This window comes from Homalodisca vitripennis, chromosome 5 (genome assembly GCF_021130785.1).
Source record: "Homalodisca vitripennis isolate AUS2020 chromosome 5, UT_GWSS_2.1, whole genome shotgun sequence".
Taxonomy (NCBI): domain Eukaryota; kingdom Metazoa; phylum Arthropoda; class Insecta; order Hemiptera; family Cicadellidae; genus Homalodisca; species Homalodisca vitripennis.
The window spans coordinates 38,005,523-38,149,701 of NC_060211.1; the positions used below are offsets into that span (position 1 = coordinate 38,005,523).

The following is a 144,179-nucleotide window of genomic DNA, read 5'->3' on the forward strand; positions in this document are numbered from 1 at the left end:
CATGACCATATTTTCAGTAATTATTGATATGAAACTTTAAAGAGATCTAATACTGCAATGAGTTAAAATCATATTATACTACGCACACCATAAAGTGCCCATTATGGACTTTATTGTATCCTCTACAGCTATGATAAGAATTCATTGGTTTTTTGCGATCATTCCTACAAATATTTAGTCTCGTCATTACATTACTTTTACACCTTCACCACTGCGTCTCTATATTGAGAGCATCTGCTACAGTCAACGTGTTGCAATTTGTATCAACAATTTTAATGTTTTACAGTTTGTTTTAAGATTTTACAAAAAATATATCTAGATTTTTGTCCATATTATTTACTTTTAAATATCATTCCTCAAAATTCGCTGTCCTTAAAATTTACCATGCTCAGCTTGAGTCCATGACTTAATTCCTGATCCTGGCTAAGCGAACTCCTGAAGTCTGGGAATAAATACAGGGAAATGTATGAAGCATGTCAGTGAGATATGTAATGTTGCTTTTTAATACATAATATAGCAGTAATGCCCTTATAACAATTACAACTGACTACATTTCACAGCATGTAAACATAATACTTTCAATGCAGTGTCAGGTAATTTGCATCATTAAAGAACTCAATAAAATACTTAACTAAAACCGGTATTCTTACCGAACACCATCACTAAAAACTAACAGCTTAGCAATTAGATACCTTATCACACCGATACCAGTTATATTACTAACCAACAAAAATAATGTAACATCCTAATTTTATCACAGTCTGTACTTACGTAACTTTATACAATCATAAGAGCACTAAAACTAGCCAACATTCTTCCACTGATTCAAAGAGTAATACAACTAAAACTCACTGTCCAAATAAAATAAAGAGAGAAACAGATTTAAGTCTGGTAACCGAAAACAATAAAGAAAACTAATATTATAAAACTAAAAACCGTTTTTTTAACTTATAGTCTGATTATAGCTTTGCATTGAGAGTTTAAACTAAAATTTGAACGCTTTCAACTTTGAAGTTAAAAGTTGACAGTATAAAAATGTAATATTTGAGACAATTATCTAAAATAGCATCTTACTTTACCAAATTAATTTAATAGAGTATAAAATGTATTATGTGAATAGTGATAAATTTTAACTGAACAAGCTCGAGACATTTTGCAACTTTAAAAATATTTATAAGGTCTTGGCACTTTTACATACAAGAGTATATTACACTAAAAACATATGTACAATGTAGATAGCAATTATCAGAGAAAATGTAAAAAATAATTCAACTAACTACTTGTGTTAATTTAAAATGTACTACTAATCTTTCTATATAAAGAAAGTGTGCACAGATTGTATATATGCTACAACTAGGAAAGAGTCATGCATTCTATAGTATTAAACTCAATGAAGAAGCCTAATAGTTCTGATCTATTAAATTTCCAAGGAACAGGAAGGACCAGACAAGTTGATTTGACTACCAGCTCTTCACTATAACTAAGCTTAAACTCTCTAGAATTTCAGACAATTTTGGAACTTAATACAAGTCCTCCACTTCTCCCACACTCCAAGATTAAATCAGTTGTTTAAGACTTTTCAGTCATAATTTAAACCACTGTTTACAAACACAAAATCTATGAGCCCATACATTTATTCCATAAACTTGCCCACATTACAACCTACTGCCTATATTGTCATCTTTTGATTGAATGGTGCACACATGCACTTGTGTGTTTCTGGATATTGAATGCTCTAAGAATCCTGGATGCATATTTACAGTACGGGGCTAGCAACACTCAAAACATGGACCAGCAAGAGATTTAAATTTTTGATCATAGAGGATACCAACCTTATTTTAATCCAACCGCACCCTACCATTCAAGAGGACACCAACCTCATTTAAATCCAACTGCACCCGCCTACTATCCCAGAGGATACCAACCTGTTCGGGCAGCTGAAACAAAGGACATGGGTGAGACTGCTTTCAGTGGACCCTCCCCAGACAGAAATGCCATAGCAACAAAATCGAAAAATGAACCAAGAAAACATACTCCAACTCAGAACCTGGACCAGAGTATAATCGAAACTCCAGGAAACACTGAACCAATAAAACAAACTCCTAAGAACCTGGACCAGAGTATAATCGAAACTCCAGGAAACACTGAACCAAGAAAACAAACTCCAACTCAGAACCTGGACCAGAGTATAATCAAAACTCCAGGAAACACTGAACCAATAAAACAAACTCCTAAGAACCTGGACCAGAGTATAACCGAAACTCCAGAAAACACTGAACCAAGAAAACAAACTCCTACTCAGAACCTGGACCAGAGTATAATCAAAACTCCAGGAAACACTGAACCAAGAAAGCAAACTCCTAAGAACCTGGACCAGAGTATAACCAAAACTCCAGAAAACACTGAACCAAGAAAACAAACTCCTACTCAGAACCTGGACCAGAGTATAATCGAAACTCCAGGAAACACTGAACCAATAAAACAAACTCCTAAGAACCTGGACCAGAGTGTAACCAAAACTCCAGAAAACACTGAACCAAGAAAACAAACTCCTACTAAGAACCTGGACCAGAGTGTAACCGAAACTCCAGAAAACACTGAACCAAGAAAACAAACTCCTACTCAGAACCTGGACCAGAGTATAATCAAACCTCCAGGAAACACTGAACCAAGAAAACAAACTCCTACTCAGAACCTGGATCAGAGTATAACCGAAACTCCAGAAAACACTGAACCAAGAAAACAAACTCCTAAGAACCTGGACCAGAGTGTAACCGAAACTCCAGAAAACACTGAACCAAGAAAACAAACTCCTACTCAGAACCTGGACCAGAGTATAATCAAACCTCCAGGAAACACTGAACCAAGAAAACAAACTCCTACTCAGAACCTGGATCAGAGTATAACCGAAACTCCAGAAAACACTGAACCAAGAAAACAAACTCTTACTCAGAACCTGGACCAGAGTATAACCGAAACTCCAGATAACACTGAACCAAGAAAACAAACTCTTACTCAGAACCTGGACCATAGTATAAACATTCCAAATTATACATATACTGAAAATCCAATATTTTTGGGGATGCAATGGATGTTATTTATATATATATATATATATATATATATATATATATATATATATTATATATATATATATATATATATATATATATATATATATAAATATATATATATATGTAACTTAGTAGCAAGTTTATAAATACTGAACATTGAATGTTTATACAATATTTTGAAGCAAAAAACTACAAATATAGAGATGTTTGGAAAAGACGAAAACCCTTATACCCAACAACAAAGCTGCCTTGTTAATATCCAAAATGTACAGAATTGAATTTTAATAAGCATTAATGGTTGATTTATATTGGTGAATAACACTTTGCAGTTGTACATATCTTCCATTTTTCTCTCTACTACACTGCAAATTTTGTTATAGTAATGAAAAGTATTACTGGTATAATGTGATTTTCAAATGTGCTAATGTTTTGAGATTGATTTAGTTCGTCTTCTTTCCTAGAACAAGGATTTTTTCCATATACTTTGTTAAATTGGATATTATAGATTCCTCAGACTTCCATCTCTTATCAAACTTTATTAATGTCTAAGAAAACATGTTAGTCAAATATTAAAGTGAAAAACAAGAAACAATATATTTATCTTCAAAACAAAAGCTTCTTTAAGAAAGATATTGTTGTCAAAAACATAAATGTATATAAAAAGAGGTCAGTTAATGATACATTTTTTTAATTTTTTTGTGTTTTATATTAGCATAACACATATATCACTCAAAATCTATGTAACACTTAAATAATCCAATAATAATTTTAGTTTATGAAACAAATGAGCTTTTAGATTTTTTTAGCTGAACAATTAGCTTTTAGTTTTTTATAACCACATAATGTAAAATGTACGAACTACACCAATATTCATAGTTTGATTAACATTTTTTACTCACAGGATATTTACCACACTTTCATTCTATACCCAGTCAAATATAAGGATTACTACAAAAAGTATGAATAATCGAATATTAAATTTAAAATTGTTATTCTTTCTCAATATTAACACTACGGAGAGATAACAAATTATTTACTGTTCTAATTCCTAAATAGGGTCATATTAACATGCTAGGAAACTACAGAGCGATATCCATCCTTACTGCTTTATCTAAGCTGTTTAATTACTTACTTACTTACTGCCGGGGCGTAACAAATCTCAGTCGATTCTTCGCCTCGTCTATGAGCCTCTTCCACGCCCCCCTGTCTTCCGCCAGATCCACAGACCCTCCACACCGGGTCACATCTTCGACCACTTGATCGCACCATCTTATCTTTGGCCTACCCAAAGGGCGCCTTCCTGCCGGTACCGCCTGGTAGACCTCTTTTAACCTTGTGCCCTCCTGTCTCCAATGTACATGTCCTAGCCAGCTAATTCTCTTTGCCTTCACCAAAGCCACAATATCAGGATCTTGGTATACATTGCGTAATTCTCTATTTTTTCTTATTCGCCACACCCCTTCATCACATATTGGTCCAAATATTTTTCTGAGAACTTTATTCTCAAAAACAATCAACCGCCCCTCATTTTTCTTCGTTAATGTCCATGTTTCACTTCCATACATTAGGACTGGTTGAATGATTGTTTTATAAATTCTTATTTTGGAGCATTGTGACAACAATCTTGACGTAAAGAGTTTTGTACACGCCCCAAGACACCTATTTGCATTAGCTAATTTGCTTTGTATCTCTATATCCTCCACGTTTTTGCTGTTTATTGTTACACCCAAATATTTAAAACTTTCTACCCAGCCAATCGAGTAGTTGTCAATGCTTAAGTTTGTTCTCACATTTCCAGCATGTCTTCCAAAATGAATAATTTTAGTTTTATCTTCATTTAGCTCTAAGCCTACTGTTTGACATTCTTTAATAAAACTTTTTGTTATTGTGGAGAGGTCATCCAAACTTTCTGACAAGATCACTACATCATCCGCAAATGCCATTACGTTCAGGTCCACTCCTAATTTAACCCCTCTTTGTAGTCTTTTAACTTTTTGTAATGCCTCTTCCACAGCCAGGTTGAAGAGAGTGGGAGAAATCCCATCTCCCTGTCTTACTCCAGTGTTGATAAGGAAGTTTTCCGACATTTCTCCATCTATTCTAAACAGTTAAAGCTGTTTAATTACAAAATAAAATCTAATCTGGTTCAAATTTTTAACGACTTAAGTAATTTTTCAATGCCAATCATGTTTTAGACATGGATTTTCAATGACCTTAGCTGCAGCTTGTCTTTCCTCAGACATTCTGCTTTCAAGGATATGAAATAACATGACAATGTACAATTTATCAAAGGACTTTGATGTTGTCTCTCATGGCATATTACTGAGGAAAAGATTATCTATGATTGATTAGAACTTCCTTGGCAACTCTGTATTCCTACTTGAACAATAGTTCCCAAGTTGTGTCAGTGGAATGAGCTTGCTCCCCTTAGAAATTAACCAAGGTGTGCAGCAGGGATGAGTTCTGGGACCAATTCTTTTTTATGCTCCAGGCTATAAAAACATTTTGCTTTTACACCAAAAGTCTTATGCATTATCACAAACAAGGGACCACAGGCACCACTATTAATTCTCCGATATACTGACTGTATTAAATCAGTACGCCTTGACAGTGTCACATATATCAAAACTCATTTTCGGGAATATAACACGAGAGAAGAGTTGTATGGTCGCATCCTGAGAAGTGGGAAGAAAGTGAACCAAGAACGTTGCAGGCTAAAAGTTAAACAGGATAGAATCATTTTCCAAGCCATTAAGCTTTCCAACGGTTTTCCAGAGAGTGTGAGGTCTTCAAGGACGGGAGAGGTTTCAAGAGCCAAGTGTTACAGACTAGTCTATTGTACACCTTAGGTGTTTATGCTTTGGGGACAGAGGGACTTTCGGATCCACCGCCTATAAAATTTTATCTAGTTAATCTTTTATTTTTTATTTAATTGGACTTTGTCTATCCACAAGTGTGTTCAAAGACAAGGAGAAATGTAATACAGAAATTTCTTTCAAATATTTTGAGAATCTAAATGACCCTAGTTAAAGTTTGGTTGTTCAAGACTGTTAGTTTAAAATTAATATTAATAACTTATAACTAAAATATAATAGATTCTTGACAGCAATTTATTCATAACACTTCAAACAAAATGCTAAAAGCTTAGCACAAATTTACAAGCATACTAAGATCAAGAGACCAAAACTATTTATTATTAACAACAAAGATACATTGTATGAAGTACAATGTTTTATTATGTTTACAAGAAGTTTCTAGTACAAGTTTCCTTGTATATTTAGCACTTACGTTTTCTAATGGTGGGTGATTTTAGTATAGAAATATAATTTATTGTTATCTTCGTTTTGTGGATGCAATGACTTTTGATGATTTTGGTTTCCAGTGTTAACCAGTTCTCAGAAAGTATTTGAAAATGCATACTTAAATTAAAACAAGTGCTCAAAATTCGTATTATCAATTCTTACAAACTAACAAATCTATTTAATATTTAAATCTACAGTATTCATATTTGTTTGTTATCTTTTATAATACAAAATACAACATTGAACTCAAGCAAACAAACCTATATGACCTTTGGTACTGATAAATTAACACTAAAGAGTATTTCAACTAAGCACTTAAAAACAAAACATGAAGTCAGATCTATTGAAAAATAAAACATACTTAACAACTAGAGATAGTCCAATTCAAAACTTTTTTGTTCTGACTAAAAGGTTCTTTAAATTTCTAATTCTGAATTTGATTTTAATTATATTTTTTATTGCAACCAAGAATAGACTTGCTAAAAAATTTATTCTGGTTTAAAATGTGGTTTTCTTTAAAGTGGTATAGTTTTAAGTTCTTACATGGCTAAAAAATATGTAAAATGGATCATTCCTGGTTCTTAGGTTCCAGACTTCAGTTACAACACTAGCTACAAAATGTATAATATCTAGAGATGGGATCTATTTCTTAAGCTTTAGGGGCCAGAATCATGACTATCACCTGTTTTCAATGCTACACAGTGCCGAAACATTGCTTACACTATTCAATTCTTTAAATATTTCTACAAAACGAAAAAGAGCCATATTAACATCTTCAGTTGACTAGTTTTAAACCAAAACTGCCAATAATACAGATCAAATTATACAGGATAATTGAAGGAGATGAAGTTGTATCATCATTGGCTGAAGCTTAATCAACTAACGACTAATGTGACCAAACATTTGTCAATAAGGCTCTTTATCACAGACTGCCAACTTTTTAATAATATGATGCCATCCTCTTTGTTCGATTTAATTTTTTTCTTGATTAATTCTAAGATATGGATGAATCTTTATCAGTATCAAGCTATTGTCAAATCTTGATGTTTTTATCAATTTATACTCAATTTCATGACTGTATAATTTATTTCTGTCCATTTCAGGTTCATGCTGTACACAAGAAAATTCTAATGCGATTCAAACATTCACACTCCATTTCAATTTCAATTACAATTTGATATTAAAAGGATCAGCGGCAGAAATTACTGAACAGAACTATATCTACATAAGTGTGCTCTTCATCAGCATTGTGAGGCATTGTATATTAATTAATTTATTATATATTTATATTAATTAGGCTATGTTGCATTTGAATAATCAGTGTAAGCACTGACCCCCCGATGACATGTGATCTTGTTGGGATGTCCAAGTCATCCATTGATGGTTAAGATGGAATTTGTCTTTGGGAAATGGATTTAGTATGCCGATCAATGTAGTTTAGACCAGAATTACAGTAGTTCAGACTCCATGTTAAAATGTAGCACTTTCTTGGTAACCATTGGCTAAGAATTAATGATTATTACTTATTCATTATTGGTCTGTTAACATGCCCATGCTGGGTCGCCGGGATACTACAATGTATCCTGGTGCGCCCTTCAGCCTGGAAATTTTTGGCGCCCTCCTGTTTTTCTATGATTTTTCCAGTTCCCGTGTGGCGCATCCTTGGCAAGTGGTGGGAGACGGGATAGAATGAGATGTCTGTCAAGGCCATCTCAATTTCGTCTGCCTGTTTATATTTGTCTGTCACTCACTAGTCAGTAAACACGCTGTTAATCTGTTTGTGACTTGTGTAGTACTTTATTTTAAGTTATTCTTTGCTGTTGCTGTTCTTCTCATGCAAGTTTCAAATCCTTCATGATACAGGTTGTTATTGCTCATAATAATCTTAGACAAATAACAATGTAAGTGCACCTATATTCGACTTGGCACCTAATTTTTTTTATACATTCAGAGATTCAGTTTTGAAGCAAATTGAATACTGAAAAATTGGGAGGAATTATTTTGGAAAGGAGATCTTAGGATTGGTATGTTCTACTTTAATGTTTATTTCGTTATTGTTACAAATTAACCAACACAGGCAAAAAATGAACCCAGCTATGAAAATATTAGAAAAAGGTAAATTTTTCAGAAGAAGTAAGAGACCTGGATTTTGAGAAAATTATTCCCAGAGAGAGATTTTGTATTGGAGTGTTCTTATCCATTATTGACAATCACGTAATTCAGTTTGACAAAAAACAGGGATTGCTACAAAGCTCACAATTCAAGATTTCAAATTTTCAGAAATCTCCAAGAAAAAATGACAGAAGAGGTGAAAAACTTTGCTCAAACCTAATCAAAAAACATTGATGAAGAACATTTTGTGCAAGAATGTCACAATTTCAAATGTATATAGAAGTGGAAAAAATAACAACAAGAGAGGAATCTATACTTACATCAAGAAAAACAAGTCGGAAAGTACCTTCCCAAATTTAGAAGTTGCACTAAGAACATACCTCACTCTTTCTGTGACAAATTGAACAGCAGAAAGGAGCTTTTTCTGCCCTTAAGAGAGTAAAGATTGATACGAGATCTACAACAGAAAATGAAAAACTCAGCAGTTTAATGTTGCTTTGCACTCAAAATGATATTACATTGGCACTTGATTATTACGATTTCATTAATGATTTTGCAATCATCAAAGCCCGAAGAAAACCTTTGTTCCCAAGTGCATTGACAATGAATCAAAAGAGAAAGAGGATGTCTAAAAAGGGAAGATGACAGATGGTAAAATCAACAAAAAGGTGAAACATGAACAAGATGAAAACAGTGAGAATCGTAATACAATGACTTAAGTAAAAACAATATTCTGATTAATCAACAAAAGGATGGGTGGGTGGTTCCTGATGCCATAAGGTAACTGATAATATATGAATGTTTAGACATGAAACTCCTTACAGCTGCCGGTTGCCAGTCTGGGATAAGGCAGGTCATAGATGGTGGATAATGGAAGACTATCCAACCAAAACAAAAGAAGAGTAAACACAAACCAAACGGAAAGAAGAAGACTTAAGGTAAATTACCTCTTAAACCAAAACTGGCTAAACAAGAACTCAAAAAGAAATGCTCTGCTGGGTGTTTTGGACTACCTACTATTTGCGTTTACCCCACACTCTCCGGTATGAGGGCGTAATGGTTTGAAGTGCCAAGGACACTAGTGAGATTTAAAATGGTCCTACCGACAATTGTATTAAGTGTGCATAAAAATTATATTAGAATACAACATATACTGTTTGCAACACACAGAAATTTTCAAAGCATATACATTTTGTCTAACCATCCCAATGAATGAAGTTTCTTGCAAACAAAGCATTTCCTAAATTGAAACTTTTCAAAATTAGATTGATCGTCTTTGACAAACAAAAATTTAGAACATTTACTGTTAATGTACTCAGAAGCTGGTATTTTTAACTCTGTGGATAAAGTCTTGTTACTGATTATCTTTGCCACTATAGCTCCAAATTTCAAAGACTTCTTCAGGTTTAGTTTGTAAATCTATTCAGAGAACGTCTACATTTGTGACCATATTTGTTTTTGTTACTTTCCTTAAGAAATTAAGTAGTATATACTGGAAACTTTTGAAATGTATGTAATGCAAAACTGTCTCGTCTTAATTTTCTACTTATTAGTTTACCATAACTACATTAATTATATTTCAACTACTACCTCGTATTTTATTTTGCCCTAAGACATTGCAAATATTTTGAAATGGATCAAATAAATAAATTCTAATAATTTAACAAACAAACATTAGCTCCCAATAACTCCTACCTAATCCCACCAAATGCTGAGCATCACCTTCTATCCATGAATCTTTTTGTTTGCTGTAGAAGTTAATGTGGTCTAGTCTTACATATGATTTTTTCGTTTTGGATTATCGTAATGAATCCACGTTTCTGGATAATACCCATGGTTTTTAAACGTACCGAAATGGTTTGTTGAATTACTCCCAATGTTACCACAAGTTCTTCTTGTGTATCAAGAATCTTCTTCCGATATGTTCTCCAATTCTTCATCTTTAAAATCTTTGTGGTCTTCCTTTAGGCTCTTTATGCCTTGTGTCAAAATCTGCATCCCTGAACCGCCCTCACTACTCTTATCCACCGCCCCTTTCAAAGTACCCAGCACAGGCCTGTCTGTTACGTATTGAATTTTGCTCAAAACAGTCAATCTTAGTAAAAAAAAAATGATAAAACACAGAGGTCCCACTGTACCAACTACTGTTGATAGTGGAAATCCAGTCTTAGTACTACGGTTAACAGTTACTAACTCTAGCAACAACTCTAGAACAACTATAGCAAAGGTGAAAATGATTTACTTTGCTTATTAAATACTGCACCAGTCACCGGTTACTCATGACACGCTGAAGGTGATAAAGTGCCCTCATGACAGATGACAACTGTATTCTGTATAATATCTACATTGAAGATATTTGCCACAAGGTTTCAGTTTTTACCATTTGAGGAGAGATATTGATCCATCACTTTTAATACTTTATTGTGTTATCTATTTATTTGTATTTTATTAATTTGGCTTTTAATTTTATCCACATATTGGTTATACAATTAATTAATTTCTTGTGACTAATGAACTAAAAAACATTCTAGTTATATATTGATGATTTCTGTACAAGTGTACAAAATAAAAAAACTGTAGTATGATTCATCTTAAAATATGTACCTATAAGGGAATCGTTAAGGGATAAGTGCTCTAAGAGTCTGGCCAAGAAAACTGTTCCAATTAATTTTGGGAAGGTAAGTATTAGTGATATTGGTCTATAATTGGAAGCTTGCATTGTGCAACCCTATTTAAATTTGGAATACACACATGTTAGCATCACAAATTAATGATGAAATTAATAATGCCGGGCTTTTAGAGTCACTATTTGAACTTTCACAAAGACTGGGTTTATGCAAGCAATTTTTCATAATGAACTATAAAGAAATATTCAAAGAACAACTAGCCTACTAAACTATTAATAATTGGTAACAGAGTTATACAGAGATACTTAAGAATATGAAAGGTTTGTTTAGTCGATCATTGATGCTATCAGTTACATTTTACACAATTGTTTATGTTTTAGGTAGATGAAAAGATTCCAAAGGGATTCTGTTGACGGTTTCTCAATCAAATCCTGTTCACCAAGGAATTCTGTTACAACAGACAATGTATGCTAACATTCAATATAGTTTTAATCAAACATTATTTTAATTTTACTGGTCACTGTTATCGGACAAGATGCAATTTTCCAGAGTATCTGAACTATCGAACAATACATAGCACTAGAATCAGCCAAAATAAGAACCAGAGAAGATCTATTCCTTAAAAAAAAAAAAACAGAATTCAAATTGGAAACTCAGGACTATAATTTAATAAAGAGAATCAATATGTTGAGGACTATTGACATCTTGTTACTAATAAAAACTGAGTAATTCTGTTATCAAAAATCTGAATTGGCCTAACTCTATAACACGTTCAACCCCAGCCCTATTTCAGGGACTGAGTTCCGGAAATAAAGGTTTTTTGGTATTCTTAGATATCAAAATAAACATTTAATATAATAATAATTAAAATTTATTATTGAATTCGGTGGCTTAAAAATAACCCTGTACTAGTAGTGTGACATGTGCACAAAGCCACCATGGCGTCACCGAGATTGAACGTGTTAAACCATACCAAACAAATTATTTTTTTATTAAGCTATAAACTATTTTTAGAACGCAATTCCTCTTTGTAGATGCAGAAAATAGTTCTACATAGCGTATTAAAACATTTTTTTAAACTTGACGTAAACACAGTCAAAACTTTAAAATTTAAAGTACGTCTATGATAGTAAATAAAATGATAGTAGTATGATAAATAAATAAATTATTATGTTAAAATCAAACAGGGGACAGACAAGGAGAGGTGACTAGAGTGAGGTGGTGCTGCTGTAACAGCTGATGACGAACAAGCCGGAGTGTGCGGGACGCTGCAGGGTGGCCAGGGGTAGGCCGAGCAGTGAGGGTTAGTTGTGCGAGACGAAGCCATACCACGTGTCTGAGTGGTCGAGGAAGGGTTGGGAGCCACCCACATGTGCTATCACTCGACCCAACACCAGGTGGCTGCAGTATTCTGCCGCCTGGCTTCGGTCCGCCACCACCGAGTGGGCCACCAGCCAGCTGACAAGAGACGAGCCACTGAACACCTGCCTGTACCGCCGAAGTCGCCACCTGTCAAGAGGTAACAAACAGTCACATTTTCTGTTTATGATACACTGGAACAAACCACATTTATATCGAAAAAAGGAAAACTTCAACCAATAAAAAAGAATGTTTCTATGTTTTATTACTATTAAAAGAAAAGTACTATTATTAAGAAGAGGATTTCTTAAACTTGTTATTTGGGTTTAAAGGCAGCTGTAAAGGCAACTACATCATTGACAGTGAAGAAAGTTGATTTTCAAATTGGCTAATCCTCCTACATGTCAAAAATAAAGTAACTTGTTAGGGTAGAGTATTATTTTCTTACTTTTTGAGATAATTTTATAAGAATTGGTATACATGTTGAAAATAAAGTATTTTTGTTTTTGTGATCAATCACTAGCAGACACTTAAAGATTACTATTAAAACGGCCTGCCTTCTAGAAGTAAAAATATGTAAAATTTATTTTCTTGTAAAAACCCAATTTTTTAAGTTTTGAAATTAATTTTGTAAAAATTGGGTGAAGTATTGAAAGTAATGGATTTTATTTGTTTTTCATGTATGAGACATATTGCTTAGTGACTTTTTTAAGTATTGTTCCTCAAAATGGCTGTTAGTGTAGTACTCACTTTTTAAGCTCTTTTTAGCTATATACAATGCTAGTACTGTACAAACATGTTTCAACAAAAAAGGAATTATTAATATTAACCAACAAATAACAAACTTAACTTTTTCTAATAATATTACTCGAATTGTGGGAAAATTGCAGACCACTTTTGGGTAATAGTTCAAAAAAATTGTGTGCCATTAAGGGTTAAAAATAATTATTTTTTGGCAAAGTTATATTGAAACATAGATATTATTCATAAAAATAATATATAAATACATACATTTTAATTTACTTGAGAGACCTGGTAGACAAGATCAATCTTCTGTTTCCAAAATAATCTACGTAATATAAACACTCTGTGTATCTGATTGCTCTAAAATTCTCTAACACATTGTCATCTCTAACAACAGCACTGAATTTACCAAGCCACACTGTAGACCTTTACACTCTGCACAAAACTCAGCTATCCATGCCAGCCATATGTCACTTCACACAACCACCTATTGTTGCAATACTACTCCGGTCACATTACGCCATCATCTCAAATACATCTCACAACAATTTAGTGTTGTGAACAGAGATTTCCTTGTGGTAGGCTATACTTTGATTTTATGGTTAAAGTAATTATAGTTGTGACATGACTGGTATTGTTATATCCATTGTCAGAAGAAAAACAAATTCACACATCCGTAAATAGTACAGATGTTTTGGTAATGTATCATCAACCGGTAGGTAATCTTAAAGCTAATGACGAAAAGGTCAGGACATATATAATATACATAGTAAATGGTAACTCAGAAATAAATGTAATCAAATTAAATAACGCCCTTATTAAAATTTAAATATATCTTTACGCATATATTTAAATAAATACGCATATCATCATGTTAAACTTAAGAAGTCTACTATTCTTTGCTTCTTTCATTACAAAAGTTAATTTCATGACCAGACAATTTTAGGGTCACATTGATTTGTTCAAAGAACTCTGATAACCCCTTCACTGCCACACCCATGTTAACACAGGTGATCCCACTTAGCGTTCAACTGCCAAGCTTCACTTTACGATGCCTAAGAGCTGTAATATGATACACATTGCCCTTTAGTGTTATTTGAACTATTTACTACAAACCCACAGTAGTGCTGTTTAATTGCTACTACACTCTGACGATTAACTAAGGAACTATCATGAAACCACATGGTGAAGTTTTACCTAGATGTTATTGTTTTCTAGTTTTTTCAATTGCATTTGTGAAGTTGCTAGTGCAAGTTTGTTTAATTTTCTGTTTTGATTATTGTTCAATTAGTATAACAGGAGTTAGTTGTAATAATGATAAACTTTATTTTGGTGTCTGCAAAAGAATTTTCTAGCCACCCATTAAAATTTTCCTATAGGAACAAGTTCTTGAATCTCACGTGCTAAATTCTGGCACACCTGGTATCGGTGATGATATCCTGACGGCACTGGTCCAGATGATGGCTGATAAACTGCTCACAGACGTGGCGTGTCTCGAACGACAAATCCTCCCAAGCCGGCAACTGCAGCGTCTCACCTCCGTACCACAGCCTCGTTACTCTGCAACATCATCCACAATGCTGAATATGGCTACACAAACTGGTAAATACATAATAATAAATAAGAGGATAGATCAAATATATTACCTTTATTTGAATTGAAGATTATCTTAATTTATTTACTTCAGTATACATCTATTAAATGACAGCAATAAATTAGTTTGAATTCCTCATAAGAATGCTCAAAAAAAAGAAAACACTTCAGTCATACTTAAGCAACAACCTGAATCACAAATATTGTTTTTTTTTTATTTCAAGCTGAAGTTTCTATTTAAAAAGTCAATTCAATTCTGGATGAAACTTACAACAGATGAAAATCAAAACTCAAAAGCAAAGCGCATAAAAAGATAAGACACCATGTTACATTTAGAATTTTAAGCTTTATTAAAATTTACTTTTGGTAAAACAAAAACATTTTTAAATAAATATACTAGCAGATTATTTACATGTAAATCTACCTTATATACATATTACGGTTTTCTACTGTATATAAAACTTTACAACTTTTAAAAACTTACACACCAAATGCATTCCAGTAAATATACCTCTTGTATCATACCTCTTTATGATACAACAACCAGGTGCTGTAATGTAAAGGTTAATTTTAGATCAAAATAACACTACTTCTTGTGCGAGCCTGTTAACCAACTCAGTAACACATTTTCTGTGTCAAGATTTCCGTTTTAATTAAACTGAAATGTTCATTTATGCCTTTTTCAATATCTACTACAAATTGCCAAAAATTCAATAAAAGCAGTATAGTAACTTCCCAATTGCCTTTTCCAACTTTTTTATCCCATTGCCAGCCAATTGTTGAGCTGAATAAAACTTTTCACGTCTCCTTAGACGTGCTTTTTTTAAGCAAATTTGCTTGGTTTTCAGTAACTACAGACTGGGCTAAGACAAGTATAGACTAGGAATTGCTCAGATTTTCTGGACTTGCTTACAATGAAAACAAGTAAATAAAAAAATTGTCTAACTTCTCAAGTTATTAATTATTTGGTTTTTTTTGTCTGCTGTAACTATAAGCTTTGGGTTAGAAGGTTTTGCTTCAGCCATGGCGGAGTTCATACACATGCAAAATATTATGATGCCCGGAAAGAAATATATAAATATAAGTAGCTCATAAGATTTGAAAACAAAACTGTCTTCAGCCAAAGAGTTCTTGAATGCAACCAATACCCGGCAGAGGGTTTTCTCCCAGGAAATAATTGTAGATGTTACGGTTTACAATCTGACATTACAGATCTACAGCCTATAAAGTATGAGCTATCTCATGATTAAAATTAATGACACAGCTAATATTTTGTTCCAATGCCTATCAGCAGCTGAAGTAATGAAAGAAGCAAATATTCTATGGCAGAGAATTTTCCACTTGCAAACTGTAATTGATGCAAGACAACAGGAGCCAAAACTTTAACAGCATCAGATTTCAGACACGGAAGGTGAAATAGATCTGAACTCAACATTCACACCTTTCAAACCTTTCCTGTTAAATAATGAAGCAGGAAGATAATTCAATTTGTGCCACTTACAAATAGATGTTTTAGACAGCTATATAAATATTTTCAATGTTGAGAAAATATATTTATGTGGCTTCAGATAAAATGGTTAAAAAAAAAACTGATGAAAAATGGGGAAGTAAGGTCATAAAGTTAGTTTTTCATGGTTTTTTATGAATATAACGATGTTTGTATGCATATTTTAAGCGTGTAGAGGAGGCAAGCGAGGTACAAGGAAAGGTGAAATGGTCTTACGGTTTTCGCCACCGTACTGTGTGGTGATTAGGTGGTGAGGAGTGATGGAAACAGGTGTATTCTAAAGCCCACAAACGGACATTTTTAATAGAAATGGAACAGTGGTCGGCTGAGCAACTCACGTTCTTGCCAAAGTGTTTTTTTTTTTTTTTAAGTGGCAATTCCTGCGTTGCTGTTCAGTACCAGTTCCGTAGATGTTTTTCAGCTCTAAGAGGCCTGGGTCTCTAACCGTAACAGCATTATGCTCTAGATGAGTAACTTTAGATTTACTGGTTCTACATTCCAACCAGTCCAAGGTCAATCCAGACACCAGAGAATATTGAATGAGTAAAAAGAGCTATGGAAGCCTTCGTTAAAAAAATTGATGCTTTGTGCATGTCTAATTGCTCAGTAAGACTAATATTGCGTTTTGAACTACATTTGCACCAATATAAAATGGCTATTGCCCAGCAGCTAAAGCCTAATGATTATGCAATGCGGAAAGCATTTGGTGATTGATCTTATAATGTCTGATGAAAACATTTTACTGATGAATGACAAAGCACATTTTCATCTAGATGGTTATGTTAATAAACAGAACTTCCGTCATTGGTCTGCTACAAATCCTGAACAACTGCATGAACATCCTCTGCATAGGCGCAAGGTTACTGTGTGGAGTGGTGTAACAAAAATTTGTATCATCGGGCCATATTTCTTAGAAGAGAGTGGTTGAACAGAGTTACGGTCAATTCGCAACATTACCTGTTGATGTTACATAACTTCCTGAACTTCCGAAGAATTGTTTAGTGTGCAGAAGGATGTAGTTCAAGCATAATAGGGCAACTGCCCTAATAATACAATGCTAATAATACTATGAACTTTTTGAAGGGCAAGTTTAATGTCTGAATCATCTCGTGTTTTGGTAGCATCCCATGGACAGCTCATTCCCCCAGACCTTAGCGTTTGTGATTTTTTTTATTGTGCGGCTCCCTCAAAGCAAGGGTTTGCACAAACAAACCCCGCACACTGGACGAATTTAAAGCCAAGAAGTTACAAACATTTCTCCTGCAATGTTAGAGAAGGTGTTTGACAGCTTCAGTGCAAGATTGAAAGAGTATGAATGATCAAAGAAGAACATCATTTAGAGGACGTCATCTTCAGATCTTAAAGTGATCAATTTGGTTGGTTGGATGTTATTTTCATTAATTTCTATGAATAATCTTCTGTAACAAGCAATACAACATCTTTTATCACTTTTGATTGTTGTGCTATATTTTTTTTTTTTTTTTTTTGGTGCACTCTGTATAACCGTTTATCAATAAGTTTTTATATTTTCTTATGGAATTCAGGTTTTCTTTTAGGTATAAAAGGTCTTAGCTAGTATAAAACCTGTAATGCTTCTTCCTTGTAGAGGAGAGGGTGCCAAGTAGCACATTTTGGGTCGAAAGTAACCCACGCCTTACGATATGAATATTGCTTCAAATATAGAATTATTGATTTTTTCATAAACTTGTGTTTTTATTAAGTGTAAGAGATTTTAGTCATGAAAATCATACAGGTTTACTTTGAGAGTGCTTTACCTGTTTAGTACTGAAGACACACTGTGGTGATAATATGTACTAATGAAAAAAGTGCTGAAGACGCTGACATCAACGTTAAAATCACATTAATTTTTATTTTTATTTTACAGTATTCTTAATAAGTTTGAATCCAAGTGTTTCAGTTAGTGTTTTTCATTCTTTCCATGAATGGCACACTAGGCTTTCTAGATGGCACAGCTGGGGTTTTCCAGTTGGATTTTTGTGATGTTTGTTTTGTTTGAACCTGCAGCCGGGGCATTCTGCTGATTGTTTTGGTTATTACAGTTGAATTACAAGGTAATTATTTTATTATTTTTCAAGTAAGATAAGTTTTCCTTTTTGCTAAAATGTACACAATAATTGGGGACAAATTTAAGGAAATAACAAGTCTAATTTTTTTACTTGAAGTAAAGTTAGTCCTTGAATATTGTTTTTCAATAATGGTTTTTGAAACGTGAATTTCAATGTTTACTATTATATTGTAATAAATTATTTATAAACATTTTCTACTTTTAAACCATGTTGTTAAATATTTCAATCAGCATTCATAGTTGAAAGCTTTTGTACTTGATTATCACTTGTTTATTAATGTTGCTAAGCAACATAAAGTTAACATTTTTATTTTAACCTCTAAAATTGAACGTTTTTTGGTCCAAAAGTTAAATTAGGATAGTTGTTTAAATGTTTCTACTCTTCAAAAAATGAAATACTTTGTAAAATCATCAAACATTTATAGGTACATTATATGTATTTAAATTTGATTTTTCAATCAAAAACATAAACAATGTACCTAAATTTTGTATTTCTTATAAAGCCCACTTTACAACATGATAAAAATGGACTTTTTAAAATTTACGATACTGTAAAATATTTCGTAAAACTCTTTTGCAACATAATGGAAAGGTACAGGAATTGGTACAATGTCATGAAAATAAAAGGGTTAAATTAGTAATTTTAGTAGGAAATTAATCCAACATATGATAATTTTAACCACTTATGGATGGAAAGTACTATAGTTTAAGTCAAGACAAGATTACAGATATACTACCACCAGACCAGCCCAGGCTTTGCATAACAGCTCTCCCATTATAACTACAACTTTCCCATAACCATTCATGGTGATATACAAATGAATGAGTCCCAGTCCACACAAACCAAGTAAAATGAAACTGGCAGATTCAACCCTTACCCCTGTTACTAGTGCCAATGTTTAATAAGGTGCCAAATTTAAAAAGTGGCATGCATGCGGTTTAGCGGAAGTCACTCAATGTGAAGAAGCAAACTATCGTCCTCAGAGAGTTCCTGGTAGTCCTCAGTCTCTTGTCTTCTCCTGCGAACCACAAAATCTCTACATCCTGTGCTTAAGTTTACTTGTGAGCACACAAAAAGTATAATTGAATAAAAAATAATTACATGATGTTTTACCACTGCAAACATACACACTGATTAAGTAGATAAGCTTTATTAACTTTGGAGTGTTATTTGTATTTTGAATTAAAAATACTTTATAAGCAATGAAACAGGGTGGTATGATTTCAAAACTGACCAGATTACTCATACTTTTCTTAGACTATTTTAATGGTTGTGGTTAGAACAGCACTGTATGGCAAGTGTTAAGTTGGGTTACTCTGATTGTCATTTTCACACTGGCTATCTTTTGCTTCTTGAGTAAAACGCTGAAAATAGGTATATCAAATACACTTTAGGTTACTCTATTCTGTAGATTATGTAATGAGCAAGAATAAACTATCATCGCTATTTAACTGTCCTGTGTTCAATGCTTCACTCATTCATCCTGCATGTGGGTCCTACTTCAGTAGAATCCAGATACCAAAGATAAGTAAAATGTAGTCTATTACACTAGTTTTTTGGGGGAAATATAACTCAAACCGTCATTATGCTTGAATAAATGGATCAATTTTTGGTACAGTTGACAAATATTTGAATATTTTTGTACAAACTTGTGATTTAGCATTGACTATAATAAAAATATAGAGATTTATTTATTGTAAAATTAATGTTTTACACTTTTATGTAGGGTTTAAATAGTGTTGTCCCACACACATTATCCATTTAAGATTCCGAGATAAAGAATTAAATGCTAATTATTCAGTCAATTATAAAATTAGGCCTAAATTGAATTAAACTAAATTAGCTTAAAATTAAATTTAAACCACATTAAATCAAGCTCATGGCAAAATCCCCACTACATATTTTCTCTGACAATCAAGCAATAAATTGTAAAAAATAAATTTGTAATCATATTTTTTTACTTTTCACTACACTCTACAATAAGTAAACGGCTAAAACACAGGAGATGGGTCACCTTGAGAGGAGAGGCTCCAGAATGGTGTTGCTGTCCAGCCCATATACAGCCAGCACAAGCAGGCTTTGGCCTCTGTTGAGACTTGCGTCCAGAAATAGCAGTTCCACATACACACCTGTGATACCCTCCATCACAACCCTCCATATACAGACTGACAGGCTCTGGAAACCATAGTGATTTTGTTAGAAGGTATTAAGGCCCTACAAAGTTTTTTATTGTCTCTTTTAAAGGCCTAAAATAGTAAAAAACATCATTTGCATTTACAGTAGAGCTCCTCATATCCAACACCCGCATAACCAACTAATGAGTTTAGCTCCAGTTTACGTTCCTCTTAGTGCAGTTTCTGGAATCTGATGCTGTTACAGACTTGACTCCTGGACTCATGAGTCATGTTGGTCTGAAGAAATCCCAAAAATTTAACGATGATGCTCAAAATTAACTCCTTACATCGTTTCAACGTCAGAGACTACAAAATATGGTGTAATCTAGGTGAAGAGGTATTCTCATTGTTGTTTCTCAATTGTGCACCTGGCGAGACAAAAAGAATACCTCTTCATCTTTATTAAACCATTTTCTGTAGTTTAGATTTCTCTGATGTCAAAACGATACGAGGAGTTCATTTTGAGCTTCTTTGTCACTAAATGTTTTGGGATCTTTTCAGGCGAATATGAGTCCAAATACCAGGAGTCAACTCTGTGACAGCGTCACATTCCAGAAACTGCAGAAAAAGGAAGGGTAACCAGAGCTAAATTCAACATTAAAATTGAATCAACTCTTCCCACCATAGCTACGTTAATCTATGAATAACTATTTATTCATCATGCCGTCAATATTCCATTCCAGTCCAACTCAGTACAGATAGGCGAAGGGATCTGAGAGTGTGGCCAAGGCTCTACTAGCCATCCACGAAACATTCACCTCACCTACGTGCTGTCATTCTGCGATAGATTTAAAAGAACTGAATTATCAGAACCCATTTCATTTGAATATAACCACGAGATAGTTGAGTAAATATTCTAGTTCTTGCCTCTTGTGTCAAGAGAATTCCAAAAGATGGGCTCTAAGGGAAAGCCCAATGCTCTTTGAAAAAAACGCCCCTTTCCCCCCGCCCCACTGGCCCACACATGCGTTTCCCTCGGCCCATCTGTACTTAAGGATACTATCCATTATTGTCTCCTTTTTCTTCTTCTAAAGCACTAAAGTCGAAATTGAGCACCTCCAGGAAAGGGTTTGATCTAATTTGTGTGGGTTTTGTTGACCAGAGTGTCCACCTATTGTCATGACCAGTGACATGAAGGCAAATTGAACTGGTTCCAACCCCAGCTTGAGCCATTAAAGGTACAGAAAAAGTAATGAGCACATTTGAAACTATATTTATCCATGACAAAATGACTTACGATAAAGACAGAACAGGTGAGAAACACCAACAGAACGATGAGTCTCAAGATGTTATCCTCCTGACTGGCCATCTGTCGCTCCTCACTGGTCTGTCTCTCTGGGTGGCCTCGGTCATTTATACTTGGTTTTGCCGAGCACAGGCCTTCCCTGTCCTCTGGTCTGAACAGTACAACAATATATGTAATTAGGATTTTGTGATACCGAAATTTTAACAACTAACCATAAACCATGGTACTTCTCTTGCAAAACTATTACCTTCAAAGCTTATTAAAATCAGATGCACATTACACATGCAACATAAAAACTGAACTTGATTTTTTAGGTAAAATCTTGCTTTTGAAAAATCACTATTATTTTCATCGTAAATATCGCTTTTATTTTTTGAAAGAAATTTGATCTATTTATGTTTTATAACACAGTTTTTGTCACATTTATTGGACAACATACATTTTAAGATACAAGTACAATCACCGATCTATGTACTGATATATATATATATAAGTGGCAATATTGGGAGCAGAGTAATGATAAACTGCTTTGCTATGCTAAAAACAATGATTCAAACTGTCAGAATTTTGTTCAGGAATCATAAGCATACCTACTCCTGCAAATGTGCTAGGTGCATTTACGGCATAAGAGGAGGTTCTACTTTCTGGCCTAGACTGTAACAAAATGCTTAAGCTATTGGCATAAAGTTTACATGAAACCTTAAAAAGAAAATTATATTTTTCTTTTTTTGGTTGCAGTCAAAAAAGAAGTGTAGTAGTGAGTAGTTTGCAGTTTTACAGATTTGATATAAATATAATGCACCAAACAGGTTTAGCACTACTGAAGAGATGACAAACGCTTTTGAAGTAGCAGGTTGATTTCTCCTTCCTCTGAGAGGAGGAAGGCCACAGGAGTAGAACTTGATGCAGTAGAAGGCTAGAATCCAGTGATACTTCTAAAGGATTTAAGAGACCAAAGCTAAAAAGGAAGCTGTAGCTGCCAATCTTTTCTCCAGAAGGGTAAATAGCATATAGATCCTAAACTGGTCCTTACTACATTTGACAGGACTTAAGATCTGGACAATGTCAAGCCAGAGTACTCTGAGGTTTGAACAATCAGGGAAGCAAAATAGGATGTTGTTCTAATGAAGCTTCAGAATGAGGTTAAAAACAATTAAACTCTTACAAAGCATTTGATAAAAAGGGTCAAAGGCAGTGTTTTAAGAGCCATAGGAACAGGACACAGGCAAAGTGGATGCCACATGGAAACTTTATAGAACAATTTTTTCTCCAGAATTTCACTGGAAGTTTTTTTTAAATGTACAGTCCAAAGTATATTTGTACTAAAACTTCCAATTTCTCTACCTTGTTTAACTCTGTGCTCAACAGTTTTAGCAGAAAAGGTTGAAATAAGAAGTATGGTTACTTTGAAGGCTATAGGTGTAAACAAATTTTAAATGGTAGTTACATTAATTCAAAATATGCTTGTACCAATGCATTTGTTCTGAGAAATTTTGTCAACTTTAGGGTCCTATGGGTTAGAGACATGAGGTCGGAGAAAAAATAATTTCTTGGTGCAACTCTAAGTTACAAGATCTATGTAACAAATTTCACGCCTCTTTCATGGTTTTTACCAGGCAGTGGTGAATCAGTCAGTCAGGATATCTTCTTTTATACATTATATAGATATAGATTTACCGTACATCATACATATGAACAAGAACTAACTAATATGTGCTAAAAATATATTCTTATTATCTCTACAGTTAAAAATTACAAAAATATATCATTTTAATCAACTCTTCTTCACGAATGCATTAATGAAAGAAAGAACTAAAAGTTTACTTGTTGGATCCTCTTCGGGGAGACACCATCCCACCGTTATGGACAGGACTGTGGTCCACCGCTGCTGGATGACTGGAGGATTCATTAGTCTCCCGAACCAGCAGCAGATACTGCTTCTGTCTCCTCAGGTACCATTGGTGCAGGATCAGACAGCCCACAGTCACTGTACAAGTATCATGAACTTAACACCATTGTGTGGTTTGGGGAAGGAAATAAGAAATGTGTAATTACTCAGAAACTTTAGTTATAAACAACAATAAAAACTGTTTCAGGGTTTTATCTCTGATCTGGAATAATTCTCTTAATTATAACATTGGTCAATTAGACTTTTAAGGCACTCTTATTTTCGAAAATCCTCAAAGAAATAAAAGAGTGTTAATGTAATCTAGTTTTTGACTTGGCTATTAAGTAAAAGTAATAGAAGGTCAGTAAAGAGATTTCTAATAATGTTTAAACAAAATGAAAATGAAAAATACAAAAAAGTATATTGATTTTTGAACCAGGAATATTTAGTTGTTCAGGACCTCTTTTCAAACATTGTATGAAAGTTTACATTGAAAATAAAAATACTTGCATGTATTGATTATGTTCTTGTAGAGCAATGCTCCACAAGTAAATGCGCTATTGGACACTTTTCCCTTATGGTTAGAAAAGAACAAATAAATAACTTAGTTGCACTTTCAGATACCTAGAAAAGTGCTTATAATTGAATACCATACAACTGCCTTAAAGGATTGCAAGTTCTTGAGAGTGATACTGGTTCACTACAATAAGTTACTAAATTACAATTTAAAAAAAACTGTTTTATTCATATTTTAAACAAAACTTTTTTGGCTCTGAGCAAAGAGACAGATTTTTGTTCCAGCAGACTTAATGCAAGCCAACATTGCCTAAGACCATCTGGTGGGGGTTGTTAATTGCATTTGAATATAGTGATGGATATTTCTTTGTTTATTGATTGGAGGCCAATTAAGATGCAGATGTGTGAGTAACAATGATTAATATTGCGGATATCAATATCATTCATATATTTCTTTTCCTCTCCTAATATTTTCTCACTATCCTTTTTGTTTCAATTTAATGTCAAAAGAGAAACTGCAATGTTATGTTGTAATGTTACTACTTTTCAAATACGAAGAATTGTACAAGGCAATTGTACAACTCATCATCTCTACATCTGCAATAGACACTAAGGTTATAGTATTGTTCCACTTTACCATAAAAAAATATTAATGACCAAATATAATGAAAATATAATAGATTTTATTTCTGTATGTGTGCTCTGTCTGAAAAACATTATGCTTAATGTGCTCATTAACCCTCTCCCAGGTATTTGCCACCAACCGCCTTCATGACAAGCCAAGAGCTAAAGTCTAATCACCTCGAACTGCTTTTATCATTGCTCTTTGCTTTGTGTTGCTATCATGTGGATACTTTTGGGCCTGTTAACCTGTTGACGAGTGCAGCAAAACATACCCAAATGAGTCCGCACAGCATTTGCCGTTTGGTCCCGTATGAGGAGTCACGGCATTTTCCGTTGCAGACTAATGAATGTCAATTCGTTCTCACTGACTTACTGTGACGTCTAGCGGAGATTTTTGGAACTTTTCAGTTGTTCCTAATAGTGTCTGTAGAGTGTTGCTAGTCCTGTATCATGGTGGCACCTGGTGATAAACTTAAAAAACTGTTTTATGGAGGCGGGACACAAGACCCGCTACGCCTCCAAGGTCACCATTTTATAAGGCCACTCCCCCGGAATAACCCAAAGAAGCGAAAACTACTCAGGCAGTGCTATGTGTGCATGCAAACACACTACTCGAACTGGACAAAGAAGAAAAGAAACCAGCTATGAATGTTCAACATGTGAGGTCGCCCTTTGTATATATCCTTGTTTTGAGCAGTATCACATATTAGCAAAGTTTTAAAACGAGGATATTGCTTTTAACAATCTACAATGTATTTTTATATACCTTTAAACTATAATAAACAAGTTTATTAACATTTAAAAGTTTTTTTGTTTTACTCCCTAACAGTCTGTCACTGGTCAATGAGTCACTCAGTATGGACCGTCATAGGGGCACAGCAAATGCCGTGCGCACTCGTCAACAGGTTAATGGAAATATTTATTGACAGTACTGTTGTCCTTGTTCATTGCATGTTTTTATTCCTAGTGATGCTATCTAGGAGTAACATGTAAAACGTTTAATCCATCTCTTCACTGACAGTAATTTAGCCGTTTTTTATTTTTTTATTTTTTATTTTATTTTTATTTTGTAACACATAATTTTACATAATCATGGCCCCACCAAGTCAACATGACTTATCGGTGAGGTCCATAATGAAACCTAAAAAAAAGCAAGATACAAAATTACAGTTTCATTAAATATTTGTTTTGATCAGTTTATAGTTCATGCTTTTTCAAGAAAATGTTATATTGCTCTTTGTGTGGCTGTGGTGCTTCTATAACTCCAGATTTGTAAATATTGGCATTTTATATAGCATTAAGGGGATAATACATACATTATTCAGAGTATAAATAGATAATAAATTATATAACTGGATATATAAACAAAATATATAAAATATTGCCCATCAACAAATAACATTCTATAAATAGTTAAATATAAGCAACAAATCTCTAAACATTCAACAACAATAACAAAAATATCAATAAATAACATGAACCATCAAACAACAACAATAACAATAAATATTTAACATTATATACATCCTAGTTTTTAACAAAATCTGGTTGATCACAGAAGTAACGAAAATTTACCCACTCATTCACTTCATTTGTCTGTGCATGTGTGTGTGTTTAGATGTTAGTGTAGCTAGATGTAGTTCATGCTAAGTAGTCAGCTCAATGTGTGTCGTAGTAATCCATCTCTGCACTGCCTCTCTAAAAACCCAGAAGTTTCTCAAGCTTTCAATTTCATCTGGAAGTAAGTTAAAATAATATGGAATATAAAACTCGGGTAACCTCTCACCAAACTTTGTGGCCATTCTTGGTATAGAATATTTTGTGGAGAGTCGTGTGTTGAAAATCCTTGTTCTTTTTATTTTGTGTTCATTTTTATTAAAATTATCCATAATATTTCTGTATATATATAACTGTTTGGGATTCATTAAAGTTTTAACCATTTCATTGTTTCCAAATAGTCTTATCAAACACCTATTTTGCAAATTCTTTATAATGTTTAAATGGGATGTAGCAGCTGCACCCCAAATACCAATACCATATCTAATGTTGGATTCCACCAGCGATTGATATGCAACCATCTTTACCTTATTATTGGTAACTTTATCACTCAACGTACATATAGCAGCAACACAAGGATTCAACCTTTTATGAAGATCATAAATGTGTTCATTAAATATCATTTTCCTGTCTAGAGTCAGTCCCAAGTATTTGAATTTATCCACTAGCCTTATATTATCACAGTCACAATTAATGTTAATATTAGATTTATGTAGACAGTCACAACCATGTAACTTAACAATAATTTCTTCATTGGCTGACATGTTCTGGGGGCAAAAATGCATCATGGCTGTCTTCTGTCCGTTTATAATAAGTTTTTTATCATGTGCCCATTTAGTTAAAATTTTAAAATCTCTATTTAGTTTCTCAGTTGCACTGCCTAATTGTCTATGTCCACTTATAATTACTATATCATCAGCATAGGCTAAAATTGTGCAATCTGTTATCAGCTCAAATAAACCATTTAAATAAATCAAAAACATTATTGGTCCAAGTAAACTACCTTGAGGCACTCCTAATGTTATGGTTTTTAAATCACTATATTCATTTTCAACTTTCACAGTAAATTGCTGTTAAATTACCCGCTCTCACTTCTTCTCGAGTGTTACAGAATATGCCTCTCTGTAGTCCCAAGGTCGACAAAACAGTCTCATACTGCAGTGTGCCATACATATTATCATTTATGTCTATGTTGGTATCACCTATAAATATTAAATTGCTATATGATTTTAATCTAGTTAATACTGTTTCAAGTTCATTCAGTGTTGTATTGATGGGTATACTTGTATTGAAAATCCTTCCAACTTCTTCTGCTATTGTATTGAATTAAGAAACCTACTTGAAGCTTCCTGCAACTACTATATTACTGACATATTGTTAAGTTGCTTTTATACTTCTATGTACAAGATATGTAGTCTTATTTTAATAAAAAAAGACAAACATTATTTCATGCACAAATGAGTTTTTTTTTATTTAGTTTACCTTCTAGCATTAATACTTTTTAAAATACTACCATATTATAGAGAATTAAATAATATTTACAATATGTATAATGTGTAACATTTTTATTCAAATATAGTTGTCAAAGTAATAAAAATATGAATGTTCTTTTGCAGTGGAAGCGGGCCAAACAATTCAGCCCAGTAGCACCAGAATCGTGTTGTGGTAATTCGACTGGGAGAGGGTCTAGTAAGATCCCTTCACTGATTGTAATACAGGGTGAATTTAAGTTAGTGTCGAAAAATTTTTTGGGTGATACTACTCAGTATTATAGACCAAAATATGAAAATAAAAAATCCCTATCTCATCTATCTTTTAACTACGACCAATTTCGCTATTTTGTTAAAAAATCATGTTTTGTTGCAATAAAACTCAATTTCCTCCATTATTTTTAATGTTTTTTTAATTCTGAATCCATTTTTGAAATCTACACAAAATTTTACATGGGAATAATGGAGAAAAACTGTCTTGAAAATAAGTTTGATACAAACAAATTGCTATTAAATCAAATTCTTAAGTTTTCGGCAAAAACATTAAAAAGATATTAGACCCGAGGAATTAAATGAAGTTAATTCTGAAGAGAGGCCAATACCACAAAAAACTTGCCCATTTTGTGGGCTTTAAAATGACATAATGCAACGTTACTTTTATTTTCATCTTATACTGGTTATTAAAGAATCAGTATTGGAAAACAAGGTCTACTTAAAATATCACGGTGCCAAATAACCAGTCAAAACTGTGTTTGATTCAATAATAAATCAAACATAGGATAAACACATAAAGAACAGTTACAAAAAAGAATAATCATAAAAGTAAGTAATCTACAAATTGCTTTCAAATTGCCTGCCTCCGTTTCTAATGCAGGCTCTCGCACGCTTCCTCATTGCCCTAACCGTCACGTTCAAAGATAACTTGTTACGCACTATTTGGGCAGCTAACTCAATCCGGTTTCTTAAGTCTTCCTCAGAGTTTACAGTGGTCGAGTAAACTTCCTGTTTCATAGTCCCCAAACAAAGAAGTCCATAGGAGATAGGTCAGGAGATCTGGCCGGCCAAGCTACAGTTCCAGCGCGACCTATCCATGTCGGGTAATTGTCCGTTAACCACTGACGCACTTCATTGCTGAAATGAGGAGGAGCACCGTCCTGTTGGAAAACTATGTTGTCCCTCTGATTGTGGTCCATATCAAGTCCATCCAGAAGTGTGGGCAAGGTATGCTGTAAAAAGTCCAAGTAAACTTCACTATTTAAGGTTCCTTGAAAAATGTGGGGACCCACAAGTTGGTTTCCGATGACTCCTGCCCATACGTTGAGATGAAAACGTCTTTGAAAGGAACTTTCTCTTGAAGCCCTGGGATTTTGTTCGGCCCAATAATGCATGTTATGCGTGTTAAAAACACCAGCCCTAGTGAAGGTAGACTCATCGGTGTACAAAATGTTTCTCAAAAAATGATATTGTTCAATATCACTATTGAGCAGCCAGCGACAGAACTCTACTCTTGGACCAAAGTCATTTGGTTCTAACGCTTGAACCTTTGTAAAGTGATAGGGGTGGAAGTTATTTTCGTGTAAGATTCCTAACACTTTACTCTGAGAAACACCAACTTCTCTGGCAAGTTGTCGGCTGCTGACCTCAGGATTTTCTTGAACTAAATCTAGAACTCGTTCATCTAAGCCAACATCTCGAAGAACAGGACCTACCTCATTACGCTGCCTGTGAACTGTTCCTCTCTCCAACAAACGCTGATGTAGCCTCGTAAAAACTTTATCACTAGGAACTCTACGATCTGGGTACCGAGCGTGGTATTCTCTCTGAGCAGCCAGAGCATTCCCGCCACAAAAACCATATACAAAATGCATCTCTGCATACTCTCTCGATGTGAAATCCATGATAGCTACGACTCAAATAACTATTTTTAAGTGAATAGAGGTAAAGTCAGCTGAAAGACAAAATAAAACCTGAAACATGGGGTATTCCTTCATACTTGTGATTGTAGAGATAAGATAGTCAGGAGTAAAAACTGATAAGATATGACAATCGGAGGCAGGCAATTTGAAAGCAATTTGTAGATTACTTACTTTTTATGATTATTCTTTTTTGTAACTGTTCTTTATGTGTTTATCCTATATTTGATTTATTATTGAATTAAACACGATTTTGACTGGTTATTTGGCACCGTGATATTTTAAGTAGACCTTGTTTTCCAATACTGATTTTTTAATAACCAGTATAAGATGAAAATAAAAGTAACGCTGCATTATGTCATTTTAAAGCCCACAAAATGGGCAAGTTTTTTGTGGTATTGGCCTCTCTTCAGAATTAACTTCATTTAATTCCTCGGGTCTAATATCTTTTTAATGTTTTTGCCGAAAACTTAAGAATTTGATTTATTAGCAATTTGTTTGTATCAAACTTATTTTCAAGACAGTTTTTCTCCATTATTCCCATGTAAAATTTTGTGTAGATTTCAAAAATGGATTCAGAATTAAAAAAACATTAAAAATAATGGAGGAAATTGAGTTTTATTGCAACAAAACATGATTTTTTAACAAAATAGCGAAATTGGTCGTAGTTAAAAGATAGATGGGATAGGGATTTTTTATTTTCATATTTTGGTCTATAATACTGAGTAGTATCACCCAAAAAATTTTTCGACACTAACTTAAATTCACCCTGTATAACACTAGATTTAACAAGGATATTTACTACTCACAATCTTTTTTAGAGAAAATGTTTGGTTTACAGCCCTAAGTAGATTAGATTAAGATTCTACAGTACTCACCAACCAACGAAGTAATAAGCACAAACAGTATAACAGCAGCTTGTGTTCTACCGTACTCATAGTTCTCTCCTGTTCCTACCGGCTGTGGTGTGGTTGTCATCATCAACATGGCCACAGCCAGGGTGGGCAACCTGATTGTTTGAGAAACAAAAATTTTGCATCACTATACTTTTATATCAGATGCTAGTTTATGTATTTAAAGTGCAAAACTATTAAGTATTGTATTTAATATTTATAATCCTTATGTATATATATTGACATACTGTTGATTCCTAGTTGCTGCTTAGATATTTTGGAAAAATAAGTCATCATCTTCTAGTTATTGAAAAATAAATATACTATATCATCACTTGTTTATATTATTCCTTCCAATACCCCCTCTCCCCTCTCTTGATTCTGACCATTAGCTGTTGTACTTTCAGTAGCAAGATGTATTTCAAGACCATAAGCAATTACTATCTTATTTGCATGATGTATTCAAAGATTATAATATGTATGCAAAACCATAAGATAATATCACATTATTGCCATGGTTTTAGTTATTAACTGTCAGAGGTCAGACCACACTCTGCCATCCAAACCCAAAATCTCATCATATCATTTGGTTAGCAACAGATTGACCACCCGCCGTACAACCCGGACTTGGCGTAGAACAACTTTCACTTGTTTCACTATCTAAAGAAGTTTCTTGGTGATAAGCACTTAAAAATGATGACAAGGTGGAAGAAGCAGTTAAGGATTGGTTATCCTCACTGGCGGCAGACTTCTACAACATTGGTTTTCAAAACCTCATAGAACTTTATGACAAATGTTAAAAAAAAATGGAAACTATTTTTCAATAAAGAAAGATGTCAGGAATGAAATAAAACCAGTTCTTCGTTTTATCTGTTGTTATTTACTATTTATAAATATTTCAACCTTATTTTCCGGATGACCCTCGTATACAGATCTTCTGAAAACAATTACGAATAATTGATCAATTTAACAGTAACGTTTATGTTCTAAGTAAAATTAGCGGATAGAATATTGATAAACACTTACTCAAAACTATAAATTAATTCCATGCTTGACTTGGTCTTGGTTCCCACATCTCCCTTAGTTTTTCTATGACCTTAGACTTTAAAAATCACCTACTTATAACTCACCCCCAGGCAGCAAAGAGGAAAAGAGGCTGCAGTCGCATGAGGCTGCAGAGGTTGTGGCACTCCACAAGTAGCAAGGCTGTGGCCAGAAGGCAGGTCCACAGACGTGCACTCAGATCCCCCACTGTCTCCAGGATGAAGTGAGCATAATGTACAGGAGTCAGAGGAATGTGGCCCAGCAGGAATCCAACACATCCTACCAGCTGTAATGTAATTTCATATTCAGGTAACTGGTAGTGCATGGAAATGACTGTTACATGGATTTAATAAACAAATATAATTTACTTTTTTCTGTTGACTATAAAAAACATTAACAGTTCACTGAAAGAATGATTGTGATCTCTATTGAGGTTTCCAGAGGTTCCAGTTTTATTTAAACACATTTTGTGCATGATTGCTACTACTGTTGTTAACCAATTTTGATAAATAGTGGATCACAGAAATACTTAGTTGTACTTATTTACTCCCAGAACATTCCAAATCTGAGCTGATATTAGCAGATAATTGTCCTCTTCCTTTACTGGTAAAGGAGGAGGTATGGTATAGGAGCATCAAAGACCAACATACGAAGAAAGTGCATGGAGAAGAAAGCACAACAGAGAGATCAGGGATCTTGACCAAGGTAGTTGAGATAAAGTGCAGAGGAATGAGATGGGCTGAACACATACTCAGAATAGGAGAGGAATGTCGACTAAAACAACTTACAAAAAGAAATTTTGAAGGAAGGCCTTGACAGAGATGGTGGAGTTAGTGTTTTCCTCCAAATGTTTCACACTTATCGTTATTATTCTGGATACAGAGTGATTTTAATACTAGTGCAAATGGGCGAATGGTCGAAGACATCAGACTTGGGATCTGAATTGGAGATCTGGCAGGGTTGTGACTGTAGCGATTTTTATCGGTACCATCGATCTTGTACTGTACAGACTCCCCCCATACTATGTTTGATAAGATCCACACACAAGCCCATGATAAGGAGCAGAATAAGACTTAAAAAGGGATCAACCTCTTCTTTTGAACAAATCAGTTTTCCATACAGTGCTAAACTCTAGTAATTTTACAAACTTTGGATTTAGCTTTGGACTTAACTTAGTGTGCTCAATCTGTTTAAAAGACACAATCTGTTTTCACAAAGAATGTTAGTGTACACCTTTTTGTGATGGATGAGCTGAACCTTTAGCCAAAATCTTTTTAGCCTAGATCCACATAATTATATCTTTGAGTGTGAAAAATGCTGCGGCCAAACCAGAATTTAAATAAGGTTTCTAGGTTAATAAGATGAGATAATACCAATATCTAATGAATCATTTCTGGTTTTTGTTTTACTACTATTATTATTAACAAAAAGACGAATAATATAATTAAGGTAGTCCTTTAGTGGTAAATATTAAAACTGTTGATTATAAACCAGTATGTTTTTTGTTTTTGGTTGAGTGTTAGCGGAGCCTTTCACTCAAGCTGGTAACACTTTATTTCTCTTTGTCTATCTTTACATTATCTTGAAAACAAACTGATTTATAGCTTGAAATTTTGCACGAAGCTTAACTTCTATATAGCGGAACACTGAGTTTGATGAAAGTGCATGTCGCTCCATGGGATTTTGTTGAACGTTAGCAAATAGGTTTACTGTGATAAACCTATTCTTATGTTTTACCATAAGTAAATATTACCATAAGGTATACTTATGGGAATTTTTACACAGTTTTTTACATGATTGCAATGAGAAAATATCAGAATAAATAAATTTATACACACACTGAGTACATCATATGAGATTTTAACATGTGACATTTTAATTTGTTGTAAAAAGGAAAAAAATCATTGAATGGAAAGTTAGTGATAAGATTTGATTTTAGTGGACTATTGCATTGTAATAACCTTACTAGTTCACTGGAAGTTTCATTATATTAACATTGCTATGAAACCTAAAATAACGAAAAAATTGTGAATGAATCTTGTGGCAAAATATCTCAAGAAATATGATATCTAAAAACTACAAAATGTGCATGGTTCCATTATTTACTTCCTTTTCTATTACTCTAATGCGCTGGAGCCTCACTTGAAAATCATCTACACCTCCACAAGGAGCCGCACCCTCTAGGTTGAGAATCGCTGAATTTAATCACTTATATGACACCAAATTTATGAGCAAAAATGAGGATGCAACATGTGGCAAGATATCTCGACAAAGATTGTTCTGTAAATGATACATTTTACATGCAATTTAATTTCTATATAGACAAGAATAGGTTCCATGATGTGCATGACCAACCATGGAATTTGGCTAACTATCATTGAAGCCTATCAATTAATAGACTGACACAATTTCTCTTTTACATGCCAAGAGGTATAAAATTCACATGGTGTAACACACTACTACTAACTTGTTGTTACATGAATTAACAGATTATTTATATAAAACTCTCTGTATCCAATAATGTACTCAAAGTTGTCAGAAACAAGTTGATTTCGGGATTCATCATGCCCCTTATGTTTTGTAATACACCTTTTAAAGTTAATTGAATTTCATAGACTAATTTTGTAAGTTTAAATTTAGCTTTTAAAATCTGTTGATAAGAGCACAAAACATTGCAATTTATAGATGCTATAGATTTTTAGTGAGAACTATAGTTTTATTATACTTATTTTTACACCTAGCAGAGTTTTTGAAACATTTCAGCTATTCTGCTATCGTCATTGTACACATTCTGTACGAAAATGGTATTTACGATAGTATAAAATCTAAGATCCATGTAACAATGCAGCACCCCCAATAATAGCCAAACAACCACTCATATGCGGCCGTCTTAATCAGTTGTATAAGATATTTTTACACTATTACCATAATATATGAGATTCTATTTAAACTAATATAGAATACAAAAATTAACGTCTAATAAACAGTAAGTAGTCAAGGACGACTTAGACAAGAACAAGTAAGAAATTTTCATTGTATTCATACTTTTTACACATGAATTCATTTATTCAAAGTATTACACAATAATTCTTTAAGTATCCACATAACCCTCCATATTATATTTTTTATGACCAAATTGTTTCAAAACTGCCATCGTCATAAAAAAACATGACAATCTGCAACCACCGGAAAAATAAATTTACAGGTTTTTTACAATGTATTATTTGTTTAGGAATGAAAAGAAATTCTAACATAACCCCACAGACAAAAGAGAAATTGTGTCACCATACTGAGTGATAGGCTTCAATGACACTCAGCCAAATTCCATGGTTTGACAGGCACCATTATAGAACTCATTCTTGTCTATGTTGAAATGAAATTTCATGTAGAACTTAAGTCTAGAGATCAAATTTGTCTTGAGATGCCACATGATGCATTTTCATTTGTGTTCATTGAGTCACAAACCAGTGTTAAAATAATACATTTTGAGATAAGGAGGGTACTACAAGGCAAGAGTGCACAGAAATCGTCTGAAATCTTGTCACCGAATTTTAACATTTACTTTCCACTCTATTATTTTTTATCTTTATTGTATGAACAAGCTGCATTAATAATGTCACATCTCATATGATTGTACTCAGTTTGTTTACAAATGTATTTATTCTACTATTTTCGTTGCCATTGTGGCTATCCATAAGACCGATGTAAGTATATTTGTTACCGCTAAGCTAAGTCCCATGGAATAACATGCACCATCATCAAACTCAGTGTTGCCAATATTAAAATAAAGCTTCATGAAAAATGTCAAATCTATAGGTCAATTCACTTTAGAGATATTGTGCAAACAGACAGACACACATGAAATTTTCCAGCCCTTTCAATGATTGGCTTTGCTAATGCTCAGTCGTTTCTCATCATTTCCTTTTGAAGATTAAGGGTAGTTTTGAAAACCATGCCAAACAACTTAGCAATATTATTATAACTAGCAACTCCTTGCACCAATTGCTGTTTTTATTGATATAAAATGAACTTAAATACAAACAAAATTTTTATTACATTAATCTTGTTAATTCAATATTAATACATATTATGTTAGAACCATAATAGTACTTCTTGGTGAAGAATATTTTTGTAACTATTACTGTCACTGTTTACTTGTGTGCTTATGTTTTTCTTTTGCATCTTTGTCTTGACGTTCTTTTCATCTACTAAAAGCTACTATAATATTATCCAACACTAAATACTGGATTTCTCAAATAGATAAACCTTTTATCACAAATTTGACCTTAAGCTTTATTTATCATCATTGCAATGGAAATAAGTTCTGACAAAGGAAAATGAACCTCTTTGTCTATTGTTATCAATTTTATTCTTGGAAGAAATATTAATTGGCCTTTGTTTTCATCTGTAATTAATTCCAAGTACGAGTATAATGAATTTTCAAACAAAGCTTTTACAATAATTTAGTCTTCCTCCTTTTATCAGTTCAGAAGACAAATTCATACTTCAGATTAACATTATTTTATTTGAACCTCTATATTTTCTAGTAGTCTCACTTCTTGTTTAAATAAAAGATTAACTTCAATGAAATATTACTATTTAATTATTTAATCTGACTCCACATAAATCACATTTTTACAAAAACACTAAAATTTTTGTTCTTTTTTACTTTTGTTTTTTACTTTACTTTTTTCTTTCTTTTCTCATATAAAAACAGCTGATTAGTTTTAACAGTATATCTTGATTATAACATTTCTTGAAAACACTGAACTATAAGAAATTAATATAGTTCATTTTTAACAAACATAACTACATGTTTTCTTTTCATATTGTGTGGTGGCATTCCAGATGGTGATACAGTAGAACCCCTCATATCCGACCACCACGGGACCGAGCCCCTGGCCGGATAACGATTCGGCCGGATAAACCAACCTACAGTACACAGCACTTGACGAAACAAAACAATTGTACTGTACTGTACTAACCGGACTGGAAATAATCAACGAACTGTTTACAGGTTAAACCTATTAGCTCAACTGAGGACAACACAGGAAAATGTAAACAAATAGATACACCAAAATAACGCAAGAGTCGTGGGAAACTAGTGCGTGCAACTGTGCGTCTGCAAGCCGTGGTAAATAAATTTCGATATTGGCTTCCGGGAAGTGGCCGGAAAAACCGAGGTGCGGTAAAAACCGAGGCCGGATATGAGGGGTTCTACTGTATTGGGTTTAAATATTCTATTTGTATGTTTAACTTTTTAATTTTATCACCAGATATCATAGTCTATATTTAAGTAAGACTTTTCTAGTCCAGGAATCTGGTTATGAACTTAGGTGTTGTGTTTTTTTGGGTTTTATGAACTGTCGTCATTGAACAGGCAGATAACTGTGAAACTGAACATTAACCCTTTGGGTGCCAAAAGTTTGTGAGAGTAAGATAGGTAATTCTTGCATGTAATGGTAGTGTCGATCTAATCGGCTCTTGGCACTCAGAGCTAAAAACAATAAACAATAATAATATAGGCAATGTATATGTCAGTTTTTTGATTACGTCAGCTTTTGTTTTTACCAGCTGGTATATTTAAAACAAATTATTAATAACACTACTGTAGTGATATAACGTTTACTTTGTTGAACATGTGACAAAAATTCAGATTGTATGTTCACCAATGCATATGTAATGGAGATTTCTTCAACTTAGAGGTTAGTGGGGTAGAACCCAGGTAATTTTTGTCATTGTCCTTAGTGCTCATGCTTTGTAATGAATCTCATAAAGCTATCTATTTTTTCCATAACTCTACAACATTTTTTGGGGACCAATTCACATGCAGAATTAAATATATAAGAATGAATGGTATTTAAAAAGTCACATTTTAAAGTTAAAGTGGAGGAAAATTATAAATTTGTTATTACCATATGAAGATGAAATACTAACCTACGAAAAATATACCTTCAATACTATATTCTTGTTCGGAAAATTTTGAATTTGGACACGATTTTTGAAAACCTTGTATTCAAGAATAATGACTGGTAAATACAAAAAAGATTCATGCATTACCATTTTTTTGCCTAGAAACCTTAGTAAATTAATACCATCATTTGTGATAAAGCTGAAGAAAAATGGAACACAATGGCATAACAAGTTTAATATTATTAAGAAACTTTATTGGATAAACATGTTGGTATTTGTATACTTAATACTACACATTGTGGTTCTTTCTTTCATTCTTATCTCTTTTAGTTTATTATTTTTGTGTCTTTTCTACTCATTTTATAACTAAACCAGCACTCTGTACTAATATAAATCATCCTGTAATTACCCACCTGTGAAATGACTAAGTACAACACCATTCTCTGGTGGAAGTTCTGATAGCTCTTGTTCGCTACGAAAAGCACCAACATCCAAATCTGCAACAAAACTGGCTTTGCTAACTTAACAATTTAAACCATTGTTTATCTCTAAAAGGATATAAATTATACTAAATTCTTCATAATTTTACCAGTAATATGGTTTTTTAAACTAACCAAGAAAATGAAGACGAAATACTTGTACATTAAGTAGTCCAGAAGCCATGAGCCAGCTTGCATTGTATAAGCACAGAAACTAGTTTATTGTGAAATGAAAGAGAAGTTTACAGATTATTATTAAATTAGAGATGTTCAGAGGATACACACTGACCTCCAACAGTGTCTATTTGAACTAAATCAACCTACAGCTGTGCTGTTTGACTGCTACTACACTCTGACAGCCAAGTATAGACCTATTACCAAAGCACATGGTAAAGTTTTCCCAAGTACGTTTGAAACAGAACGTTATTGTTTTATACTTTTTCAAGCTGCTATTGCAAATTTTCTATGTCATAGTTTTATTTGGTTTCAGTCAGTACACGAAGAACTAGTTTTAATAACAATTAGGATATGTCGATCATTTTTATTTTTGCCTGAATAAATTATTTTGGAGTTATGCATTTAGTAGTGTGACTTTTCTGAGGATGATGACAGGCATGATGAAGATGCAATTCATCAACCAAGACCTGACGAGTCAGAGGATTTTGGTAAATAAAGCTATTATTCAAATAGATCATGCTTGCCTGCTTCACTTACTAAAAAAAACTACTAAAATGAGTGAACGTCATTGTAAATAGTGTATATAATGTACTTTTAATGTATAATGTAGTACTTTTTTGTTTGTAATATTCAATACTATTTATCCCCTCCCCACCCCCCTTCGTTCCCTTCCACCAAATTTGACTTTTTCATACATACAATTTTTATACGCTCCGTATCACATATTTCTACTATGCTTCATGTGTTTATTGTGCTGTAAACATGACTCCAATTATCAGTAAATGTCAGAAAATATTTTGCTCAGCTAATTAAAGAGATCCGACAGTAGGCTATTAAATCACAGTTGGAAACTCGGCACTTAAGAGTTTTATTAATTATGAAAACAAACTTCAAAGCAAAGTTCCATTTTTTTTAGAATAAATATTTTAATATAACAGTTTACTTTTACAGAAACTAGATTTATTATTTTTTTGAAGTTTAGTTTTGCATTTTTTAGTGTTTACATCGCAAAAATTCTGCTCTCTGGTAAGATAGATATTGTCATCTTATATTATACTAGCAGTTGCCTGCTGCTTCGCACGCAATTTCCTGTTGGAAAACAGTACACTTTGTTCACGTATTCTTTTTCTATTGCATTCTCAACATTCCTGAGATAATTGATAGTAGTTTTTCATGAGCCTCTTGGGCGCATTATGAAGGTATGTACCATATTTCCTGCATCTATAATTCGTGGTTTTTGAAAGGTGTTGATAAGTTATTCAGTACGATTAATTTATATGGAAGAATCTCTATAAACTAATTAGGTTATGAAGAATCAAATTCAGTCTGTTAAAATTAATTTTCTGTCTAAGATATCTCCAGTATTATTGTGGAGTTTTCCTTGTGCTCCGATCAAGAAAATGTATCAACGAAAACCAATTTCGATCATAAAACGTCTTCTTTCAGCTCTTTTAATATACCTTTGATCTAACCAAATTCAATTACCTTATGTGCAAACATTCACGGCTTTTTGCAATTAGGTGGTTTTTATAACAGCGTTCAATAGTATTTTCATTGCATTAGATAGTTTATTGGTCACTGGTGCAATCTAAATTAAAAATTAGGTAATAACTTTGTCTATGCAATTTGCATTACACTACTAATCAAGCACTTTACAATAATAATTTTCTAAATTTTTAATGTAAACAAATGTTTCTGCCTCTTTGATGAACTTCAGCTGAAAGTATTAACAGCTGTTAAGTATCAGTTCATTTTGTACTACGCGTCGCAGCTCAGTCTGCCGGATCCAAGGTAAAACGTTATAAAATCGACAACTACTTAGAAATTAAAAAGTAATGAATAAAATATTTTCCAGTAGACCAAATTGTGAATCTAAACCATTCTCGAATTCCATTGAAAACACACAAGAAATTTCATCAAAATCGGTCCACCCGTTTAGGAGGAGTTCAGTCACATACACACGAACACAAGAAATATATATATATATATATAAAGATTATATTAAATAATCTTTAATTGTATAACCTAAGTAGTTAGGGCATTTAAGTTTTGCAATGTTGAGGTCAACTAGATGCACATCACAACATTCCTGGAGAACTGTGTAGTCTGCACTGTCAAATTAATAGGCATAACTTAGTTAATCCGACTTTTAAAATTTACCATTGTTCAATTTGTCTTCAACCCATTAACTGCTGTAGATGTGTTAACACATTTTGTAACACCATATCACAGTTGATCAATGCGTCATCTCCAGTACAGGCAGGTTAATATATAGTTTTCTTCTTTTTTAAAATTTTTTTAACACAATTTAAAGTGAAACATTTATTTATTTACAGTATAAATCATTTTCCAACAACCAGACATTTTCCATGCTTGGCTAAGAACCGAGTTCTTCTAGATGTGTTCTTATTTCACTTTCATCAATACCTTCCATAAAATACTTAAACACTAAAAACCACAAAGCAGATGAATTACCCAACACTAATAATACAAGCAATTGGTTCTAAAAAACCCAACAGCACTTAGATACCAATACCTAACTGTATGTATGCTTTTAACATTTTAACTAAATTGTCTACCATGCTGCGCTACCCATCAGACCCCATAACAATTTCTGTAATACAGAAAATCACCACTACAAAGCATAAATTATTTTTGGAATGGCAAAAGCAAACAATAATAAGCTGTATATCGAAAATAGGTTAATAGAAAAGTAGCATTAATGTTTGAGTAAACAAATTCTTTCTTTGTTATTTTTTGTGAAGTTTTTTATTTATTTAAAGGGAGTCCAAACGCCATTTATCGACCATGTTAACTTTATGTCACATATCTTCACATAACGTATATGCATAATTTTTTAAGATCAGTTTTTCAAGTAGTTTTGCAAATAAAATCATTAACTTTCATAACAAAACAAAAGGTTAGTTATTTTTGTTTAATTTTTATGTTAGTACAAAAAAATAAAATGAACATTTTTATTTTTTTGTTTTGTTATTTATTAATTAAATGTTTTTAAAATTTACCTGAAACTAGCAATGCGTAGGATACAACTCTAGTGAAAATTTGGCAATAATCCTAGTTTGTAGAAAATTAGACAAAAGTAGATGGTTTTGTACATGAATGGTGTACAAAGCCAAAGATGTTGACCGACACCCACAAAAATCACCAAATGGCTTCAACTTTGACATTTCTCAAATTAATCCTTGAATTTGACATTTGGCCATTTTTAAACTTTTAACGCTGTTAAGTATTATTGCGTTAAATAACTTGTTTTTTATTGCCTAATATGAAAAGGCTACTTTTATTGAACAATAATTATGTATATATTTTTTGTGCAATTTATACTCTATATTCGCCTTTATTTTACTAAACTGTATATACTGCATTAATTCTATATCTCTTTCTGCGGCCTAGTGCCTACAATACCATTCCTTACTGGATTAAAATATTCACGTACAGTGACAGACCAATGAACCATTGTTTCACGAATCAGCTGTTTACTGTACACTCACCAACCAATCACAACGGTTGACTTATCAATTACCCACCTTGCAAGCGACTGCACGCTTGCTCAGTGTACGCTCAGTCCCACCTGGGGCACTTATATAGTACTCTAGCCACTGCTGACCATACTTACTCAACACGTGACTTTATGCCCCATGTGTTACTCTCTCACTTAAATATTAGTTTATCTCTATTTGTTGTACATTTACATTAACATTAAAGTCAGTGCTCTGGATTGGCAATCTCTACCAGAACGTCTCTGTTCCCGGACACCCGCGTCTACCGTGCTCAACAGGACTGGCCACAGTGTTATGAACTATTCGTTTGCGGTCGTATTGTGCGTGAGTGAATCTGTGAAGGACATCTTCCGTCTTCACGCCTGCCTACAAGACAGCAGCCTATTTCCACACTTCCTGATCACAACCTGGCCCTCAACAACAACAGCAGACTACGGTTACCCCTATGAAAACAAAGGTAACTGTTTATTTTCTGCACTTTATTTGAATATGCACTGTTCATAAACTCATTATGTGTAACCTGGTGAACTCTTGTTAAAATCAGTGTGCTCGGCGTCTTTACTGCCTAGTGTGAAGTGGTCCTTCTTAATCGAGCCTCTAAAATCTTATTTCACGGTTCTCATAACCAAAATTCATTCTTTTCAAACGCGATTCACACCCAATACCATCACTCATAATGTATTCTCCGTAAACACAGTACATTCTCCAACAGATTTCAGCATCAAACTTCTGCTTGCAGGAAATGAATAACACTCCTCAATTTAAATTTGGCAGGTGAATCAAAAGAGTGATGAATGTGGTAGCGGGGAAAATGTACAATCGGCTACTGTGCACACCACAGCCCTGCCATGAGTCTGGCAGAGATCGGGGATTGAAAAAAATGACCCTCGTACATAAGCTTTGAAGTAGCTATTTTTCATGAACGTACTTTTCTTGATTTTGTTATATGGTATAACAGAAGCAGATCACTACCACCAAATTGACTGAGAATAAATACTGTACACAATTTCATAAAAATCTCCATATAACTATATAACAGATACATTTGGATTCAATTGTAAAAATAAATGTAAAAAATTTACTTAAGCACTTAAGAGAATGTTTCAAAATATATTAGTGATGATAGTGTAAAAACATTTAAATTTTATTATTTTGGTACACAGTGTAAAACTACTTTATTATATACCAATAACATTTATTCTTTTGTAGAAATGGAAATTTTCAACACGCCAAAACATTTGATTATTATTATTTCATAATTGCTACTAATCCATTTTGATCTATATTCTCCGGAAGAACACAATCCAAATATAAATAAGAGCAGAATTGAATTAATATCAGTTGGTGTCACAGTCGACTTTAAGACAAAGGGTCACTGTGAACAATAAACACACCTCTTACATCAAACATAACTTAAGCAATGATTCATTTAATAAAGTTGTTATGACTTGAAGCATTCAATTGTGAAATTCCCTCGTCATATTACAAAATTTTCATTGCCATAAATATTTTTCTAATTTTAAATATCTTATAAATAATTAATGACATTCCAAAATTAAATAACCAAACTGAGAGTCTTCTATTTCTCCTGAAACTGGCGGACTGAAATGATCCATTTCTACAAGAATAAATAAGTAGAGGTATGGTTCTCTATATCTTGGTATTCGAAGATCAAGGTTTAATTTTACATATTAAAGAAATGAGGTAGTATAAAATATTTTCTCGAGTATTATTTAAAATTATAAACTATGGACCAACAAATTAGACATGCACAGTACTTAAGATGTGATTAATAAAAAGATATAAGAAAGGGGTCCAAAACTCTGATTTTGTACTTAATTTTATGGGCTACTAAAAAGTTTAAAGTACTCGTAATATAGTAGTTCAGATTTCTCTAACTACATATTAACAGCTGTGAGACAAATAAATACATATTAAAAACTGTATTACAGTTTTCATCAAGAAGCTCAAGTTGGACTGCTGAACTGTATTACTGTAAAACAGATTGATTAAAACCTAATTAATAAACGGCATGGCCTCTATATTTCCTGCATATATTTACAGTAAATTCTACTACATTACTACAATTCGGTCATTTAGAAATTCTTTTCAAAACTTTATTGCTTTAAAAAAAACACAATAAACACAAAATATTTAATGCACAATTCTCAGTATTAAAAATGCAAAATTTTCAAAATTATTAGACTTAAGATAGCAAAACTGGACTAAAGGAACAGTATTAAAAGTGAAAAACATGCATAATTATATAAAGCTTCCTTAATCTGAAATATGGGCAAAATACATGTACTCAGTGAACATTTCATACAGTCATTTTTAATTGTCTTACAAGGGGATACCCAAAGGTTCCCAGAATAGTTTTTATGTGGGCGGGACTTTTGTAGAACAAACTTTTGCTGCTAGGTGTCGGCAGCGCATCCCATCGCCATTTCAGTGCCTCCTGGATCGCTGACCTGGCTCTTTCTGTTCTAATTTAATAACAGATTTTGAAGTTGTTGTTTTGTGCTAGAGCTATTCCAGGAACTTTTTGGTGTTCCCTTGTATATAAAGCAGTAAATTTTTTCCTCGTCTTTTTTGGTTGTTAAAATACTTAAATAAAATAATGAAACTAATGAATAAGTTTGATTAGGTAATGATTAACCATGAATTCACTATAATTTTATTAGGTGCTGGCATTAGAATAGAATGTAGCTTAAAAAGCTCATGCTCTGATTAATAAAGCATTCAAAACCATAAATACTACATGCTAGACTGCATAACATGCCTTTATTTCTCTAAAATTAGAATTAGTAAATGAGTAAGGGTTATGTAAAAAATGGAATCATGCAAAAGCGTAATAATTGTATTATTTGATCAACAACTTAACTTACGGCTACATAAGGCACAACTCTTCACTATCACTATAAAAAACAAAGGAACAAAACCGTAACAATACACAGAATCAAATGAAAGAATGTATCACAAGTTCAATCAGGTACTCAACAAGTTTCTTATCACAAATCAAGGCTTTCTACACAAACTGTAGACAAAGAGGAAGGACAAAAAACAATAAACGAATATGACAGTTGGGAGCAATATCACAGTGAGACAATAAGTCAATATAATGGCTAGCCACAAGTACAGTAGGGCCTGACACAAGCAGACAACCCTAGCGAGGGAGAGGTAGATGACAGAGAAGATGGGCAAGGACATGCTAGACACAGGTGGACTTACAGCAGCCAGTACTGCAGCGATACTGATGTCGAACTCAAACAGGTTCAGAGTCTTCATGAACTGTTTGGGGTCCAGGTTGGAGGCTATCACCATCTTGGCTGAGGCGAACATGAGAGGGGCTGACAGGAATGTACAAGCCACCATCGCACATGCTATCTGTCAACATATCAAATACATATAAACATGAACTGTTTGGGGTCCAGTTTGGAGGCTATCACCATCTTGGCTTAAGCAAATATGACAATGGCTGACAGGAATGTACTTTAAATTAAATTTCTTTAAAAGCCTAATTTAATTTTTCTAAAGTTTTTCAAAAAGTACTTGATCTCTGAAACCCAAACCTGGATTTTCCACGGGTCAGAAAATCATTAAATCAAAACACAAACAAAAGTCTTGATATCTGATTTAGCTTCATATATAAGTTTTAATTGTATTTGATAATATACTTAACAAGTGTTTTACATATAGAAACTAACTTTGTATCAGAAGCTCTAAAATACTCAACAAATGACTTTTAATATTAATTTTAATTATAGAAAATGTAATTGCTTTGCCGGGACTCAAAAATCCAGGGCAGTTTTTGTCCATAAAATGTTTTTCTTTAAGTTTTTCCATTGGTGTTCATACACATATAATGGATATAAAAATCTGTTTAAGAGGTATGCTATTTTACCAACCACATGTTAGTTTGTTCACTACAATGAGAAGGAAAAATACGAATCCAAAATTATTGAATCAAAAAATATGAGAACAGTTAGGTTAGCATGTTTGCCTACCGAATTCGAATTTCAATAGATCTCATAATTTTAGTGAATCAATCTTTGCTGGCATTTTATATCATAATATCACTACATAGCTAGGATATGTTTTTATTTGGATTTAAAAAGTTCCATATACTAGCACTGTTGGAAGACAAACAGAATTTCCTTTACAAAACCATATCCATTGGCTTAAACCAATTACTATATCTTTAGTTCTAGATTAAAATTATCTAAATGTAGTTTTCTGTGGTTCCTACACGAAATGTGTTTACAGTACATTTAATTACAATCTCATTGTTTAACATTGTAAATAATCTCATGAGGTTATTTGGATACCCAGTCCACAATTGCAAGAATGATCCCTGAGCCTATCCCTGTTTCTATACAGGTCTACAAATGGAATTATTATCGCTAGTACAGTTTATTAAATCTCCTACACTCAAGAACTGCCAGTGTGCTGTGTAACACATATTGTTACTATGAAACTTTTAAATTAGAATTCATATTTTATCTGTTTGGTTGTTTAACATTTATATGGAAAATGACAACAATTGAACTTATTTATCACTCTAATTCTTTATGTTATTGTGTTTGGTATAGCTCATTTCGCTTAGTTATGGTATTGCCATAGCTGAGATATATTAAACAAATAATGGTATAGCAACCTGGAATTTTCGTTATATTTGAATCAAAGAAGGAGAATGTAGGAATGCTTTAGGACTGCTTCTAGACATAAACATTTGTTACATTGTTGCAATACATGTATAACAGTGGACGTTTCAAGGAAAAGATTTATGGTTACTTGAAATGACTATCTTAACTGATTAGCTATAGGCAGTTGATTACTTGATATTTATATTCGATGAACCACTACAGAATGTAATATTTAAGATATACATAATTTTCTATTGATACACTTTTAAATACATCAACTTCAGCAGAAATACTTGTGGTAAAGTAAACAGCTCTTACACACATTTTTCTTCTTTTTTTGTGAACTTTGTCAATCTTGTATTCTCATTCTAACTATTTTTCAAAAAATAAATATTAATACATATGAATTATTATTGGGTTTTTACTTGTTTTTATCATCACCAACATTGTATTTATTAACATGTTTTTACAATTGGTTATTTTTCTATTTACTGTTTTATAGCTGTACTGTTAAAATTGACAATCATTTATGAAAAATATACCTAAATATATTACGTCACTTAAATTTCTGTGGCAAAAACCAAACCAAATTCCAGAAATGAAAACTAATATTAACATGCTCCTTAAGTGCTGAAAGAACTAATTGTCATGTCTAACATGTATACTTACAAATACAAATAAGCTGTCTGTTTAAATACAATTAAATAGCAATCACTTTAATATAGGCCTACTTCAATATTTGTCAGGAGGATTGTACAGTTGTACAAGACATTAATTTTTGCCACATTTATTTATAACTAGCTGTTTCTCACGGATTCGCACGCTTTTCGTAAGCGTTACCCGTGTATGTGCACTTCTGGCTCAAGTAAATTATATTTCCAACGCCGATGTAGAGTTTGCTTTGTTGCCACGATCAAGAAAATCTGTATATGTTTATAGCCATTGTACACGTACATGTGTTTTATTATAAAGTGGTCTAACACTCAAGCTTTAAGTTCAACCAGAAATTTATCTTCAAGACAAATATACATCATAACTTAGCGCCTTCAAATAGTGTTTGGCTATTAAATATTCGTAACTGTCTCGTAATTGCAGTTTATAATGTGCAGGCGCTTTGAAAACTATTATCTTTGGCAACGCCACCTGGAGGCGAGTTACATCAATAGACATAGCATAGAAACCTTCTTCGTGGAAAAATACATATACATACAAATTTTCGTAATGATCGGTCAAAAGTTTACGATTCCATAAAGGACAAACACACAAACATTCATTTTTATATATATAGATAGCTGTATTATTTATAAATTCTTCATTTGAACTCACCAAATCTACATCCATAGAATAGCTTGTAGCGTAAACGAATACGCTAGGGGCCGAGGGAAACGTTCCATAAAGAAAACCATAAGTACTCAGATCTTGGACTTCTGTACTATTGTGCTGGCTAAACTGAAGGATCAGGCTTACCACTTCCCTGGTAACCAATGGAAGTGCCAACCTGATAAAGCAAATGTAGAACACATATCAAATTTTATGTAAAAATGTACATTATATACAATTCATTACAGACATTAATTTATAAAATAAATTCTAGCACTACTGAATCAAATGCACATAAAAATTTGTTTTAACTGTATAAACACACATGTTTTAGTCAATTTGTGACCACTAGTTCTTTTGATGATTTTTCACTTTACTGATATATAATTTCAATAAACATTAAATCACAAAAAGTACTTGCTCCGCCACGACTCGAACCCAGATCTCTCACTTGCCAGGTGAGTGTGCTAAAACTACACCGCAGAGCTCTTACTTTTTACAATTCAATTACTTTTTATTTGGTTGTTTCTTTCACATATGTGTTAAAATAACCAAACTAACTTATGATCGGAAGACTAAATACCTGTAAAATGACTTTACGTTTATTACATTTTTATAAGTGGCAATAGCCTAATTCAATTTCAATAAACATTAAGTCACAAAAAGTACTTGCTCCGCCGGGACCCGAACCCGGATCTCTCACTTGGTGGTGTTTTATATATATATATATATATATATATATATATATTACTGTCTTCATTGCTCTTTACAGTGTAGACAGTCATGAATCATGATCAATTTATAATCAAACAATCACTATTTAAACACTGTAAGCTGACTACCTATACCATATTAGTCCTGTCCAGTCAGGTAATAATAAATATTTAGCACACTAAGGGTTAAGATCATAAAACATTAAATCAAATATTCACATTGAGAAGAATATATCTACATGGACTTACAATTTGACAGCAATGAGTATTCCAGGCACCAAAAGCGCAAAGCCATGAAGCTTCTGCACCTTGCCGACCATTCTTAGTCCTAGTAAGAACAGAGCAGTGCCTGTGAAGGCAGACCCGAACACCTGTGCACGTCACATCATATTTTAAACAATATTCATTATGATTTATTATTATTATTTATTACAAAGCCTGATATTTAGGTATCATTTTGAAATTTCTCCACCACAGTGCTGCGGTTGGGATTGGTGCATGCATACAGTGCAATTAACAAGGTAACAAAGCACATGAAATCAAAGAAACATGGAATGGCAACATTTCACATCACCCAAGAATTGAAATTCAAACAAACAATTCCAGAACAAAAAATCATATTTAATGTATTTCGAGAAAGAAAAGTATGTAGATTTTTTGGTTTGTGGTGACAGGGTAACGTGCTTTTTTGCTTTGGGGCTTAAATTATTGAACATTAAGATGAAAATGCATCTACAACTATTTTTATTGATTTAAGTGTTAAATTAGCCTTAAAAATATTTATTATCTGTAATAAATATACCTGAGCACTGGCTGTACGGCTGAACCCCAGTATAAGCTTTTTTGTTTATTTTTATGTAAACAAAAAAGCTTATACTGGAGTTCAGCCATACAGCCAGTGCTCAGGTATATTATATATATATATATATATATATATATATATATATATATATATATATATATATATATATATATATATAATATATATAGAGAGCTTTTCCAAAAGCAACTGCTGTTTGGTTATTTATAAAAACACAATCAAATAAACATATTTTATTTGAAAAATACATATTTCATTTTTTATATAAGAAATGTAATGACATGATATCTTTTGCCTAATTTAGATATGCTTCTTTAAAAAAAACTACCGCCTAAGCCTTTAACCAGTCAGTGTCAGCGTCCTTGAGTTCATTGTCGTCATTGAAACGCTTAGAGCCAAGCCACTTTGGCAAGTTTATAGAGATTAGTGGAAATTATTTGTAAACTCAGAGATTGTGAAACATCGATTCGGTTGTTTAACTGTTTCATTCATATTTTTAACAAGTTTATCACTCATCACTAAAGGCCTACCTTTCTTTGTCGAGGATTCTTAGTTGTTTCTGTACTTTTAAACAAACAAACCCAATCAAGTATACTTCCTTAAGAGCTCCTCATGCAGCGGCTAAATGGGGTGATTGCAACCGGCGGAGAGAAAGAGTGGGGATGGAGGGGCCGCTCCTGCCAACTACAGATATTGGAATAGTGGAATGAGCAGTCCGCGCGTTCTCGCTCCGTACTCTTCTGAATTTAATTTACTTCAGTACCTGGCAAACCTATTAAAATATATCACTGTATTTTCAAACCCCTTTCCGTAGTTTAGTACAGCATACGTATATTTAAATTACATTTTCAAAGCTGGATGTTGCAGGAAGCAGCACAATTAAATTGCAGGCAATTTAAATCTGACAAACCTCTTAAAATTTACCACTGTGTTTTTAGCTTCTACTCTGAGTTAAACACCTTTCAGTAATTTGGTACAACATACATATATATTACATTTTCAAAGCTGGATGCTGCAGAATGCAGCGCAATTACATTTATTTCATTAAACCTTGATTTTACAACGTAATTAATGACAGGCAATTAATCTTGTCTACATACAAATAAACTAATACAACGGAGTATCGAAAGACCCAAAAAGACGTAAGGAAGTCTAATGTAACAAAATAACCTCGTTACATTCAGTGGCGTTGCTAGAAAACATTCGAGGGTGGATTAAACATCCAGGAGGATTAAAAAGAGCCCTACTCTCAAAATTTAGAAATTTGATTGTTTACAAGTGAATTCTCAATTTAATTGTACTTTTTTTAATTTTCTTAGTCACTCAAATGTGATTGTAAGCATTCATGCTTGCAATCATTTAAACTTTTCAAAAGATTCGAGACTTGTGTTCTTAGCATAGTAGTTAAATAATGATCTTCAGGGTCTCCAAAATACAAAATCAACAATTAAGTTGAGTTTTTTAATTGCATCTTTTGTATTAAAATGTATACCAATAAAATTGTTTTGTAACATTATATTTGGTTCATTGCATTTTCCAACTGCCTTAATCAAATAAATATAATTTTTAGGTTACATTACTATTAGTTAGAAATTATTTGATAATTGCCATGTACTATAGATCAGGTCAGCATTATAATTGCGTACGCCAGACGACACATGACACATATCAGGCTTGGTCGAAGTTGCATGCACAATTTCAAGTCTATAGCTTATTTTTCATTCTCGATATATCCAACAAACAGACATAAAGAAAGTTCAATATTAATATAATTAATTCGATATAATTTCTATGTTTTGCAGATATGTTTGGATATAAAACGACTCATTAATTCGTAATAGATAATAGAAATCAGAACCGTTCCGAACTGAGGTCGCTATCAGCCGCATGTTCAGGGTTTGTCGGCACTGCTTGGCTCTGACCAGTCGACGAATTTTCAGGATTTATCGGTTCTGCTTGGCTCTGCCCCCACTCTTTCTCTCCGCCGGTTGCGATTACCCCATTTATCCGCTGCATGAGGAGCTCGTTACTTCCTTGACCCATAACGTTTGGCCCATAAACGGCACAAAGTCCCTACGAATAGCTGCCACTAATTTTGTTACAGCATGCACTTCGCATTTGGCAGAAAACTCAACTGCGGCACACATTTTGCAAGGCTACATAAAATAAAAAAAACGCTTGTACAGCCTTTTAATTTTCACAGCCAGATGGTGATTGACCTGTCGTGTGCGCCAGTGTGTAAGAGTGAGCACTAATACCAGCGCTGTAGGCAATCAACGGTTACTTTTGGAATAGCCCTCATAGCATCTTCACACCAAGGTGATTCAAAATTAAGAAATTTCAACATGGTCAACTCTATAGTAGAGGTCAGTAAACTGGCTTTTCGTTACACTGCAGTAATCTGTGGTGTTTATGTACATACAGAGTGCTTGGTTATCGTTTTAGCCTAATTTAGCCTCTTTAATCTTGACTTCCATATTCTACATCAATATATATTTTTATTTTAACCCTTTTAAGACGGCAAAAGTGTTTGAAATTTTTAACTTTCAAAGTGACTACTTTGTTTTTTCTGAAGGGTGTACTGAAGAAGTGGAAGGTAAAAATATTTAAGGGGAGGGAAAATTATTATAAGTAATAAATACATTATAAGTATAGTATTAAAAAGGTGTAAGTATAATTTTTTAAATCCTATTATTCACTATAAAATGTCTATAACATAATAGTAATTCAATTAACTATACAATATTTTTTAATTTAATTTTCATATTTTGTTTACCGTTAGTTTACTATAAGAACAAAAATAATTTTACTGCACGAACAGATTTTTAAGTTTCTTACTTTATTTTCTATAAGAGTACAAAATTTGACAATTAACTTTGTGGGCTATAAATAGCCCAATTGCCCTAAGAGAGTTAAGCAGAATGTAAAAAAAAAGGGAAAAGATAAGTAAAACTGTTAATTTAATCATCTGTTTCTTGTGCACACCTGTTGTTTGTTCTTCAAATACACACACTTGTCTCTTACATGAACATACATATGTGGAGACAGAATGTTTGTGCATAGGAGATCATATACTCATGAAAACAGCTGCACATACAGGATGTGTTAGGAATAACACGGTTGTGTCATTCTGTTTCCTATGCGCATGTTGCAGATGATTTTTAATTCTTTTACTGTGAATGATCAAAACTAAACAAATTAAGAAGATTGTAGAAAATGCTCATTATAATGTGTACAAAGCAAGCAACAACTAATAAAAATGCATTGTTTCACGGATGCAGTATTATTGCCACAAAAATTTTAAATCATCTTTCATCATTATTGATCTTGTTGAGCTGTATGGGCCAAATGTAAATATTTGGTATAAAATGGATTACTTCTTTTCTAGTTGTTGGAACTGATTTCTTATTGTAACTTATCTCAAATCTATTTAATTTTAGGTATGACCTGTCTACGAATTCTAAGCACTACACAAAATTCATTACACTTCATTCAATATATTAATCAAAAGCTATTAAGAAACAAATTAACACACTAATTACAAGAAGAGCAAAAGTTATGAGGCAATGGCTCGACTTCATTAAGAGGTTATCACTTCTAATCTGCAGGAAATGTTAACTTTCCATTATCACCAACTCGTTATAAAGTAAAATTGCTTTGCCCTGCATCTAAGCTTCCAATGTGTCAGTCATTCAACCGTGAATTTTTAAAAGACATTTGTTCAATGAATTTTAAGTGAAACTTTATTAGTTGCTTTTTGTCACTTGTACGTATGTGTACAGATGTTATTAGCAAATGTTTACAAGAAAATTTGTAGAAAGTGCTTTAAAAGAATCAGAATTTTATTATCACATAACGATTACATAATGCAGCAGATAAACGTTTTAATGAACAGTTTCCGTACATTTCTAGAAGTAATTGAACTTACGTTTAGAACATCCTCCATGGCAGGAGGTAGAGTGTGGTTGAAGAGCACGTTGGCCAACATGCCAAGGGTGGTCATGAAGACTATCGGGTTGGTAGCAATGTTACGTGCAACATTGGCGACTGTAGTCCATTTGCTTTGTTCATTCTCGCCTGCACGATTTCGGCTCACCTGACACCACAAACAATAGTGATTTTTAGTGTTGTAATTTATGTTACCTTATTATTAATCATACCACTGACTGGCAATAAACCTAAAGATATCTGATGTTATATTTTTAATTGTTTTAAAAACCAAAACACTTTTAGAACAAAAGAAGTTGAAAAACTGTTGATATTGCTATCTCCTACCATCTGTGATCTAATAATCACATCACTGCCTAAAATAGAATCATTGCCTTTGTGTCATCAACTAATTAAGAATCCCAAATTTCTATGGCCTCATACAGAAGTAAGACAAAGTCACTGATGTATATGACAGGCTAGAAAATAAAATAAAGAGTACATTCAGTCTTGGAAGATGGTTATCAATTTGAGATTAAAGAATACGGTTCTGAGGGCCATGAATACTATTTAAACTAATTAATTATAGGAGTATTATTAAACAAAGTGGTAGGGAAGGGCATGAATGTTAGAGAGAAAAGGGGTTGAATAGAGGAATGATGCCACTCACAGAAGTAGTCTTCTGGTATACTCCAAAAAGGCTCCCACAGGTCCAGATAGACTAGGAGGTGAAATCATAGGCAAGAGTACAAATACAGCTCACACCAAGAGTCCCTGACATCAGGGGGATGGGGAGAGGGAGGACAAGTATCTATATGGGAACCCACATCTGTCCAAGCCAAAAGACAAACTCTACAAAATCTAAGACGTTTCAAGGGAATGTCCAAACCTTGTGTGAGTAAAAATCACATAGTATTTAAAGGGAAAGAACAATTAGGGAGTTGTAAGAGACACCTGGAACATGGCACAAAAGAACAAGAGATGCATCCTACTCAGATTCAAATTTTGGAAAGAAACGCGAGAGAGAGAGAGAGAGAGAGAGAGAGAGAGAGACAACCACTCCACACAGTCACATTTTCGAATAAATGCTAGCTAGGGTAGCGATGCAACGCTGTGCAGATCACTCAGGCCATGTCACATGATATCAGGTATTACAGGAGTATATTAAATTGTCTCGGCCAATGGGGAGCAATCATCTGATTGTACATCATCGTCTATACAGCCAGCTCATTGAATATTAAATAGAGATATGAATATAAACCAAATTATTGTAAACAATTATATTACAATGTTTACTAAAGAATCGGAGTTGTAAATGTTACACACTCACCTCCATCAAAACAAAGCCAAATAGGTTGAGTATCGCCAGACACTGGGGCTAGGAGATAGAGGTAGTTGACGTAGTCTGGGTGTGGTGTCTTGTACGGAGTTGTAAATATTATACACTCACCTCCATCAGCACAAAACCAAATGTGTTGAGTATCGCTAAAGACACTGGGGCTAGGAGATAGAGGTAGTTGACGTAGTCTGGGTGTGGTCGTTTTGTACGGAGTTGTAAATATTATACACTCACCTCCATCAGCACAAAACCAAATGTGTTGAGTATCGTTAAAGACACTGGGGCTAGGAGATAGAGGTAATTGACGTAGTCTGGGTGTGTCGCCTTGTACAGAGTTGTAAATATTATACACTCACCTCCATCAGCACAAAACCAAATGTGTTGAGTATCGCTAAAGACACTGGGGCTAGGAGATAGAGGTACTTGACGTAGTCTGGGTGTGTCGCCTTGTACAGAGTTATAAATATTATACACTTCACCTCCATCAGCACAAAACCAAATGGGTTGAGTATCGCTAAAGACACTGGGGCTAGGAGATAGAGGTACTTGACGTAGTCTGGGTGTGTCGCCTTGTACAGAGTTATAAATATTATACACTCACCTCCATCAGCACAAAACCAAATGTGTTGAGTATCGCTAAAGACACTGGGGCTAGGAGATAGAGGTACTTGACGTAGTTTGGGTGTGTCGCCTTGTACAGAGTTATAAATATTATACACTCACCTCCATCAGCACAAAACCAAATGTGTTGAATATCGCTAAAGACACTGGGGCTAGGAGGTAGAGGTAGTTGACATAGTCTGGGTGTGGTGTCTTGTACGGAGTTGTAAATATTATACACTTACCTCCATCAACACAAAACCAAATGGGTTGAGTATCGCCAAAGACACTGGGGCTAGGAGGTAGAGGTAGTTTACGTAGTCTGGGTGTGTCGTCTTGTACAGAGCCAAGACTATGGACAGACAGGATAACTCGATTATTTGTTCAATTCCATTAAATTAAAAAATTTTTAGTCATTTTGTAACACAGTTAAATAGAATAGCATCATACATCTATAGTTAACATTTAACTTTAGGAAACTTCTCATAAGGTCTTGTACCTTATTGACTAAATCTTTGAATGTCCCATGAAAAGTATTTATGCCATGGTCTGGTTTAATATTTTGTGGAAGAGATAAAAAATTTAGATCCAGAATGATTGTTTGCGATAAATTTTCAGGGGCAGGCAAAGCCAGTTCACTGTGGCATCTGGTATTATAATTATATAAATCTCCTAATAATTTTAAGCTTTTGACTTTTTTTTTAATTCACTATAATTTTATATATATATATATATATATATATATATATATATATATTTATACATGCCATAAATAGTGATTACATGTAATGATATAAAGCGCTTCTTAACCGAGTTGTGTGGTTCAAGTTAATGCTGATGGCTCTTTCTGAGCCCTTAAAATGGAATTTAAATTATTAAAAGAAGTGGCACAAAATAAGGAGATACCAAATGCCATAATAGAGTGAATATATTCAAACTAAATACATTTTAAAGCGTAAAAATCATTGCATTTTTCTTCAAACCTATAGTATTGAAGATACTTTTAACACAATTTTTTAACATGACTATTCCAATTCATGTTCTGATCAATTATTAGCCCTAAGAATTTAGTTGCATTGCTTTCTGTAATCATGTGTTTGTTGAAAGAAATTAGTGGGTAAACAATTTCTTTAGAATGGTGTGTTTTAAAGACTATGATATTAGTTTTTTTCTTCATTTATTAGCAAATGGATTTTCATAAAATAATTGTATGGGTATATTAAATTCCCACTGACCGTTTCCCTGTTGTGTCATCTGCACAAAGGGAGAACTTATTAACTCATTAAATACTGGGATGTCTGTTAGATAACAGGCAAATGACAGTGGCCTTAGGATTGATCCCTTGGGAATTCCATGCATGGTATTAGTTAATGATGAGTGATGATGTTGTTTGAACGTTTTATTATTGTAACTTGTCACTTCAATACTATTTGAAAGTAATTTTTTTAATAGCTCAATACATCTATTCAAAAAATAGATAGGATTTGATCAATTTTTAGGATACATCTTCTATTTCCAATTTATACAGTTTTGACAAAATTAAGTATTACATACAGAATAAAATACTTCTGTAAAATATAAGAAAATGCCAATAATTTTTTCATGTTTGTTTAACAAGTCTATTACAGATTCAATTAAACCAATTGCGGCAGTCAAGACGGACCTTCCTCGGCAGAAACCATGCTGGCTATCATTATATATTCACGTCAATATTCTATATTTTCTAAATATTGAATGAGTTGAATATGCATGGCTTTCTCATAAATTTTAGATACTGTATGTAAAAAAGCTATTGGTCTGTAGTTCTAGAATTTTAAATTTCTTTTTTAGTTTTCAAAACATTCTAATAATTTCTTTCTTGAGGCAGTTCAATTCTATTCAACTAAACAATATTTTATTCATATACAGCCTTATATTATAAATGTGAGTGAGTACCTGAATAATTGTGTAAAACACACAAAATATTACACATTGACATTATTATTAATATATACATGAAAATTATAATTATTGTATATTAAAATTGTATACAGGAAAATACATATTATATAACACACATTTTTTTTAATATTCTAAATTAATACATACATAATTATCATTGACTGAATTTATTTGATTGTATCAGAATGATGTTCTCCCTAATAACTAAAATTATTCCTATCATTTAAAGTTTAAACAATCAGAATATATTTTACAAAACATTCCATATAATATACTTACTGTTATTTACTTTATATGAATTTTCTGAGTAGTGTTTAAATTGCAAAATTATGCTTACAACAAGGTTAGTAATTAAATCAAATGTGATAATGAGTGTATTATAAATCAATATCAATATCCTCTCAAGTCTTGTTTCATTCTCAAGTCAACTTTCTGTGAATAGGTAATTAACCATTAATGAAATGACCAGGAAAATGAAACATTGATTAGCTAATACCATGAAATAGATTCTCCAAAATTGTGTGATAATAATAAATTACCATCTCTTATTGCCAACCTATTGCCATTAACTTAAGCCTGAATGGCTTTTTGCACACTCCGGAAATATACCAAGAAGCCAAAACCATTTCTAAATATACAAGAATGAGTTCTATGATTTTGCATGACCAACCATGGAACTTGGCTGAAGTCTCTCATTCAGTAAGCTGATACAACTTCTTTTTGTCGACCAGAGAAGTATAAAAGTCCTTCTCTGAATCATTGTCAATCTGTATACTTATCCGCAGGAGATCTCTAGAATGTAATGAACTATAGATCTGAAATTTTGCATGCAGCCTCAGTGAAGCTTGCAACATGTGATGTGGTGTGCTTCTACCTTGTATTCAATACATTGAGAATGTAATTTAACATTAAATTCATATATATATATATATATATATATATATATATATATATATATATATATATATATATATAGTCTCTTAAAGCAGTTCAAAAGAAAACTACAATTATTTTGTACAATATTTCGTTGTAATTAACAACTTTTTCAAGTACACTTAATAGACACAGAATAAAATAAACAAACAAAAGAAGAAACACCTGATAATAAACATTCTAAATGTAAATACAATTTTGACATGTAAACAAGTTTTGATTAGTTGTTAATTTAACAATAATAACATAATATAATATAATATATTATATAATATAATTTTGAATTTAGGTAAATTTGTATCACAATCTAATTATTCAAGTGGAAAACAATAATTTAGCGAAGGTTTAGTCCATATGGTTGTTTTGATTTTAATATAAGTTGGTGTGCCAATTCATTATTCCTTAAATTTAAATAATTTCTAGAGCTGTTTTCACAAGGAGTAATTTTGCTTACAGCTTTGAGTTTGTAACAATCCTCAAAGCTTTTGTTATGGTGAATAGCGTGTAAGGCTACTGGTTTTTTGTCGTCTTTATGATTGATAGAAAAACGGTGACCGGTCATTCTTACCCGCAAAGAATTTGAGGTTTGCCCAATATAGCCCTTGGGACAAAACCTACAGGTTAGCTGGTAAATTGAATTGTTGGAGGTACAGTTCAATTTACCAGCTATGGGATAAGTTTTTTTTAGTGACACTACTTTGGAATTGATCGGTCTTATCCATAATATACGAGGGCAAAAAATACAGAGATAAAATTGAATATTAAACAAAAGCAAAATAGACATGACTTGGTAACAAACTTGCAGGCACCTACAAATAGAATAAGTAAAACAAAAATGTATAGAAAATGTTAATTTCTTTGGATTAAGTACTGCAATAAAATACCAAATTTATCAAGAGACTGATAAGTAAGTCAGGGTTAACTGCTAACTTGATAACCTTGCAAAGTTTGAGATCTAATTTAGGCAGATATTGCTGTCTTAACTAATTGTTTCATATCTATTGGAATCAATAAGTAAAATCTATACAACATTTTAAACATTGAAAGCAATACACATTATATGGCTCTGAAGAATAGATTGTCGAGGTTATCAATTACTGATTCATGACTGAAAAGAATATACCATGATAATTCTAATGTTACACATTTGTTGAATTAAAAACTACAATATAAAGCTGTGGTAACTATTGTAACAAGCTATATACTTGAACGATTTTAAAACAATTACTTTAAACATTATTTACACAATAGATAAACCTGAAATTTACCAAATATTACGAGTATTTACCAAGGTAATAATTCCTAAAATTATAAACTATATCAAATAAAATATTCATGCAGAAAAACTCCCATTTATTGAACTTAAAGACTATTCAAGGCACATCAGTGTTCTATAAACATCATATTTATGAAGCTGTTGCTCTATTAATTCTGATTTGCGGAATAAGGTCATTTCTGAAATGGCAATGTTAATAATTTTTGTTCATTAATAAACTAGTGTAAGTATTCTTTTCTGAGTTTTTTAGTATTTGTAAGTAAAAATCAACCTATTGCAATTGTCCACTAACATTAATCGAAAATCTCTGCATAAGTTCACCGAACATAACCTACAAGCCGAAACCACTCCCCATTCAAAAGCTTATATATATATATATATATATATATATATATATATATATATATATATATATATATATATAGTCTGGGTATTTTTAAACTTGGGAAGTTATTGTGTTCACAAGCTCACATTATATTGCATAATCCTGTATATAAATACACACAAACAAGTATATATATATAAATTTTTGGATTATGTTAGTTTTGAATTCTCAAGGTCAAAAAATCTCACGAAAATTCCATCATAAGACAAATTACAAGTTATTATCACCTGCAACATTGATAGATTTAAGTAAGACATTTGACTGCATAATCATTATTGTCAAGAAAGCTGTACAGGTTATGGTTTAAGAAATAAAGAACCTATTATATAGAAATTGATGTCATATTATTTCCACAGGATTCCGTCCTGAAGCCTTTTTGGTTTTGCAGTAGATAACTTTATTTTCAATGTCACTCATAGTAGTATTGTATACAGATGATACAACTCTTAAATTCAAATAAAAACATAATAAATTTAAAATTATAAGAATAATAGTTTATGAGTCTAGCTGTAGAATGGTTTAATGGAAACGGTTTGGTTGTCAATCGCAGTACAAATGAATCCATTACTTTTCTCTAAAAAAATATCTGTATACACCAGTAATGAGTTTGTTGAGTTATTACAAATAAATGTAGGCAATAAATTAAGCTGGGACTGTCATGTTAGTTACCTATGCACAATATTATCCAGAGTTATTTATGTATTAAGTAAACTAAAAAAACTGTGTCAGTCAAGAAATATGTTAAAGATGGAGCTGTGTCTGACGAAGATAGCCTTGCTATTGAAAGGCCTCACAAAAATAAAAGTTTTAAATACTGGTTTATGTGTTTGAATGTAAATCAGTCAAGAAATGTTGACAACAGCATATTATGCGCTTTTCTATTCTCATTTACAGTAAGGTATTGGGGAAATTATGCAAGTTCAAAAAAAGATTTATTTTGCAAAAGTCATTGAGAGTTAAAAAGAATGCGTATAATCAAGCATCTAGCTTAGCAATATTTAAAGAATTTCAAATTATGACTTTGCATAATTAATGATTGTCTTTTACTCAAAGTTGAAAAAAATGTTGACAGCTTTATAAATGACAAAACATACACTGACACTAAACACAAAAAACTATCTGTGCTACATCAATTAGATTAAATAAAACTAAAAACAGTCATGTGTTTTTAAGAATAAAACTTTTCATAAATTTATCAGAAAAAGTATGGTATGTTATGTTATGAAAATTTTAATTTACTCTAGAAAAGTGGCTAGAAATCCAATATTTTTACTCTAAAAATGGCTACATGGGCCATAGTGATATTAGTACTTGAAGTTTTTAACCGTTTTAACTTAGATATATTTATTATAAGTTATTATATACTTGTGCTAAGGTTAAGTGTTTTTAGCAATAAATAAATTGATTAATGTGTTAATGTATTAAGCTTCTGAGACACTAAACCAGACCTACCTATAGGAAAACCGATGGCAAAGTCATTGCTCTGAGTGCAAAATATGGCATAGAGACCAGCTCGAGCAGCACTGAACGGTCGAGACACGAGCAGTGTGACTAGGACTACAGAGAGGAACACCAGAGCCTTGGAGACCAGTATTGCCAACAGAAAGTACCAGTTGACATCTGACAGATTGAGTGAGGCCAGTGACAGGAAAATGAGTGAGGGGAGACTGAACGTGCCGACAAACGTGTTGAGACCTGACGACTGCTCCTCCGTGACCAGTCCAATCCTGCCCGCAACATACCTGACAACATAAACAATCAGTCAAAAGATCATATTTCCTTCCACAAGCTGTTTTGATATTTAATGTGAGATGCCAGAGCACCATATTGCCATATTTACCATTTCCTCACTAAACACTGTACTTTATAATTTTGTAATTTTGTAGGTCAAAATAAGTAAGAAATGTCATAAAAAGTATAGTCCTATTTTGCTTGTTTAACCGTCTGTCTGACTGTTTGTTTTCAGGAAAATAATTATATCTTTAAAATGAATAAAGGAATAAAATTCAGACTTTGTAGAATGTTTAGTAACTAATCACTACACAGCTCACATTGAGGTTTTTACAGACCAGAACTTATTGAGAGAATTAGTAGTACATGAGTATTTTGGAGTCCTATTAAAAACTCATTTACATAGAGTTTTGCTCTACAAAAGCAACATGTGCACATGTTCATGAGACTATGGAGTAGACAATCATGTCAAACTGTATTTAAAAATTATAAAATATTAACATTGGCATCAATATACAGTGTGAGAAAAGTATGGATACCTCTGTTTAGTTTATGATGGATAAAAATGGAGGGATGGAACTCGGGACACCTTTCTAGGAAATAGAAGTGAACTTTTTAGTCATTGTTACAACTCTGGGATTTTAGGGAGGGCGGCTGAAAATCTTTAAATGTAAAGACATTAAGTGACATCATAATTGAAAGGTCTTTATAAAAGAAGAAGAACAATGGAAACTAGAGCTTTCTATCTCAACCCAGTACAAAATGGCAGCGCCAGTGTCCCGAATTCTATCCCTCCATCTTTATCCACCAAATACTAAACAGAGTTCATCCATACTTTTAACTTACACTGTATATTTATGATACCATTGTTTTTATGACAATCAGGAAATCTGCACTGAATAAAATAGTAACTAATGGATGCAGCAGTAACTGTGATCAAATAGACACTAAGTAAATGTCTTATCAGAGTCACACCGTACTGGGCATTACTGCCACATAATATTGGGACAATATACTTCTTTAACACGTTCACAACGAAGTGCAACCCATTGGGTACACGCGATCTTTCACTTGCTGCTATCGAGTACCCAATTGAATACACACTGGGTTTTTGTAAAGTGCGTCATGCGCCCAATGGGGTACATGTTGCTATGCATTTCATTATTGTGTTTTTATTTTTTGCCTACCTTACTGGTTTGTTAAATTTGATCCCACGCTTAAATAAATACCTACCTCAATCTATCATGTACCTCGTTAGGTGCACAATTGCTTAATTTTTAAGGTAAATTAATTTATTTAGGTACCCCTTGGGGTACACGGAAAAAAATTGAAAAACTTTAATGAAATTATAGCCATTATTATCGAAAAATTCAACGGTAAATAAAAAAGCTCCGGAAAAAACACTGTTGTCAAGAACGTGTTCAGATGTACTGGTGGCCATCTTGATTGCAGCTTAATTAGAGCAATGTTAAACCTCATGGACCTTTAGGACCTTATTTTAAGCCATGGAATCATGGTATAAGTCTCATTTTAAAGATATAATTAATAAACATTCAAACTCTATAGTTTTTTAAAATATTTTTATAGCTTATTCAGAAAAAAATTCTATCTCATTTTTTCCTTTGAATATTCAAAAAATATACTCTTCACAAAAAAAAACAAAAGTTTTGTGTCAATATTAATTAATCTCTCATATTACCAGAATGAACAGTAGAGCCGTAAAAGTAGGTTTAACATTGTTCTTGTGTAAAAACCTTTTTCACTACAGCCAGCCATTAAGCTGCCCGATGAACATCAAAATTATACATTTTGAACAAAAACTTTACCCCATCTATGATGGTTATTTATTCAGCATCTTTAGTTTGTTGACCAGTACTAAAGTGATATCAGACTGTGATTTTCCCCATGATCATTTTATTTTTCCTTTTACTATCTACATTACCTTTTCATAGCTTTAAAAAATACAATATTCTATTTTTACTAACATTGATGATGGAATACGCTTAATCCACATAATCACATAGGCTATACTTTGTGTAACTAGTATAAATCAAAGTCTATACATTGTACTTTTCTTTGACATTTGTCATTATAAAAATGTTTTTGTCAACACGGAAAATAAAAATTTTAACAATTTTGAACAATGAAATAACCTAATATATGAAATATATGTTCATGTGGAGATTGTTTTTGATAATGGTTTACTCTATAATAGAATTTAATTTTTATAGTTGTAGACAAATTTGTTTAAAACATAAATGACCGACTACAAAAAATTCACGTTATTCAAATAGAAGAGTGGTGTATTTTACATGAGTACTAGAAAACAATGACTCGTAGGAATTTCCTTACTCCTAAAGTTGTTAAGCTAATGAGCTCCAGAGATAAAATTTCAAACCACAGAGATAAGGATCAACTAATGAAGGTGATTATTTTATGATTTGTGGAAGTAAAATTCTGTTGTGAAATTAGAACACTTACTTACATACTTCCATATAATACATACCATTTCAAGTTGTTCTATTTTAACTTTTTTGAAGAAAATGAAACATTATTTGTGATTTATTTATTCAGATGTTATATAAATATCTAAAACATTGTTATAACAGACAGCTAGTAACTCTCCAGATGCAGGCAAAATCATATAAACAATCATTATAGTTGTTTTTATTTATGTGGTTATCTGTATCAATGACTGATATATTACCACATATTAATCAGTAATGATTAGACTGTTTCCTTTTTCCTGTATCTTTCACTATACATTAACTAAACTGTACTTCAAAATTTATTTCATTACAAATTCTGGCACCTATTGATAGTAAATAAATAAATAATACTTATGTAATTTATTCACTTCTAAAACAAACATATGTGAATATATTTTTCTCTCACCATAGAACATTTTTTTGTTTAAAAAAAGCAAAACTTTTTTTCTTAGCTCTTTAGCTTTCTCAAAATAACTTAAGTCCCACCACATCTAGTATATTTTACTATTTTACAGTACTAGTTTTAATATTATTAATATTTTATTTCTTTAACCCTTTGAGTGCCAAGTGCTTTTGATGAGGTAAGGCTGTCAGAGCTAAGCATTTTTAACAGGTCAACTCTCTCAGTGCCAACACTCTTTTGGTATTTGTATAGTGTTCCGCTAAATAATTTATAACTTTTATAGTAGGCTATAACTTTTAATATTTATTTGAATGATATTAAACCTGTTAACATTTTTAAATATACAAAATTACAAAAAAATACTTACTTTTTAAATTTTTAATTAGAAATATTATTATTTTATGATTTAAATGTATTTGTATGCATCATTTTTCTTGTTCCTTACACACATAGGAACAAAATAACAAGTTTCAAAAAAGTAACTATCTGTATAACTTGGTATTGAATTTTTTATTTGGTATTTGTGTAGTATTCTATGAAATAATTCACAACTTTAAAAAAAACACACACAAAAGAATAATTTGTATTTTATTTTGTAGGGAGAAAACTAAGCTACAACTTTTATATTTATTTAAATAATGAAATCTGCTGAACTTTTAAATAAAAAATATTAAAAAGTCTAAATTTTACATTTTTATACAGTACATACACATTGTAACTTTATGATCTTAATACATTTATATGAACCATTTGTATTGTTTCCTGTGTAAATAAAAACAAGTATAACTTACCAAATTTAAAATATTAAGTATCTTTGATACTTTGTTCTGATTTTTCTCATATATTGTGTAAACTGTTGAAAATTCCACTCGTACACAAGTTATCTCTCATATTTGGCAAACAGTTTTTACCAGGTGTATCAAATCAAGACAAATAACCTATTTTTTTATTTATTATATATAAAATGAAAGTAGGTACAATGCCACGTTTCAACATTTAGTACACACTAATAAATAATAATAAATATTTGAAATGCCGACCTAGTTGGCCCTCAGAAATTTCCAAAAATACCAACAGGCCAATCTGATTGGCTCTTGGCACTCAAAGTGTTAATATTTAATATCAATACCTATCATTTATCTTTAGAATTAAATCTATAGACCATATAGTAAAAAAGAAAAAATAATGGAGTGAAATTCAATGTTAAAAATCGTTGTCACATGAACACTGGTAACTTGTAAATATCTCATCAGACTTGGGAACCCATCTGGAAAACTATCCTGCTAGTTTGAAGGAAGACAAGTTAAATGAACATGCTAAATTTTACCATCATATCTTGTTTTAAATGTAGAACAATCTTTCATCATTTTAATGCAAAACTTTAGTATGGTATTTTATGTACGTTCAGCAGTGAATTATAAACAATTTATAGAAAGCCATTAGAGCCATTTATTTTTGGTTATTTTACCTAAAAACTCCAGTTTAAAACATGTAAAATATATTTGACAGTTCATCAAGTTATTCTTAAAATACACCAATATTCCCATATTGATATGGGAAGACATGTTAGAAAAACCCACTTTTGCCATTTTCTAAAACAAACGCCTCCACTGAGAATGAAAATTCAATGCTTTTTATTACCATATTAATTTTTTTATATGGGAGAAAATACACAGATTTTACTTAATTAGTAGGATTTATATGACACAAACAATATTTCATTAAAAATATAAAATTATTCTAGAAACAGAGTCACACTTATCAAGAACAAATAGGTGGTCACTCACCCACATATGATAACAGCAAAGCACTGGATGAGGGCAGGGTAAAGGTTATCCAGGGTTACTACCAGGCTGGCATCCATCTGTAACTACAACAGCTCACGTTAGTTACACAGCTGACGCTGTCTGTGTTGGTGCTCGCTGTACAATCACATGATGTGGTATCTTGGCTGCAATCATCGCTTGCTGTGTTTGCTTGGCAATAAAAGTACCGACATATTTGTTAGTGAACAAATAATTAATTGTTCAAATTACCATTAGAAATTGGATTCATCACGCTAATATTAATTTTTTAATGAACGTAACCCAAACAACGCCATATTTTAACTGTCATACTTTTCAGGTTCATATTTTACTCTCATACCAAATGCACTAAAAAAGGTTTATATATTTTGGTTGTTTCAAGATGACACATACTTTAGCTATATAAGATTTGTAAATATTTAATAACTGATGTTATTATATTGATAAGTTTAATTAATTTTATATCAATATACTGTGAATTCTGTTTACATTTTAAAATAAAACCTTTTTGAAATGAATTAATTCTTTTTTTTAATTAATTAAATAAAATATATTTTTAATTACAAAATGTGTGCCTACAAATAATGTAGATTATTACTTTAACTAAGTAAATATTTCTGTAATTCACTATTTTAAAGCTCTCTTAATTACTGTAATTTATTATAAAATGTTAATGGTATGATTAAGCAACAAAAGTTTAAGTATTAGAGTTTTTCTTATAACTACAACATTTTTAGTGATTAATCAGTACATCTTACTGGTTTATTTTCGAATAGTAAAAGATTTTTCAACTCTTAAAAACAAATAATTATGTAATGTAATGCAGAATAAATACATTTTGAAAATATATAAATAATCATACAATTTTAATTATAACAATTAATATTAATCTTATTTCTATATAAATTAATTAATAAAATATTACAATAAAGCATTTCTCCTGTCATTTTTAAAATTCTTGTACAGAAAAAAATCACATTGTGATAAAATGCTCACTTACAAAACATCGTTATTGCACTAGAAGTGCAAATTTAGTGTTTGTATATCTTTGCTTCAATATGAAGCAGAATGTCAATAAATTATTGAAAAACAACAGTGTTATAAAATAACCTGTATATTTTCTTCTTACTGCCAAATACGCTTTTGTAGAGAAAGGGATGTGGAACCTCGTTAAATGCATGGCCATGCTTGTGGCAGAATACTCGTATAATAGGTTCGGCCACCAAATAAAGGCTCTAGGCTGCTACAGCAGCTAACCTTGCAGCTGATCAAGGAGAGAAAGTTTTTGATACTGGTGAAGTGAGAAAGCTATCAGCTGACCTGGTATATATCCAGCTGACAGCCTTGGACATGATACAGTCTGACATTAATAGTTAGTTGTTCACTTGAAATTCTATAAAAAACTGTACTAATTATTTTTCCATTTTAAAGCATACTAAGGCAGTGCCATCCACGTTACGCCTGTACATATGCAATTATTTTAAGAGAATAATATAATTAATTGCTTATATTAATATTAATATAATCTATTGATCACAAACCAATTGATCCTTATTTTAACTCTTTTACAACAATGGCTAATTTCCGGACTGTTTTACAAGCCACCAAACTTTTCAATAATAATGGTAAAAAACCTTAATTATTTTTTACGTTAAACATATAAGTATAATAAAAGTAGTTGTGCTTCACAATTTTGCACAAAATAATATTTCTATATTTTTTCCAATGTTTTACGTGTAATCAAAAAAATTAATTTACCTAGAAAATTAAGCAATCATGTAACCGATGGGGTACACCATATTCTGGGGTATTTCTATAAGTACGGGCTTATATTTTTCAAATCACCAAGACAGGCAAACAATGAAAACACTCATAGAAAAAAGTTTGACAACATGTACCCCATTAGACGACACACTTGACACAAGCGCTGATGGCTTAAACCCTAGGGCTCCATTTCCTTGTTTCAAAATTGTTCCAAAAACTCATCCTGGAATTATATTTTATCACTTAAAACTCCATTCCAATTTTTCTTGAAATCCGTGCAATTACAAAATGTATTTATGTAGAAAGATTTTTGTTCTTAAAGCTCCACACCCTTTGGTTCCATTGGCCCCAACAATGACCTTAACCTTGTCATTCTGTTATAGAACATCCATACCAAATCTATTAATTAATGAGAAATCCCTTAAAAGCAAAATCCTATTACTGATATATTGAAGGATGAAATACAAAAATTCAGTTTTAGCTTTGGTTGTAACATTTGGTTTTAAGAACATTATTGAGAATTTTTTTGTAAGAAATGTTCCCTGGGCAGAATCCGCAGGGAATAGCAACCTTCACCCATCGACCATCTTCAAGACCCAACTTTAAAATTTAAAAAAATAGTCACTTCAGCAAAGTTGTCCACTGTGCAAGTAAGTCAATTATAGCTGCTCATGGCTTATTCTGAATGCCTAACAATGTAAATATAAATTGTAAGATTGATTTTACATATTGTTTCCATACGTGGGTACCTTATCAAAAGGCTCTATTTTCAGTAGAGTGATTCCTCAAATGTTTATCCTGTACAAAATGGCAGCCGTTTAAATATTCAATATTGATCTTATTTTAACAGCTGCCATTTTTTATTAATACAGCTAATATACATATTTAATATGCATATTGAGCTAAGCAAGATTTCCATAACAACCCTCATGGGCAGTTCTCCAATGTGGGCATGTTATGGCTATTGCATAAAAACATAGATAATATAGCTGTATAACATTGTGCAAAGTTGTAGATTTTATCTGCTATGGTTCAAAAATATTAAGGTGTTTCCATAATACACCTTTTATACACCCTGAATGTCTTTTGATGGATTATGGTGGTTTTGGATTTTACGGATCATGACAGGAGAGATGCAAGAGCACTCTAGAAAATTCTAGTCCTCTCCCAGATGTTGAAACAAGATTGGGCGTTGTCTCGGAGCTTAAAGCTTTACAATCAGCTTTGAAACTGGGAAATAAACCCCCAATGTTTGCAGTCCCCTTGGATAAAAAAAGAGTGTCTTGAAGCCTTTTATGAAAGTAATTTTGAACAATTCTTGAAAAGAAACCAAATAAAAGACAGACCAGCTACGGGGCACTTGTCTGACTCCAAGCACGTGGGTGTTTGCTCGGTAACAGGTGACATTGTATTTGGGTCTGCTGCGTCAGGAGAATTAGATACACCAGTTCAAGAACCATGCCACCAAGAGACTTCTTTTTTATGGAAGAGCCATTGAAGAAAACCAGAGAGAAGTTTACTCAGAGAAGACGTCTTTTCATAAATTCAAGATGGGGACACGTCAAAAAATCTAACTGTGCTGCACCAAAATGTTGATTAGGATTGGCAATAAGATTGATAGATTCAATCATCTTCTGCATTCTTTATCACCAGACATTGTTGTGATTACTGAACATGGACAAAGCGACAACCTAATCACTAACACCAGATTACTTGGCTATAGTTTGATTTCTGCCTTCGGGAGAAGAAATCGGCAAAAGGGGGGTGTCGCAATATATAAAAAATGTACCCTAGAAAACGAAACTGCTAATTTAAACGTGGAATGTAAAAGTCTACCATTGATATGTGAGGTAGCAGGAGTATCCATCAAGTTGAGTGGCAAAGAATTTCTGTACATTCTAGGAGTATATCGCCCTCCTATAAAACGCCAAGAAACTATCGTTCGAGCACTTGAGCTCCTGTCAGATATACTGGGCTCATTTCCATCTTCAGACAAGGGCAAGGTACTTCTAATGGGTGACATCAATATCGACAACTTGCAGCCATTGCCTGAAAGAACCCTTTTCAACGACCTTATGGCTTCACACAGCCTGACGAGGCTTCAACTCCCAGCAACTAGGATTACTGCATCTTCACAAACATCTATCGATGCCGTATGTACAAACGTCAGTACAAATCTTATTAAGGGTTGATATAATGCATACAGCGATCTCAGACCATACGTGTCAGCTTTGTCACCCTCACTTTCCCAGCAAGACAACGAATAACAGAATCTTCTCTTCGTCGTCACCTCAATGCAGAAAATTTGCACAACCTAAAACAAAATCTTGCAGCTGAGAACTGGATTGGAGTTTTTGGTTCAGACAATGCAGATGGCGCATATGAGTCTCTAATTCACACTCTAACTTTTAATCTAGATATATACTGCCCCCTGAAGAAGTCTAGACAAAACCGCAACTACAAAAATATCTGCACGCTACGACGAAGAAGCAAAGCTATTGAAGGAGGAATTTTTGGAGGCTCAAAGGAAGTACATCCTGAATAACTCAGACAATGATAAACAGACTGCTGTTCGACTAAAAAAAGCCTACGACTTAAAACTTAGGTCTCTTAGAAAAGAAAATAGCGCATCTGTCATTAGCCGATCTATGAATAAAAGCAAAGCTGTTTGGCAAATAATCAATGGTGAGAGGAAATCGTCCAAAGAGTCTTCTGTAAATGCCATAAACCTTGAAGTAAATGGAAGAGTGGTAGATAATGCTACAGACGTAGCTAATCACTTCAACAGATACTTTACAACAATAGCAGATGAAACAATTAGAGTAAATAATAGCAGCCCTTCTTATAACCAAGCTGAAACTACTCACGCAAATCCCTGTGGAACAAACTATACATATCCTGAAACCCGTATCAATTGAAGAGCTTGCAATTACAATAGATTCATTGAAGCCTAAATCCTTCAACGGGAGTGGATGGAGTCTCAGCTAAAATACTGAAAGCAGCCAAACATGAACTTCTACCACCCTTGCTTCATGTCATCCAGCTGTCGTTTGGCCCAGGGTGTGTTTCCACAAAAACTAAAAACCGCCAGAGTTTTTCCTCTTCTCAAAAAAGGCAGTAAACATGAAATAGGGAATTACAGGCCCATCTCATTAATCCCCACTATCTCTAAGATCCTCGAGAGGATTGTTCTATCTAGAATCCTTGAACACCTAAATATCAACAATCTTCTCACTGATAGACAACATGGTTTTGTAAAGGGTTAGGTCCACTCTCACAGCCTTGGTGGATTTGTTTGAATTTATTGTAGATGGCATAGATAAATGGAGACAGTGTTGTGGGCATTTTTGTTGACATGAGCAAGGCCTTTGATTGTTTAAGCCATGATATGATTGTGACAAAATTACACCATCTTTGGTATCCGAGATACGGCACTGTGTTGGTTTCGATCTTATCTTTCTAATAGAAACCAAGTGGTTGAAATAGCTCAATCCATCAAAGGCATCAGATCCACATCCAGATCAGACTCTCGGCCCATGGTGAGGGGGGTTCCTCAGGGCTCGGTCTTGGGCCCACTCTTGTTTTGTGCTGTCCACCAATGACCTGCCTGCAGTGACGGAGCCTTATTGTAGGGCCATCATGTACGCGGACGACACCGTCCTACTCACTTCTCAGAAGTCTGTTGAAAGCCTCGAAATAAACGCGTACATTGGCCTGAATTTGGCGGTGGACTACTGTGCAAGGCATGATCTTGTGTTCAATGCTTCCAAGACCAAGCAGGTTACCTTTGGCACCAAGAGGGATGAAGTCTCAAACCTTCCCGACATCGATGCTGTCACTTCAATTAAACATCTTGGATTACACTTGGATGGAGATCTTAAGTGGAATGAGCACATAGATGTTCTCTTGTCAAAGGCTATCCACAGCTGTCTTCGCCATTAAAAGAACATTATCTGTCAGCACAGAGGAGGCAGCTTTAACAGCCTACCATGCCCTTTTTTGAGAGCCTCATGTACTATGGAGTTTCGGTATGGGGTGGAACCTCTGCACATAACTTACAACGAGTTCTAATTTTACAGAAGAAGAGCCATCCGAACCATAAAAGGAATGAAAAATACAAGATAGTTGCCGGCCAGTCTGTTTAAACATCTGAAGTTGTTAACCGTTTGTAAATATATATATCTTCCAGTCTACAACACTAGCTTGTCTCCTGGGAATAAATAAGCGACATCAGGATGTTCACACACACTGCACCAGACATGGAACTGACTTCAACCTGCCGGTCCATCGCTTGAAGCTCTTTGAATCAAAACCTTCTTACGCAGGTGCAAAAAATTCTACAATGCCTTACCCGCATCCTTGAAGGTCTTGGAGCTGAAAGTTTTTAGGAGGAAATTAAAATCTTGGCTGGCAGATAGACCCTTCTACAGTGTCAATGAATTTTTAACCTGGAGAGAGTGACCATGGCAATTGGCAAGCAATAGACTCTTTTCTATTTATAATGTAGACTACATGACGCCTGTTTTCTATCTTGATGATAGTAAATAAAGATTTTCTGTTTCTGTTCTGTTTCTGTTTCTGTTTGTTTCTATCTTGATTTCGAATAATAAGAGGATTTCTATGAAATTAACAACTACTGTACAACATTTTAATTTCATATGCACTCCTTTTTTGATACAGTGATGTTTGGCTCACTGTTTTGATACAACCATCACTATAAAAATGAACAATTCAAAATTTAATAAACAAACCAAAGTAATAGTTGTGCAGCTCCTAGCTCATTTTTAGCTCTTGTAAAAAGTAACATATGGGCAAAAAATATTTTCGTTCGTTTTAAAAACATAAAAACTTTTGAACAAATCTTCAAAATTAATTATTTGAAGTTACAAAACTACATGCCTAGTGATTTCCACTTGTTGCAGGTCTCTGTCTTTATACCATTACTATTAATACAATTATAATTCCATTGTTACAAAAATTTGCTAGGCAACATAAATATATAATTTTATTAATTGAAGAGCAAACATTGATGACAAAAGTTGACTTATAACGATCTAGAATAAAACTTCAACTTGAAACGAGGATATCTTTCTTCGGTGTTGTGAGTTTGTCTTGTTATCAGTAGACATTGCAGAATTATCAAGCCATTCTGTACCATGCCTAAGGTTTAGTCAGATTTCCAGTTAGACAGTGGCCACCAAAGGATTTTTGTAGCACTTAATAATTTTTATATGTGTGTTCTGGTTTTTTCAGGTATTTGTCTCACGTGCATACTGGGTCTCCTACTGTAACCCTACCTCCAGCCCATATTACCATCTTGTGTGTTTTGAGTGTGTGAATGTGTGTGTGCATGTGTGTGTGTGTGCGTATGTGTGCCAATGAATGCTTGCACCACACATAGACTTCTTACACTACATCTTCTCTCCATACAAAACACTACTCAGGTAGCTAACTATGTCTCAGTTTCAAGTAGTTTAAGTTATTCATAGATGTTTGTAAGGTGTTTTAATTACATGTATTATAGCTAGACAGTTATTTATACAATAGCTTAACACGTTGAATGCAGCAGATGTTTTATGGTGCAGAAACTGAGATGTCTTCGGTCTCAGTATAGACGAGCAATGAAGGTTTTTAAGTACATATATTACACTAGGCAAGGATTGTACAATTTTTTGAGTGTGTTCAAACCTTGTTTATCAATTTTATTCATTTTTTTGTTATATTAATTTGTTGAAACAAATGGATTTGTGCAAAAGGGTAGTAAGAAAACAGCAGGCTTGTGTAACAGACATGATGAGATATAAATTGAGATTGAATTGAGCTTCTAAAATCAGAAGCCTTGATATTGTGAATGAACTGCATATAATACTCTGCTTGCTACACCAACACATTTTGCTCTTATTCCAAATGAATGTATACATCTTAAATAAAAAAATAATTATTAATATACGATTAACAATGACCCACCAGCAAGTGCGGTGTTTGTGTTGACAACAGACTAATGATGTTGACTGATTCAGTAGTGATTTACAAATCACCCACTAATAGTTTACAAAATTTATATTTTCAGTGGAAATCTGCTATTTCTGTGATCCGTAATCTTGTTTGAATGTTTTATTCATCAATAATAAAAGTCAAGATTATTATTTGTTAAATTAAGTATATACTTAATAACTGAATATTTTCTTACACAAAACGTACAGCATTACATTTCTAATAAGTTTTATGTGATGGTGGAAGAGATTAAAGGAAATGTCTCTATATTATTAATATTTTAAGTTTTGAAGTATAATATTGATGCTTTATTTACAGATATGACTTAGCACAAAGCTGGCCTGGTGCATCATCATTCACTACACTCATTTTCCAGGAAGGTAATTAAATTTTTTTTAATGAAAGAAATTTTCAATTTTTCAAAACCTAGGCTTCAGAATGGCTCAGTGTGTAAGATAAGTTTTAAGATAATTTTTTATTTATACTTTGTATTGTCATTTATGTCTTTATAAATGCTGAATGAAGTTCACAGGATACAGACACAGTAATGCAGACAACTTGTGAACTCATGAATGTTTGTCATGAAACTAAAATCATCAGTTTATTAATCTTTACATATTTTGATTTATTGCAGTCAAAGCTCTGATAACGATCTCATTGTATCTAAAGATCTTCCTTGACATTTCACCAGCATACTCCTCGAGTCCTTGTGGTATCTGGATATCCAGAACTGTGTGTTTTCTTCTTAAACCTAGACCTTGATTCTTCCAGCCAACCACCTTTCATATTCAGAGTTCTCTGTGGTTCTCAAAATGTAATTACCATACTAGAGTCCTAGAGTTATCTAATTGTACAGAAATTCAGTAATGTACCTAAACAGGTCTGTATTGAACTTCTAGGTATTGTTACCTTTTCTATTGGCATACCATATCTCAGTTATACTGTGTTCGCTTCTGATCACTGCAGCCTCTCAAATCTTTGTGATTTTGGTATCGTAAATCCTCTGAAATATTTTTTACTTCTAGGTCTCAGAATCTTTAATTCTACTTCCCTCTGCAGTTCCCCCTTAACAGTTCATTTGTATTTACTAAGTACGATTATCTGACCACTATGACTTGTCTGGTTCTAACGCCATCACTCTTCTAACGTTTCACTCTTCATGCTTGAAGCTCTAGCTTGGAATTGCTTAAAATTTCTAAAAATTGTCACTTTTGGTCTAATGCTGTGAAATGGTCAAAGATAAAGATTTTGCACAAATATAATAGATAGCTATCTTAAAACTATTTTTTTGTTTGAGACTTGCCAACAAACTTATCCAAGCCATCTGTAGAACAGAGTGACGTAATTAAGGGGGGATACAACACCCTCCCCTCCATCGAAAAGGCCTAAAAATGTAAAGGAATTTCAACTTGTTGAGATATAGCAGTAAAATGTTTTACTTTAAATTAGGCATATATCTAATATATTTAAATTTAGAGTTATTCAGATTTATTCGACAGATGCGGTGTGCTCTTCAATCAGATTCATCCCCTCCCCCTCCAAAAAAGCCAAGTCCTAGTTATGCCACTGATCTGTTATCTTTGCAGAAAGTTTAGTTTGATTCAGTAAGGAATTATAGCAATTATTGTGTTAACTACTGATTCTACAATGATACTGTATACTCCTAATAACTTTTTTTTCATCTATTTTTTTTATTATTTTTTCCCATGGGGTGGCCTACTGCCATGCACTTAAGCCTCAAATACCTAATACCTTTGCAGCCTACCTTGAAATTTTGCTAGGTATCAAAATACAGGTGAGAAAACAGTTTTTTTTTCTCTACTAAACTGCTAACAATAAAATAATCTTGAGAGGGATTAAAAAAGCAATTATAGTTAGCTGGAGTTGATCCGCAAAGCGGACAGGGATTTCTCTTGGATGTTAATTACATACACTAGAAGATTATAAACTAGATTTCATGTTACTGAGTAGAAAAAAGTTGGAAACAAAATCATGTGTATTAAACTCCTTTATTTTTATCTATCTATCTATACGGATTTAACTAAAAGATTTTATACTTAGGGACATTTCAGGTTACAACAATTGTAATTTTGTGGAAATATTCATATATGAATAATTAAGACTCATTCATTGCCAAATACTAAAATCTTTACATTAAAAATCTCTTTTAAAACAATTCTTTAAAAGTGTTTTTAATAAATCTTTATAATATAATATGTCTAACATTGTAATACTTTTGATGCCATATATTTTAATTTATATTATAAGAATATGGGCCAATGTGTAATAAATATGTAGGTTTATAAAATGTGTTTATAACATCTGTTTTTTTAACTGGAGAATTTTACCCTACTTTAAGCCGTAATGTTAGCTTAAAAAATATTTAAATTCATTTTTATCGTTATGGTTTATTTTAACCATAAAATGTTAATTTTTTATGTTTTAAGAAATATTTTTTTAAAGGTAAGCATAAGATCCTTACCTATAAAAATGTTGTATGTTTGTAGAATTTTGCTTGATAGTATAGTAAAATTCACACTATTCAAATCAAATCAAATCAAAATAATCTTTATTCATCAGATATATACACTAAGTATACAATTGAATAGTGTCCAAAGACTCGCAGTCTGTACATCTTAAAACTACTAATACAAGTACATCTAAATCTACGAGGAGGTGGAAAAGAACTCCTCCAGAGAATACAATGCCTTGTTTATCAAAAAACATTTAACTGTGTTTTTGAATATTCTCAGATTAGTTAAATTTTTTATACTAGTGGGTAGATGTTTAAAATACAATTAAATTGTTTAAATGTATTATATAAAAATGTAGACTATTATAGTGCAAAATAAATTAAACAATAGTGATATCATTAATGTTTAGATGGTGTTCTTATGGCTTTTCTAGTAAATGTATGTTTCAGTTCCTAACTTATCCGATAAGATTTTATTTTTTATTTTTATTTTGTTACAAAACATGTGCTTACTAATAAAACCAAAATTTAAAAACAACTACAACGATTTTATTAAATGTTTTATTTGCTGTCAATCAGATTACTGATAAAAACTGGACCTTCGGAAAATTCTTATTCTAGTTATAAAAAAGTTGTCGGTAAAAGTTTAAAAATGATTTTTACAGTCTTTCTTTTTATTTCAATTTTATGTAAACTTAATAATAGAAGGATATCAATGAATCTAACCTTTATTTAACTCTATGAATTCTTTTCCATTTATAGAACAGTCTTAATCAGTTGATTAATACACAGTGACTTGTTTAAAGCAAACAAAGTAAAGTAGAACTTAATAGGCTGCTGAGATTGACTTAGAAATGAGATTGGGTGTTAAACCCACACAGTGCCCCAGATAAAACCTTGAATTTGCATTATTAACTTGAATTGCTTAAATGAATCAGCTGAATCCATAATCAGCTGTTTCATTTTAAAATGTATGTTTCTTTTGTAAACATCAACAGTGTTTCTTTAGAATCAATAAAATGTGTAATGCTTCATATAAGAGCAATCTTATCATTGTATTTATTCAACACAGTGCTAAATTTTAATCCTGGTATTGAGTGTAAATGTATTAAGTTAAATAATAAATTGTGTGAAGAACTATGGGATTGTATGGAGAAATAAAATTTGACTGCATATATACCATAAAAATCTATTGTTTGGGGAAATTACATGAGTGCTTATTTATAAAACAAAGGTTTCACTTCTGTTGTAAGGTCTTCAGCAAATTCAATTTCTTTTTTTAGTGAAAAAATTAAGAGGTTAAAGAACTAAATTTTAAAAAAATTTCATAGTCCAGGAGTGAAGAACTAAATTGCACTGTTTAAGCAAATAACCGTTTTTTTTTTTAATTGACAATGAAATTTCCCCTAAGACAGAAATCATTCATTAGCTGTACTGTTAGTTTTAGGAGGGTCGAAATAGGAGTATATCAATATGGTTGACAAATATCAAATGAACAATTTTACTCAGATTATATTTTCTCGTAGAATCAATTGTCCCCAAGACATAGATAAATTGTAAATTAGCATCAGCTAACCACATACTGTACAGAGCCTTATAGTGGTCTATATAATTGTCTGACTGTGATATAAGTATTATTTATGTGTCTGATAATCAGTTTTAAGTGTGTCAATGCAGGAAAAATATAATCGAGTTTTCTACACATAACGTAGCTGTGGTAGGAAGGGTTGTTCAATTGAATTTTGAGTTTAGCTCCAGTTCACCTTCCTTTTATTGCAGTGTCTGGTATCTGACGCTGTCTGACTTGACTCCTGAAATCTGGAGTCATGTTCGTCTGAAGAGATCCAAAGAAAGTCGACGACAAAGAAGCTCAAACCGAAACATTTACATCGTTTCAACACCAGAGACACCTATAAATAGGTGAAATGGTAGTCTCATCAGGTACACAATTGAATTCAATTGAATCAAACCTTCCTACCATAGCTACATTATGTGTAGAAAACTCGGTTGCTCCACCGTGGTTAGAGATTGTGTCTATCACATCGTAGTGCACTAAATTGTGTAACTGATGAGAAAGAGAGACTACTACTTCACCTATTTATAGGTGTCTCTGATGTCTAAACGATGTAAATGTTTTGTTTTGTGCTTCTTCTTCATCGATTTTCTTTAGATCTCTTCAGACGAACATAACTCCAGATTCCAAGGAGTCAAGTCTGAGACAGTGTCAGATACCAGACACTGTGTAGATGTAGCTACACAAAAATGTAGTGTAGCTGAAGAAAAATTTCCGTATTAAATTCAAGAAAAACCAGTGTAAATTGGCTCTCGGCTCCAAGACTTATTACAAAGTTGTCATGAGCTTTTATACAAAGTCCGAATACTGAAAATGATTTGGATGTACTTGAAAACATACTGAGATTGTCCTTGAAGTAGGTTTGGATGTTTTTACATTATATAACCTCATTCTTAATGTAATAGCTTCATTTAACACAGTGAGCACATGTGTCAAAATAATACAAAATGTGCGTCAAAATAATAACAAAATGTATTATATAATTGAGCACTTAAATAAATACTGCAAAGAAAATGTCTACAAACATTTTAGTTCAAAAATTTTAAAAACATCATTTACATATTAGGTTAAAATTTAAATTAAAACGATTTGAATATATTATATATTCTAGAACCGTGTGATGTATAAGGTAGAAATTAAAAATATGATATCAAACATTTGTGATTGTATAAATCTATTAAAACAGACTCTATTTAACTTTAAACATCAACCCTTAGATATAGGATTGCTGGTGTATTCCTGTTGTTTCGACTATGAAAGTTGTAAAATGGATTGGTGAAGTCAGCATATTCACAAACCCCCATTCAGCTGGCTGGATAGCGATGTTGAATAATTGATTAGAAACACAACCCCAATCTGTTCACACTCTGCTTCTGGATATGTTATGTTTCTTCTTTCTTTATTTTATGATTTTGATTTTTGTCAGCAAAAAATGTGCTCTTGTTGATATAAAAATGTATAGTTCTGCTGTCATAAGAATATTAAACACAAACATGAATTGTAAATATGTAATGTTTTTGCAATATGTCTTACAATTCCAATCAAAGCTGTGAACAATGTGCAAAATGACAACTATGAAGCATATATGAGAAAAACTAGAAGGCATTGTAGAATCCTTACATAATAACAACGTAACATTACATTACATAATCCTTATATTAAAAGTAACACAATGCTGTTTAGCAAATTTCAAATCTAGAAGGTGAGAAACCCCAAATTATCTGGCTTTGGCAAACTGAATAACATGAAAAATTAAATGTGCAAACTAACATATACGAGTTTTCAATTCTTTCCAGTAGGGCTCACATTTTGATGGGTTACTATATTTAGTACAAAATCCATTAAACAACTGCTTCAAAATAAAATTTAAGAATGTAAACTAATTTATGGTCAATACTTTACCAGAAAACCAAATAATTTTTGAAACGTTCGGAAAAGGCTGCAAGAATTCAGGACTGGATACTTTTTGGAAAACATTCATATATTCATAGTGATTTCTTTAACTAGCAAATTTCATCAAATTAAAAGCATTCATATATCTTAAATAAATTTTAATTGATTTTACATCAAAATTTCAATTTAATCTTTATTAAAAAGGTTTTTTTTCTTCCAATTGTGCATTTTTAAAAGATATTGTGCTTCGTAAATATTGGGAATAAAATCAAGAATTATAAATCTCTTTAAGAAAACTAATTTTATAACTAAAGCACAGTCTTGTGTATCAAATAAGTTTGAAACTGAAACTCCTATATAATTATGTAACCTAGATGTTCTATTTAGAAAGAATATCCATGGCAATTGGTAAACATATTAGTATTGACAGAATCGACAAACAGACATTATGTCGATTCTAGCGTATGTTTGTTGTCCACTAAGAATAGGAACAGATAGATAAAATATGATAATGCAGAGTTTTAATTTCACTATTTGCTGTTGATTAAGCATGTACTATTTCTTGCCATAGTATTTTTTTCTACAATTCACTTCAACAACAATTATATCATATTATATACAATGATCTAAAAATGTATTCTGGTCTAGTAAAGACTAGATATAATATAATATAGACAACTATAGTAAAGCTATCTTGCACTGATTTAGGGATGTTAACTCCTGTTATTTTAAGTTTATGACTGAGCAATAAAAGTTTATGACCTATGTTTATTGCTTGGCATAGATAAATGTTATAAGACCGTAACAACTGTTTTTAATTCATCACCAACTGGCATATTTAAGTGAATATTTTCTAAAACTGTACTAAGTGAGAGACAAGCTAACATTTATGTCCTGGTATAAATAAATGACTGAATTCTAAATAATTTAAATTACTTATTTCTGTTATAAAATTATGTTAGTAATAATATAAGTATTGAAATGTGTTAGTATTATTGATATTGATATTAGTTTTTAATTTTCAATAACAATATCAGTCTTATTGATGTTAATATTAGTTTTTAATTTTCAATAACAATATCTATATCAATACAATTTAGAAAACTATACTATTTGAATCCGACCTATTTACAAAATTATATGTAGGTCTATTTATATTATTTCTCGGGGAAAAATAGCACACTTCAATTTTACGTAAGAAATATAATTAATTTAGTTCGACTAAAGGTGTAAAATTAAAATAAGGATTACTCAAACTTTTGCTTAACTGCTGGTCTTCTTAATCATGAGCACTGTAAAATAGGTACCTAATGACTAATTCTACTTTACAAGTATCACAAGTTCTTTCAATAAGATAGCTATAAATTACGATTTTGGAGTTCCTCTACATTAATACAAAATAGTTCAAGTGTTACTGAAATTCAAACAAACAAATGGAATGTTGCATAGAAGTTGCGGGAGAAGCCACGGGTGCTAGTATTTCATATTTATATATTGTGGTCTGTAGGGATATCAAAAACATTTTGCTTGGTTTCGGAATTGCTTACACTAAATTTTATTGATCAATGGCTAAAAACAGAACATTTTGAAAACAGGAAAAACTTCTAAAATTGAACAATTTTAGTTTATAAAGATGTAAAAAATATTTTCTTTGTGAATCTTGAAATGCCCTTAAAATTAAAAAATTTCAAAATCTGTTGATAACTGAGATTAGACATATGAAAATATGCCAATATATTTTAAAAAACTGAAATGGTGAAACATATTTTAAACATACTTAGAAAGTGTTTCAGACTAAAGGTGATTTTTTAGATAAATCTATCCAAATTCACTTAAGTTTAAAAAAATCTATATTTTAATATTTGTAAAAAGAAGTACCTGAATGTTTTACACTATACTTATATGGGGTATATAAAATTAAGGATATTTTCCTGCCAAACCTGAAAAAATCCCCTAGTTTTTAAAAGTAGTCCGTTGTTCGACCTTCAGAATAGAAAAGAATATTATTGTTTATATATGACACAATTTTCCCATGGACTAAAAGCGTCAATGTAATACATTTTAACACACATTGCAGTATCCATAATATGTGCACATGAATGAATAAGAACTATTGATTTGACACAATGCATACATAATACATCACAGAGTAATACGATTGTATCACGTTTTGTGGTGTTTTTAATAACTGTTAAATCAATTACTGGATTCCACACTTGTTTGAATGGGTACATACAGCTACATATGTGGAGTAGGACAAAACTGAAGATAAAAATGTCACTAATTGTCTCTAAAATGTATACAAACATTTATGATTTTTGTATATTTTGTATATTTGGATGGTACAATAATTTAATTAAATATAAAATATACTTTCATAAAATAATAATGTTTTCCTTAAAATATTTTTTCACCCAAGTTTTAACAATCAAATATACGAAATTAAAACATTTTTAAATACCAATACAGTGAAAAAATCAGTATTTTTATAAGTTTGTACACTTTTAAACGTAACACTAAGTAAAACAAAACAACAAAATTATCAAATACTACTATTTATAGATGAGTTATATCAGTTTTTGTAGGATTGTGTCAAAAGTGGCATTTTGAATCTGGCCTTTTTGGTAAGTAAACTGGATTTAATGGATGGGGTATTTAGAAGTAAAACTTATGTATGTCTTAGCCTTCAAAGAGTTAAGTAATGGCTAAGACATATGACTTCAGAGATATGTACCACTGATTCTAAATATTTCAGAAACCTATTGAAATCATATAAACTTCTTAATAAAATGCATCCTGCTGAATGAAATTTTACACCCTCTGACATTCATTATAGGTGCCCATAGAAATTGTTTTGGTTTTTATTTCAGGAATCTGAGTCACCAGCATTAGACTTAAAAATTAAATCATTCAGAAGTAAAGATTTCCAATGATTATGAACTCTCCTTAGGATTGCTTCGTATGCTAACGAAGAGATTATCTTTGAAGCCACAGTCCAACCAAAGGAAAATGTACCTAAAGACATGGGTAGCAAATAGTTAAATTGTGTTTTGGAATTCCTCTTATTATATTCTTCCTATCCTCCTCATAGCTTCTGACCTATGACAAAAAATGATTTTCCATCTTTATAATCATCCAAGTCATGTTCAAAAAACCAAAAAAACTCCAAATAAATATACAATAAATTAAAACTACTAAGTATTTTACTTTCATAACACTATTCCATTCCTTGAGTAATTTAATACTTGTGTGTGCACTAACAAAGGAGCTCAAATTACTTCGGAGAAACCAACATGACACACACAGTGACTGTGACTCACGGATCTATCTACAAAATAATATGGAACTAACTTCTAATATAAATGTCATAGTATTTATATTATATAAGATTATTATACTTATTTATGAAATAATTTTAAATTTGAGCAAATGTTGAATTTACAGTCCATTTCACCTAAACTCAAGAAAATGTATGTTTTTTTTTTTAATTGAGGAGTTTTAATTGTACTTTATTGTTATTACTTTGGGATCAAACTAAAGGAATACAAATATAAAACTAAATTTCAAAATAGGCCAATTTTGTGGGCACTAAGGCTTTTGAAAAGAAATATATAATTGAAAAGTTTAACAAAATTAATATTTTTGTTTTTAGGAATTTTTGTTTTACAAGAACGACAAAATGTGACCAAACTTTCTCATCAATGCTAAGAGACAAATTTTAGGAAAAGTAAAACATTTTTGTATAAGACACTAAGCTAAAGGGGTGCTAACTGTAAATATAAACTTCCATAAAGCCATCTTTGTGAATTAAAATACTGTTATATTAACACAGAAATAATCTATATGGCATCACTAGCCCAGTAGTTGGAAATAATATTTTCAAGGTCAAATGTTGTGGAAACAGCCTGTGGCAGGCACAAATTATATATGTTCTGAGGGCCAAGGTCAAAGAGACAATCAAGCACAATGAGTTGTGATGGGTTCCTGAAACAGACAGGGGTGTTCCCTTGTTTTAAATTAAGCTGTGACACAAAATGATCACTGGGACAGATCCTTTCTTAAACTCAGCATAAAGGGAACATTTCTTGTTTTGCAAATCCTATCCCATAAAAATTTAAGTTTCAGGAACTAAACTGATTAATGGTACAAATAATAAATTTTGTCCTATTTATTCACTTTGTTTGCAAGTTACCAAGAAATCTATTCAATAGTTTGGAAATGATCAAGCAAGATTGGTAGTGAGAATTAACAGTTATGTTTTGCCCAGTGCAAATTTTTCATACATATTGGTTAAATTAATAATATTAATTTAATATATTTTCTTAATTTATTTAACTTAGAAACATATGCTCTTTAACATATTTCTCTCTTTCTGACCTATCAAAGATGTTCTGTTTCACAACCACGATGTTTATGGAAGTTTATTTCAAATAATTTCGATTTTATATTCAAATCTATTTATTGCGACATCCTAACACCCAAATTGAGTTTAAACAACCTAAAAGACTACAGTTATACAAAATTCTATAAGTAAACAAAGGATTGAATCTTATACTTACTAAGCTTACAAAGCCAATGTCACGACCGACATGGAAGTTTTCCGGTTTCGGTTTAACGTCTGTTGATTGAATTGCATTTTACATCTCTCCACAGGGAGACCAAAATATTTCAAGAATGTAATTGTGTAAGCAATGTTTTAAGACGGTGTGAACTGGAACACTTAGATGTTAGAACAGAATTAAATGTTTAAATATTTTAAATTGTTAACTCAAATGCATTTCTAACAAAAATAATTTTGAAAACATTACCATTTTCAATTATCGTATTGTTCTATTCAGTTAACTGGTGAAATACTTGTATATAGTAAAATGTCAATTGATCTTTAGTGTGCTTCATAATTCCTCACTGATTATATTTTATCAGATCTGAACTATAACCTTTTCTATAATTGCAATTTTGTCTTGTTTATTAATTTTGTATCATGCGTTAAAAATATCACACTAATCACCACCTGGATTGTCATACACCACATCAAATTCCATTTTATTTATACAGAAATTAAGCTAATTCAAAATTTTAAGTTTGCAGGTCAGTTCAGTCTTAAGATATCATACGGACATACAGTCAGAAATGAAAATTTTTCCAGCCCCTAGAGTATAGGCTTAACTAAAGCTCTGCCAATAAAATCATACATCTAAGTTTTATTTGGAAAAATCACATTACACATTTACCAAAATCTCAATTGCTTGTACAAGCTACTTTGTTTATCTGTTTTATGCCATCAGCTTCAAATTATTTGTCACATTTTGATATCTGTCACAATTTTTATTTCCTCTGTGAGTTGCATAAAAATCTCAGTGGTATTTACAACAACAAATAAAAACAATAATATTAAACTTGATTTATATTTATCAAACTGTTTCTACGTGTAAGTATTACATAACATGATTGAATCAGCTGGTATAAAAACAACCTCTTTGTACACTTTATACAGTTGTTTTAACTTCGCTTATGTAATATTTGTGTCTGTATTCAATCAAAATCACATTGGCAGATACTGTAGGTTGGAGAGTATTCTCATTACAAGATCTCGGAAAGGAGGAGGAATTCTCCCGGAATGGATTCCACCCCACCCCTATGACATTCAATGCTTTATTAAATGTTCCCTTGAGCTTCAAAGGAATGTCATAACAAATATCATCTTTCAAAGCTCTCTGAGCGTAACCACTGGAGACAAATGCATTCTATCAACGATGATAGATGACTATTTCACATGATACAAACCAATAAATTTATCTCAATTTTACTCTTTTGAAAACTTGATGTACTTTCTAACATTTTGGTAAATGTTTATTATCACTCTGATACAAATTTTCAATAATAATGATTAACAGATGTACAAGTTAATTCTTACTGTAGTAAAGATTACACAAGACAAAAGCAGAAAAGGTGAAGTCAAAAGCAACAGTAGGATTATATCATTCCAAATCGTATTAATTGCGTTAGTTAATTTTATCACTAAGCATATATCATTTTGAATGCATGGATCATGTTATTTATCTCATTAATTTTTTTTTACTAGCAACGATGAATGAACATGACAAACTACCTTCAAATCTGAATAGATCACATAATACATAGATAACAAAATCAACATTCCTGTATCATCAATCAACACACTGATATCAACTATATTGACATAACTTGAAAACATATTTTAAAAGCATATTTTATTTGACAGCAATATCACTTAAAATGTTAGTTTGCTGACTTGCTAGCTAAACTTATTAAGCTAAAACTAATGTAAACCAATGCAGTATGTATTGTTTGAAAGCGTGTTGCGAGCAAGAAAATGAATCAATACAAAGGTATTTGCTACAGGAAATTGTACTTTAAACAGTCATTGGCATCTGATATAAATTACTGTTTGTAACACTCCAGAACCTTGTGCACAATAACGCACTTTAATATCATTACATAGAGAGTTCACAATGGCATGTCGTTATGTACAGAATAAGTAAATAAGTTTAAAAACAGTGTAGAAAATGTATCTTAATAGTGTAGCCAAACTCAGGAAAACAAAAATAAATAAATTACACTAATCAAAATCCATAACAAATACATCATTTAGCATAACTCCCTTACTTTAGTTTCTATCTGTTTGTGTGTTTTAATTTAAAAAATGATAAATGTAACGAAAAAATTAAGGAAGTAACTGTTATAAAATCTCTTTTACACTTAATAGTGTAAAAGAGACTCAAAGATACAGTACTCAAAGATACTGTTTTAATAACAGTATCTTTGAGTAGAAGCACGATACAACGAAAACAGAAAACCAATATAAACTTGTAAACAATTAATTTTTATTATCAGTTTAATGAAGCTAACTCCATGAACAACTCTCCATGAATTTGTAAATAAAGAATATTGTCTATTGTCTTTAACTGATTTATGTTATGTACTATATTTTTTACTGCTTATTTAATGTTAGCAGAGTTAATGACCCAACTTTTTTAAAAAGCTAACTGCTTTATGTGTTGTTTTAGTATAACACATAAAAACAATACACAAATACAGACAAATCGTATAGAAAAATACATTTTGACAGAATGTTAAAAATATGTAGGAAAATACATTTTAACAGTTAATACAGTAAAATTTTGGAAAATTTGTGTTTTCATTGGAAACTAACCTGACAGCTGAGCTTAGGTGTAGAACTGTATGTTGTGTTAGAACTTAAAAAACACAAGTAAAGGTAGTACCATTACAAATCCTTATAAATGTAGCTAACCTTTTATAATGTGTTTAATAAATTTTGATTTTGTGAAAAAAATTATACTGTTTTGATTTTAACTACTGTTCCTAAAAAAACTCATGCTTAACTGATTCAACAATAAAAATAAAATAGTACACACTAACTTATTCAGTAAAACCATTATTATTCCTGTAGACCAACTTATTTTCTTCAAAATGCATTCTATAAATAATAATAATTGCATTGAATTTTGGAAGAAAATTCTCACTTTTTGGTAATTTTGCTAGACTTTCATTAATTTAAAAAATGTCTTTATTATATTAAATTAGTAGAATTTTATTTGTGATTTTTATAGATGTACATTTTTGCTGTATTATTTATATAATACATTTTATATTGAAGAATCTTACTATTTTTTCAAAAGGCTAAAGTTTGCATTTTAGTCCATCAACATATTTTATTTTCATTTTACATATAAAAAGTGTGCCTACTAAATAGTTAACAAAAACTATAGTTATGATATAATATGAAAGTACATTTCCTTGTTGATTAAACATCATGTGGAAACTGACAATTAACTGGACTCTAACTTTTGTAAATTACAATTATTACAGTTGTAATTTTTTTCTGAAAATGTATTGTTATTTTTGTTCTTTTCAATTGACGGAATTACAATTCTCAAAGAATTTGTCTATTGTCTATGCAACATGATAGGGGTAACTGTACAGTCTGTTTTTATGGATTTTTGAAATATAACTTGCAAATATTCCAAAAATGCTTCACCAGTATAGAAGTTCACCATTGCTACGGTTCACCAGTTCTAGGGTTAATATGCAGCAACAAATTTATCTAGTTGAAAACTTACAATACTTTTAATTTAATATGTCATCCTTGATACTAAAGTCTTGTATGAGTTATTGAATCAAATATATTGTTGAGATTACTTTTTCAAGATCAGACAGGGTCTTTTTAAAATCATGTCATTGTCTGTCCATTCGTGTGATAACTCTTGATAGAAAGATTTTAGAGATTTGAAAATCAGTCAGACATTCCTCATTGTCAATGGAAGAACTATTGCTTTCTGGGTTAAAATTCATGGTAAAAATATACGAGGGGGTACCCAAAAGTAACCGGAATTGTATTGCTGGTAGCCGGCAGCGTGTAGTACACATTCCTGCCGCTACGCGTGTGTCGCGCAACCCATTGCGAGCTCAGTGACCCCAGTTCCGTTGTCCTAGTGCATTCTGTTCGTTCGTAGTGACTGTTTTCGCTAACCCTGTTTTGTTCTTGTTTCGTTTTTTGTCATGGCAAGTTTAAGTGAACAACGTGCAGCTGTGAAATTTTGTTTTTTACTTGGTAAAAATGCTGCAGAAACTATTTTAATGTTGAATACAGCTTACAAAGATGATGCTATGGGGAAAACTCAGGTCTACGAGTGGTTCGCTCGATTTAAAAATGGCGACATGTCGATTGAAGACAAACCTCGTTCTGGACGTCCATCAACCTCTCGAACGGACGAAAATGTTGAGAAAATTCGTGAACTTGTGCTCACCGACCGTCGACAGACAATTGAGGAACTATCAGAGAGTAGTGGGTTAACTTGGAGCTCGGTTCAGCGAATTTTAACAGGAGATTTAGGACTGAAAAGGGTTGCTGCCAAATTTGTTCCTCGACTTCTGACTGACCATCAAAAGGCACATCGAGTTGAAACTTGCCGCCTTCTGAAAGAACATCTCGAAAATGATCCCGGTTTTCTGCAAAAGGTAATTACTGGTGATGAGTCATGGTACTATAGTTATGACCCAGAAACGAAGCAACAGTCAAGCCAATGGAAGTCGCCATCTTCACCTCGTCCAAAAACATGTCGGCAAGTCAAATCAAACATCAAAACCATGTTGAATTGCTTTTTTGATGCTAAAGGCATTGTTCATTCTGAGTTTGTTCCTCCAGGTCAGACTGTCAACCAAACATTTTATTTGGAGATTTTAAGAAGATTGCGCAACAGTGTTCGCCAGAAAAGACCCGATTTGTGGCAGACTGGAGACTGGTTCTTCCACCACGACAACCCACCGGCACACACAGCCATCTCAGTTAGGCAGTTTTTAGCCAAAAACGGCATGGTTCCGCTGCCCCACGCACCTTACTCGTCTGACCTCGCTCCATGCGACTTTTTTTTATTTCCACACATGAAAAGAGGCTTGAAAGGTCAATGATTTGACAGCGTTGAAGAGGTTAAGAAAAAAACGAAGCTCGAGCTTGCAGCCATTTCTAAAGATGACTACAAAAAATGTTTTGATCAATGGAAATACCGTTGGGACAAGTGTATTAGTTGTAATGGAGATTATTTTGAAGGAGATAAGGTCGTATTGTAAAAAATTTGATAATATATAATTTTTATAAAATAATTCCGGTTTTTTTTTGGGTACCCCCTCGTAATTCAAGCAATTCTACATTATGAATATTGAGTTTAGCTCCAATTCACCTTTCTCAAAGTGCAACATATGGGATCTGACAATGGTGGCCATGACATTTTTTTTTTCTCTTAGGACAAGAAGCTTATAAATTGCACTTAGTCCTGTAAGAACCTTTGCGCTGCTTCCGGAGTGATAGGATATTCAGGTTGGGTAAGGTTAGGGAGTAGGGGCCGCCTCTTATCGAAATCCATGAGGAAGAATTAGGGCACTACATCTCAAAGTCATCCCGGAAGAAGGAGAGACCAGCTCTGAACCAGCCTCTCCAGTCAAAGTAGGCAGGGGGTGGCACACCCTTGTTGAGGTTAACAAGAACCTCTGAGGTAAGGGAATAAACCCCACCAACTCCAACAGTCATCTTCCACAGTAGACTAGACCTATCGAATTGTCCCTGAACCCCAGAATCTCAACATTTCCGGTTAGTGATGTGCCGCTACTAGGCATCCATAAGGTTGCCCAGATTGAAGTGGCACATCGGTTTTGGCTGTGCCCAGTGGTGGGTTCAACTGGTAGGTATAAACCAGCCAGAAGTGATCCCTGCTGGGTAGGCCATGACGTTGGTCTTATGGGTAACCATGATGACAATTAGAAAATCGTAAAGCAAATTTTTAAACAAACTGACTGTACTCAGTTGACATGTGACATAGTCTTCAATGAACACTGGTTTATTTTAAAAGTACACACTGTTTCGTGTCTATACATTATTGGGCCTCTCCGGGATTTGAACCCGTGATCTCTCAGTTAGAGAGCCGAGACTATAACCATTAGTCTATGGAGGAGGACAAAATTACTTTGTAAGATTGGTTGACAACACTTATAATCTATTGGGTCATTTGATATTTTTGACTTGTATGCCTTTTTTGGAAAGGAACTTAGAATTTTTCCAAAGTTTAAGTTTATACTAACATAAGATTTTGAATTAAATACTGTAATCTACTAATTCATCTTGCAGATCGCTGTGATACTTTAAAACTGAATTACTCAGTTTTGTTATCATGTCTCCTTCAGTTAAGAACTAAACACCAAAAGGACTACATCACCTACAGCATGTTCTTAAGTGATTTAAACTTCAAATTAACGTTTTCATTTATCTCATACAAATTTTGTAGAAAATATTTCTTTTAAACAACACTCCTCATTGACCTCTTGAGTGTTTTCATCAGTAATCTTCCATCAGGTATCCTTTTGCACTTTTTCTTGGATTGTTCAGTTAAGTCAAACTATATTTTCAGCTACAACTGTAACTTAACTAGCCTATATATTTCTTTTTATCCTTCATTTTACAACTTCAGTAACTAAATACATAAGACTCCATCCTGGCTGGGAGACGAAGATTTGTTAGAGACACAACGGGTGTCAAAAATAGTGCACACAGTGTTCTTAACAACAATGGCTGTAATTCAAGGTGTTTTCATTTGTGTCACTGCTATCTGCTGTTGAACATGTTTGTCTTCAATCGCACGCCCACTTAGGGTACACTCATGTCTCACCGTTTATGATGTTCTACTGGAGTTGCGCAACACCGCGCTTTTGTCACACAACCTATGGGCTAGGTTCTCACTGACACGTCAGTAGTCATGCCACGAGCCTGAATAACATTGTCCTCTTCAGGACTTGTTAATACTTCTTAAGACTTTGAAGTAAATGGATGTCCCCCTTAATAGTTAAACGATCTCATATATTGTATATGTTACAAATGTAGCGTTACTAGATTGAGTGATGCTAATTTTAAAATGTAATGTCAAAGCGAGCTGTTAAATTTTATCGTTGTGATGGTGGCATTGGGGCTGGCCTAGGCATCAGCAAAAATTTCCGAAAAACCAGTCTTACTACGGCTCTACCTCTACCAAAGTTACTGAGGCTGATGATCAATTTCTTTCTTAGGGCAAATTTATCTATTGATTTCACGAAAAATCAGGTCAGATATCCTTTAATATCAACAGTTTAATCAGATCTAATACTGATAAGCATGGTGAGCGACTTTATTAAATAATTCATCTATGAGTAACTCTGCCCAGACGATTTGGTCATTAAATTTGTAAAGAGGTTCTGCTTCTAAAAATTGTAAATTACTCCTTGACTAGTCCCAGCTTGTATTGTGAATGTAAATTATCTATAAGCTAGTCTGTAGCCTATTCTCAAAAAGTGGAAGATAATGCTAGTCACAAAACCGAAATAGTTTATGTAGATACTTTTCCAAGTACCTTGTCATATGCAAAAACTAGATAACTATCATGAACATGAAGCTTTGACATATCAACTTTTCACAAAATTTACTAAAATTTATTGCACCACAATGCCATTGAATTGGCATATGGTAATACTATCAGGTTTGCATTTTACAATGACTTTGGACTTAACCAAGTCGATTTTGGTAGTTAAGGGTGGTCTTTGCTTTACATATTAGTACATGTACTGTAATATCATAAAAAGTTATTTCCAGATTTTTGGAAGTAACATGAACTAAATTTCCCCAGACCCTCCAATAGGTCAGGATTTACAACCCCCTATAACATTTTGAGACAGCATTTATTTATAAACCTGACCTATTCTCATTAAGTTAAGTAACCACTGGTCAGCAAAAGTAGCCCAATTATATCTGAAGTACAGCCGATGCTCTATGCCTAAATGAATGGATGCTCAGATTTGAAAGCAGCCTAATTACAATAAATTAATAAAGGTGTCCCAGATCAGCTACATGATTGGACCTCCCCGGGATTTGAAGTTGTGATCTCTCGGTTAGAGAGCTGAGATTATAACCATTAGTCTACGGAGGAGGACTGATTTCAATTTATTAGCTATAGTAATGTTTAATGTAAACAATAAACAACAAGAAGTAAGTAATTATTGGAGAATTTGTAAAGGGCAATAAATGAGGGTATTTTGTAAGATAAACAGTTGATGAAAATTCCTGGCGGTCAAGAAACATTTGAGGAATTAAAAAGATAATAAAAATTGTAATGTATTATTTTTTTGTTACTTTATTATAATTCTTGTTACATATGATTATTGTATAGTATCAAAGTTGGATATTATTGAATGGTTCAATAATAATAATTGACAAACGAATATAGGCCCCTTATTAATGTCTCCCCTAGTCCAATGTCTTGAAGGTAGGAAAAAACACAGTTTATAATCTTTTAAAGCAATTCTTTTGGTTTCCAGAAGCTGTTATTCTTTTTAGTTGAAAGTACATTTTAGAACAAATATTAAGTTTACATTTTTAAACTCTATTTACAATTAATACAGCTGAACAAACTTTCAATAAATCAAACTTAGCCTATTTGTTAAAATTAATTAACATTGGTTAATACCTTCGATTCAAATTTAAAGTAATATTTGTTAATAACTTATCAATAAAAACCCGTGTCCACATATTGTAAAGCTCATTCATTTTAAAGCTTAAGCTTATTCGACCTGATTAATTTAATGGCATTCAAATGATCTACACAAGTTAGGCTAGTCTAATATGATATTATTGTCTAGGCCTAAAAAATTATTGTTTTAACCAACTGTATTTACCCTTACTGGCATTTTTAATGCTACTAAATAACAAATAAGGTTGTCAAAAGTAAGGTAATAGCATTTTCCACAGCGACATAATTATAATTTAAATGATAATTTACTTACGGTTGTCAATGTGATGAGATTACTGGCTGCACAAGTAAATAAACGTAATTGTACCTTACAAAAACATTACTTCGCCAATTCGATAACTTTCGATATTATAAAACTAAAGGTATTTGGAAAGTCTCTCGTTATGCGTAAACACGAATACATTTTAGTCATTACAAAAAATTGTTCCAATTAAACGAATAGTTGCCGCTCCATCTGACAAACCGACACAACAACAGACGACAGAAATTTTATTCCATATGTAAAAGTCGTCTGCTACCATAGCTTGCACCAGAAAAACAGCTGGTAAGTTTCTTGTAACATGTGTTTATAAGATTTCCTGCATCACAGATTAACCAACAGTTTTACCGACACAAAATTTCTCTATCAATACCAATGTGAACAATATCGTAAATCCGTCTCAAGGGTAACTGGCTAAGTTCTCCTTCTTAGAAAAAAAACATGTGCCTCATAATAACTGTATTAATATTAATTTACTATTTTATTTTCAATGTAAATACCAAATTTCTTTTATTAGGAGAGATTAAACTATTAATTTCGCAATGGAATATGAGGCATAAATGGGCAAGTGAATTTGGTACTTATTGAATATTTCACTACTGAGATTTAAAAAATTATTTTATACAATAAGTATTAAGGACTAACATATGAGGCACTTTTTTCAGCGGGAATGCATTTCAATCTTTTTCTTTAATTAAATCTGGGAAGAATTAGATTTTCTATTTTTAAATTACAATGTCTGTTGCCACACAATACAGACGACTCGGGCTTCAATAGTGCCATGCGGTACTTCTCTACTCTTTTAGCGACGAAAAACATCCCTTGAATTAGTACATAATTATTTGTTAACATGTCAAAACTCTAGAGGGTCTGATTTCGAAAACATCAGGCAAACGGTGCGACTTTTATTTATTTATTTATTACTTCCAACGGTACAACGCCATTTAACATAATTACAAGATTACAGACTTATAAGATGACTATATTAAATTAAAGCTAGAAAAATAGAATATCACATTGTACACAAAACAACAACACAGCAATCAGCATAACAGATAATCATAAGGCAAAGCAGTAACAACAATAGTTTGACACCAAAAATTATTTAACATTCATAGCAAGAATGTAACAAATCAATAACAAATATCAATATTTATCAGAACTATAATATGTAGGGAAATAATATACAATTATACATTACGAGGTAAAACAAACTATAAATTGAAGAAAAACAACATAACAATAATAACAAGCACATGCACTGATGAACTCATGACAACACCCTGGAGCACCTCCACTTAAAGGACAACCACGAGCCCTGGAAGAAATCCAACCCATCGCAAACCAATCCCCCAGTACGCTGCATCCTCGCCAAACCACAGTTGCTAGCATAACTAGTTGGCCGGTATACTCTTCCAAACACTGCCTTTGATCTAGTTCCTCTAGGAATGTAGAAGTTTACTTGAGGAATGAGGTCAGGACAATCCAACTTGCCATTAACCAACTTGTAAAGAAGCTGAAGATCTTGCAATTGACGTCTAGTGTGAAGAGGATGCAGGTTGAATCTCAGCTCCAATTCTTCAATTGGAGTCGTCAGGTGGCCATAGCCCATTCGAACGCCCAGCACCCTCAAAAAACGAAGCTGAACTCGGTACAAGTAGTCAATATGGGTAATAAGATGAGGGGACCAGATCACTGAACCATACTCAAGGACCGGGCGAACGAGAGTCTTGTAGAGGATCAGGAGCGACTGGGGTGACCTGAAGCTCCTAGTCGATCCTATGATGAATCCCAAGAGGGAGTAAGCTCTTGATACAACACCATCAATATGCTCCAAAGGGTCAAGTGTAGAGGTGAAAACAACTCCAAGGTCCCTAACACTGTTCACTCTTCTCAGCAACAATTCATTGATGCGGTAGTCAAAGATATAAATGACTTGTGGCAGCCTATACTGTTCACGGCGAATGGAACAATCTATCTAGATATTATGAAATAATAAAATCTTATTATTAATATAAAATTCCAGAGATTGTGATGAGAAATGATTAGTATAGAGAATTTCAATTTAAAATGTAAAAACTTAAATGATCGTTCTTCCCATATTTGGGCGATCACTTTTCTCGTATTCGTACGATCATTCTTCTCATATTTAGACATTAAAATCAGCAAAAAAATACGTTTCCACTGGAAACAAAAATCATGTGTGGTAACTTTGCGTTTTAACCACATGACAATTAAACCATTGGCATTGTTTATAGCAAGCAGTGTTTATGTTTAACAAACTATGTATACATATATTATTTTTAGTTAGTTTTAATTAACATAAAGATACTTTAGTTTGGCTACATTTGACGATTTTGAATCATGGAAATGGACCAATGAACTTATCAAATTTCAATAAACTCAGGACTGAACTGCATTTTAATTCAATTGAAGATCATACTTCTAAATAAAGCAAGATTGTATTTGTTTCTAATTTAAAATTTAGTATGTATGGCTCCTTAACAATAGAATCAAAGCTAACAATTCGTTGTAAACTTTGAGCATTGAGTATAAAAAATGAAAGAGTGAAAACTCAATATTAAAAGTCGGTGACAAGTTTTTATTTCAGCGCACTCTACGTTGAAGCATGACTCTCCTAGGTCACAGGAAACGGGATGTTCTGGTTTCCGGTTTCTATCTTTGGCGTCCATTTCAAATCCACTAATACGATAGATACTACCAACAACTAATTACTTTACTTATTACTCTGATGTGCAGATGTTTTGCACCAATATTAGATATTATTATTGTATTAAAACCTGTTCATGTTATGGTTTACAGCAAATGAGTGAAACTGAGGGATAGACTAGTAGAGAGCGACTAGAAACTGATATATTTATTCAGAGTAGTTCTTTGTTGCAATGGCTGGAAAAAAACCAACTTCATGTAAATGTAAAGAAGACAAAACTTGATGAATTCTATTTAAGATCGTCTCGAACAGATGCAAACTCTTCTGATATAGTCATTGGCGACTTTCGTCTTAGTCCTAGTCCCAGCGCTGATTTTCTGGGTCTGGTAATTGATTGTAATTTGTCCTTTCACAATCACATCGACAAAGTAATTAAAAAATTAAGCAGCAGTCTGTTCATTTTTTACTAGAAGATTGGCTACTTTTTCTAGTAAAGATGTTTTGCTGACAGCTTACTATGGGTGCTTCTACACTTACATGAGTTATGGCTTGATCATATGGGGTCATGAATCCACTAAGACTAAAGCCTTGTTTACCCTCCAGAAGAAAGCCATAAGAGTGGTATGTGGACTCAATCGTTCTCAGTCATGTAGAGGTTTTTTTAGACAAAATAAATTGTTGACGTTTCCTAGTCTATATATACTGGAATGTTTGACATTTGTCTTTAAAAACAAACACCTTTTTCCAGTACAACAGTCAAATTATAATCTCCGCGGTACAAATTCCTTAACTCTTCCAAAACATTCAACAACATTCTTTGAAAAACAAACCCTTTACTCTTGCATGAAATTTTTCAATAACTTGCCATCTGGGTTCAAGGAGGCCAACACTTCAATATCATTTAGGAGGAAGATAAAGTGCTTGTTATCTGAAAAGGAATATTATAGTACTAATTGTTTTCTAATTGATAAGGACCTTTAGTTATTTTAGAAACTAGGCTAGTTCATTTTCAATGTACACAGACGATTGTTATGCATGTAAATGTCTTCAACAATAAAAATAATTTTATTTGATTTGATTTGGATAGATGCATTTCTCTAAAATGATGTAAATACCTGGGTTGGTGATCCTATTTTATCATAATTTGATTTAATCTGTGTATATGAAAAGCTTAAATTTATTGAAAACAATATGATAATAAATAGAATGTGTGGCTAGATGTAACTATAATAAAACTTAACACATTACAAAATATTTAGCCTACTATAAAATGTGTTGGTAAGGATAAAAGTAATTGGATTTCTATTGCAATAGGTCTATATACTCTATTAATTTATTAATTATTGCTAGTAGTCACAAACATTGTTTTATTAATACGAGATTGTCATCAACAAAGCGGGTGCGAAATGAGTTGGCCACAAACAAATTTTATTTGTACATGAAATTCTAAATTAAATAAAGAACACAAAATTAAATTAGTGTAAAGTAAAATACTGAGAAAAGCAGTTATGTAACTGATTTTTAAAATTTAAAAAGTTTTGAAGCAGCCTTTGTATATTACAAACCTTTTAACTATACAAAAAAACTTGATTACATAACCTATTAGCATAAAATTAACTTTAAAAAACACAAAACAAACAACTTTGAATATTAACATGTCATTAATTATTTGCCGTTTTTAACAAGTGTGTTAGTTCATTTATTTTGTATTTACCTTCATATTTATCTGTATTACTTTTATTTTATATAGTCTTCAGGAAATTTAACATAAAAATTAATAAATTATTTATGAATCATTTGAAATTAAACCTTTTATTGAAGAAGTTTCATTACCAATAGTGTATTCATGACAGTGGCATACCCTGGAATCTTCTCTGGGGGGTGTCCAAAATACTGGAGAGTTGGGGGTATGGAAACCCCCTATACTACCGGGTGGATCCGAGGGCCCTCCCCCAGAAAAGTTTTGAAATACTTGGTCATAAAATCTTTAAAATATTACTTCTGAACTAACAAGAGGAGGGCCAAGATCACATCAGTGTGTTATAAGTTTACAGTAAAATCACTCTACTACCAATAACCAGGGGAAGCTTATGCAGGGATAATTAAAATCTTCTGTAACAAATACAGTTTATAATATTGTATTTAACTAAAAGAAAATTTAATCATAACATTAACAAAATATTGAACAAAATAGTTCAGTTTAAATCACAAATCAAGACCAAAGTTAAATTTTGATGTCTATTTTTAAATAAAAAAAAATACAGATATCCAAGTTTGAAAGTTGACCAAAAACTAACGAATAGTTACAATTATGGAAATTATATTAAAATTTAGCTTGTTTCTTTTAGCGTTTCTACATATCAAACTGTTTACTAACAATAATTTCCAGTTTTTATATCAATAACAAAGATAAAATACTGGATTTTGGCAATTTTCAACCTAACTCAAATTCATAACTCGGAAACTTGTAATCCGATTAAGATCAAAAGTCTATACAAGATAGATACGCATGTACTGTAATTGTGCTAAGTAAATTTAAGATTAGTATGAAAAAAGATGTTATTAAATTACCATCTTAACTTTTAGTATTGACCGTGTGGTTCACATAATTCAGCATTGTTCACATTATGAAGCTTGGTCATTATCATATCTTGAGCGTGTAATTTTGTAAATCACTCATTAAAACGTTTAATTTTTAACACAGATTAAATTGAGCAAGTTTTGTCAATTCACCGTAACCGGTAGCTGTTCGTTTGAACGTACAGTCATTAGGTTGCCGAGGGCGGTGTTGCCTTATGGTGACAACGAATGACAACATACTAACTAACACAGTACAGACCTGCTCAGAGCTCGGCAACTTACTCACTATTGTGAGAACTGATCATGTCAGGATACATCAAAAGATACTTTTTCTACTGGTTACTCATCTGCACAGAGAGTATAAGTTACCGCAGCTGAAAGTTCCCGGTACAAGTTCCTGTTACAGATACTTTACACGCTTACCGTTGTTACTGGTACAAAGTACTGAAACTAGTTTAGCAGTAGCAGTAACTGGAACATGTACCTGTGCTATTTTATGAGCACTCTGTAACATATGAGTCTAAATCAGGATGAGTATATTTTGTACTCTGTTACTGATGTACAGTACTGGATATAGGTAAGAAATATTAAGAACAAACCACTTTCGTGGTGGCAGCGTAACAGTGAATTTCAAATATTTAGGGTTTTAAACAAAATTTAATTATTAAATGTGCGATACCGTGTATTTTGTAAATTAAAATAGATATAAGGTTTGAATGAATATATTTGATTGTGATCTACATCAAGTTCTGACATAAATGTTATTTTTAATCAAAAATAGACTATGCGATCGATTATTTAAAAATGAAATGCTCTTGGGGAGGACAGGTCCCATTCATCAACCAATCAACCAACGCCCTCCTGGTGCGCCCTTGGTTATGATATTTTAAGTAATTTTGGTAATTTGACGTGTTAAACATGGTAAAATGTAATGAGATATAGATGATTTTCAAGAGAAGAAAATAAACTCCTAGTAGAAATTTGTGGTAGAAATTTCTGGTAGAGATCCAATCTGGTGTATGGTCAGGGGTGGATTGTGTAGCTTCTGATTTATTTATTGCAACCGTACACCCAACGCAAACCACACAACTCAATCCAATGTGCTGATCTTACAAATAGTTAGCTTTATTTTTTAAGTACTCCTTATTTTAATACATAGTTTTCTCATATTTTTTTAAATACCCAGATTTTTCTTTTTACATAGATCACTTTGTTCTGTATGTGTAATTTCAATTAGTGGACATGAAGAGGGGTTCATTATTAGAAGTAAAAAAATGGGCTCTTTTTCATTGTGTTAAACTTTAAACCTATGTATAGTCAAATCTGAAATATATAGTTTTAATTTGGGAATGTCATCGAGATGATTGCAATAATGATATCACTGTGGCAGAAAAATTTGATTTAATTACTCCAGTAGTTGGTTTGTAATAAAAAATGAATATTTAGTATAAAAGTTATATGGTGAACATAAAAATAAAGGTAAAGTTGTTCTTTGAATCATTTGACCTGGAAGTATTCATAATTGATCAAATCAACAAAAGGCCCTAAGAGCTTACAATATTATGATTTATAACAGTGGAATCCTCAAAGTCAAATGTTGACAATAGAATATAACATGAGCTAGTACTGGTCATGAAACTATGTTATTCCTATTATTCACACTTCAAATCTAGTGAAGTAGTGCTTATACTTCATTGTTAACTCCTAAAAAGTTTTTTTTTTTTCGGACAGTGTAGATATCTATTCAAAGACCTCTTCCAGAGATGTCACTGGAAAGCTGTTAGAAACGCTTCAATGAGCACAACTTCTAGGCAAAGAGCCTTTGTACAAATGTAAACAAACAAGCACAAGTAAGCTTTTTGTACTTGTTATGTCGTATTTGATTGATTTTGATGTAGAATGCTCCTCCAATGTGAACTCTGACAGAAATAAAGAGTCAAGCAGGTCGAGCATGAACAGCTGGAAGATCTGACATGAGTGGCTGTGGTACTTTGACTTCAAATTGGGTGCTTTAGCACAACTGAAAAGAGGTTTGTTTATTACATTTCTGATAGAAGAATCCAGAAATTTCTTTGCAGAAGTAATTGTTAAGTTAGAGGTCTATCATAAAGCTAGTTAATGATTTACTGTCAGATAGTAAGTCAATGAAATGTCCCTTTTGGGATTAGAATATAGAGTGGTGAGCTTCGAAGTTGAGGTTTGAATGGCAAAGTTAATCTCAACACAAAGTATTCCGTTTTCATATGTATAGGAGTCAAGACTTTGAACAGATTAGGAACATGAACATATTTTCTTGAGGCTTTCAATTTCATTTGAAAACATGTGTGGTGGAATAAGTTTTACCCAAGCCATTAGTGCGTTATTTAGTTCAGTCGTAAATAAACATCTATTCCTTTGTTCTTCTACGCATGCTCTACAAACATAAATAAATTGGTATGTAGGCTGTAACTTTTTAATCGGTTGAGACTTGAGAATCTATTCAGAATATCATCAAAGGGGGCTTCTACATCAGGTTCAACAATAACAGGAGATCAAAGTTTTGATTTTACTTGCGATATAGTTCAATCACTGGAATGTGAGGAATCGATTGATCAGGTCAGATGGTCTTTTCTTGGTGTAACCAGTGCTTAATTTCTAAAATTTTAGGTGTGGGAACTCTTAAAGCGGGAAGCTCAGACCGGTGGGTATGGAATACACCCCAGGAAGGAGGGGGGCCAGGAAAACTTTTGAAAATTATAACTGTAAAACCTTTGTTTTTAGGCCACCCAGACATAATAATACATTCATTTTTATAAAATACCAAGTGATATTTTAATGCTGTTTATTTTCTTTAAGATTGTGGCAGCTCACGCCTTCTTTACTACAACTGACTACTATTAGTACTATCTCTGTTTTTATCACTTTACTAAAATACAGGGTGGAAAAAAAAGTATGGAAACGCTTTCACTAATTTTGTATGGCTTCACTTATACAAATTAAATTTTGTACATCACCACTTGTATTAAGAACCTAGTTTTTGAGACCAGTGGGGACATTTTATCTTTTCAGGGGGTCGGCCCGTGAGGAGTCGGACGAAAATCTTAAATGTAAGCATAGGCCGAGTTTGGTATCAAATTAAAGGTCTAGTAAAGAGAAACTCATTACCGCAAACCGCACTTAAAAAGGTTGACCCTATCCAGAGTACGGGTCGTTTGAATTTCATAAATAACGTTTGATTAATTATTATTTCTCCGCAATTTCACAGTCTCAAGTAAACTGTTCTGACTGAAAATGACACTTTATGGAACACAATTATCCAAAAGAATTTAATTAAAAATTATCTGTGTATTACAAAAAATAACCATACCTTTTAAATGAGGTGCTCAAAACTGCTCTCCGAACACTTGTTGGCAATGAGCTAGTCTATTATAAAAAACCTACTGCAGTCACATTTTGAAGCATCTCGGGTGTAATTCTTCTTGCTTCTTCTAATAAACAATTTGTCAGCTCCTCAATGTTCGCTGGTTTAGTTTTATACACATTATCTTTTAAGAAGCCCCACAAAAAGAAATCTAGTGGATTAAGATCCGGTGACCTAGCCGGCCACTCAACGGTACCCCTGCGACCAATCCAACGGTTAGGAAACACTTCATCTAACAGATTGCGCACCCGAAAATAGTAATGGGGCGGTGCTCCACCTTGCTGAAACCATACTGCATTAAAATTTGCCCCAAGAAGAGCACGCACTGCTGGCAAAATGTTATTTGTCAACATATTGAAATAAATTTCGCATGTTAGATTTCCATCTATCACAAACGGTCCTACAATGTTATTGTTTATTATTCCAGCCCACATATTCACTTTCTGAGGCCTTCTATCATCCAGTGTGGATTATGGTTGGCCCAGTAACGGCAATTATGCCAATTAACTTGTCCATTAACAAAGAATGTAGCTTCATCTGAAAACAATATCGAACTTAAAAAATTTTGAATTTCGTCACACTTTCTCATCATTATTTCGCAAAAATTCAGTCCTTCGATCAAAATCATCCTCTGAAAGTTCTTGGGTTAGGGTTACTTTAAAAGGGTGATACTTGTTTTTTTGTGTAAAACATTCAACACTGAGGTATGGCTCATATCAAGATCTTCTGCAGCCACTCTGGCCGAGGTGCTGGGATTTTCAACAAATGTTTGGAGTACATCGTGTAACCATTCTAGGCTATGCCACTATAATGAAAAGAAAATTATAATAAACTATTCACAAAACAACTAGCTATAAATTACGGTTAGGAAAACAAGTGGGAATGAAAGTAGGTACATGAGCTTTAATCAAACAGATAATGTAAACAACAACAAAAAACAAAAAAACAATAGGTTTAATACATGTTTTGTAGCTCTTGAATGTATAAATTAGATGTGTTTAAAACCGTCACAGATGATTATATATTTAAAAAGATTATACATAGGCATTTTGAAAATAATAAACATCTATCAATTTTATGAACAATAAGTACCTATATATTGTTTTAATTGCGGTATTTTAAAGTTAGAAAGTTAATACATTTTTATATTATAATTCAGATTATTAAATGATTTTATTCCCAAGTAATGTTGTGATTTGTCATGCTTTAAATTATTATGAAATAATGTCAAAAATATGCTACGGAAATTTAAGGATTATGATTGCGGGTTGGTAATCTTTAAAATAAAAACGTTTCGTTTTGCAAGGACTAAAAAATGTAATATGTACATCAATGTAAGATAAGAAATTAGAACTTGTGATCATCACCTTGTACAAACATCTTTAGTTGCCCTAATCACCCATTAATCCTAAAATATGTATTTAAAATATTGATCTTGATTCAGTTATGAATACAATGAAGTTTATAAACAAGTTGCCAGTAACTTATTTTATTTGATGCAGTTTTATTTTGATTTGACAAAGACAAAATGTACCTGCTCAAGTATGCAGGGATTTTAATAATGCGAATGCGTCACTAAAAATCAAGTTGTGCCTATTGCATTATAGCGAACAATGAAATGTCTAGCCATGCTATATTTGTCACTGACAATGAGAATCAAACAGGCATATAGGATAACATTGCAATTGTCAATTGCAATAGAATTGTCATTGCAATGATTGCTCTGTTATTACGAGAATGAATATTTGCATCCATGACATAATAATGAGTTCCACCAAATCTACACCACTCATAAAGATAAAGATTCTTAAGGCTGCGCTCTACCACTCTGGTGAACGCTGATGCAAGGGTTTTGAATCTGCCTCATTGTAGGCTCATTTTTGAGCTATTACAAACATATTGATGTTATTTAAGTAACTAAATATTTGTATACGTGCATTAGTTCTTGAAATTTCAATTTCGCTTCAACTTAAGCTGCACATCAGGTGGAACGTTTTTAAAAAAAGGGTATTTTCAACGTTTCATAAAATAAAAACGTGAATTTTTATTAAAGAATAAAATACAGACATTCGTAGATTGGAATATAGTAAGAGTAAAACTGCAAACGGTTTATTAAAAAGTTCTAAAGTTAAGGTACAATAAGGAAGACATGAAAGGTCTGCAAGCGCAATTCAACGCACTGTCAGGTGGCGCGCGTGGCGGCTACAGCCGGAAACTGTAGGCAACTCTCCCACCACTACCTGCTGGATATTTCCCCTCACCCGCTTTCGCTAGGTTATAACGTGTGGCCTTTCAGTGTTGGTGTTCCTTCAATTTGTTGATTTATAATATCTATTCATACATTAATAATCAAGTTCCTATATTGCACAAACGAAAAATTGTAGTCAATATTTTGTTTTTAAATAATAATGTATTATGAACAAGTATGAACTACAATATTTTTATTTATTCGTCATCCGATCAGTGTGAAAGGATAGGATCGATCGCATAGGATCACAGGCGCAATGAGCTCACGGGCGGGGCGGCGGTGTCAAAGGACCGCGCCGCGCCGGGTCTTTCCAACGGCCATGGACGAAACAGTACTTACGCGCCATCGTTACGCGCCCATGCTATGAATGATCGTGTCATGTGGAAGCTCTCATATACATCTTCATATCACCGAATTAGTGTTGGCGAACTCTTTCCGTAACAATAAATTCGTAACGTGCAACAACTACCTCTACCTCCTGGGGAACAATAAATTATTGATTAATGTCAATATTTTCAAAATATGAGTGACATACCTCATTATGATGTATTTTGTTTAGTGCAATATTATAGTCTAACTAGGGCCTATAATAGGTTTTATTTGACTTAATGTATGATTGCTTCATTTGATTGTTAAATAAATCTCATTACATGAGCAGCTATTACCCATTACAAAATAAAGGAATTAAAATTCTAACATTTTAAATTAAAATTCCATTTTTAACTTTTTATCTCTGTTTTAATCTTTTTAACTTTGTCCTTTATCTCTAAATTAAACACATAACTGTGACACCCATATCCATGTTTCTGTCCAATCGGGTACCCAAATTAAGCTACATTGTAATTTTTAATCCATGAAATAGGTAACAGTATCGGGGTGTTCTATACAATAATTACGTTACGATATCCTCTATAAAAATTCAATTCAAGTTTGTGTTTAGTTCGAGTATATCTGCTAAGTTTTGTTCGACAGTGGTTTAATGTGCATTAATATTTTATTTGGACTCACAAAATTGGAATTTGTTCATAAAACTTTCAAAAATAAAATAGTGGAACCAGCAATTCATAATGTGCAATGAATTCCCTCTTTATTTGGCAGTACATAGTGAGTGTATCAATCAACTGAGATTTAGACACAGACAGGATGATACACCTAAATAGGTAAAGGGTTAACATGTGCAATGGTATAAAATCTGACTAATAATGATCATAGAAATAATTTATCATTTATATAATAAAATGTATAAATCTTTATTTTCAATAGTGAAAACAAGCTGTCACTAAAAACTGTTAAAGATAGATTCTTGGTTTAAATATAAACGATAGTCCTCTTTCAAAGACGTATGAATGTCTTTTTTAATTAGGCCTAATGCTATATGAATTTTTTCTGAATATGTATTTTTCTTTGCAGTTGAGGCATTTTGTGAAATATATTCATCATTGTAAAAAAATTCATTGCAAATTAGGTAGGTATATGGAAGGTTTATTACCTAAAGTGTAGAGAAACGGGTTATAACCACTCAAGTTTATTTTGTCTTAGTCCTTAATTTTTAACAAGAAAAGGGGAACTTCACTAAAGAAAAGAAAAACGATAGAATTTTCGAAGTTTATTCTGGTATAAATTTGTTCTGTGGATATGCGGTACACATATAGTAATTAACATGTTATGCGGTAGTTTCTTTAAACACTATTAATTGCTACATGTGTTTTACACTATCATTTCTGAGTTCAATTGGCATTTAAATCATGCTGATTATTGTATTTTTGTACTTTCAAAAGACCTCGTGTAATAGGTTTTGTTATGTTGGTAATCTAAACATATTATTGCTTAAAAACAAAACCGTCAGCTGTACTGATACGTGCTTTATTATTGCAATAATGTGTGATTTGTTGATAATCGTCTTTTAGGACGGGATTACGTAAATTAAAAATTTCTATGTTGAATTATTATGATTCGAAGTCACCAGGGACGGAAACATTTTAAAGTAAAAATTGCATAACATTTGAATGGAATGAACTAAAAACAACGATTTAGAACGATCTAATCCGAGTTTCTATGGAAGTATACTTCAAAAGCTATCATGTACGGTACTCGGTCTCACAAAAGCTTAAATGACCATATATGGGTATTTGTAATTTTGACAGTAACGATACTTCGAGTTGTGATTGAAAGTCAATATATTTTTATCTTTATATAAATTCTCTATATCACTGAAGTTCATTCGTTCGCCCATAATCGTGATAGATTAATTTCTAATCTTACATTTATCACCGCAACTAACATTTTAATCTGCACTTTATAATACTTTTCTTGGAGTATTGAACAATGTTTGATAACAGCTCGTGTATTTGAATTAGGACACGCTTCGTCATAACTGGTAGGATTTCTTTATCGCTTGTTTATCTCCGGACGTCAATAACTACAGAAGCTGTTAGTTAATCATCACTAGTTACTGTCTGGTGTGCACTGCGCCCTCCCTGTCTTGTGTCTCACTATGGTGTTGACGGTCACAGTTGCCCCTGAAAGTTCTATCCAAGAGTTCTGGAATTCGTTATGTGCTTTGTTCATGTTATTCCTCGATGTGATACGTAATATAGTTTTCCCGCGTAGAGAAGTCAACACCCGCCACAACATCCTCAAGAACTTCAAGTATGAATATGAAGTGCTTAAGGAGGGTCCTGAGGGGATTATAGAAGAAAGACACCTCTATTACATGAAGGGTTCCACCCCCTGCTTTCCAGGCATGCAGATTGACTCCACGGGGAGGTGTAGGCCTGTTACAGCTCCCGAAATGGAATAATGGGAGTGAAAAGAAGTCCTGGCTTTATCACTTGAGGTAAAATATGGCCACGTGAGGCAATGATTTCTGTCATATTTGTGTCATTTATATATTATAAATCTCAGCCTATTGTGATATAGTAATATTGGAATAAAGCCAAAAAAGGTTTGGGTGTATTGTGGACTTTGCCTCTCAACTTCAACCATAAGGTTATGGAACTGTCAATAATGTCAGAACTATGTACGTAATTAGTATATTGCTTTTAGTGTGTTTAGAAATGTGAGAAAAATACAGTTAATGTTGGGAATAAATTATTGTATATCTGGACTATTAAAAGTTTGGTTTTATTTAATACAAAAATATAGAGCGTACAAATTTGCATTTTAACATTGAAAAATAAGTCAATACGATTTTTTATTTACTAACTTTAAAAATGAAATCTCTACTCCGTTAAAAAAGAACATTTACATTGAATGCAAATGTATAACACAAGAATAATGCGCTGAGAAATTTTAAAAAGGCATAACTTAAAAACTCGACAGCAAATTTGGATTGAATTTGCTAGGATGCATATCACAAAAACTATCCTTTTTTTAATAAAAGATATTTGGTATTGAACATTAGGAAATACATACATTTTATTTTACATAATATGTTTAAATATGATATACATACAGTATAAGTGTTGAAACACTTCCTACTTCCTAACTTTTATTTCTTGTGGAAGTAGCTGGTGCATTATGTTTGCTTTATATTTTCAAGTTAATAAATAAATCTAAACAACTTATTTATACTTAACACAATTAAGAATAGTATTCTGTGTACAATATGTTTTTGGTTGGTTTGATTATTCGTTTTTGAGATACTGATTTTTACATCCCCAGCTGTTTGTTTTGTTGTTGATCAGTGCTGTTCTATACTGTATGGTACATATTATCCAAGTGAAGTGTATGAATTGCCTCTTCTTTTAGAGCGATTTGATAGGAATCAACAAGAAACATTGTTTTTAACAAGAGAAATGAGGAGACTATTTTGCAAGTGGAAAAGTGTCAAGAGTGCTAGAGCTAGCTTAGTTGCCTGAGCGTTAGCGAAGTCTATTACTCGAGGGATTAGAAAAATCTCATTTCTGCTTGTTTAAATCTAATTGGAGAGCTTTAAAACCTTCATCAAAGATTAATACGAGTATAACCGAGTGAAAACGTTGACACCATATTTTTTACATGCTTTTTCAATAACTTATATTTTAGTATTTTACTGCTTTGTAACAAACGAGAGACATATCTATTTGCCAGAACCTCCTCAATATTAAATAGCTTTTGTTGATGTTTTTCCAATCCAGTAATTATTATTAAAGTTTACGAATTTAAGAACGTTTACCTATAGAATAATAACACCACCAATTGTACATTATATATATATATATATATATATATATATATATTATATATATATATTATATGTAATTATTGAATTTTTAAGTTACAATTAGAGTTTATTTTCCAAATAAGTAAAAAAATTCCTAAAATTAATATAAGATAATCACAGTCTTCAGTTACAGGGAAAACATCATTGCTATAAGGTTTAGTTGGATTTGCAGTAGAGCGGCGATCGGCAGCGTGTGTCGTTCAAAACCACATTTTTATGTCCAAATATAAAATGATTCCATTAAAACCAACTGACATAAAAAATTCAAAAATTATGTAAACAAACTTTGAAATCATACTTTCCTGCAGCTTATTCTTCTCTGACCAAAAACAAACAATTTGGCGTCTAAATAACTTTTAAACGTGAAGTTTAAAAAAACTAATCATTAAGATCCCCTTAAAATATTATACTAAATTTTTCATTTATAGAAAGAATATTCTAATTGTATGGGCTCGTACAAGAACATATCTGAGTAAAATATTGTAAAATTTGAACATTGTATTAAAACTTTAAGGTTATCTAAGGATGGTATATGCGTTAGTTTAAACATTTTGGTCTCCAACCACTGTAATTCTTGTTGGACTGTCAAACCAATTAGGCCGACTTTGCTTCAAGCCCCGACATACACGCTGTTTTGGCTGGTGGCTACTCCATTTTATTCTTACCTCTTTGGTTTACATCCTTTCAATAAAACGTCTGGTGATTTTAGGATTGATTGGTATATTTAGTATTACTGTGCCAAGTAGTAACTTATGTGTTGTTTTTGTCTGAGTTTATAAATGTAATATGTCTAACACTTTTCTGTTGTGTATTTATAGCTGCTGGTTTTTACGTTCACCACTAGATGGTACGCAACTAGAACGTTTTTATGTGGGTAGAGATTTCATCATCCGTTGAGATATCTTCTCCGTCTGTTTCATAATCAAACGCTGTGACGAGTAGTAATAAGTATCTCTTAGTTCTGATTATTGTGAAGCAATCTTTACAACGAATCACAAATAATTACACCAATTGTCCACGACAACTGATAGTTTGCTGTTAGCTTCTGTTTACTCAATCGTAAGTACGATTACGAAGTTTAGACGGATTCTACAGGCCTCATAGAACAAAGGTTCATCTGGTCGATACAAGGCAACTCAATTCCTTGCTTCCCAGGTGTGCGGAAAAACGTTTCGGGTAAATTTTCAGCTATAGAACCGTTATCTGCACTTGCAGTTTAAACCGCGAAGAATTATAATTTATCAGGAAATATCAGGGAAATATGATTGTATATCAGATACTAAAGGGAGAGTATTCGTATACGAAATTCGATGATATTATAAGGGTACTTCATGGACGCTTATCTACGATGAAATCAAGTAACTATCATTATACTTAACGCTAAACTTAATTAAAACTCCATCAAACTTTGCCAATAGTATAGGCTTTTTCTTTATAACTTCAAGCTCTTCATACAGAGATTTTTTAAACTTTTTCGTCACCGACTATTTTGGATCCATTTAGATGGACGTTGACTCCAGATTCCAGGAGTCAAGTTTGTAACAGCGTCAGATGTCAGAAGAGGAAGATGAAATTGAGCTGAATTGATATTCACACTAATATTATTTATTACTCTTGGGTTTTAAAAAGACTTGGTCAACAGTTTTGTTTTACTCTAATCCCATTGTATTTCTGAGTCAGATCTAAACCTTTTAGAAGGGCATTAAAGGATAATTCAACAGAAGTAGTAAATGGAAAAGCACATAAAATGAAGAGTACGTATCTAGTGGGAAAACAAAAACCTCTTCAAAAAGTATAACCACTTCAATATAATTTTATTTGTATCCTACTAAATTCATTTTTTAAAGTTCCACAAATCTAATTCTCAAGAGATGCCTCGCATTAAAAAAAATCTGTAAGCTATTTTTAGTATATGCAAAGTATCTCCCAGTCTCAGGTAGTCAATTACATCTGTGCATTTACTTCGAGGGATTTGTGAGATTCAAAATTAGCAAATCGTCTTGGTTATGTATGTACAGAGTGTTCACAAAAGGGTGTCACAAACTTCTGTGGGTGATATTACTTATCATTTCAAAAAAAAAACTCAAATCAAGAAATGTCTCATTTAGCCGCTAGCCGTTTTGTTGTATGTTTTATAAAAAATTATTATCTTTAAAACTAGTTAATCTAAAGAAATCAAATTTGGGTCATAGGTCTGAATAGATAAGAGGAAGATAAAAGGAAGGTAATTGTGTTATTTTCTTAAATATTAACACAATGGCTCCTTTTGAAAATGTTTACAGTAAAACAAAATAGAACAGTTATAAAACAACTATTTGAACACTTTTATAAACACTTCCAACGGTACTTTTTCGATCGAAATCCGTCAACGCAAAAGCGAGAATGACTGCTTTAAAGATACGCTTGCAAAGCAGGGATCAACAAACAACTGATACCTACTTATCAACTGTGACTTTTTTATAAAATATGGTTTTATGGAATTTAATAAACATTCTTACGGAATGAAACTGATCTAGTAAAAATTACGAATGGTAGTAGCAGATCAATTTGTTCTTTACTAACGTGTTTGTTTTGAAATAAACGTGCTTTCCTGGGTTTATTTTAGTTTCGCGGCATTAAATAAACTTTTCCCTTGTTGTGTAACAAACATCGCCTTTGTCAACTGCTAATCAGTAGCACAAAAATCAACATTTTATCGTAACACTGAATGTTTTTCTAACGATGATCTAATGAAACGCGGAGAATTAACATTTGTAACATAAGCAGGCAATGCCATGCGGAGCAGAACCTCTTAGAGGTAAAGAACCGGTTTTCCGGTAATCTATTGTTTTTTTGTTTTTTTTTTAATTGGCACTCTCTGGCACCCCAATCCGCCATAACTACAGGTACTTACTTAATGATTGCTGCGTGAAGAATAACTAAGCCTCCGTAAGACTCAATCTTATCTCTTTAGCTGCCACCGGTAGACTCTGCTAGAGCTCGATAGAGCTCTCTTCTTATCTGGAATTCCATTGACTGTGTGACAGATTCCTCTACCAGTAGGTCGCTAAGAAGCTGTAGATACTTCTTGATTTCTGCAAGATCTGAGTGAGGTAACAACTGACTTCATCGTCGCCATTCCTAACATTGTTTGTATTATTTTACAACCATATGAGTATTTCTTACTTCTGGGGGGGGGGGAGGGGGAGGAAGGCAAGTGCCCCACCAGCACTTCGCTAGGTACGCCCATTTTCACGCCAATCATTGATTTTTGGAGTCGGATTATTACAATTTCTAGTACTTTCACGTAACAAAGTTTGTATACCCCGTAACAAAGTTTCCCGTAACTTCCCGTGAGTATAAAAAGTTTTGTGTGCTCAGTGTTTTTGGATTACAGTCACAATAGAACTCTACAGCCTCTACTACTGAAAATTGTAAGCAGAAAAATGTTGCACTTTGCACCGTCTAAAAAGGGATTCTCTTAATTTACCAGACATAGTTAAGGCTGAGAATCTGTCTGTAACACCCTGGATACAAACAAATGTGAATTCCTAGGATCGCTCAGCGGTCATCCATTCAAGTAGCAGCCATGCTCGATGTTGTTTGATTCCGCTGACGTAAAACGGTTTCAACTAGACTGTTCCATTCATTGTTAGTAATATGTGCATAATTTATCGATCCTTGGTTGATACAATACGTTATGTAATAAAAGTTCATACTACACTGTAACATAGATTATTACTTCTTACACACCTCATTAGGTAATAGATTAAGGTTGTATCAAGTTTATCAGTATCTCGCTACTAGGAAGGGTTTCATTTGCTTAGGTATTTGAAGTTTGGATAAAAAATGCTTAGTATTGGTTTTTTTCTATATATTCAGTTTCGCTTTTGTATTGGCCTTAATAAGCTGTACCGTTCTCTCAGTTATATGTTAGCTTATATATTTCGTTTAACACATGCATTGGCGATTCGGTTTGCAGGAATGGTTTTGTTAAAACGTTAAGTTTGAGGGACTGCTTCTCGGACGCGAATTCTGCACCCCTCAAATCCAAAAAGTTAAATGACGATGTGAAAAGGTTTACAATAAAAACCGTACTATTCGATCTAGAAGTATTGATCAATTCAAATGACAATAAATGAATACGCATTGAATGGATGAAACCTTCGATGTGGTTTTTGTTAAGGAAGACATAAGGGGATCTCGAAGAAAGAGGCCTTGTCAGTTCGACATCTTAACCCAGAGCAGCATTCCTTGTCGTTTTTACACTGCAACAAGCAAAGAAAAATTTCATATTTTATTTCGATTTGTAACGTTGTCAGTGGTGGTTTTCTTAATTTATCACGGTTAACTTACGCGAAAAGAACCAGCTGTGGGAACAATCACCGATCCGTAACTTACGCGAAAAGGAGCAGCCGAGCGATCTATCTCCGGTGGACTTTTATTATTTTTCGTATTATATATTCATGATTTACAAGTCATAACAATCTTATTTTTGTATTCTACATTCTCCGTGCATCCCTTTACTTGTTTATTCCATTTGCAAGGCAGTACATATTCATGCAGGTTTCTTTTCTACGTACCATATAATGTTTTGTCTACAATCACGATAAACAACTTCGTTTTAGCAAATATACCTAATTGTATTTATGTATTCACAGATTATTTAAAGCTTTAAAACTTGTTAGATTTATACAAACATTACATATAAATTCAAATATATTATTTCCCATGCATAAAATATTTAGAAATTAAATGATTTTTCATGATCAAACTCAAATTTTCAGGCATAAAATTTCTTTTTTATATAGATGTATAATTTTGTATAAGCCAGTTTGTTATACATTTTTTAAGTACATGGTTTTCAGTAAAACATATTATAGGTCAAAATAACTCTTAAGTCCAAAGCTTTTGAATAAATAATTATATAGGTATGATTATTTTCTCAAAAGCATAGAAAATCACACATTTTCCGTGTACGCAGTTTTTGGAACATGGACCAAAACAGAAAAAAATATATCCTACACATAAAATTTTGACCTGGTCCTAAAAGGGCATGATTTAGAATTTAAATTAAAGCCTAACCTTTAAGAACAATTTTTGGTTGGAAAAATTTAAATAATTTAAATTGATAGCTTCTTAAGATAACTTCCCTAAAGACATATTTTAATTACTCTAGGAGAGTTTATAGGCGCATACAGTGAGAAATTTATATAATTATATTATAAGGCCCAAATAGAAAAACGAAAGAGACGCGTGTGAAGTTGTTATAGTATGTACACGAGTTTGAGCTTCAGGGAGTGACATGTTTTTATTCATTTATGACGTGAGGAAATTATATTACTATTACATATAATTAAATAAATGTACATGTTTTAATAACTTGTTCTTACAGAAATTAAATTTCTTTATAAATAAAAAAAAAACTTCTCGCCCCTTCCAGTCATCTTTCAAGTATAAATACTAAATACTTTCATACGCTTAACTTCGACTGTTTTAATTGGTTCCGATTATAAAATGTCTCAAAGGTCTGTTTCAAATTCCTGCCACTGCTTTGAACATAATAAAAAAATTATTATACTATTGTGTGTAATATTAATATTATATGTATAGCTAATACTTACTTGTGAATTCGGATATGAACAGTTTTTCAAGCAGACTTTAAAGGTGTCGTGATGGGACGGATCTCTAATACAAATAAGCGGAGAACAGCATTCTGAAGTCGCCTTACACTGGGAATCAAAGAAAACATAGAGTCCATCTAGCAATGAATAGTCGTAGCAGAACTGAAGTAGGATTATTAAATTATTGTTTTGTTATTACTCGTATTTCTTTCTTGAGACCTGCTAAGATTTGAATACCTACGAGTAGACATTACTCGAATAGTAACAAATATGCATAGCGAACGTAAAAGAACACATATACAGATATTTAAAAGGCCTCAGGCATTTAAGTTGAATGATATGATTGGACTTCTAAACCAATATGTGCTTTAACTTACTTGTTGTCAAAGGTGGTGAATAATACTCGTAATATATTAGCAACTGCGAGATGTGTTAAACCACTTCGGTGGAACAATATTACTACTGCGACATGTGTCAAAGCACTTCGGTGGAACAATATTACTGCTGCGACATGTGTCAAAGCACTTCGGTGGAACAATATTACTACTGCGACATGTGTCAAAGCACTTCGGTGGAACAATATTATTACTGCGACATGTGTCAAAGCACTTCGGAGGATCAATATTATTACTGTGACATGTGTCAAAGCACTTCGGTGGAACAATATTACTGCTGCGACATGTGTCAAAGCACTTCGGTGGAACAATATTACTGCTGCGACATGTGTCAAAGCACTTCGGTGGAACAATATTACTGCTGCGACATGTGTCAAAGCACTTCGGTGGAACAATATTACTGCTGCGACATGTGTCAAAGCACTTCGGTGGAACAATATTACTGCTGCGACATGTGTCAAAGCACTTCGGTGGAACAATATTACTGCTGCGACATGTGTCAAAGCACTTCGGTGGAACAATATTACTGCTGCGACATGTGTCAAAGCACTTCGGTGGAACAATATTACTGCTGCGACATGTGTCAAAGCACTTCGGTGGAACAATATTACTGCTGCGACATGTGTCAAGCACTTCGGTCAATATTACTGCTGCGACATGTGTCAAAGCACTTCGTGGGACAATATTACTGCTGCGACATGTGTCAAAGCACTTCGGTGGAACAATATTACTGCTGCGACATGTGTCAAAGCACTTCGGTGGATCAAATATTACTGCTGCGACATGTGTCAAAGCACTTCGGTGGAACAATATTACTGCTGCGACATGTGTCAAAGCACTTCGGTGAACAATATTATTACTGTGACATGTGTCAAAGCACTTCGGAGGATCAATATTATTACTGTGACATGTGTCAAAGCACTTCGGTGGAACAATATTACTGCTGCGACATGTGTCAAAGCACTTCGGTGGAACAATATTACTGCTGCGACATGTGTCAAAGCACTTCGGTGGAACAATATTACTACTGCGACATATGTTAAAGCACTAATGCTAGTGCTTTGTTCAGGATTTGTCTGTTTGTAAGATCTATAGATTTGTACTTTATCTATGAACTTCAGGGTGTCATTGGCAGGTGCAACTCGAGACAGAGTTGTAACTACCGGTACTCGTTTTCTTGTTACTCGTTAACGTATGTAAAATTTTCTAAATGTGACTTTCTATGACACTGATATTTAATTATGTTAAGAATAAAAACCCCTGATATGATGAGTATGTATTCACTCTTAAAGAATGAGAAGGTGATTCATATCAAATCTTTAGATTTACTGGTGTTGATATTAAATCATATGATTACACGCGTTTAAAAAGAATGAACAGGAGGCCGATTAAAAATAATGATAATATTATTGAGAGTTCTGATAATAAATTTAAAATATCGATTTCTAAGAAAAATATACATAAAATGGTGTTGAAATGGTGTACCAAGAAATATATTCTAACTACGAGTACTAGTAGTAAACAACCTTCACCTATAACCTTTGTCTCTTATCGGGTATTCTCGGGGCCTCGAGGTCGTTATTGTTTACATCTAATATCTCTGGTATCAGGGAAACACCGAACGTCTATTTGGTGGAAGACACAAAACTACCCTGAATATATATTCCTTCCCCGGCATTTCGGTTGTATTATATTTCACGTGACTCCACCCTAGGATCTGGCTCACGGTTTTGTGAACAGGTATTATCTTTATCTTATCGATTCCACAAAACTAGAGTGAAAAAACCACAAAGGATAATCTACATTGGCGGAGGCCGTGGCACACGCAGTGATAAAAAAAGCAAAATAACGATACCGCAACCTCTCTAGGTCAAGAAAAAATGTATAAAATACGTTAGTAGATAAGTAAAATCACGTGATGTGATAAGAAGCGCGCGTGTTATCTGTAACCTAGAGGTCAGGCAATCCCTGATAAGCGATAACCGATATAAACAATAACTAACTAGGTTACGGGAATTCGCGATAAGAGATAAAAGTCATTGGGCAAGATTGTGGCAGCTCACGCCTTCTTTACTACAACTGACTACTATTAGTACTATCTCTGTTTTTATCACTTTACTAAAATACATATTACGGTCTCACAGTGGAGAGCCATATTCAGTTAACAGTGTCAAGCCGAAACCGCCAATAATACAGGGCTGCTTATACAGGTAAGCAAGAGAAGGCAAAGCTAAGCTGTAATTGGCTACAGCTTAACCAAACAATATGACTAAACCGTGATCAATGCGGCTTATTTACCATAGGCTGCCAAAGTGTTAAAAAAACTGGTCTAGTAATTCAACTTTATCTACTTTGTTGATGTTATTTTTTAACTTAGTTATATCTATGGCTTCTCTCATTACCCATAAATCTTTGTTAAGAAAATAACTTTAACCATAAAGACAGTTAAATTATCAAAAAGAGGGCAGCTTGTTATATAGAAACATATTGTGCACTGTCTTCGTAATTAACTGGATAAGCTATAGCCAATAACGGAACAGCTCCACCTGTATGAGCAGACGTGTTTTATTGACAGTTTCGGTTTAAAATCAGCTGTTGCTGAAGACGGCTCGTCACAGCTTGCCACTGTCATACATTTGTGCCTCGTAAAGGCACATTTTCAAAAAATTTCAACATTTAATAAATTTTTCAATCAGTGAAATAAGACAATTATTGAAATAACAAGGAACATAAAATGTAGTCCTTTAGATATACAGGATAAATCTATTAAAACCTACTACATGTATTACCGAAGAGCTTTTAGAGTTGTAAAAGAAACAAAACACAAACTTCTTAAGGTCACACAAATGTGACCTTAAAGAAATCCATTTTAAATTGCTTTATTGTATATAAATTAAAAAGTTACCAAAAATGAAGATCTTATGATAGAATTTTAAAATTATTTTTCAGGAGCAAATTATATTGGAATATGGGTGTGAAAATTATTTTGGAACGAACGTTTAGTTGGTAATGTATTCTTAAACTATTAACTCAGTTCAAAATAGTGGATCAAAACACAACAAAAACTCGTAATTGTATTTATATTTTGAGAATAAAATAATAAAACTAGCAAATTAATAATCTGCGTTCACGTGTCTGAAGGCAATATTTATCACAGATTGCTTACACGCAATACAATACAAATTAATTAAAAAATAACCTAAATATAAAAAAAGTGTCTTGAAAGTACATCATGTAGTACTTTACTTTATACATCGTGGAAAAAAGAATGTTTTGATACTTTTATACAATTTGTGTAAATCTAATGGTTTTTGTGTGAGCTTAAACTAAAAAACTTCTTGTATTACTAGTAGAAGTTATAACCTTTGTGGATGTATATTGTTTTTAATCAGGTTAAAATTGCTATCCAAGACCGAAAAATAGTTAAGAGTTCGTTATACTCAAAACATCTAGTTAATTTCCTCACAATAATCATAATTCAATAATTTATAAAAAAATTGTATTCATTTAACAACGTTTTCACAGATATCCATGTACACTCATATGAGCTCATCAAGGAAATACATTACTATCTGATCTTAGTGCGTAGTCTCAGTGGTTTTAAATGTTCAAGTCGAAATTATCAAACACAATACCACACTTTGCTCACACTGTCATGTAACCTCATGGGTGGTTTGGAAGGAACATAGTTTATTATGAGGGCAGACAGAATGCGTGCGAAGCTGTTAGTAACATTTTCAAATAACTAAAATTAATCAGAATTTTAGACTTACATCGTATTCTTCTTGCGAACAACCTTCAGGTCGAAAATCACTTGCATGTGCCCACAAGAACACAAGTGGAAAGAATACTAAAGGTAAACTTAAAATGTATTTCTTCATAGTATAACGGATATAAAGGAACATTATTAACATTTTGTTACTCAATTTCTTTTATTTAAATCTGAGTTGCTATAGGCAATATCCATTGGTTTGACTGAGTAAATATATACTTATCAATGTGGACAATCTTTTATGTCCAATTTAATAAAAAGCTTACTTTCATTGTAAGTATGTATCATAACTGATAACAGAGAAAAATCTGTTGAGTGCCTCATATAATTCGATTGTTGTTAAAGACCTGAAGAGTAATTTAAATTTAATGTTCCTTTAAACCACAGATTGATTCCGTCTAAAACCACTTAATTGCATATTAAGTTTTATCTGACAACTCTGAACCGCAATAGAATTATTTATGAAAAACATGTTTAGGACATTTATGGGAAGGGAGAACATTTATAGTGCTTCTATTCTTAATAATGGAATACTTTTCATTAATTCCAAAAATAAATCCATGATTCTATTAGGAATAAGTTACAAACTAGAAGTAGCGTCAACGTATAGAGTTATATACAACGTAATGGAACTCTGTGTTCCTTATATAGCAGTGAAGCTTCATGCAAAATTTCAAGGCGATAAGTCAGTTTGATTTCTAGATGTCGTGTGGACAAACAGGCAGAGAGGCAGGCAGAAATTGAGTTTTCCAGCCTCTGAAGTGGAAGGCTTCGCTAACGCTAAGACAACAATCCTTCATATACAAGTATTTAACATTTTATGGAGATAGACATTAAGGGTATTTAATATTGTACCCCTTCTTTCTTTGCAAATCCGAAACTATTTCAGTCAATCAACAAATGTTAATTCAGTCTTTTGACCTATATATCTATCTCTATACTTAGCTTCACTCTAAAATTTCTAATGTAAACGAGTGTGTATTTTATTAATGGTTTCAAAAATTAATCTTTTTGGTAGCTCTATTATGGAAACATATCCAATTGCTTCGAACAACATACGTTATTGGAGGCCTTGGCACCTTCAATTTCTGACGTGGACGAGGATGCAATGTTAACTGCTAACAAACTATGTTGTTGCGTCTCAAATGGTTGAAGGCGTTTAATTCCAAAAATCAACTTTTATTATAAACACAAGAACTTTCTATAGTACATATACAACATCTATGATACTGTACGCATGTTTGTAATGGATTAGGAAACAACTGAAAAATAATTATGTTTTAAACGGACAGATCTTTAGGAGAAAAATCTGTTTGTGAAGAGAAAGAAAGAGTCTGTTCAATTATGGCGTTTGAATAATTAAGATATAATTGACAACCAAATAACCCTGTAATTTATAAGAAATGTTACAACAAAATAATCAAACTAAGTTTATCATTCATTGAAATGAAAACCGTTAGTTATCAATATGTAGGTTAAATGTACAAAATAGCCATCAAATACATTGATTTGCACATCAAGACCATATCATCTTGAATAAAAGTTTATATTTTATGTCTTATAAACATGTATAGGGGCGTATATACGCCTAGATTTTGTGATTCAAATGTCTATAAATTCTAAATGTAAATGTACTAAAGTTTATACGTTAGCAAAAGATTTCTAAACTAAACATTGTATGGAATGGTCTACATGGATCCATATACTTCCGGTTTCTAACCATTGAGGATGTTCCAATTATTTAGATATATCACATAGAAATTTGTAACTTGTGAATAATTGCAGATTTTTTTAAAATGTGAGAGCGTAGATTCTAACACCATATACTTTCTGTACAAAAAACTGGTAGTTTAGATGTCATTAGGAAGCATTTGAACTAGGACAGTGAAATCCAGGATCAAATAGTCTCTTAATGTATTATTAGTTTAACTTTTCTGACTATTACATACAGCAAATACTAACAAGTAGTAGTTATTTAATACCTTATTTGTAACCCAGGTGTCTCTGAAGACGAAACTGTGCAAAGGCTTCTATTTCATTCTTCGTCTCTTACTTTTTATGGATCTCTTCAGACAAATGTGGACACCAGATTTCAGTCTCCATATTTGAAGACTGTCGAAGATTCCTAATGGATCCAGAAACTAGGCTTCCTACATTCTTAGCGTATCCCGTGATTAGAAGCTCCTAAAGACCAGGCTGTTTTTTGCCCTGGGGTGATGATGGGGAAATTGTTTGAAATGCTAATTCTTTTCAGGGGCCGGAAGCTCCAACAGATCGCGAGATTTTATAGATCTCGAGGCCAGGTGGTGGTGGTGGTATCAGTGGGTGGTCAGCAACTCCAGATTATCATAACCTGGAAAATGGCTGGAGGTTAGGTAAGGAAACCAGGAGAAGTCAATTTTAAGAGATGCCAGAGTCTATAAAGAGGCCAGATTCAATTCCCGGAAGTTTCAAAAGCCCACTTATCTGATTGTTTATCTAAGAACTACTGTATTCTTTAGACAAGCTAGCCAACAGATCTTGTAAATACTAAAGGAGGGTTAGCAATCCGAAATTGAGATAATTTTAATATGAATATAAATAAAAATGTTTACAAAATAGTTAACCCATATAGCAGATAAACTGCTGTGCTAGTAGAGGGGCGATACTAATCCCATGAGCTTATAAAGGTTGAAGTGTTAGTGTACTAATACATCTAAAGAGGCGTCATGGGAATAAACCTAGTTTCAATTTTCGTATGCTCAAAATTAGTGAAAAAATATATTTTTGACAGTAAAAATTATAAATTTTTAATTAAACATTAATTGATTTCTTTAACAAAAAATAATTAATATTGTTTGTTAAATAAACAAAAATAGTCAAAGAAAACAAGCTATATTGTGGATAAATTGTTCGTTGTAAGTGAAACTACAATATCAAGTAAAAGAATTGAAGCAATATGGTCAACATACTGCACATGTTTTGCCTCACGATGATAAGCTGCTAAATATTAAACACCACAGTACAAACTCCGAATCTTTATGGGTACATCTTTACTTTTCTGATTTATTCACTTTCAACTTTCATTGAATATTAAAACATGTAGTGGGCTGGACAGCAAACACACGCCACACAGCTCAGTTAAACGCATTACAAAGTAACCCCAACAGTAACTTGCCGTGAAAATATTATTAACTCTCTTCATCTGACAGTGGACATAGGCTAGTATAAGATAAATTTACTAAGTGACTGTGAAATAAAACAAATTTAGTATAATTCTCAGCCACCAATTTGTTAAATAACAAGTATATTTTAAAAATATTAGGATAACCTTTAATTAATAATTTCCTACATGATTTATTAAGAAATTAACTAATTAAAATAAAATACAAATAAAATAAAATAATATAGAATAAAAAGTTAGTCAAATAATCCAACCAACTATTTATGTTCATTTAGTTAACGGTGGCTACAGGAATTGTAATTTACCAGTATTATTATTGTAATATTAGGTCTTAAGTAGAAGTAAATTACAAACATTTTTCTGAATTAACGTAACGATGGACTACTGGAATTCCAGTTTGCACCAAACTCGTTACTGTTACTCGAACTGTTACAAAAATTACCTCCAGAAACCAGCTCGTCACCCAGAGCTGTATGTTTGTGATTCTTGACAAACAATGAAGTCACGGATTCGATTTTCCCCTTGTAATCTAGGAGCTGAAACTCAATTTCCAATGTCAAAGCGCACAACCTTATTTCAATCTTTTGAAAACGATAGAGGAATTGTTTCTAAGAAAGAAATTGATCGTCAGCCTCGCAATTTTTGGTGAGGGTTGAAGTAAGAGGGTATAGAAAGGGTTAAAAATATGAAATAATCTTTTCCTCAAATTATATCTTTGCTAGCTTGATACTCTTAAACTGACCGCCAGACACATCAGTAATTGTTGTATCCCCGTCAAATAGCACATGATTAGAGTAAAAGTCACCACTGTAAGGATCTCCATATGGTTAGCTAATATTTAAGTGACTGATGGTTGGTTTTAAGTGTTGTAAAACTAAGAAAAATATGATTTGAGCATAAATTATTATTTCATATTTTTAACCCTGTCGAATTTTCAAAACTAGCATGGCTGAGATCGAATTCTTTGTCAGTGGAAAATATGAAATGAAAACAAAAAAATGGAAAATGCCTTTATTAAAAAAGCGGAGTTAGGGCTATCAAGCTCTCTCTACCACTCAACCTCATATTGTATACAGTAAATTTACAGTAGTTTAATACAATTTATTTTGGTAAATTATAAACTTATTCTTTAAATGGAAAAAAACGAAAATGCTTAACCTATACAAAATTAAATGATTTTAAAGTAAAATTCTATATATTTAAATGCATTCAATACTTAACATACAACAGGAAAACTTTATATATTTTATGATAAATACTAGAAAATTCAAATATATCTCTAATGATTTCAAGAAAAAAAGAGGCTGCGAGCTAATATGGTGCAAACTTGCTCTCGGCTCATGTACTATTAAATATATTTGGCACAACCAATTAAAAATTTGCAATTGTATTAAAATGGCTTTGAAAGCATCCCTGAAAAGAGAAAACATGGTTTTTCACCACTATGCCAAATTGCGTCGAAGAAAACGAACAACATCGTATCTTTAAACTGTACAGCGATTGTGGGGAGCGTTCTCGACTAATTTTTTATTTAATTATTAAAAAAAAACTAATTAAGAAATTGGTCGATAATTTTCTTGATGGCTTTTGCAGCCATCGTGTAGCCTGGGTCACCTGACAATCACCTGTGATCAGTTACGTGAAGCACCCAGCACTGGTGACCACCCACTGCTACAGCTAATGTAAGCTACGACCGCTCAAAGTCAACTCCGCATCTGTTTACCATACTTCTCTCAATGTCAGGCCCAATGTCACCTCGCCTCCCGGCCACGGCTCCTGGAGACGTAACCATTACGTCATCAACGCCCACATAATTACCCCCCTCCCCTGTCCCGGTTAATTGTCTGGCTCGAGGTTGGGATAGTGAGTTTTACTTGGTGCTTGTGAGAAAGAAAACTAAATTTGCAATTGAAGCCAAAACAAAGTCCTAAGTGAAATTTAAAAAAAATGTTTGAAAAGCCGTACCCATAGTTGAACCTCAAGTTGAACAGCAGAATGATAGTTCACTCAAGCCACTTTGAATAGTGTACTACCTTATACTTATTGGCTAATATGGTATATTATTAAAGGACCATATGGTATATTATTAAAGGACCGTATGGTATATTATTGGCTGATATAGTACATTATTATTGGCTAATATGGTATTTTAGAATTAGCTAATGAGGTATTATTATTAACTAATGTGGTATTATTATTAACTAATGTGGTATTATTATTAACTAATGTGGTATATCACTATTGGCTGATATAGTATATTATTATTATTATTAGCTTATATTGTACATTGTTATTATCAAGTTTAGGTATTAATACTTCTATACTTTTCTCCTTGAGAGTATTCAAAAATCCCTATTGTTTGTATTTTTACATATATTCTATTAATTTTACGTCTTAGCATGTTTTATTTACGAGATATACTTAAGTAATAAGCACTTAAGTTTAATTTATGTAATAATACAAAGTTGATAGTACTATTCAGAAGCAGGGTACAAATTATATTACGATTTTAGTCGAGTAATAGAACATCCTCACTGTGTCTTGTACTACATTGTTGTTTTCAAATTTATTAAATGTCGAAATTGTCCCAAGTAATACAATAAATATTAATTACATTACATTAATTACAACAACGCTTTGCTTTACACTGTAAAGTCAGGTTGTAATTGAGTGTAAGACTTCATAACTGTTAGGAATTTAAGAAACAATATTAGCTGTAGGCCTATACATATATTGTGTACTAATTAATACGTGTACTATATGTATGTATAAAATTGTACACCATATTATATATGAGGTTAATATATTATAATAGTTTGTTCAATTGCAACGAAATAAAAAATTGTATAAACTAAACTGTCAATGAAAACTGTATGTTAACTGCGTACTATATTCACAGGAACATTTTTTAAGTTAGTGTTAATATTTTTTCATCAGTCTATTCTATAAACAATATAAAACAATGTGACATGCTATTAGTGACTATTAAAAATAGTTCATTTATTTTTGTAAAGATGAATTAAACCCATCGATCTGTAACGAATTTATTGACATGACATCATTATAAAAATAATCTCAATCGTAATAAACTATAAGGAAAACGTTATTTCAGAAATAAATCGTGGAAACTATCGTTGGAAGATATCAAATATTGAGTATATTATTACTCTTAGAGTATTGTTAAAAAATAAGAAATCATCACTTAGATTGTAAATATCAAATGAAAACTAACTGTAAAAATATCACGAAACCTTACGTATTCTCAGAATTTTATCGATGTTCCATGTAAAATATATATATATATATATATATATATTATATATATATATATATATATATATATTTAAAAGTTAAATCTTTCTAAATCTCAGACTCCAATAAGAGAAAATTCTGTAAGTTGGATCTCGAATCCAGTTGAAGCATGTAGTCTTCACAATAAGAATTTTCACAATAAGAATTTGTAGGCCTCAGAAATTGATGGCGTAATTATTCAACCCAGAGAGTGACACTAAAAATGGTATAATTTTTTTTATAACTACGTTGGCGAAGAAAAAATATGGAAAACATGATTATAGATAAACTGTTACTTGTGTTCAGAAGACATATTTTAATAAGTGTCCAACTCATGCAATGATCAGTGGTGTAGTCAGAGAGAGATCAGAATGTATACCGCTCACAAATATTTGGAAACAAGAAATATTTATAAGCGGTATTAAATTAAGGGGATATACATAAATTAGCATCAAAAATTGAAAAAGTACAGTAAATTATAGCTCGGTAATAATAACTAATAGATAACTATTTCGTTAGTTAATAAATATAGCTTATTTATAAATAACCCATTGTTTTGATCTAGAACTGATCAATTTGGAGTGGATTTAAATGATCGGCACTGCTCTAACGACAGTTACACAATTCACAATGCTACAATGCATCTTATAACAAAAGATACTTGCATTGCGTTGTGCTGGACATAATCATCCGTAACCTACTACTGACTAGATTTTATTAACTAGTAAAATCAATGTTACTACCCAAAGCGCTAATTACAAATATTACTTTTCGTAATCAATGTTCGTAATTTATAGTCTACTATTTCTTAAGCCTTGGTTCTAAGATTTGTTTTATCCAGCTATTATTATGAGCTCTACGTTGCACGTTTTATTACTCTGATGTGTGTGGCCATGGTGTGTTTTATAAAATAATTAATACTAAACAAGAAAGACCCTTCTGGAATTGCTGACACCGGACCTCTTGTTTTGTCATACAAAATGAGCTTTACTATGTTGATTATCCGCTGGAATATCTGGAAGTGCTGGATCTGAAGTCAATGCGATTGTGAAAAAAACAATATATGTAATTTACAAATAAAAGAACAGATTTAATTTTTCTGTTAAATTTGGTGTAGGATATTAAATAATTTAAAGTTGTTATCAGGTGTAGACTAAATGAGTCATAATTTAAATGATATTTCACACGTTTTTTGTTTTGTTTTTTGTGTTTTTTTGAAAATTTACCTTTTAATGTTGATGACCGGGTAGGATATACAAGACGTGGGAAAGTGTTTAGGAAATCGACGGTCAGACGGAGTGCAGACCATAATTAAAAATTTTCACATGATGGCTTTATAACGATTACTTGTATTCAGAAGAACATAAGAAAAGTGTCGCTTTTCATAATGTAGGCCTTTTAATATTTCCAAGCATTGTGACGCATTTTCCATTTCGTTAAGACGTCACAAATGGACATCTTTACCAATTTTGTCACAATGGACTAGTTATTGATATGCTACAACCACAAGTAAAAGACGAACTGAAAACACTAATTTTGTACTTTTTGTGTGTGAGAGACCACTGAAGGCTTTTTTAATAGAAAAATGTTTCTACACCCTCAGTGAATTTATTGGAAATAAATAGTCTGTATGTATAGATATAAACTGTACTTGAATTTTTGTAATATTTATGACGCAATCCAATGCATGTTATATGTCTGATGGAAATAAAGGATATTTGATTTGATTTGTACTATTCGAATTTCATAAGGAATATAAGGCAATACAACAGTGCAATGGTTTTCACGGCACTTTCTGTTACACCGAAGAAATTCCAGGAAATGGATCTCTGCTTCATGTTTTGCAAGTTAAATTACATATTCATCAGTATATTCCTGATTTATTAAGACTAAATTATTAATTGAGATAAGTGGTGTGAAAAATGGGATGGTCGGAACATGGAGCTCGTCTTGGAGCAGTGAAAGAAGTGAAAAGCTTTGAGGGACGCAAGCTAAAACATCACATTGGTCCGAACATCCAATGCACTCATATATGAACTCATAGTAAAAGAACTGTCTTGTCACCGTCATTTTGGTGATAAGCGTCATGAGAAGATAAATACACTGTATCAGAATCCTGAGAAATACATAAGAACGATATTGGAATATCTTTTATTGTCATTGCTGAAAGAGGCAACTATGATGAAAATCATCCTTCCTTCCAACAATTTTTCTTCTTTCATGATTGATTTTTCCAGTGTTCTGTTCATGTCCAAACAAATTTTAAAAATTGATCGTTCAGAATCCGATCCTAAAGTACTTTTAAAAAGTTCCTTCTTGTAAAAAAGTCTAAATTGTGCAATTAAACAAATTGATTACTTAAGAGCAAGAATTGGAAATTTTTGCAATAAACAGCCTATTTAATGATTTTTAAGTATGATTGCAAGCACCCTGGTTCCGTACAGAGTATTAGTTCGATGGTCTATATCTACACGGCACTGAATTATTCGTGTAAACTTTTTGGCCAAACCAAAAATATTTTGTCCACTATGTAGATAATTAGTATCTTGAGCGTCACTAAATATTTTTGCTTCAATAGCTTAAGGAATTTGTTATTATCCTAAATTAAATGGCATCTTTCTTTCACAATTCAGAACTCTTATCTAGTTCAAATCAAAACCAAAGAGTCTTACAATGTTAAGTAAGAAACAAATTCTAAGCCAGGCTTAGTCTCTCAGTATTTTCAGTTATTTGTATATAAATTTGATATGTGTCCTAATTTTAATGTAGTTATGATTGTCATAATATAATCTTATTTAAAACATTATGGTAGTAATGAATTAATTAATATTAATTAACCTAAATGTGACAAACACACATTTTTGAAGGTTTGAAAGTTCATATTTTAATTTCTTTATTGCGACATCTAAGTAGTTCCTTAGCTTATCTTTTAGGAATATAATTTATCTAATTATATTGAATCTAATATATTTCGAGTAGCATTTTTATGCATTTTATTTATGTATACTTACTTGTAGAAGTGTTCGCTGTCAAATAGATAGATAGAGCACATAAATAGAGATTACGATAAATACAAAACACACGGATAAAAGTAAAAAAAGAAACATCGCCATCCTAAATTGTTAAGTAGTTCCTGCTTCATAGCCTGGGCCAGACTAGTTGTGGAAAAGAAGAGCCGGTGTTTACCGAAGTCAGATTTGAAATGGAAAGTCGGAGTTCCTAGAAAAGCGGACAGGTTTCTGCGAACTGCTTTGTGGGATTTATGCTGAATAATCTGTAAATAAAGTTCACTTGTCACACTCAAAATCATTATAGAGGATATAATACATACATTAATTTTTTATGTATGTATGGCCTGGGAATGAAAATGATTATGAAGTTAAAAAGTACAGAATCTGCGAAATAAAATCACACCATAAAAAAGATTGAATTGATAATAAGTAAATAAAGAGCAAATTACTGATTTAAGAGTTAAATATGGTTTCCCTGCTAATAAGTTGATTATCTGTAGGTCATTCATTATAACATTTCATGTTACACTGGATTTTCAAGCATATCAACATCTCGAGCTGTAAAAGTCTTGAATAAAGAAATTCACTATAACATTTCAGTTACACTGGATTTGCAGACATAACAACATCTCGAGCTGTAAAAGTCTTGAATAAAGAAATTCATTATAACATTTCAGTTAAACTGGGTTTGGAGACATAACAACATCTCAAGCTGAAAAAAGTCTTGAATGAAGAAATATATTAATTATAACATTTCAGAAATGCCGTTAGTATACGAAAAGCGTAAGTATATTCTTGAAATGTTTCCATGTACTATAATGATCACAATAATTAAATATTAACTATAAACTGATTGTATTTTAACTACCTTCCTTTCCATTTACAAAATAATTACCTGATATGTTACACTGGAATGTGTGTATAGCTAAACCATTGATATATTCTGTCAATATTTAGTATATATATATATACTGTAAAGTTAATATATATGTATATATACTGTAAAGTTAATATATATGTATATATACTGTAAAGTTAATATATATGTATATATATATATATATTATTTAATTTAAGATAAATTTATATTTCGTCTACTTATTCACACACGTCATGTCATAGACCATCAGCTGCTGATCTACTGTACTTATTTATAATGTTTGTTTTTCTTGTTTGAAAACTTTAATATATATATATATTAAAGTATATATATATTTTTTAAAGTATATATATATTAAAGTATATATATATATATATATATAGTAAAGACGTTTACATAGCCATCTAAAACTTAATTTATTATTTCATTCTTCATCGTTTTTCTTACATCTCATTTCCATGTTTTTATAAATTTCTTACGTAAAATTGTATTAGTTCAGTCTGTATTTGATATTATTAATTTTAAATCCTTCTTTACTTCTACAATAAACAGTAATGTGCACACTAAGTGAGAGATAATAAATCAATGATTTGACTAATATGTGTTTCCTATTTCATTGTCGGAGCAATTGATTAATCTAGAGCTCTTCCTACTACTCCCTGGAAGAAGAGACTCTACCCAGAATCAGTAGATGAAGAGTGTTAACTTTTGCTATGTACTACCCTACAATGCATCAAGACTCCAACTGTGTTTGTGGAAATCTTATCTCGTGTTTGTATTTCATCGTATTTTTGAATTCTACAATTGTTGATATAAAGCAAAGTGTACAACAATCTAACCATTAATATTTGATTTTATGAACTTTTTCAAAATTCTGTTTTGACTACAAGATACTAAATACTTGATTTAATTAATTTTTATGTATGTATATGTGTAACTTTCAATAATTCCTGATTTGAATAACTAACAAACAAACTCCAAGAACTGTTGGTCCAATTTTTAGAATTATGACCAACATTTTGAAATAATATTCACTGCAATATATTAATGATTTGGGACAACTTCCAATAGCTGGACCTTGAATTAAGAATAATAATACATGTTTATTACGTAAGTAATTCGTACGTCGCATGGCAATCATCAATCGCTGATAAGTCTAAGATTTTCCATTCATTCTCAATCTAAATTCTCTCGTACCTACAACTTCTACATTCATTTATCACAACTATTCGAATTTTTACACTCTGGCACCCGATCAGTCTTCCAGTTGGCGGCTCCCAATGGTGTGCTATAAACCCGTCTGCACTGTACAATGCATTTGCAATTATAGCGTTGTTTAAGGCAAGCTTTAAATGTCATTAGACTTGGAGCACATATGATCGAATCCGGAAATCTCTTAACATACTGCACTCCTGCATGTGAAGACAAAAGTGTACTACCGTTCTGTCTCTTTCAGTTCGGTAACTCTCTCTGTATCTGTTCCTAATTGCATAGGAGTGTATATCACTACCCCTTAATAGCATCGCATATCGTCTTCAAAAGGTGACATGTCTCTTAAATATAGAGGCAGGGTAGTGTTAACAGTTTAAACTTATTGAATGCTGGCCTACACGACTCTCTGTTGTAGTTTTACAATTGTTCGAAGTGCTCTTTTTTAGTATGAAAATTCATGAAAAGTTTGCGTTTGAGCAACCACCGCACAAAGCCAATCCGCAGGAGAGGTGTGGGAAAATTACTCTATGGTGCGCCGTCATCATCACTTGAGTCGGCCACATTCGGTCAGTTTCCTCAAAACATAAATGCTTGACAAAAACTTTGAACAAAAACGTGACAACCCCAAGTCACGGTGTGTTCCGACTTATTCGATCTCAGTCTCATCCAGCATTACTGTTTGGACTATAATCTGAGTCTGCTTGTCGCAAACAGAATTGTATGAAATTTAACCTCATTTTATTTGTCTTGAGATTGAGCCCATTAAATGTTGAACTGAACTGTTGAATTTCATTAACGTTGTCTTTTCGAGGTCTCCTATTGAATTCTCATTGAAACAGAGAGTCGTGTCATCAGCGTACTGAACGAGTCGACCTTTGTGTAATTATGAATCAACGGCATTGACGTATATCACAAAGAGTAGAGTACTAAGTATGGATCTCTGGGGAACCCCGTAATTGAACCCCCTTTCCTCCGATTGAATGTTGGAAATTCCTAAAAATTGTGTTGAATTACTAAGGTATGACCTAAGCCGCTTGAGTGACACTCCTCGTATTCCTTAACGTAACAGTTTGTAATTGAGGGTTTGGTGATCAACACAGTCAAAAGCTTTTGATAAATCGATAAAGTGTCTCTTCTACTCGTTACCGTCTACTATCATATCTACCAGACGTACCACTGAGTTAACTGTCGACCTTCCACTTCGGAATCCAATTTGGTTTGTTGATAGTTTTTTTTTTTTTTTTAATGTCATACACCTATTAAAGAAAACCCTTTCGAAAATTTTGCCGAAGATCGGGAGCACTAATGTAGGGCGATAATTTTGGGTACCCGTCTTAAAAACTGAGGTGACTTTCGCAATTTTGAATGACAGAGGAAATGTCCCTGAGTGAAAAGAGAGATTAATAAAGTATTCAAGTGGCCTCATTAGACGCTTTGAGCATTGTTTCAGAATCTTAGTTGAAACATGGTTTGAGTCATTTGGTGTTTTTAATATGAAGTCTCTTATCACTCTCATTATATAATTGCCAGCACAATTCAACTCCCTGAAACTGCCATTGTTCTCTCGAAATACGTCTTCACAGGTCGTTGTGACCTGTATTCTGTAGTTTAGTTAATGATTAGTGTTTTGTATAGTTTTGTATTAAGTGCATGTCTTTAGTGTTAGTGAAATTGACAAACAACATGTAGGTTGTGATTCCTGACTTAGGCGTGCCACAACGCTTTAGTAAGATTTGTTTATTTTAACCTAGTTTGTAATTATGTATTAGGTTAGTTCTTTACCTGAAGAAGAGATCAGATTGCAGATCTCGAAACGTAGTGTTACTGTTTTCTTGTTTCACTGAACGATGGCAAATGTCCGGAAAAATCCTGTTTCCTTCACAATCCTTCCATCGTCAAAAATAACCTTCAAACAAAGAATTGATTCTCGGTACGGACTCGGATACTAGGTTTCGCTGAGGCTGCATTTTAAATTTAAGTCTATAAATCATTTCATTCTTGAAATTACAGACGGATAGACAGAAAATCAAACTAAAAAAAATGTTTTGGTATATCCTGCAGACAAAAGAGAAATTGTGTTAGCTGGTAGGTTTTATTGAGTTTAGTCAAATCCAGTATGTGGTACGCACCATCGTAGAACTCATTATTGTCTAGAAATTGAGTATCATGCAAATATTAAAGTTTACAAATAAATTCCTTCTGTAGATATCTGGCCCATGATGCATTCACATTCATTAAATTGGGGTTCATAGCAGTGTTTAAATTGAGAAACTACACATCAAATCGCCAAAAAAATGATGTTGTATGTATTATTGTAATTAGGCTACTTCTGTATAAAATATTACATGTTAAAACCTCATATGGTATTATTATATAGTTTAAGAAACTATTTATTCTGTTATTTTCAAGTTTCCATCATTCTTAAACATGAAACCAATATAAAAATGTTCGTTAATGCTCAGCCAAATCCCACCATCATCGAACTCGAACTCTTGCTTATGTACAAAAGAAGCTTCAAGTGAATGTAATAGGTCAGTCCGTTTCCGAGATATCGTGTGGGGAGACATACAGAGAGAAATGTAATTTTCCACCCCCTCAAGCGTTAACTCAGCTAATCAAGAAGTTGATTGGACTACAAGTAATGTAATGGGAACGTACGTCTTTGGTACGGGTATGTTCCACGTGGAGTTCCTGGAAATCTTAAATATCCTGGAAATGGAAGTAAGGTGTCACCTAATTTATTTCGATCAACAATACTAATATACGTTTTAATCGTGAAAGTTATCTAAATTAAATAAACTTTAGTTTCTAAATGTCTAGGTATGTTACTTGGATACTGTCAAATATTTCATTAATAGAGACCATCAACAAGTTTCAGGAAAGAATGTGCATCCACCAACCATAGCACAGAAAACTGACATCAGGGCGTTCTTAAGGCCAGACCGAGGCTTAAGGGGAATGTTCCGTGGGGAATGATAATTGCAAGTCAATTCAAACTTTGTCGAAGACTGATGCCATCTCACTACATCCGGTATCACGTACGGTTCACTGGTTCTTCCGTGATCGTCTGTACCCCTATCTACACTGAAGTGATCCTGCTAGATCAGACCACCAAAAAGAAGACTTCTATCGCCGTTCGTCACCAAGTTGAAACCCAAATAATTTTTTTAATTCCTCTTAATTAAATTAAGAATTGGAACATTCAGAACTGCCCTTTGAAAGCTATAGCTTCTTCTACATGATCTTACTACCTTACTCGGTATGGATGGTGGTCATATGTAATTGATATGGATTTCTTCAAAATTTATAATTTTATTTTTCATTTACTTACTGACATACTCTCAGTAACTAATTATGAATTCGTTAATTATTTTATTATTTACTTTTGTACCTCAACGTAAAAAGGTTTTACCGAGTGAGGGAAAACCTAAGCCCTAATCGAGCTGCGATATAGTAAGTTACGCAACACACTGTAAAAATGTAACAATGCAACTCCCCTCCATCGGTTCTGAAATAACGTAATTCCACCATGAAACGTATATAATAATCCTACACTTAATTATGCCACACGACAGATCCCACCAGCTGTATCCAATTTATAGTTATTATTATACAAAAATGTATTTCCAACACATTGCGACACATTAGCATTTCCATTGTGTAATCCATTGTTACTAAACTACGTTAAGTAAAACCAAATTGTAAATCCATTGTAACATTATGCATATGAGTTTCTGTTATTGACTATTATACTATTACATACTTTTTTTTAACATTAATTTACAAACATTAAACATAATACATTGATTAATGCGTTAACAACAGCGCAATTCTTACCTGCCTAACATGCAATATAACACTCTCGCTTGGTATTTATAACTAACCGCAGTGAAAAATCTAGGTTCAGACTGTCTCTGTATCCATACATACCATTCATGCGGTTTAACCTTTAAGAACCTAATTTTAGCCCTTTCACGGGTTTTGACGTAATATTACGGTCATAGAAATTGTGTAAAGTGTGCTAATGACGTAATATTACGCATCGTTATATTGTTCCTGTTGTCTGCCGTAATATTGCACAAGAAGCATTTCTATGACAACCGTGTGTCGCACAAGTAGTTCTGGTATTTTCTACTAGATGGTGTTTTCCTAGGTCCTATGTCATGAGTGTTCGCACCTTTGGTCAGTTTGTTATAGTTCCACAGTGCAGACAGCTACCACGTGTTGTTGTTGCATGTCACCTGTTCTGGAGTATTTTATGGTTTTATTTCTAGTGTTTATTGAACCATGGAAATATCCGACGTACAAATAGACGATTGTCTTCGTTTGCGTGATGATGAGCCGTTCACGGATAATGAAAATTACTAAGTGGCCAATGTATAAAAATAACATAAATTAGAAAAAACACTAAAAATCATTTTTACATAAAAAGCACGTATATAAACTCTAAAAACATATATCTGTAAAAAACAGCAAAATAAATTCATAAAAACAACATAATTTTAGACACCTACAAAAATTCTGATAGGGATTAATCAACCAATGGCATCTTACAACAACAAAACTATCTATCACCTCTTTTGTAATGGAACAGGATGACGGGAAATGGCGAAATTTTACAGGCAAATGCCAAATGCGAAATTTGATCCCGTAACAGCGACGGGAATACATAATGAGTGGGTGACATTATAAAAACTTGTTTATGCAACACTTGCATATTATTGCATACTGAACGAAACGGTCAGTGGCCTTATTGCCTAATGATGATAACGAGTTAGGGTGCCGTGTTTTTAGCGTAACCTGTAATACAACCATAATCACTTTTAAGTTGAATTCTAAATTACATGAATATTTGCCTTGTTCAAAAAATCGCCAGTATTCCCATTGGATGAATTTCAATAAATTGGCATGAACATGCTATGGAACAAATGAAAACTCGTATGAAATGTTAGAGCCCAGGTGTCAAAACAATTTTATAAACAACTAGCTGTTTCCCGCGGCTTTGCACGCTTTTCGTAAGCTTTGCCCGTGTATGTGAACTTCTGGTTTAATTGAATTATATTTACAACGCTGATGTAGAGTTTGCCTTGTTGCCACGATCAAAAAACTCTGTTTATGTTTATAGCAATTGTGTACGTACATGTACTTTATTATAAAGTGGTCTAACACTCAAACTTTAAGTTCAATGAGAAATATATCTTAAAGACAAATATACATAATAACTTAACGCCTTCAAATAGTGTTTGGCTATGTAATATACGTAACTGTCTCGTAATTGCAGTTTATAGTGTGCAGGCGCTTCTAAACATTTTACCTTTTGCAGCGCCGCTTGGTGGTGAGTTACATCAATGGGCATAGCTTATAAACCTTCTCCGTGGAAAAAATACGTATACATACAAAGTTTCATAATGGTCTGTCTAATATTTTGCGATTCCATAAAGGACAAACACACAAACATTCATTTATATATATATATATATATATATATATATATATATATATATATATATATATATATATATATATATAGATAATCTTGAACGTCGTAGTTATTCGTGTATTTAGCAAATAATGTTCAAGGACATTTTACAAATAAATGGTGAGGCCAAGTTCATTCTTAGTGCACGTTTGATAGAAACGAGTATTACCTCAGGGCTAAAATAATTTTCTGCACAACGATGCCGCCTTAGAAAATAGTACACGTTGAGTACGTACTTAAAATGCTTTATTTTTTGTAGTGTGAATCCTAAAACCATTTATTCTATACAAAATGAAGCCGTTTAAGGTTCACTGTAGATCTTATTTTAACAGTCGCCACTTTTTAACGCACGTTCTAATAGTAAATAGCTTGAAAATTATATGCATATTGACCTATGCTCGCATTGAAGGTTTTCATGACACTCCTTACGGACCTTCCCCCACTCCCCCCCCTTAAAGGTATGTAATGATTATTGCTTAAATTGCAAGAGTAGTTAAAATAACTGTATAATTTTTTGCTAAGTTTGTAAATTATTATTTTATATAGCCTACTAGTTTATTTAATAACTAACAAGAAGGATACGTATATTCTACATGATTATTATCACACATTCATTACTGTTAAGAGTTTCCTAACATATCATTACGTTAATATTTCTACCTCCTACTTTTTTGACCATTTCATTAAACACCACATGAGATATTAATACACACATAACGAGAGTACAAAATAATGAAAAAGTAGGGGTTTTAAAATTATATATTAGTTATGTTACTTTAATTTCAAAAATGTTATGCTGGTCTTAAAATTTCCTTTGCATTTATAATTGGGACTTAATAGACCAAATATACCCAACAAATTTAAATTCTAATTTCTCAAACTTTTCATAACTTACGTAATCCCCAATTTTAAGGCCGTCCCTCACGCAATATCACTCTAAGACATCCTCTTTCGTGCACTGCCAAAACCAATTTCTGCTTCTCCCGACCACTCACCTGCTCTCTCCTTGGCTTCGAAGATACCGTCTCCGAATAGTATCACTTTTGTTTCCCAACGGCCAGTATTCTACTTCCTGTTTAGTTATGATTGTCTTCTTCCTGTGTCTTTAATAGTAAATCTTGTTTCTTCCTTAACAAGGAGTAAATTTCAATGAACTAGATGATCACTGACTGTGAATCTAGTATTTCACCTTATCATGGGAATTTAGTAATATTACCCTGCCTGGAAACGGAACTTAGTATTCACTCAATTTTTGTTTTCATGTAATATTTTTATTAAACAAGAGTTTTACGAACACCAATGAATTCTGGAAGTTTCAGCTGTTTTTATACTAAGAAGCTCTCTGTATGACTTAAAATATATTTTAACCTAAAATTAAATTTATATTCACGCAAATTACTTAAACTAAAGAACTTTTGGAGCCACGAAACAATGGAACATTTAATGGACTTCTAATTAATCCCTGAAATTCGACACAAATTAGTGCAAACCATTTTATGACACATATTTTGCCCCAGCGACTGAGCTCGTATAAATTGTACGACCAAAGGGGATGCGCTGCGTGTTTATTTAATGTTTCCCATGAATTGATGTTTATTTTTACACTTTTCAATGCACGCGGAGTAAATCAAAATTGGCATAAATATTTTTTTATGAGACAAAAGTATTGTCAAAGAACGTTTTGAGCTGGAATATAGGGTCCAAACTATTATTAGGTACGGGGGCGCAATGGTTGAAATCTCTCAAAAACTGAGATTCCGAAAATGGCCGTGGCCCACGAAGTTCCAAGAACCATAGTCTTTCAAAATGTCAGCAGTTACCATAGTTTGTAGTACAGAGGTTTGCAAGTTTTAGCAATATCTCTGATATCCTATACGTATTCAGATATTAGGGTTTTCCATGTATATTGTGTGATTTCTTCCATTTTTTTGTGTGAAGTTCTAGGAGCTAGATGGTTCAGTGTCCGTAAGTTTCGCAATGCCAGGTCTTATGTTAATATTACAATAGAATTCTACCTGGATCTTGTAGCCTAGAGACAAAACATCTCATAATGTTGAGGTAATGCAATCCACTTTCAGTTGGAATATTGTTTTGTAACTTTTAAATAACCTTTTGGTCAAAGACCCTTAAAATACAATTTTTTAGGCATTAAAAACGCAATCCTTTTATTATCCTACAGTTGTCGGAATTTGAAACGGAATATACATGAAATATGACTTGATGAGGTAACATGTTTTATTTATAAAGCATTTTATTTACGTAAGAAAACATTATACAATAAATTTAACATATAAAATTATAATTGAAAACAAATATGACTTCCTTCAGTCATAAATGAGTAACAAACATGTTACTTCCTGAAACTGCAACTCATGCGCATAATGTAACATTTCACACTTTAACTTCGGACGTTTCTCCATATGGCCTGACTACATAAAAGTTTAGATAAGTTTCCTATTATAACTGCCTTATACTTCGTGGAGTTAGCAAAACAATTTTCTATACTTTCAATTTTTATGGAACGGATCTTAAAGGGCTGTAAACTTAAAACATATTCTCCAAACCAAAATTCTACCCAAAGCATTTAGTCGATTTAGAGACAAATGTGTTTAACGATTATTAATAATGCAATTACTCAATATGTACTCGTGTTATTGAAAGCTTAAAATAGATTTTAGGATGCCAACTTCAATAATTGGTACTACTTTACAATATACCTATTAGTTTATTACACAGACTTTCTTGAACGAAGGGTATGATATTTTTATTTATTAAAACATTCTATTAATGCTTGTTATTATTGATTTTAATATATAAGTTTCCTAATTATCTTCTTTAATGAACTCAAATTCTGAAAAATTGCAAAATATATATAGCATGTAAGTAAAGCTAGTTCCGGATAGAATCACTTTACCTGTACGTACTGCATCTATCACTCATTGAATGAGACGATTAATATTTCTTACCTTATACATATACACACAAAAATCAATTCATATTTGCATTTTTGATGTGCCTAATAAGTTATATAATTAGCCCATTTTCAAATTTAGCACATTAGCGGCTGTATATTAATTAGCCGATGGGTTGCTTGACTTATGTTGACAGTCATCCTAAACCATCTTTTGACTCCTTCCCTTTATTCCTTTTGTTCCGAGTTGCCAATGGTGAACGCATGTTGATTTGTTGATCTTCGGTGCTGAATTTCTTTTGGCATTTATTTTCTACACTGACGCGGGTATGAGCTGAACTTGGAAATCACCTCTCCCTTCCGAACCTTGGATTTTACCCCTCTCGACAGTTCTATCCGGTGCCTAAGGGTTTTTGTAGTACTAAGAGCCAAATTGCACTGTATGAGCACACACCCTGGTTTTCCTTGACATCGACAGTGGAATCTTTCTTCATACATAAATCGATCACCAGCAGCGGTAATTTTTGAAGAGGTCGAAATGGAAGAGCATCAGAAGGGTGCAAATACAAAACGATAATTTTTTTCTCAGATCATATTCCTCTTACCTTGACAAAATAAGAACCAACCGTCAGAATTTACAATCGACGTCAACTAACCATATGCTTTAAAGTGGCGACTTTCAGACGTTTCACCCTGTTGTCTTTCGATGATGTAACTGTTAAGTTATGTGTATTTCTGATGGTCGATTTTAAGTATACCAAGCTAGGAAAAAGCTAATTTGAAAAACAATCGTTTCTTATTTTGACCCTTTTGACACCCTCCCATTTCGACCTCTGATAAAATTAGCGCTGCTGGTGGCCGATTTCTTTCTTAGAAAAAATCCTGCATCGATGTAGAGAAAAATCATGTTCCTTGCTTATGTGGTGCAAAATCGGCTTCTAGACTTAAAATTTAACTATTGGCTACTGAACAATGATGATGTCACATTCAATGGATTTAAATAATTCACAATTTCTCATTCAATTATTAATTTTACTGAATACTTGCTTATTAACTACACGATTACAATGGTTATAGTTATTTTGCTAAAAGATACATTGTAATAATTGTGTTTCCTTTTTGTTTAAAAATCGTTGGAAGTCTAAAAAACTCATTGTCCTCTAAACCCAAAAATTAGATAGAAGGCTCCTTGTGTTACAATTACATTTTGTTTTCACGCATAGTACTCAATTCAAATCGAGACTACGAAAATTATAAATAGTTAATATTAAGATCATTGAAGCAATTATGCAAAGTTATTTTGGGGTTTTGGTCACTCGATATAACAGTTAATGGTCGTACAATTATCATTGGGAAACTGTGTCATTATAGCTTTATCGCATTGTAGGTAACAGATTAATTTTCAAAGACGGTCCGATTTTCTTTCATGCCTTATTTTGGCCTCTGGCCTATTCGAGTGCGAGGATCTTATCACAGACTATACATTCTACAGCAATATCTAGAGTCTGTGATCTTATCAAACAGAACAAGAAAGAGAGTCGGTACAGTACAAGGTTAATGGTATCGAGAAAGTGTGCAATGGTCACAGACAGAATTTTAACCTTCTTATTTATCTCTCTAGTTCAGACCCAAAGATAACGTCGAACCACTCGACCATTTTTTCTCATACCGTTTGGCGATCAGAATGTTTTTCACTAATGGTGGACTAACTGTGCCAGTGATTATTTTTTGGAGAAAGTCCATGTGCTAATAACTACGTTTTATCCTAAATCTTTTATCACCTGTGGGTAACATTTATATGAGCCTGTAACTCTACATTTGGTAACAAAGTATTCCCAATTGAAATCTATATCTTTTCTTAAGTTTATATGTACTAACATTGGCCATTGTTGTAAAAAGAACATGCATCAGCGCATATTAGCTTTAATCGGAAATTTGTAGAACTATTATATTCCAAAATTAATTTCTACATTGAAGCTGAGCGTGCTTAATATTTGCAATAAAATAATTTAAATTAAATATTTTCCATCACTGATGAATAAAGTGCAATTATTAAAATGTTGTTTTGATTTTACCATGAAATATTTAACAAAGTCAATACTTACCATAAATACAGGCTGATTAATATGTCTATTAAATATTTTGTTCATGTACAAACACTTTTTTTACTTTCCCTCAAAAACTATGGTTGGCAAAATTGCTCTATTACCAGAAAAGTCCTCAATTAAAGTAAATAAGTAAAACTGTCTCAGTTCAGCGTACTAGTGATAACATTGTATAACTAGACACTTGAGATTCGGTATATTTTCGGATGATACACGATGAATTAAAATTGAAGTGTGCACCGACTTGACGTGTAGGAACGCATATTTGGGAGGCGTATAAATACTGAATCTTAACAAGCGTCTGCCTACAAATGAGTGCTGTGATGAATAAGGCACGAGATGAGAGTGGAGATAACGAATGTAAGCAAAAACAAAAAACAGAAACTACATAAAAACAGAACCCAGTCAGCGTCGGTGATTATTTGGTTAACAAATTAACCTAACCATAACATCACCTGCTGGGCCACGTGGTACTCCCACTCAGCCAATCAGAGAGCAGCTCAAATGCACATCACTTAGTCAATGGACACTCTCTCTTTTAATCTGATACTAAGGTCCAGGGTCACTGTGAAGTAATCACCAAAAGTAGAATTATATTAATCACAAAATAATCACGGTATATAACTTATTTGGTTATAAAGTTACCTTTATGCAGACTAAACTTTCATACAAACCTACAAAGTAACTCACAAAAACGAATTCCAAAGAAGTTAAACTGGTAAGTTTTGTCATCATAATCGAGAAACATATTTAAAATAAATAAATAACAATTTAATTAGTAATAATTAGTTAATTAAATTTATTAGTAAGTGAATTTAAGGTACCAAATGGTCATCACGGCGTAATAACCAAAAGTAGAATTAAATTAATTACACAATAACTACGGTATATAAATTATTTGGTTACAGAGTTGCCTTTTTGCAGACTAAACTTTCATACATAACCTATAAAGTAACCCACAAAAAAACTCCAAAGAAGTTAAATTGGTAAGTTTTGTCATCATAATCGAGAAGCATATTAAAAAGAAATAAATAACAATTTAATTAGTAATAAATAGTTAATTAATTTAATTAGTAAGTAAATTTAAGGTACCAAAAGGTCATCAAGGCGTAATAACCAAAAGTAGAATTAAATTAATTACACAATAATCACGGTATTTAAATTATTTTGGTTACAGAGTTGCCTTTATGCAGACTAATCTTTCATACATAACCTATAAAGTAACGAACAAAAAACTCCAAACAAGTTAAATTGTTCAGCTGTGTCATCATAATCGAGAAACACATTAAAAATAAATAAATAAAAATTAATTAGTAATAATTAGTTAATTAAATTTAATTAGTAAGTGAATTTTAAGGTACCAAAATGGTCATCAAGGCGTAATAACCAAAAGTAGAATTAAATTAATTATACAATAATCACGGTATTTAAATTATTTGGTTACAGAGTTGCCTTTTTGCAGACTAAACTTTCATACATAACCTACAAATTGACCCTCAAAAACATATTCCAAAGAAGTTAAATCGTTAAGTTGTGTCATCATAATCGAGAAACACATTTAAAATGAACAAATAAAAATTTAATTAGTAATAATTAGTTAGTTAATTTAATTACTTAGTAAACTTAAGTAGTTTGTAAAATTACCAAGTAGATAAATTAAAAATTAATTAACTTCCTAATTATAATGTACTTGAAAGGATATAACAACTAATACATCTTACAGTATTAGGCAAACTATATCAAAATTTTTCTAATTTATGCCTTTTCTCAAAGATCCAGTGACATCACTTGCAAATTTCGTCAACTCTGATATGTTACTATAAAAGTTTTACATAGCGTAAGAACATATGTTAATTACATTTTTGACAAAATGGTCCATTAGAACACATTTGGCCTTTTGCCACCATTTTACAAAAGGAAAGTGGAAACTCCAGAATTATTTGGGATAAATTTTTTAATATGCATTTAAATTGTACCAATTAACCAAAATTTTTGTTATGTTATAGCGCACTAATCGATGTACTGTACAATGGGTAAACCGGGTGCAAAACGTATTTGTTCTATTGTGTTTGTTTTTGTAAGGAAAGGAATTGAAAACTTGCAATTGCGCAATATCTGATCGGTCTGAATGTGCACGTGATAAAAGTATTATGTGCAACATTACGTAGTAAAAACAGTATTGTAACTCGCCATAACGCTTTCCAAGGTGAAGGTCTCGTAGTAGTCCTTGCTTCTGTAACACTACTATCTAGTGCTGCCATCTGTGGCCAAACATCTGAAATAGTTTCGGTCATTTATTACAGTACTTGCTAGTATTTCTTTATTATATATATTCATTACCTCAAATAATTACTCTACACTTTATAATAAATCAGATAGTAAAAGTTGTTAGTTCCATCTACTTTCTGATGACGATTAGTTTCCAAACCAAAGGATAGATGTGTGTATTTTAAAACAGACAAATTAAAAAGCAATTATCTTACTCTGGTTTTAGCTTACATACAGTTCTTGCATAGGACGAAACCATAGCTTTCTTAAAGATTCTAGTTCTCTTTTCACCAGCCATTCGTTTTAGTTTATGATTCTATCTACAGGTCGCAGCACTTGTACTTGGTTGTACTGTTTGAGTTTTTCTCCAGTGTTTAACCTCCAAAATGTTATAAATTTAAATGTCCTTATGTGTTTAAATGATATAGTTCGATTTCCATTAATCATCAAAGTGAAACTACTATTTAAATGAAAATGTCAGTAACTCAGTTTAAACTGAAGCATTTATATTTTGCTGTATCCAACTTCCGGTGTTCATCTCATTGTCATGAACAGTTTTACAGAGATATTCACACACTTTCCTTAAAAATTTGTTAAGCCTTACGTATTAATTATTTAATTTATTTGTTTATTATTTATTGTACGTTGTACAATTACTATTGTACTAAGATCAATCAAAGTGGCAGTTTTAAGGTTAAGTTAAAAATAGTCTGCAATTAATAGTCTTTGTAAAAATATTTGGAGGTTAGTTTTGAGAATAGTATATTGCAAATCGCAATTTTTCATAGGTTTAGTTATTTTTTATTTTTTTATTACCTGTAATGTCGTCAGAGTAGCTCAAAGAACGCGTCCATTTTTACTGAAATAGCAGTTACCCACAGCTTCACACGTTATTTCGCAGACTTCGCACGTGTTCCAAATAAACGTGTTTAAATATACACTTCTGGTTCGAGTGAATTATATTTGTGTTGCTAATGTTGAGTTTGCCTTGTAGCCACGATCAAGAAAATATGTGAACAGAAGTGTATATTTAAGGCCGTTGTAATTTATTAAGGTCTTATAGTATTTTTGTACAATAGTTGATTTATAGCCTACAACCACAGGTCAGAGAAGCCTACTTCTGCCAAAATACAACTAAGATGGGTTGTATTACTATATCTAAGTTTCTAGTAAATGTTAGATAGTAAACGTACCTTTCATATCTCCCTTACAGCATTACGTATTTACCAAAATGTACAGTGAAAGGTAAATTACTAGTAAAACTTTTCATTTTCTGATCTGGCTATTTTATTTCTCTGTGCTTAATGTGAAAAGGTTGAAAGAAGAAGTGTTACTTCCAAGCGTACTTACTATATGCTTTCAAGGCTATAAATGTAAACAAATAGGAAATACTGAAGCCGAGTCACAAGACGACTCCTGACTCAGTGCACGGTGCAGTTGTGTATTGAGGTGGTATCATCTTATTTTGCATGCACTTTAATCACATCTGCAACATTAGTGTACTCTAATATAGTTAGTGTAAAGAGAGGTGATTAGCGGCTTAATTTTGACGGATGCGGAATCCAGAGGTCGTCTCCTGACTCGCGTACAGTGGTGGTTAAATTAATTAGATCTATGATTCTGCTGTCATTTAACAACGTTTACACAGAAAAGTTGGTTACCTTTAACAGGGTCTTTCAATAAATAATGTTTGTTTGCTGTAATGCAACTATAGAAACGAAGATGGGATTTTTCGCAATATTCAGACATCAGTTGGGTG

The 144,179-nt window shown here is 32.5% G+C and overlaps 3 protein-coding genes across 5 annotated transcripts; all 3 read right to left on the minus strand.

Moving 5' to 3' along the window:
* Nucleotides 1-480: 480 nt before the first annotated feature.
* On the minus strand, nucleotides 481-4,295 carry LOC124362016. Its single transcript, XM_046816157.1, has 2 exons — nucleotides 3,198-4,295; nucleotides 481-3,108 (listed from the first exon to the last, which is right to left on the minus strand). The coding sequence occupies exon 2, from the start codon at nucleotides 3,029-3,031 to the stop codon at nucleotides 1,883-1,885; it is 1,149 nt and encodes a 382-aa protein (XP_046672113.1). The 5' UTR covers nucleotides 3,032-3,108; nucleotides 3,198-4,295; the 3' UTR covers nucleotides 481-1,882.
* Nucleotides 4,296-10,304: 6,009 nt separating this feature from the next.
* On the minus strand, nucleotides 10,305-93,476 carry LOC124362015 (integral membrane protein GPR155). Of its 3 annotated transcripts, none has more exons than XM_046816156.1 (16): nucleotides 93,222-93,476; nucleotides 66,151-66,227; nucleotides 61,193-61,482; nucleotides 55,451-55,557; nucleotides 53,268-53,435; nucleotides 48,769-48,890; nucleotides 47,813-47,984; nucleotides 45,072-45,227; nucleotides 38,077-38,160; nucleotides 31,837-32,036; nucleotides 30,692-30,822; nucleotides 23,650-23,812; nucleotides 21,817-21,976; nucleotides 20,420-20,580; nucleotides 14,638-14,778; nucleotides 10,305-12,624 (listed from the first exon to the last, which is right to left on the minus strand). In XM_046816156.1, the coding sequence occupies exons 2-16, from the start codon at nucleotides 66,225-66,227 to the stop codon at nucleotides 12,420-12,422; spliced, it is 2,337 nt and encodes a 778-aa protein (XP_046672112.1). In that variant the 5' UTR covers nucleotides 93,222-93,476; the 3' UTR covers nucleotides 10,305-12,419. The 3 variants fall into 3 exon arrangements, 2 of the variants coding, with proteins under 2 accessions (XP_046672112.1, XP_046672111.1); XM_046816155.1 differs by having other exon boundaries at nucleotides 66,151-66,233; XR_006922411.1 differs by lacking the exon at nucleotides 10,305-12,624 and adding an exon at nucleotides 19,283-19,423 and having other exon boundaries at nucleotides 14,640-14,778; nucleotides 66,151-66,233; nucleotides 93,222-93,475.
* Nucleotides 93,477-112,409: 18,933 nt separating this feature from the next.
* Nucleotides 112,410-118,324, minus strand: LOC124362017. The gene is made up of 3 exons (XM_046816158.1): nucleotides 118,102-118,324; nucleotides 113,934-114,041; nucleotides 112,410-112,577 (listed from the first exon to the last, which is right to left on the minus strand). Exons 1-3 carry the CDS (start codon nucleotides 118,240-118,242, stop codon nucleotides 112,491-112,493), a joined length of 336 nt encoding a protein of 111 aa, XP_046672114.1. The 5' UTR covers nucleotides 118,243-118,324; the 3' UTR covers nucleotides 112,410-112,490.
* Nucleotides 118,325-144,179: the final 25,855 nt, after the last annotated feature.

What these genes read in the sequence shown, in the direction of transcription:
- LOC124362016 (XM_046816157.1), bottom strand. Translation starts at nt 3,031, where the DNA reads ATGGTCCAGGTTCTGAGTAAGAGTTTGTTTTCTTGGTTCAGTGTTATC.
- LOC124362015 (XM_046816156.1), bottom strand. Translation starts at nt 66,227, where the DNA reads ATGGATGCCAGCCTGGTAGTAACCCTGGATAACCTTTACCCTGCCCTC. An exon ending in ATTCTATGGATGTAGATTTG is followed by an intron (nt 45,228 to 47,812) that starts GTGAGTTCAAAT and finishes ATATGTTGACAG; the next exon opens with ATAGCATGTGCGATGGTGGC. An exon ending in GCTTATTACTTCGTTGGTTG is followed by an intron (nt 23,813 to 30,691) that starts GTGAGTACTGTA and finishes ATACTTGTACAG; the next exon opens with TGACTGTGGGCTGTCTGATC.
- LOC124362017 (XM_046816158.1), bottom strand. Translation starts at nt 118,242, where the DNA reads ATGTTAATAATGTTCCTTTATATCCGTTATACTATGAAGAAATACATT. An exon ending in GTTCGCAAGAAGAATACGAT is followed by an intron (nt 114,042 to 118,101) that starts GTAAGTCTAAAA and finishes TTTGATTCCCAG; the next exon opens with TGTAAGGCGACTTCAGAATG. An exon ending in GTTCATATCCGAATTCACAA is followed by an intron (nt 112,578 to 113,933) that starts GTAAGTATTAGC and finishes TGCTTGTTGCAG; the next exon opens with TGTAAAAACGACAAGGAATG.